Source organism: Capricornis sumatraensis, chromosome 1 (genome assembly GCF_032405125.1).
Source record: "Capricornis sumatraensis isolate serow.1 chromosome 1, serow.2, whole genome shotgun sequence".
NCBI classification, from domain to species: Eukaryota; Metazoa; Chordata; class Mammalia; order Artiodactyla; family Bovidae; genus Capricornis; species Capricornis sumatraensis.
The window spans coordinates 121,340,910-121,485,088 of record NC_091069.1 but is presented as its reverse complement, the minus strand read 5'-3'; the positions used below and the strand labels follow the sequence as shown (position 1 = coordinate 121,485,088).

The 144,179-nt window shown below is 35.9% G+C and overlaps 1 non-coding gene across 1 annotated transcript; it reads left to right on the top strand.

Annotated features, from left to right (window-relative positions):
- Positions 1-230: 230 nt before the first annotated feature.
- On the top strand, positions 231-303 carry TRNAS-GGA (transfer RNA serine (anticodon GGA)). The gene has a single exon. It is a non-coding gene; the product is annotated as a tRNA-Ser (tRNA).
- The last annotated feature ends 143,876 nt before the right edge of the window (positions 304-144,179 follow it).

Sequence of the window (144,179 nt, the reverse complement as noted above, 5' to 3'; positions counted from 1 at the left end):
TGAAAGCAAATCCTTTCTTTGTTACTCTCCCTTGGCCAGAATTGAAATTTCTCCTTACTAATGAAATTCTCAGTTATATAGGGGCCTTTTTACCTTGAAATTATGTTAGTGTAATAATTATTTTCCTTGGATTTTAGCAATTCAGTTTGTAAAGTAGAACTAGATGGTAAATGGCATTGTTTTATTTAGTATTCATTTATAATCAGATACATATAGCTGGATTGCTACCTTCCCTGATGGCTCAGAGGTTAAAGCGTCTGCCTGGAATGCGGGAGACCCAGGTTCGATCCCTGGGTCGGGAAGATCCCCTGGAGAAGGAAATGGCAACCCACTCCAGTACTCTTGCCTGGAGAATCCCATGAAGGGAGGAGCCTGGTAGGCTACAGTCCATGGGGTCACAAAGAGTCGGACACGACTGAGCAACTTCACTTCGCTTCTGTGCTTGATTGTGATAAAATTTGAGATTTCCTGGCCAGTTGTACTATTAATTGTTGTTCAAGTACCTGGATGAACAATAATTGTGGACTTTCTCTTTATATGAGCAGATATTCTGGGCATCTGATCTTGAAAACTACCTATAATTACTTTAATTAGAGCACAGAGTAAAGAATTCATTTTCTGCAGGAACTTGATAGGTGATGCAAATGAATATCGAAGGTTAGTATAAGATAGTACTGGGGTAAAGGAGCCTTTGAATGACAGAAGCAGGCAGGCAAAGAATGTGTCATTTTTTAAAGAAGCTACAGATATATTTGTTGATGTGAAAAAATAATCATAAAATATTATACAGGCCCTAAGTATATGATATCCATGTGCTTCTTTCTGAGTCTGCATTTTGTTTTGCAATCAATGCCTTAAAGCATTGTTTTTGATATTTATATATATAATCTCAAATATATATAATTATATATACATAATTATATATATATATATATATATATATATATAATCAAGGAAAGCCTATTCAAAAAGAATGATATAGAAACAAAACAAACTAGAATAAACCGGAATGACTAGTTGAAGCTGTGAAGCTGTGAAGGGATGTCAGTGCTCGGAACTGTCCATACCTCCCCCACAGACTGATGATCCCTGGATGAGAATATATCAAGTTGCTTTCTTAGAAATCAAATGGATAAAATTTTGCACTGGATGACCAGCTGTTTTCCTCAACCAAAGATGGTAAAAGCATTGCATTTTGAACTATTCTTGCAAATATAGTAACCACTAACCACTTGTGGTTATTAGGTACCTGAAATGTGGTCCAATATTATCTACCCACCATATTTTATAGACAAAGTAAAGGAAAAGGTAAAATACATGGAGAGTAATTTAAGCATCGATTCCATGTCAAAATAATCTGGGTTTAGTGAATTAATTGAAATGTATTATTTGCATTAACCATACCTTTTTGAAAAATTTTAATGCAGATACTTGATATAAAAAATTGAATGGGTCTCTCATTTTGCTTTAGTGTACAGTGCAGGTGCAAAACTCTCAGAGAATGCTGGAGAGTAACAATGCATAGATCATGCTGGCAATGAATTTTTCTTGAACTCTCAATATTTGAAAGACTGAACCAAAGAGTTTTTTTAATTTAAATTTATTTATTTTAATTGGAGGCTAATTACTTTACAATATTGTATTGGTTTTGCCATACATCAACATGAATCCACCACAGGTATACATGTGTTCCCCATCCTGAACCCCCTGCCTCCTCCCTCCTCGTACCATCCTTCTGGGTCGTCTCAGTGCACCAGCCCCAAGCATCCAGTATCATGCCTCAAACCTGGACTGGTGATTCGTTTCATATATGATATTATACATGTTTCAATGCCATTCTCCCAAATCATCCCACCCTCGTCCTCTCCCACAGAGTCCAAAAGACTGTCCTATACATCTGTGTCTCTTTTGCTGTCTCACATACAGGGTTATCATTACCATCTTCCTAAATTCCATATACATGTGCTAGTATACTGTATTGGTGTTTTTCTTTCTGGCTTACTTCACTCTGTATAATAGGCTCCAGTTTCATCCACCTCATTAGAACTGATTCAAATGTATTCTTTTTAATGGCTGAGTAATACTCCATTGTGTATATGTACCACAGCTTTCTTATCCATTCATCTGCTGATGGACATCTATGTTGCTAGCTATTTTTATTTTTGAATCCTTTCAAATATTTTATAAATTACCATTATAAATGGCATAAGATTTTTCTTTCATTTCTTCTTTCCTTCAGCAGCCTTGCTATTTTTGCTAAAGTATGCTTTTCCACATGTATATTATTTCAAACATCTTATCTTTATTGAATTTTGTACTCAAAATAACTGTGTGGTAAGACAAACTATATCTCCCTTTTACAAAGGAAATCTTTGACTCATTTTCTTCTAGGGAACAGAATAGCTTATAACAACACTTCTTCAGTGAATAATTTATAGTTTAGTTATTCATTCAATACTTAGTCAAGGATTATTTTTCCTTATTTTTACAAAACTAATACTTTTGAAAAAGCTATCTTCAGCATCATTCTTTAGTAGCTCCACATGCTACTTATTCATGTAGATGAATTCGCTGTGCTTCCCTAAGCTAGCATTTCACTTGGATATTACACCTGTGACCAGTGCCACTGCAGATCTACCTCTCACACTTGTCAGAATGGCCATCATCAAAAAAACTACTAGCAGTAAATGCTAGAGAGGATGTGGAGAAAAAGGAGCCCTCTTACACTGTTGGCGGAAATGTAAATTGATGCAGCCACTATGGAGAATGGTATGGAGCTTTCTTAAAAAACTAAAAATAAAACTAACATACGACTCAGCAATCCTACTCTTGGAAATATACCCAGAGAAAACTATAATTCCAAAATAAATATGCGCTCCAAAAGTCATTGCATTATTATTTATAGTAGCCAGGACATGGAGGTAACCTAAATGTCCATCAACAGAAGAATGGATAGGGAAGCTATATATATATATACCCACACACACAATGAAATATTACTCATCCATAAAAAACTACAAGATTGTGCCATTTGCAGAGACATGGATGGACCTAGAGACTGTCATAGAGAGTGAAGTGAGTCAGAAAGAGAAAAGCAAATATCATATGTTAACACATGTATGTAGAATCTAGAAAAATGGTATGGATGAATCTATTTCAAAGCAGAAACAGAGACACAGACATACAGAACAAATGTATGGACACCATAAGAGGAAAAGGGGGTGGGATGAATTGGGAGATTGGACTGATATATATACAACACTATGTATAAAATAGATAACTAACACAAACTTGCTATATAACACAGCAAAATCTACTCAATGCTTTGTGGTGATCTAAATGAGAAGGAAATCCAAAAGAAAGGGAGCATATGTGTATGTATAGGTGATTTGCTTTGCTCTACAAGAGAAACTAGCACAACATTGTAAAGCAATTACACCATACCATAGGTATACCATAGGTTACTCAGTCGTGTCCGACTCTTTGAGACCCCATGAACTGTAGCCTTTCAGGCTCCTCCATCCATGGGATTTTCCAGGCAAGAGTGCTGGAATGGATTGCCATTTCCTTCTCCAGGGGATCTTCCCAACCCAGGAATCGAACCCAGGTCTCCCACATTGTAGGCAGACACTTTACTGTCTGAGCCACCAGGGAAGCCCCAAAAAGCAACTATACTTAATAAAATTAAAAAAAATAATAATAATAACTTCAGCCTGTGATAATTTAGGGAAGGAAGGTTGTATTATGAAGTCCAATATTTCTATTTTTCCTCAAATAATGTCCCATAGTGCAAATAAATTGGCTACAGTTCTGAACTGAGGTCTACTTCATGGAAATAATAATTTCATGAAGTTGCAGCTGTACACAATCACCAGCTAAAGTATTTGAGGTGTGCTCACAATTGCCTGCTGGTGGTAGACCATCAGGGTGTGGCCAAATATGTTCTCAAGTGTTCAGGGCCTTATTTAAACTGTGCAGAGAAAGGGAAGTTCTAGATGGCTTACTTTGGGATCCCAATGTTGCAGAATATGGAAAGATACTTTCAAAATTAACCTTGTGTTTCTTTCTTTTGTATTTAAATTTTATGGATATGTGTCCATATCATAATTATTATGAAAGCCTGTATATAGTTTTCTAATGGTTCTGTGATAAATTACCACAGTCTTTTTGGCTTAAAGCAATGCTCATGTATTATTCTCCATTTCTTTAGGAGTCTGACATGGGCTTCACTGTCCTAAAATTAAGGTGTCAGCACCTACAACATTTTGTTCTGGAGGTTCTGGGAAGAATCTATTTCATATTATCCAGCTTTTAGAGATCAAACTACCAACATGTGTTGGATCACAGAGAAAGCAAGGGAATTCCAGAAAAAATTCTGCTTCACTGACTGTGTGAAAGCCTTTGACTGTGCAGATCAGAGCAAAAAGTGGAAAATTCTTAGAGATAGGAATACCAAACCATTTTACCTGTCCAAAGAGAAACCTGTATGTGGTCAAAGCAACAGTTAGAAGCTTACATGAAACAACTGACTGGTTCCAGAAAAAAAAATTAAAAAAAGGAACTGGCTTATTCAAAATCAGAAAGGGAGTTCATCAAGGCTGTATATCCCCATGTGGTTGATTTAACACATATGCAGAGTATATTATGCAATATGCCAGGCTGGATGAAACAAGCTGGAATCAAGGTTGCTGGGAGAAATATTAACAACCTCAGATATGCAAATGATACCACCCTAGTGGCAGAACACAAAGGGGAATTAAAAAACCTCTTCATGAAAGTGAAAGAGGAGAGTGAAAAAGCTGGCTTAAAACTCAAAAAAAAAAAAAGCTAAGACTGTGGCATCCAGCCTCATCACTTCATGGCAAATAGAAGAGGGAACATTAGAAGCAGAGACAGATTTTATTTTCTTTGGCTCCAAAATCACTGCAGATGGTGACTGCAGCCATGGAATTAAAGGACGCTTGCTCCTTGGAAGAAGCTCTGACAAACCTAGACAGCATATTGAAAAGCAAAGACATCACTTTGCCAATAAAGGTCTGTCTAGTCAAAGCTATGGTTTTTCCAGTAGTCATATATGGATATAAGAGTCTGATCATAAAGAAGGCTCAGCACTAAAGAATTGATGCTTTCAAACTGCAGTACTGAAGAAGCTTCTTGAAAGTCCCTTGGACTTTCAAACCAGTAAATTTAACCAGGGCTGATTAACCAGGGTTGATCAGGAAATCAACCCTGAATATTCACTGGAAGGACTGATGCTGAAGCTGAAGCGCCAATAATTTGGTCACCTAATGCAAAGAACTTACTCATTGGAAAAGACCCTGATGGTGGGAAAGATTGATGACAAAAGTAGAAGGTGGCAGAGAATGAGATGGTTAAGTAGCATCACCTATTCAGTGGACATGAATTTAAGCAAACTCTGGGAGATAGTGGCCTATAGGGAAACCTGGCGGGCTGCAGTCCATGGATTCACAAAGAGTCAGACATGACTTAGTGACTGAACAGCAAAGTTTTTAGAGGCCACCCATATTCCTGAGCTCATGGCCAACTTTCTTCATTTTCAAAGCCAGTGCTTTTGCCTTTGTCTGATCATCTTCCCTAGTCAAGTCTCCCTCTGATCATGTTAGAAAAGGTTCTCCATTTTTAAAGATTCATGTGACTAAACTGGACCCAAACTAACTTAAGCATCTTGAGGAACTTAATCACATTTGCAACATCCTTTGTTCCATAGAGAGCAATATAATGACAAATTCTGGTGATTAGAATGTGAACATATGTTTGGAGGAGACTGGGGATAGGCATTATTCTGCATACTCCAACTTCTATTGCTCTGAGCATTTCCAGAGGACATATATCTATTAAAAGGAATACTTATTTTCTTTTTATTTCATAAAGGTATTCCACCAAAGAACACATTGTGAAGGCATAAAAAAATCTATGCCCATTTATCAATAAAAACCATATTAAAAGTAGTTTATTTCATTATGACATCTTTAAGTTATTTAATCCTCTATCTAATTCAATGCTTAGATTTAAACATTAACATGGACATATAAGGAAACTTAAGCAAGATTTACATTGGCTTATATTTTTTACTCTTTAACCATGACATATTTTATAAATATGACATTTTTATTTTACTTTCACCTATGATTTTTTTAAAATATTTCAAAGGATAGATATTATTTATGTTTCAAAATCTTGTTTAATATTCAAAATAAAGTGATTGAGAAGACTGCTTTACATTTCCTGTTGGGCTGACCATTTTTAAATATTAAGCCATCATCAATAAAAATAAATTTACTGTTAGAATTCTCCAGAGAAATGGAATTGCTAAGAAATATATCTCTATGTATATCTATATATTTATCTATCCATCTATCTATTGTCTGTATATCTATCTAAAGAAGTATTCATTTTAAGCAATTGGCTCAAGCACTTGTGGGAATCTGGCATGTCTGAAATTTTCAGTATTAGCTAACAGAATGGTAATTCAGCTAACAGTTCTCACAATCTTAAATCCAAAATCTGTGGGGAGGACCAGCAGTCTGGAAACTCAGGTAAGGTTTATATGTTGCAGTGTTTAAGAAGAATTGCTTCCTTTTTAAGAAACTCTTCTTTCAAGATCCTCAAATTATTGGAAAAGACTCACCCACATTATGGAGGGTAGTCTGTTTCACTTTATGTCAACTGATTCTAAATGTTAATAGCGTCGTCAACTACTTTTATATATTAAAAAATCCTAGACTAGTGTATTATTAAAGAATGGGTACTATAGCTTATCCATGTTGACAGGTAAAGATAACCATTCCATTTATGGAAATTATTATGGGATAAAAGCTTCATTTAAAGGACTCACTATTTTTGTAAAGATATTTTAAAATTAAATCTACTGATTCATTATCTTTGTAAAGATATTTTCAAATTAAATCTGATTCAGTAGAGTCCTTACTACACATTTACTATATAGTATTATACATATAAATATATACACATATATATGCACATATATGTTTAGGCATGTATATTTAAAGCATTGACCATATAAAGATGACTGAGACACTGACTCTGAGCTTGAACAATTGTTGTCTAATGAAAAAGATAAATACATGTGCAAAACATTACAGCATAACATTCCTGGTGCTAAAAGAAGTATCTAACCCTGATGCTGGGAAAGATTGAAGGCAGGAGGAGAAGGGGACAACACAGGATGAGATGGTTGGATGGCATCACTGACTTGATGGACGTAAGTTTGAGCAAGCTTTGGGAGTTGGTGATGGACAGGGAAGTCAGGCATGCTGCAGTCCATAGGGTCACAAAGAATCAGACAGGACTGAGCGACTGAACTGAACTGAACTGAAAAGAAGTATGAGTTCTGCAGCATGATTGCAACATGAAAGTCGTGCACTGGGTCCACTGACACAGGACTAGGCAGTCATGCTTGAACGAAAGGAGGAAACTGGCTAGAGGACAAAATAAGAAAGGGCATTACAGGTAGCTCATAGACCAATAACATTAGATTTCATCACCTGTTTGGTGAATTGAACATTTTCTTATATCCGGAATGCAGGGCAGAATGTTAGGAAGGTAATTGGATTCCTACTGTGAACAGCCTTGTGTGTCAGACCATATCTGTCTTAGAGGAATCAAAAGGCCATTAAAGTAGTGCCTGCTATTAGGTGTGTTCATCAGATTTGCCTTTCTAGTCCTTAAAAAGGTTACTTTCCTTTAAGGAAGGATAGAAGTTACTTGTTCCCTTGCCGATGTGTCTAAACATAGAGAATATGAAGATGCTTATTCAGTCGGCCCAAATATTAAGGAATTGAGAATTGACTTTAATATTCTTATAGCTTTTTAATAACTTTCATGAATGATTCTGAATTACAATGTTGCTTTAGAACCATATAATTTAAGGGCTGTTAGGGGAGAGAATCTCTTTTTCTCGTATCTACCCTGATGCTCATTTTAATGGATCCCAGAATACAAAATATAGAGATACAATAATTTCCTTGTTAAATATTTTTCCTTAAAATGTTAAATAGTTATTAAATATGGACATTAAAAAAATAAATCATGGCTGATTTCATGCAGTTCAGATTGTATTCTACTGAACTGCAGGCACATGAATGTATGAGTGTATTCATCGCTATACTGTATAAAAATTACAGTAAACTTCATACTTTAAAACATTTAATGTCTCAGTTTCTGTAAATGAGAAATTCTGCCGCAGATAAACTGGATTTTCTGTATCAAAAATATATGCACACATATACACATGTGTGTAAATATTTATATATGTATTTTCAGTGCTTGGAAGCACTGAGATGACACTATTATTTGTAGATAAATAGGTATTTCTATGTTGAGTTACTGGCTATCACAGATTTGCATGAAACATATGAAAATTCAGAACAAGGCAATCTCATACATTGCATTTTTTGCTACAGCAATTTTAATGGCTCAATCTCAGATTCTCTGTAGGAGGTCAACTGGTTCCATCACTCCAAGTCTTTCCAGGCATGAGTTAAATTCAGTGGAATGAATCCCTTCAGAAGCACATCTGGCAGCAAACAGCTCATTGGTTCTAGCCCCTATAGCACCATGTGCCACCTCACAATGAGAAACTCTCAGCAGAAGGTGAAAAACACTCCTCAAGACTTCAGGACATATGATAGTTAAAACCAGAATCAGATGATTCTGGTATCTATGAGGGTTTTACATTAGAGGTAACACTGTGGTGCTAAAGTGAACTTTCATTGGAGGGTCAATATCTGCAAAATTATAACCAGCAAGCTAAAGGCACTAATTATAATGCTATGGGTCAGGATTTCCATTTCAAGTCCACCATACAATTGTGTAAATCCTAATTTTGAACAGAATTCCAATCTTTGTTAGAAGCATTAATGCAAATTATGTCTCTTTTATAGTTTGTATTCAATGGCCCTCTTTTGTTCCACTTGAAAGTGAAAGTGAAGTCACTCAGTTGTGTCCTACTTTTTGAGACCCCGTGGACTGTAGCCTACCAGGCTCTTCCATCCATGGCATTTTTCCAGGCAAGAATATTGGAGTGGGTTGCCATTTCCTTCTCCAGGAGATCTTCCCGACCCAGGGATTGAACCTGGGTCTCCCGCATTGTAGGCAGACGCTTTACCATCTGAACCACCAGGGAAGTCAAATAACAGTGGTATTTTGTGCATCATATTGTCAGAAAATAATTATTTTTTTTCTTTGGATTCTAATCTTATTCATTTGTTCTTTCAGGTCCTAATTATATAAAATAAATACTCCTAACTTCTCCAGGTCATTTTATCTCCATTAGCTTCTTTTACCATGTCTTTCACACTCTTCTGTGCCCCCATCTTCATATATAACTAAGATAGCCAGACAATATGCTTTAAAAATGTTTAAAGTGCCTGAGTTAAATAGAATATCTGTAAAATTTGTAACCAATTTTCTGATTTCCTACTTTAGTCTTTCAGTGTTTATACAGGAGAATTCATGCTATCCATTCATAAGCAAACACTTAAAAGTATTGTGCCTGGCTTGCAATTAGGTATTAAGCTTGAAATATTTCCCCTTAGTAGACAGGTTAGAGCATACATATCTCCTGATAACATGTATAATAGGGTAGATTTAAATAATTGATTAACTAAACATAAGAGCAAATTGCTTCATAGATCATTTCTTTTCCATTGTATAGAAAAATGCCTGAGTTTAATGCCTAAAAATTGTCTGACTTTTCACTGTATACAGCATGGTTTCATATTATTGTCAATAAGAGCTGACATGAATTCTGTTTAGAGTCTCCTAGTGTCATCGTGGCCATAATAAACAATATAACTTATTGGTTCCTTTGTTCTGTTATTTTATTAACATATATAACATTAAAGTATTACTGTGTGTCAGCCATAGTGTATACAGTGTGAGTCAGACCTGTACTGTGAATGCAAGAGATGCAATATAATAAACCAGACACTACAAATGCAAGTTCCATTATGTCTTTCTGGATAGGTTAATCTTTACACATACTATCCATATACTTTACAGTGGAAGATGCCTACTTCTGCCTTATCCTCACCTTGCATCCTTCCAGCTACATCTGCCTCATTGGTAAAGCTTCATTATAAATGACCCAGACTTTCTACTTTAGAGTCAGAGACTCCATCAGGAAGTTGATGTGTCACCAAAGCATTCTGTTTACACCACTTACAGTCTATGTAAAATGGGCTTATAAAGACACCAGGCTCTTCTATCCAAGCAATTCTCCAGGCAAGAATACTAAAGTGGGTTGCCATGCCCTTCTCCAGAGGATCTTCTTGACCCAGGGGTTGAACCCACATCTCTCCACATCTCTTGGCTAGGTAGATTGCAGATAGAGTTTTTTACAACTAGCACCACCTGGGAAGCCAAAAGATGACACTACCTAAGAACAGTTTCTTTCATAGAAATCTGAACTAAGATTAAAGCTTTGAGTGGTGAAATTTTTGAAAGTAGTAAGATATAATTAGGCTTGAAAAGATATTCTGGGCCATATTTCTCTGCATTGGAAGAGACAATTTCTTATTAATCTCTGAGGTATGTTGGATATTTTGAGGACTGTGCAGGTGATTTGGGGTTAGTTACCATGGGAATCTGTTAAGCAAAGTAATACTCTCTGATGCCATTTTTCAAGTAAACAAGGATCAGTTCAGTTCAGTTGCTCAGTCATGTCTGACTCTGCGATCCCATGGACTGTAGCATGCCAAGCTTCCCTATTCATCACCAACTTCCAGAGCATTATTAAAGTAAACAGGGATAGAAAAATGTTATAATCTATTTATTATTATTATTTTGACTGCACTATGAAGCTTATAGGATTTAAGTCCCCTGACCAGGGATTGAACCTGGTCCCTGGCAGTGATAATACAAAGCCCTGACCACTGGACTCTTAGGGAATTCCTAATAATTTTAATGACATTACTTTGGGAAGAAGATGAATTACTAAATAATCCAAGCTTGATGATCACTATTCTGTGTGTGATTCATACGAGGGGTAAACTGAGCCCCTTCCCACCAGGTCATTTCTGACTGTGAGTAGAAAGCACACCATCTACAAATAAGGGGAAAAAAAATGAGGTAAAATATTATTTACCATGTGATTAAGTCATTGATATATCCACAATAACTAACAAATTGTTGGTTATTTTAGAATGAGAGCCATAAATTTCAGTAATGTATTTTGGCGTGCGAGGTATATAGTCAAAGCCATTGCTAGGGATTGAGTTTTCCAACGATGAGCACAGAAATATCTCTATTCCACAGGGTTTTTTTTTTTTTTTTTTTTTACAGTGTGACTAATAGAATCTATTCTCTCTCCTTGAAACTGAATGACTCCTTACAATTATCTCAGCATGTTGTATAAACATACCATGTACATCCACCATGGTCACCTGTGATGCTTGTTCTTGAAAGAGAAGAGAGACCCCAAGAAAAGGCTCTGTGAATGAGTAGTTGCTGACAGTATAGATGCCATCCTAGATGACAGCTAGTGCTAAATTGCCATCTATGTGAATTTACCATTTTGAAAGTAGATCCTCCAGCTCTAGTTGAATTCCTTCTGCTAAATCTCTTAAAGACAAGCTCCCTGCTGAATCTTTTCCAAACCCTCAATAAACTACAAATACATGTACCAAAAAAAATGACTTTTGTTCTTAGTCAACAAAGCTTTGTGATGTTTTTTGAAGCAGTGCATGTAACCAGTGACTAATACTTAGTGTTACCCTTGATCTTTTTTTAATTTTTTTAAAATTCCTGTTAGAGATGGGACATGCTATTGCAGTTGTTCTGCCTTTATCCCAATATTATACTTAAGCTTTGGCATTTGTAGTTGTATTAACTCTTTATTGCACTTGATTCATAAGAAATAGCATCACAATGGGATTATGAGTGAACTAGGAAATTAATGAACACAGCTTGGAAGTCCTAGATTTTAAAACTGGAAAATATTCATGAAGAGGATTTTTTTTTCTCTCTTCCCTCTGGACTTATAACAGGTTATACATCTGATCAGACTCTCTGTGAGGTGGTTATGAGAATGATTTTAGTGATTGGGTAAGATGGTTAGATCACATTTAGCAAGCATCTTTATAAATGATGTTGTGTGTTAAGTAATTAGAAACTTGTATAATAATTAGAGGATGACATATTTTAGATTGGTGTTCATTTGATCCCTTCTTCCTTATCATGGAATTTTTTTAAAAATTCATAGTCCATTTCACTTAGTCAACTTTGGTTTATTCAATGTGCTTATAGACTCACAAGAAATAATGAAAAACAAGAAATACAGAAGTTTATTTGAGACCTGTATAGCTTTTGTAATATCATTCATACCAAAATTAGCTGGATTATTCATATTAGCTTTCTAAAATTTGAACTAAAAATATGATTTTCTGGTTACACAAAAAACATTGCAACTGGAGCAGAACATATTGACTTTTATGTGTATTAAATTTATAGGGGCTTTACCAAAAAAAGAAAGAGAAATTTTGAGCAAATTGAAAGATTGTTGTTGTTGCTGTCATTAAGTAGTGTCCAACTCTTTGTGACCCCATGGCCTGCAACACTCCAGGCTTTCCTGCCCTTCACTATCTCCTGAAATTTGCCCAAACTCATGTCCATTGAGTCAGTAATGCCAATCAACCATCTCCTCCTTTGTTGTCCCCTTCTCCTTTTGAAAGATAGTAAGAGAGTTTAAGCATGTGAATGGGTCATACAGAGCAAAGGAGAATAAGTAGAAAAAATTCATGCTGTTAAGTTTGTCACAGGACCTTGAAGCCAGAACTTGCTACAGAGCTAATCTCCATGAAGACTGGCTCTCTCTGAATCAACTATTTAAATCTCTAAGAAAACTGCCTCTTCCTTCTGCACCTTCTATCCTTCTGTACCTTCTACATTGTTGTAATATTCATCACCATCACCATTAACCAAAATCACTTGATATCAAAAAGCTAAAGAGAAATAAGAATCACCTGTGGCAAATGGGTTCTCAAAGGAGACTGTGAGCTATAAATGAGGAGAAGGTGAATCTCATTATGACAACACCCTCGAAATGAATAAAACCTTCAAAGATGAATAGATTTCCAATGATGGAAGAGGATATTACAGGAAAAAAAAGAAAAGAAATTAGCATAGAAAAAAAATTGAAACATTCAGATTTAAAGGTCCACAACTCACTTATACTAACTGAAGCAGGAGTCCTAGAAAAGACGTAGTAAAATAGAGGTTAGGAGTTAAAGCCAAAATATTAAGATGGAGGTCCATGTATATCCCAATACGAAGTTTAAATTTGATATTGAAGGAGATTTTTAAAAGTTACAAAAGACTTAGTGTAGGAATGGCATGACTGAACTTGAGTTTTACAGATATAATTTCAAGAGGAAGAAGATTAAAAGCTATAAGGTCAATGTGTACATATCTATTAATATTAACTTAGGTAATACCTGATTTTGGTAGGGAAAGCAGACACAAAAAATATCAAGAGTTCTAATCAACTGAATCTTATTATTGATGCATTATGAAACTGTACATAATAAGAGACCGTAAAGACCCAAATGAATTACTTTCCATGTAATGGACAAAAAGTTTCAGATTGGGAGTCAATAATAAATTCAGCTTTGTCATGCTGCATTTAATTTAGCCTCTTATTAAGTTTTTCAGAACAAACATCTTGGGCACATCCCTGATTTTTCTTTCTCTATTACAACAACTCTACAGAGTAGCAGAAATAATGATCTGAAATCTAACCGTTTCTTCACCTTCACTAGCATATCTTAGTAGTCAAAAATGTCAACTTGCAAATCAGTACATTTATGTATGTGTTAACCTACTACACTTCACCATCAAGTCAATATGGTTGGAACTTGTAGCTGAATGAGAGGACTGATGGATGATGTCAGGCAGATAACCAGAATTCAGATTGACAAGGCTATGCAGGCAAGTTAAGTCATTTGGAATACAATTCATTTTGCATTTGAAAAGAAGCTACTGGCATTCTTTATGTAGACAAGTGGAGCATATGATGAAATTTTTAAACAAACACTGCTGTTTGGAGAACTGAATATAGGGTGGCAAAGATAAAGATAGGAAATTATTCCTGCAATGTAAACAAAGATGACTGAATTTCTTTTTCTTTGCTGAGTCGAACTTATTTCCAGTCTCAAAGCATTAACCTGTTGTTTCTTTACCTGGATGACTTTTGCCCCCAATTTTCATAGTTCATCAATAAGATATCAGGACCTCCATCCATCTGAGTAATTCTTTCAACATCCTACCCAAGTAGGTTTTCCTCTTGCTAATTGACCAGTTTTCCTCTTGCTAATCTCCTGCTGTGATTTTTCAAAGCGCATAGCAATCTCTGAAATTATTATTTTTATATTCATAGAATACTGCATATTCTATACAGTATTCTTCTATTAGAGTACAAGACCCATGAAGAGAGGAAATGTATTTTTCTTGTTGACATTGTGTTTTCAATACCCACCGTAATACTTAGACTGATATATGTACACAATACATGTTTATGACTAGATTGGCAAGTGAAAGAAAAATAAGATATCATTTAAAATTTGTGACATTTCTATTTACTTAGAGATGTCATGTGAATTAGACTCTCCAATAATAAGGAATTGTTTTCACTTTGAAGTTAAAAGGATAGTTTTGACCTGCACTGGCAATTTGTAGGTTGACAGTAAATAAAAGTACTGTTTTTGAAGATTATAGAAAGTAAATTTATAAACTTGAAATTAATGAAAGAAGTAGCTTTTGTTTTTCTTTTTTTTTTTAAATGTTTCTACTGAGTATCAGACACTTGCTAGGTACTAATATTTTTAAACTCACAAATGCATGCCTCCAAGAGCCAAGAAACATTATATTTTCATTATTAATCCTGAATTATTTCAATAAAATGCATATATATTTTCCCTCTCTCTCCCTTTGTACATATGTATGCATATACATATATATGTATGTGTATGTGCTTTTAAGCACTAAGTCATGTCTGACTCTTTATGATGCAGCACACCAGGCTCCTCTGTCCTCAACAGTCTCCTGGAATTTGCTCAGTTTCATGTCCATTGAGTCAGTGATGCTATATAACCATCTTATCCTCTTCTACTCCCTTTTCCTTTTGCCTCAGTTTTTCTCAGTATCAGGGCCTTTTCCAATGAGTTGGCTCTATGCATCAAGTATCCAAAGTATTGGAGCTTCATCTACAGCATCAGACCTTACAATGAACATTTGGGGTTTTATATATATATAAAAGTGAAAGTGAAAGTTGCTCAGTCATGTCTGACTCTTTGGGAACCCATGGACTACACAGTCCATGGAATTATACATATATATATATATATATATATATAAGCATGAAGAGTTAAATCTCTTAAAGTCAATCTACTTATACAACAATGAAAATCACATGTAAAACAGTATTCATTAAATTCAGTACTAACAAATATTTATATCTCCCTGGGTTAACAAATACAGAAGTTACTTGTATTGAGAAATTTTGTATTCAATATATTGGCCCCTAAAAGATGAAATAATATGTCTTGTTATATTTACTTGCCTTGCACAAGCCGAGATTTTACTAACAATAAGAAGTTTCATTGTTAAAATGCCTGCAGAAACATTGGCCATGTTAAATTATAATACTAGATACTCATGTTTGCAGTGCCAAGGTCTCAATAAAACAACTCAAAGTTTATAGCACAGTGGTGCATTGTACCCAGTGTTGTTATTGTGACATATTATGCTACTTTGTGCTATATCATACTGTAATTCAGACATTAACTTATATGACTGCTATTCTTTATCCAGAAAAGATAGTATTCTCATTTCTTGCAAAAAGATGTAATATTCATATTTAAGACTACAAATATATCTATTCCACAGTAGTAATTTCAATTATTTATTGGGATTCTTCATAATTTACTAGTAAGCATATTTTAAATTAACCTGTGAAAACAAGCAAATACATAAATAAAATAAGCACAGAGTTGCAAGTCAATGAGATTCTGGAACATGTGAATATGTTATTGTAATAATGCATTGATGGAATAATAGTGTTCTAGTTATTTATCATTCTGTATTCCTCAGGATTGGGGAGAAGAGTTTCACAATAATATAAGCATGGAAAACCATTTTGCTTTCTCTTTTCCAAACTTTTAAAAAGCTTATTACTTAGAGATAAATTATTAGGCAAAAGAAATAGGATAATAAGGAGTTGTTGGCACTAAAAATATTTTTTAGATGGAACCAATATTATCATTCCTGTATGTTATGTTTCAGTGTGCACATATAGTACCACCACTATCAACCACATACACACACACATATCAAGAAAAAACACATTTTATACCTTCAACATATTACAGTATTGTAGAAAATAAACTCTTTACTTAGGAAAAAGATAGAGAGTTCAAATATAATCCTCCTATAAATAGGTACATTCCCAATAACTCCTTTTGAAAATAAATTATCTGAAGTTTATAGTAGTTGGGTGAGAAGATAAAATGTAAGGATAAAACAGGGAACTATCAGCCTGTGATTACATGATAGGAACTTTGACTCTATTTATTTTACTTTTGGTTATCAAGGATTCCCTGTGAATCAGGAGTTTTACAGCTAAATAAGTTTTAATGAGAAAGTATAGTTTTCAGGAAATTTAAATCCATTATGTCTAATTCATTAATACATTTGGCTTAAAAAAAAAAAAAATCTCCAACCTCTGTATTAGTACATCAATTTTAAGAATAGTATATTGACCTACAAAACTAAAATAAGATCAGTATCAGTCAGTCCAGTCGTTCAGTCGTGTCCGACTCTTTGTGACTCCATGGACCGCAGCACACCAGGCTTCCCAGGCCATCACCAACTCCCAGAGCTTACTCAAACCCATATCCATCTAGTTAGTGATGCCATCCAACCATCTCTTCCTCTGTCATCCCCTTCTCCTGCTGCCTTCAATCTTTTCCAGCATCAGGGTCTTTTCCAATGAGGAAAAAGGTCTTTTCTGATTTTTCAAAATAAGATAAATGTTACACATTTAATTGTTGGAAAGAGGATTTCAAAGCAGTTTAAAAAATAATCTATTGGCTATTCTCTTTACATCAAACGGCTACAAAATGTCATAAAAATCTTCAAAATTTGTGTTATGTGAAGTATTGCATTCATTTATATGAATACTTTTTTGGGTTCAAATTTAGAGAGATCAAAGAAGTGCAGAAGTGGAATATTTACAGAGGTAGAGAATAAGTAACAGAAAATGTTTCATGAATTGCATATATTACTAGAGCTCTTTTTTTTTTTTTTTTTACTATGTATTCTATTTGTGGTTATCTAACATAAAAATGCATGGAAAAGACTTGTAGTTTTCAGAGAGAAGATATTACAAGAATGACAGAAAATATGGTATGTACAGAAAGAGTAGAATTTGCACTACCTTGCCTGAAAGGCCTAGACAGATTTAATAATTATACTCAAACACATAAAAGGTTATGCTTAGTAGAATGGTTTCCAAACATCTTTACAATGGAAGCAACAGAAAATCACAGCTTTAAAAGATTTTGAAAAGGATGCAGCATTCCCTGCCTCTCTGTATAACTCAATCATTAAAGTTTTTTCCTGTTTCCAGAAATCTTCAAGAATAGTAAAGATATTAAAAATAAAACATGGAAAATAATAAAGGGCTATCAGTTCAGTTCAGTTGCTCAGCCATGTCCAACTCTTTGTTGGACTGCAGCATGGAGTGCCACATGGACTCCCCATGGACTGCAGCATGCCATGCCTCCCTATCTATTGCCAACTCTCGGAGTTTACTCAAACTCATGTCCATTGAGTTGATGATGCCATCCAGTCATTTCATCCTCTGTCATCCCCTTCGCCTCCTGCCTTCAGTCTTTCCCAGCATCAGGGTCTTTTTTAATGAGGTAGTTCTTCGCATCAGGTGGCCAAAGTATTGGAGTTTCAGATTCAGCATCATTCCTTCCAATGAATATTGAGGACTTATCTCCTTCAGAAAGAACTGGTTGGATCTCCTTACAGTCCAAGGGACTCTCAAGAGTCTTCTCCAACACCACAGTTCAAAAGCATTGATTCTTTGTTGCTCAGCTTTCTTTATTGTCCAACTCTCATATCCTTACATGACTACTGGACTATAGATGAGGGAAATTCGTTCTGGTGTTAATTTTATAATTAACTACCTCTATGATTTTGTATAAGACATTTCATTGGTCTGAATTTCAAATGCCTCATTTGAAAAAGGATACAGCTGGACTCTAGTGGTGATTTTTGATCTTTTGAGTCAAAATTCCTCTCTCTGGAAAGTGGCTTGCGTTTTTAATTTCAGGAATGCAATTGCAACCTGCAGTTTATTCATGGATATTCTCTAGAGATTCTAATAAATAATTTCAAACATAGAGTCTACAGATGTATGAAATTTTAGAATCTTTCTTCCCTTTATAGATTATCACTATTTGGAGTGTAGATTCATTTTTATTCATATCTCTTTTATCTAAGAGCAATATAAGCAAAAGAACTTACTTAGTGTCTCAGCAGTAAAGAATCTGCCTGCCAGTACAAAAGATGCAGCAGACACAGGTCCCATCCCTGAGTTGAGAGGATCCCATGGAACGAGAAATCACAACCCACTCCTGTATTCTTGCCTGGAAAATTTCATAGACAGAGTAGCCTGGTGGGCTACAGTCCATAGAGTCCAAAGATGACTGGCTGAGAGATGAACACTACTACTACTACTAGTCTTTGAAGCAAGTATCAGAAAATTAATTTTTTTTTTTCTTTTACTCAATCATATTGGAGGTCAGCTTCTCTCAGAAAATATAGTGACTTAATGTGTTAATTTAAGTTGATATATCAAGATAAATCCTTTCTTTGACTATTTTTATTATGAAAAATAACATTAATTTTATAGGCAGAGAGACTAGAATAATAAATATCATTCAGGTTGAAAATATTAACATTTTTCTAAACTTTCATCTTTTTAAAATTTTTCCCTACTTCCTCCCTTTTCTTTTCTCTTTTTCGATGATGAAGTATTTTTAAGCAAATTTCAGTCCTTGATAGCTTTTCACTCATTGTTTCACAATAAAAAGTATGACCATTTTCTTAAATGATCTCAATGTCATTACCATATCTAACAAAACTCCTTAGTATCCTTAGTATTTGATCTATACAATGCATTCTTCATAGAATTTATTTAAATTTTCCCAGATGTTGACACAAGGGTTAGACTTAAAATGAGATCTTTGGAGGTCTAATGAAGGCAGTGTGTGCCTGGCTTATTTGATAGTCAGAGTGAATCATTTTTTAACTTCTCCCTTATCTACATGACCCAACTATTTTCAAGAATAATAATAAGAGATTGTCTTTTCTCCATTGTATATTCTTACCTACTTTGTCAAAGATAAGGTGTCCACAGGTGCATGGATTATCTCTGGGCTTTCTATTTTGTTCCATTGATCTATATTTCTGTCTTTGTGCCAGTACCATACTGTTTTGATGACTGTGGCTTTGTAGTAGAGCCTGAAGTCAGGCAGGTTGATTCTTCCAGTTCCATTCTTCTTTCTCAAGATTGCTTTGGCTATTCAAGGTTTCTTGTATTTCCATACAAACTGTGAAATTATTTGATGTAGTTTTGTGAAAAATACCATTGGTAGCTTGATAGGGATTACATTGAATCTATAGATTGCTTTGGGTAGTATACTCATCTTCACTATATTGATTCTTCCAATCCATGAACACGGTATATTTTTCCATCTATTAGTGTCCTCTTTGATTTCTTTCACCAGTGTTTTATAGTTTTCTATATATAGGTTTTTAGTTTCTTTAGGTAGATATATTCCTAAGTATTTTATCTGTTGGAAAACTGGTCAACCACTTGTAAAAGAATGAAACTAGAACACTTTCTAACACCATACACAAAAATAAACTCAAAATGGATTAAAGATCTAAACCTAAGACCAGAAACTATAAGACTCCTATAGAAGAACTCAGGCAAAATACTCTCCGACATAAATCACAGCAGGATCCTCTATGACCCACCACCCAGAATATTGGAAATAAAAGCAAAAATAAACAAATGGGACCTAATTAAAATCAAAAGCTTCTGCACAACAAGGGAAACTATAAGCAAGGTGAAAAGACAGCCTTCAGAATGGGAGAAAATAATACCAAATGAAGCAACTGACAAACAACTAATCTCAAAAATATACAGGCAACTCCTGCAGCTCAATTTCAGAAAAATAAACGATCCAATAAAACAATGGGCCAAAGAACTAAATAGACATTTCTCCAAAGAAGGCATACAGATGGCTAACAAACACATGAAAAGATACTCAACATCACTCATTATCCGAGAAATGCAAATTAAAACCACAATGAGGTACCATTTCACGCCAGTCAGGATGGCTGTGATCCAAAGGTCTACAAGCAATCAATGCTGGAGAAGGTGTGGAGAAAAGGGAACCCTCTTACACTGTTGGTGGAAATGCAAACTAATACAGCCACTATGAAGAACAGTGTGGAAATTCCTTAAAAAACTGGAAATATAACTGCCTTCTGACCCAGCAATCCCACTGCTGGGCATACACACTGAAGAAACTGGAATTGAAAGAGACACGTGTACTCCAATGTTCATCCCAGCACTGTTTATAATAGCCAGGACATGGAAGCAACCTAGATGTCCATCAGCAGATGAATGAATAAGAAAGCTGTGGTACATATACACAAAGTAGTATTACTCAGCCATTAAAAAGAATACATTTGAATCAGTTCTAATGAGGTGGATGAAACTGGAGCCTATTATACAGAGTGAAGTAAGCCAGAAAAAAAAAATACAGTCTACTAACACATATATATGGAATTTAGAAAGATGGTAATGATAACCCTGTATGCAAGACAGCAAAAGAGACACAGATGTATGGAACAGTCTTTTGTGTTCTATACAAAATGGGAGAGGAAGACGGTGCGATGATTTGGGAGAATGGCATTGAAACATATATAATATCATTTATGAAACAAATAGCCAGTCCAGGTTCGATGCATGATACTGGATGCTTGGAGCTGATGCACTGGGAGGACCCAGAGGGATGGTATGGGGAGGGAAGAGGGGGGAGGGTTCAGAATGGGGAACACGTGTATACCTGTGGCAGATTCATGTTGATGATAGGCAAAATCAATACAATATTGTAAAGTAATTAACATCCAATTAAAATAAATAAATTTACAATAAAAAATAAATAAAATGAGAGAGCCACCAAAAAACAACAAAAAAAAAGAATAATAATAAGATAAAACAAGTGTCAAATATGGCCTGAAAAATGGATAGAATTTTGTCAAACTTCATATGTATGAAATTATCACAGAAAAAAATATATTTATATAAAGAAACAAGATTGACATTATTGATTCATTAACTCAGAATGAGTATCCAGTTCTTGATGTAAACAATCAAGGAAATAAAACATTTCTCTTTTGAAGTCTTTGGCAGCATAAGATGAGCACCTTTTGTCAGTTCTCTAAGAATTCTCTTTTGAAATTTGAATATACTTTTCTTTGGAAGGTTCCATTTCTTTACTTTTGTGGTTTCATAATGAATGGCCTACTCCACAATTTCCATGCACAGAGTTTCAAAGGATGATTTCAAAGCTTAGCATTTCACTGTATACTTTTCAAAGCTAATTCTGGTTGTTTGTGAATATATTTTGCTTCTGATTAACCTCATTAAAGCTTCACATAGGAGGAAATGATAGCTGATAAAAGAAAAATGCATACAGCTCTTGCAAAAAGAATTATATAATACTTTTGAGGTTGGAGCCAAAAAAGATGCACTGAAAGAAGGTAAAATAAATGTGAATCCTTATGACCCTACTGTCAAGTTGAACTTGCATAGCTACTCATTGAAGGATGTCTCTGTGGCTAGAAATTCTCCATATTAATTTTCACATAGAAATTCTTTGCATTAATGTTTGATAAAGGATAAATAATACAAATGCAAAAAGTTGAAGCTTACATATATATTGAGTTGGGAGTGTGTTAGTTGCTTAATCATGCCCAACTCTTTGCAAACCCGTGGACTGTAACCCACCAGTATCCTCTGTCCATGGAATTCTCCAGGCAAGAATACTTTAGTGGGTAGTCATTCCCTTCTCCAGGGCGTCTTCTTCACCTAGGGATCAAACCTGGGTCTCCTATAATGCAGGCAGATGCTTTACCATCTAAGCCACAAGGGAAACCTTATTTAGCATTTAGGAAAGGCTTATTTAGCATTGTTCAGTCAATCATAATGATGTAATAAAGCCAACCAACTTTCAGTTAGTGTATTTATGCTTTCAATTTGTCTGCAAAGTACAGACATCTTTGTTGCTTTTATACAAGTACACTGTTCTCCAGAAAGGGAAATATATCATATATTAATGCATGTATGTGGAATCTAGAAAAATGGCACAGATGAAGTTATTTGTAGGGCAGGAATAGAGACACAGACAGAGACAGATACGTGGACATAGGCAGGGGTAGGAATGAATTGGGAGATTGGGACTGATGTATGTGCATTGCCACATATAAAACAAATAGTGGGAACCTGCTATTACAGCTCAGGGAGTTCAGTTTGGTACTTTCTGGTGACCTAGATGGGTGAGGGGAGGTCCAAGAAGGAGGGGATATATGTATACATACAACTGACTCAGTTCATTGTACAGCAGAGATGAACAGAACAATTGTAAAGCAACTATACCCAAAAAAACAGAAGCAAAGCAGACTGTTCTCACTGCCACACTATAGACATACAATTGAATGAGGATACCCAAGCCTTCTCTTATTTTTATTTGGGAATTTGGAAACTTTGAATCCAGACAGCTAGCATCTCTCTCCTTAGCTCTAGCAAAACTCGCTATTATTGTCACTAGTCTCTTGTGTGCCAAATCCAACACTTACGCTGAACCTAGATTTATGAAACAAAGCTGTGTGCACACCTTCCTCTTATTTCCTTTTTCTGTATAATAGTGTCTTGAATTCCTTAACCTGACATAAAATCTTTCTGGTCTGTTTTCCCCACCCCAAATCCCCATTCACTCATCCTCACCATCTCTCCCTGTCAACTGTGTCCCAGGTTTGGTCACACCTTGAGCCTTTCACATGTTACTCCTTTTTTTTTTTTTTTTTTTTTAACTAAGAAACTCAGCAATTTTAGTGCAGTAGTAAGGATAAAATTTTGAAAATTTAAGGCCCAGAAAAAGTACCTGTTCATCTCTACATATTCCTGACATCTATTACACTGAATGACCTTTTCTGGGTCCATAGCTTTAGGGCCAGTCTTGTTCCTCTTGAAATCTCTGATGTGAAGAATGTGCCCACCATTCATAAGTTCACTAAAAGTTTTTGGTTAATATATACATATTTAAAATATATTGTATATATATATATATATGTGTATATATATATATATATATACATTTAAAAGTGAATAATGAGAGAGAATGGGGTTGAGAGAGATACAAAGAGATAGAGACAGGGCCTATAGCTTCAAATTTCATCATGGCTGAAACTGTTTCAATGCCCAATATCTTAGAAATCTGAAAAATACTGAGATGGATATGTTTTATTAATGTTTGATTCCTGTCCTCAAAACATGCTTAAATGTAACCCAGTTTAAAAACAAAACAAAACAAATTAGGCCTCACTAGGGTGAAAAATAATAAAATGTGGATAAGTATATATCTTAACTACATTCACTGTCAACTATTCATAAAGAACCCAGTGTGTACAATGTACTCTGACAACTGATATATGCCATATGATATATACTGTGTGATATATTTACCAACTGTTAAATTCAGTCATTTGGAACAATGTGACTGTGATATTACAGAACAGTACACAACTACCAGCATTGTCATATTGCTGTCACTCCTTTCTGGAAAATCTTCCTAGCATCCCCCTAGTCCTATAAGGAAAAGCATCAGTTGATGTGCTCATCTTACTCAAACTAGGGAATATCTCCATCACTGCAGTGAACTCACTGTACTATACTATCATTGTGTAATCAACCAAAGTGTAAGTTCCTTAAAGACAGGTATAAAAAATGGATTCATCATTTTCCCTCTCTGATGCCAGGAATCCAGTGCTGTGTATATGCAAAATATGATTGTCTAATACATTTATAAATATATGGTAAGCCCCATATATCACATGAATTTTCTTAGAGAAGATGCAGATTGTGTATATTTAAATTTCTTTAAGCATTGCTTTTGTTAGTGCTTTCGCAATTTCTGGAAATGTTGCCATAATGTAAAGATCATATTTTCTAAAATAAAGTTTAAAAAAAAGATTAGTTAAAACTTCACTCTTGGGTGTTCAGGGACTTGAGAAACAACAATGAAGCTTTGTGACTATAAGAAAGAAAGAATTTATTTTCCCTATGACTTAATGTTGCCAATTCTATCAAATTAAAGGAAATTATTTATCTGTCTTTCAAATTGTTTCCAGTGGCATTGATGTAGGAAAAATATTGAACAAAAATGGGAGTAATTATTTGCAGTTAACTGTAGTTTATTTTCTTACCTCACAATTAGAATATCTGTTATAGAGTGTGTTCAGTAGCATATAACTACTATGATTTAAAAATTCAGCTTCACCACCTGTGAAATATAATTGACAAAAACATTATATTAAAGTAGTAATTTTTTATAATTTTTAAGTATAAAAAGTAATTCACAATCACAGAATGGAGAAAGTATAGGCAAAACCATAGCAAAGTTACTCATAGCAAAAGGGTATATATTATACTAACTTTTAGATAAATAGGTAGAAAGACAGAAAGATGACAAAACTATACGAGTGCATTTCGTCTTTACATGCAATATGTAATCGCTTTACACTGAATACTTCTAACACATTTCATGCAATGAGCTTTAGGCTACAGATGTGCAGTGTTTAGGGTTTCATTTTGATACTGAACTAATAGCCAATGCTTACTTTCAAAATTTTGAGTGTAAACTAAGTAAAGTATGTCACACTTTAATTTTCAGCAAATTGATTTTCCTAATTATCTTTTAAAATAAAAATATGATTACTGGTTATCCTGTTATCTGTTAATAATTTATGGATCACAACATCGCCTGAGATCTTGAAAACTATTGATCTTTTCCTCATCAGTTAGCAGAGATGCACATAGATAAAATTTTCCACATGTATTGTCAAGATATTCATTGGTTGTTTAGTCACTAAGTTATGGCCAACTGTTGTGACCCCATGGACTGTAGCCTGCCAGACTCCTCTGTCCATGGGATTCTTCAAGCAAGAATAGGGGGAATTGGTTGCCCTTTCCTTCTATAGGGTATCTTCCCGATCCAGTAATTTTACCGGGTTCTCCTGCACCAGGGTCTCCTGCATGTAAGATATCCATGCACACATTGAAATACATTAATGAAACCCTGAAAGTTTTTGGACTTGAAGGTAGGGAAAACTCCTGATTTCATACTCCAAATATCGTCCGTTTAACTCTAGGAAAAAGTATTAACTGCATGATTTATACATGTAATATCTTTCCTTTATTACTATTCAACTATTTTTGAGAGCTAGGTAACAGTAGTAAAATGGTATTTACTAAGTCTTAACTGATTCTCTGTGAGCCCCAAGACATATATTGTTACATAATATTTCCCATGTTCCAATAACTGTAAATTATCATCATATTGGTGTGGCTCGGTGGTAAAGAATCTGTCTGCAGTACAGGAGAAACTTACAGGAGAGGCAGGTTCGATCCCTGGGTCAGGAAGCTCCCCTAGAGAAGGAAATGGCAACCTACTCCAGTATTCTTGCTTGGATAATCCCATGGACAGAGGAGAATGGTGGGCTATCGTCCATGTAGTGGCAAAGAGTCAGGCATGACTTTGTGACTAACATAACAACAATATATATTATGTATGTGTGTGTATATGTGTGTGTGAATGCTTTTGTACTCAGAGTACTGGAGAGGGTTGCCATTTCCTTCTCCAGAGGGTCCTCAAGACCCAGGGTCCAAACCATGTCTCTTGCATTAGCAGATTGATTCTTTGAGCCACTGGGGAAGTCTATACATATATATACACATGCATGCATGTATAGACATGATAATAACATGTACAATACATATGCCATGCTATGTTCAGTGATAATAGTTATATTCCCACTGAAAGTTATTATGACCTCCAATCTTGGTAGCAGATATTAACAGGAAACAACGAAATTTTCCTGATGAGATAGTTTGGTCTTAGAAGTGTTTTAGAAAACAACTAAAGTGCAAAGTTTCACTAGGCCCCTCAAATAAAAATGATGTAAACCCACAGATGACAGTTTAATGGGTTTAGGCAGCAGGATGGGGCTATATAATATCAAGATAGATGATGTTGAATCCCATGGATAGATTCAGTTACTGACTCTACAGATCAATAATGGCAATCATGATGATGATTTACAGTTGGGGAAACATATTTTGGTGGTATCTAGGGCTTGTCTGGCAAATGCATATTCAAAAGACAGATTGAATGCCCTGAAATGTTAACCTTGTCATTGATGATTTTAGAATTTTCTTGAAATGCACTAAAAAAGACTATTTTTACTTTTCAAAATTATTAGGCTGAATAAAAATATGTAGTTATATCAGTTAACCTGAAGACTTAGTATGTTTCAAAATATGACACAAAGGTTTTAGATTTTCCTTCTCCTTTCAATCAGAAAGTCTAATATTAATCTTTACTCTTTTAAATGTGAGTTCAATATAGATTAGGAAATAAAAGTTTTACCTCAATTTAGCACATTCCAAAGCAAAAAATAACACTGAAGGATTCCCATTGGAGTCAAACTGAAAAATGATACATTGTGTTGTATTCAGAGAGGGTGCCAGGACTGTAAGAATTTGGACATTATTGCATCAGTTAGGAAAACAATCACTGACATCTTTACTATAAGAAAAATTTCATTTTTTTCTTATGGGGATTGGTAAAAATGCAATCGAAAGTCAGTGTCAAGGTAATTGAATGTTCTTTATTCATTCAAAATAATAAATAATAACATTCAGAGTTTTATTCCCTCAAGTTGTTAGTTTCATAACTATTATTCATTTTTGGTGTGTCTGAGAGAGTTACATATAATTATAATATAGCATATACAATAGCATGTATAATAGCTCAAGTCATATGCATAGGAGTAGTCCTATCATTAGGCACTACAATTAACCTTTCTTATAGCTATTGCTCTTGTCATGCAGTGGTACAAAGAGATGAGACTGAACATGTCTATGTAGGAGGACTGGTATTTTTTTTTTTTTTCTGGAAAGCACTAGCAAGTGTCAACCTCTGAGTCAAAGTCCTGGAAACTATCTATCAGCAAGCCTTTTCTTTATCTGTGCCTTTGCTTCCATATCTGTAAAATGCCAGTCGATATAAGTAAGAGAAACAAATGCAAACTTCCAAAGTCATCTCACTGACAGATAGCAAACTCCAAAAATAATACTAACATGTTTACATCATGTGTTGCATTTAATTTGAAATTATTTTAATAATTTTATTTTTCCTAATATAGTCAATAATGTACTGTAATTTATTATTTTATTGTTTTCATAGAAATACATTTTTTACTTTTTAGGCAAGAATCTTTAATATGTTTTACATTACCAATAACTGCAAGCTTCATTTTATGTTAAGGATACAGGTTTAGAACAAGTATAGTTCCTCTTATTCTCTCAGTTAAGTCATTCTTTGTTTTATTAAACAGACATCTCATGGGCCCTATGCAACACTTTTTTCTTTCAACTCTTCTTCACTTCAATACTTTCTGCGTATTGCTTGGACTTCCCTGGTGGCTCAGTGGTAAAGAATCTGCCTGCCAATGCAGGAGACAAGCGTTTGATCTCTGGGTCAGAGAGATCCCTGGGAGCAGGATATGGCAACTCCAGTATTCTTGCTTGGAAAATCCCATGGACAAAGGAGCCTTTTGGGCTACACACCAAGGAGTGACAAACAGTGGGACACCTCTGAGCGTGTGCACACACATGCACGCACATACATACACACAGAGGTTTAACCCTATAGTCTTTCATGATATCCACCCTTTGCCTACATCTCCAGAGAACTTTAAGTTTCTGATTTCACATACTCATTTCCAAAACCTCATTAAGTTTATCTCCTTGACTGCTACATGCCTATATTGCATGCAGTTGATTGTAGTTGTAAAGAATGTTTTCAATCCCCTCAATCTACCCATTCTAAGCCTGTCTCGTTTTCTTCTCTATTTTCAAGAATTTATTCATTTTTAATGTTACATTTAATTTATTACATTTAATTATACAATGTGTGGATATTACTTATTTCTTAGCTATGTCCTTTCCTAGAATGTACATCCTTACCATGGTGGGATCTCTGATGTTTTATTCACAGATATAAGCCAAGTGTCTAGTGCATCAAACATTCAATATCCATTGAAAGAATGAATGCCACATATCCTTCAAAATTTAGGTTCTCAACTTCAGATTCTCCATACAGAAAACTGTTTACTTTAAACCCACTGACATTAAAAAATTCACATCTAGCTTGTGTGTGTGTGTGTGTGTGTGTGTGTGTGTGTGTGTGTATGCTTATATGTGTTTTGCAGATAGAATGTTAATTCACTTTTCTTTCTCATTTCTAATCTCCATCCTGAATGGATATATTGCTATCAAAAACTTTCACAGAATATTTACAGTGGACTCTAGACAGGTTGTATCCCTTTTGATACCTCCTTGCTTCTGAGTCACACCTTTTCTAAGAAATGCATGGTTTCTGCAGGAGACAAAAACAGAACTTCTCCAAGTATATGTGGGCAAAAATTAAATTTACTGAGTTAGAGTTTCTTATTTTTAAGCATTTTTCTCTAAAACATTTTTAATACAAATTCAGCTTTGAATGTCAATCAATTTAATACTGTAATTTCTTCAATCCCATTAAATCGATAAATCCCACTGCATTCTTTCCTTATTTAAAAGGTGGATTATTTTCTAGACTTGCAAAACTTTTGGTTAACAGTTTAGTGAGGGGACATTTGGCTCATAATTCTCACTTTGGAGATGAGGAAACTGAGGTCCTGAAAGATTACAAAACTGGTCCAAAATCAGTAATATGAATCCTTCATACTTTTAAATAGTTCCTGAGACTATTCTTTTCAGGAGCTAATATAAAACATTTCATGCATGCAGGAAATTATACTTTCATGTCTCTTTTGGGAAAGGAAAAATTACAATTGAAAATATTTCTCATTCAGATAGCCTTAATTCTATTTGACATTTTAACTGTACTATCTTTATCCTATATAATGAATGGATTAAGTAATTACATTTCTCTATAGATTCTATTAGCATAGGCAGACATTTGAATTTGGGAAACCAATTTGGCTGGTAAATTAGATGAAGAAGTTAGTTGGAATAGCCTGAGGAAAATGAAAAATAGGATTTCTTTTACACTAAGTCACAGGTTACAAAATTAGAAGTCTACATTGTTCTTTGCTAAAAAAACCCCATCTCGTTCACATGATAATACACCCCACTACATTTTATACAAATTCACTGCACAATATCATATTTTTTCCTTCTTGTTACCTGATATAATCATTCTCTCCCTTTAATATAGCTAAAAAGTAGTTGAGATTTCATAGTTCTTTCTCATGTTCTTTATTATAATACATCATCACTTCAGAATGGAAGCTAGATGAATTCCATCTGTAAGATTTTTTTTTCACCTGAATATGCACATCATATGGTAATAAAGTAGCCCGCTGTGCCTTTTGACTCTGCAGACACAGCTGTGATTATTAGAGTCTTTATATGCTTATAGAGTTTGAGTGAACTCTGGGAATTGGTGATGGACAGGGAGGCCTGGCGTGGTGCGATTCATGGGGTCACAAAGAGTCAGACATGACTGAGCAACTGAACTGAATATGCTTATAGAAGATGCTGATTATTTGATACAACATATATTTGTAATATGTAAATCAAAGCAAACAGAGGTTGGCTTTTTGAGATATTTTACAGTACCTAAATAATTTTAAATGATGCTTAACTTCCAAAAATAGATAATCATCTTGTTTTTAATAAACCAGGTGTCACAGGCTTACATGAGACTCTCTTCTGTCCTTCAAAATATCTTTACAGTTTCATTATCATGATTTCTTGTTACTTAAAATGAAGGAACACAGTCAGTGAAGCTCAGATGTGTGTGTGACACACACACAATGTCAGAGCTAGAAGCATCCTTATTTTTTTTTAATTTAAATTTATTTATTTTAATTGGAGGCTAATTACTTTACAATATTGTATTGGTTTTGTCATACATCAACATGAATCCACCACGGGTGTATACGTGTTCCCCATCCTGAACCCCCCTCCTCCTCCTTCCTGGTACCATCCCTCTGGGTCATCCCAGTGCACCAGCCCCAAGCATCCTGTATCCTGCATCAAACCTAGATTGGCGATCCGTTTCTTACATGATATTATACATGTTTCAATGCCATTCTCCCAAATAATCCCACCCTCTTCCTCTCCCTCAGAGTCCGAAAGACTGTTCTATACATCTCTGTCTCTTTGGCTGTCTTGCATACAGGGTTATCGTTACCATCTCTCTAAATTCCATATATATGCATTAGTATACTGTATTGGTGTTTTTCTTTCTGGCTTACTTCACTCTGTATAATCGGCTCCAGTTTCATCCACCTCATTAGAACTGATTTGAATGTATTCTTTTTAATGGCTGAGTAATATTCCATTGTGTATATGTACCACTGCTTTCTTATCCATGCATCTGCTGATGGACATCTAGGTTGCTTCCATGTCCTGGCTGTTATAAACAGTGCTGTGATGAACACTGGGGTATTAAAAAGAAAAAATACCTACTTTGGAATATAAAGAATATAACTAGGACACTACCTCAGGGTCTAATAATAGCTCTCACTGAGTGAGCATCAGCTATGAGTTTCATCAATACCTCACTTTGTCCACAAGCCATCTGGATTAAGAATTGAGAATTAGAGAAGTTTAATACTGTGACATGACTGAAGTCCCATTCCCTAATACCTTGTTTTGACTGGCTTTAGATGAGAAACTATGTTGTTGCTGTTCACTCACCCAGTCGTGTCTGACTCTTTGAGACACTATGGACTGCAGCACACTAGGCCCCGCTGTCCCTCACTATCTCCCGCGGTTTGCTCAAGTGCATGTTCATTGCATCGGTGATGCCATCCAGCCATCTCATCCTCTGACACCCTCTTCTCCTTCTGTCCTCAATCTTTCCCAGCATCAGGGACTTATACAATGAGTCAGCTGCTTGCATACAGTTAAAATGTGAAAAACTATAATAAGGGCTAAATAGTTAATATCACAACTCAATAAGCATTTTCATAATTACTCTAATATCCACTTTATTCAAAGACTTTTGTCTGAGTTTCAGATGTGTTTAAGACAATTGGAGAAGTAAAAATCAATGCTTAATGTCAATTATCCAGGGAGTTATTACATGTATGTACCTATTGTTAATTGAAAGAAATGAATAAATATTTATATTAGTAGTGTAGTCTGATTAGTATTATTTTTCAGTGATGTCTTAACTAACAATTTTTTACTAGTCAGTCATAAAATATTGCAAATACATTAACCAAAAAAGGAAAAACCTTTAATGTGTAAGGTGCTTTAAAAAGTCCATTCTTCTCTGAAATTATGGAAAAATACACTGAAAAATACTGAACATTTGGTAATCTCAACAGATTAATTAGCCTAATTACTTCAATAATTAGTTGTTTGGCTGTTTTAGGAGTTACTTCAAAGATGAATTTGTTTAGCATAGCTTTATAAATTAAATCTGTTTCTAAAATATAAAGTCTAGGGAAGTAAGCCAAGTTCATGATCTTTAAGTTAACTAAGTACACTAATAATAATGATTCTTATATGAACTAAATTATTCAGATATAATCAATAGTGTCTGAAATTCCAAATTCCTCAGAGAAACAGCAATTTGATATTTTGTCCAAATATCTGGAAGGCTTCACTGCATCTCTCTACTCTGTAGTTACTGCATTCTTAATAATTAGACAGCATTTTTGGTAGGGCAAGTTGTTCTACCTTGAAAGAGAGACTAGAATTGAATTATTTAAATAGCATGTAAATAAATCAAGTGCAAATGTCATTGTCATTGAGCTAATTGCATCATCTAAGCATTTTTAAAATACTTGCTCTTAGGTACATTTACGTTTTTAATACATTCATTTTTAAAGAGCATAAAAATCAGGTTCATTTTCCTTCATCCCTGTGATTCCTACCAAGGATTTCTGGGGTGTTAATCAGGAAGTTTGAATTCTTAAATCATATCCAGGTAATTAAAGATGAATCAGGAACTGTACTCTGAGAAACACTGATAATGTCTGACTTCCAATACACATAACTATAAATATATGTTTCTGGGATACCTTGTATCAAATGTCATTTAGGTAGATTAGATAAATTGCTAAGTATAGCCTATGTCGATATTTGACATTGCTGTATTGAATTGATTAAAGAGTTAGTCTGTTAAGGAAAGTGTCTTGACTTGATTTTCATTTTGATAAGTACATATACATTAAAAATAAGTATATTTGGTGGTTTGGGTCTAATCACTTTGTAGTCACAAAGACTGGAATGATACAAGGAGAGAATCTGCCTTGTCCCTGGACTAAGTGAAGATAGGCAAGTTTGGTGCCAAGTGGATGTTAAGAAGTACTACTACAAAAGAAATCTAGTAGAGGTGATGCAATTCCAACTGAGCTATTTCAAGTCCTACAAGATGATGCTGTTAAAGTGATGCAATCAATTTGTCAGCCAATTTGAAAAAGCTCACAGTGGCCACAAGACAGAGAAATGTCAGTTTCCTCTCCAACTTCAAAGAAGGGTAACACCAAAGAATATTCAGACTACCGTACAACTGTGCTCATTGCACAGGTTATCAGGTTATGCTCAAAATGCTTCAAGCTAGGCTTCACCATTATGTTAACCAAGAACTTCCAAATGTACAAACTGAAAAGGCAGAGGAACCAGAGATCAAATTGCCAGCATTCATTTCTTAATAAAGCAAGGGGACTCCAGAAAAAAACACCTACTTCTGCTTTATTGACTACACAAAAGGCTTTTACCATGTGGATTGCAACAAACTATGGAAAATTCTTTAAGAGATGGGAAAACAAGACCACCTTACTTGTCTCCTGAGAAACCTGAATGCAAGTCAAGAAGCAACGGTTAGAACCGTATATGGAACAGACTGATTCAAAATTGGGGAAGAAGTATGACAAGGCCGTATATTGTTTCCGTGCTAATTTAATTTATATGTAGAGAACATCATGTGGAATGCTGGGCTCAGTGAATCCTAAGTTGGAATCAAGATTGCTGTGATTGCTGGGAGAAATATCAACAACCTCAGATACGTGGATGATATGTCACTCTAATGGCAGAAAACGAAGAGGAACTAAAGAGTCTCTAGATGAAGGTGAAAGAGGAGAGTGAAAAAGCTGGCTTAAAACTCAACATTCAAAGAACAAAGATCATGGCATCTGGTCCCATCTCTTCATGGCAAAAGGAAGGGGGAAAAGTGGAAACTGACTTTTGGGCTCCAAAATCACTGCAGACAGTGACTGCAGAGATAAAATTAAAAGATACTTGCTTCTTGAAAGGAAAAATGACAACACTAAACAGTGTATTAAAAGGTAGAGACATCACTTTGTCAAGGAAGGTCTGTATAGTCAAAGTTATGGCTTTTCCAGTAGTCTTGTACAGATGTGAGAGTTGGACCATAAAGAAAGCTGAGTGCCGAAGAATTGATGCTTTTGAATTGTGGTGTTGCAGAAGACTCATGAGAGTCCTTTGGACTGCAAAGAGGTCAAACCAGTCAATACTAAAGGATACCAATCCTGAGTATTCATTGGAATGTCTGATTGTGAACCTGCAGCTTGAATATTTTGGCTACTTGATATAAAGAGCCAACTCATTGGAAAAGACCTCGATGATGGGAAAGATTGAAGGCAAAAGGAGAAGGGGACGGCAGAGAATGAAATAGCATAATTAAGTCAATGGACATGAATTTGAGCAAACTCCAGGAGATAGAGAAGGACAGGGGAGCCTGGTGTGCTGCAGTCCCTTTGTGTCACATAGAGTCAGACATGACTTAGCTACTGAACACACACAGAGGGAAAATAAGAGTTTTACAAAGAAGCTTGTCCCTAAGCAGAGGTTTATTCATGAAACTGAATCTGGAATTGAGTAAATGAAACTAGGAGACTTACAGGAAACTGAACCACAGGACAGGCTTATGCCCCAAATGATGGTATAACGCTAGAGGTTTTGTTTACCTAATTATAATGCAAGTGAAGAGGGTTGAAATTGTTACTGACTTCCCATGAAGTTGCTGCTAAGTCAGTGGGTTCTTAGATAACTCCATGGATTTTCTGCATATCTCAGCAACATGACAACATATGAAACAGAATAATTTTCTGTGTAAACTAAAGTAAAACTGAGAAGAGTGTAAAATCAAAGACCACTCTGCTGAATGTTCTGCACTTCTGGAGTACTTCACAACTAGGAGAGACAGGGAAGAGGGAGAAAGAGAGAGATTTGAAAAAAAAAAAGAAAAAGAAACATTTGTTTAAATTGGAGTATAGTTGATTTACAACGTTGCATTAGTTTCAGGTGTAAAACAAAGTGATTTAGTTGTACATATACATGATCTATTCTTTTTAAGATTATTTTCCCATATTGGTTATTGCAGACTACGGAGTAGAGTTCCCTATGCTTCTACAGTAGGTCCTTGTTGATTATCTTTCTTCTTTATTGTAGTGTCTATATGTTAATCTCAACCTCTGAATTTATCCATCCCCCACCTTTCCCCTTTGATAACTATAAGCCTATTTTCTAACTCTGTGAGTCTGTTTAATGTTAGAAATTGAAATATGCTTCTGGGACAGGCATTGATTTATATCCAAAGATCAGATAGAAAAAGGAACTTCTCAGATGATACTTGAACAATGGAAGATAAGGAATGGGCAATAAGTACACCTTTTAAATATTTTGTACTGCCAAATTTCACTTATTCTCCTTTAGTCTTATTCAAAGTACAGGGGCTTAAGAGGCCATATATTAAAAGAAATATAGTGTTCACTATTTTGTAGATTTGGGATTCAAGAAAAATGAAATCATCTTTAGAAAAATAATGATAATATTTATCAAACACCTTAGATTAAGCCTGGTAAAGATTCAAAATTATTTCTGGGAAAATTAATAAAGAAAGAATGAGCAAATGTATTAAAGTTGGTATTGACAATGTGTTGTGATTACATTTTCACTTTTTGTTTTTTTCTTTCTTCATTATTTCAAAAAATATTTATTGAATTCTTAACAATTTGTCAAAATATGCTATAGGCTCTGGGAATATGAGTAAAGAAGCCAGGTCAGATCACACTTTCTGAGAACTTACAATATTGTAGAGGAAGTGGAGATGGAAAACAAACAAATACAAAATAAGATGGTCATAAAAGATCTGAAGACAATTTAAAATGAAATTATATCTTAAACAGTGTCAGAGAAAGTATTCTAGGAGAAGGTAAAAGAATATCTCTTTAATATAATTGTTAGCTTTTACTTCTTAAGAAATCAGCTCCAAAATTAGTGGATTAAAAGAATAAACTCATTTTCTCTATAATATGCCTTTCTGGGTATTTTTTTTTTTTTTTTTTTTTGGTTCAGGCTTTCTCATGTATTTGCAATCAGCTGGAAAGTTGAATGAGAGATGGATTATCTTGAATAGTCTTTTTTACAAGTTTGGAGATTAGCAGGCTATTGGCCAAAGTAACAGGGAAAACCAGTCACTTGCCTCTCATCATCCAGTAAGCTAGTCTGATTTTATTTACATGTGACAGAATAGGCAAAATGATTCCAGTTGTCCCAAAAGAGAGAGTTGTCGAATTCAAGTGGAAAACTGCTTGTATCACATTTGTCAGGATCTCATTGGCAAGTCTCATGGCCCAACCTAGGATTAAAGTGAGCAGTACCAAAGAAAATGTAAGACAAGAGGGGAAGTTTTGCACTGCTTTGTTTGGGGCATGGACCAAGATAGCAGGATAGCAAGTTCCTGATCTTCCTTCTTCCTGGAGATCTGCTAAATATACAACTTCATACTGATCAACCTTCCCTAAGAGAAATCCAGAAATGAACTGAGTGATTCCTACCCATTAGATGACTGAGAACATCTACAAGGAATTAGGTAGGAAAGACTGAAATAGAGTCTGGCCATAAACCCCACCCCTGGCACAGAGTCTTACAAATGGGAGGTAAGCCCAAACTCCCAGTTTCTTTTTGTGGAATAAAGGGTTTGGGCAGCACATATAGGATCCAAACTTTTAAGGTTCTCACCTGAAATTTAGGCACCCAAGCCACCTGGCTCTGAATGGCAATGTGTTTTGTATTTATGTGTCCCACGGGACCACACTAAATAAAAGAAGTTTTAAATGGGCATACAAGCATTTCCTGCAGCTCCCCTCTCCAGGTTTAGCATAGAGGGAAAGTGCAAGCAAAAAATGCTCATCTCCTAGTTTTTCCCTGGAAGGGGTATTCTGAAACTTTAAAAGTTCCTGCTTGAGGGACCAGCTTCTAGTCAACCTGTATCTCAGAGTTGGCTAGGATCCTCTTTGCAGTCTGAACTTTTTGGTGGGCACTTACCTTGTCTTTTATTTCAATCTAACAATAAAACTAAGTAACAGAACTTCTCCCTGAAAAGAGCATGTTCCTATATCTAGCATCCTAGCTTATAATGGTACTTCCAGTGGAATGAATTTCCATATTACTTACCTCTGAGAGCCAATGAAGATTAGCATTCAAGAGTCTTCTTAATGGTTAACAAAGAGATAGTTTTTAAATGGGTGTGCATGCACTTTTTGTAACTAGCTATATGAACATGTCCTACAGACATACATGGAATACTCCATCCAAACAGCAGCTGAATACATGTTCTCAAGTACTCACAGAATGTTCTCCAAAACACAGCAAATGTTAGGTCACAAAATTATTAGTAGAAAATTAAGGAAGATTGAAATGATATTAAGTATATTTTCCAATGAAACTAAAAATCAATAATAGGAAAAACTGATAATTTGCACAACATGTACCTGAACATGGGTCAAAGAGGAATCAAAAGGGATAATAAAAAAAATCTTTACAGAAATAAAAATGGAAACAGAATAGATCAAGCATATGGGATGTAGCCAAATCATTGTAAGAGGGAAATTTACAGAGATAAACATTCTCAGAAAGGTCTCAAATGAACAATTAAACTTACATTTCAAGGAACTATGAGAAGATCAAACTAAGTACATAGTATACAGAAGGAAGGAAATGACAGAGATCAGAGAAAATATAAATGAAATAAGAATGAGGAAAACAGTGGAAATATCAATGAAAGTAATAGCTAGTTTTTTAAAAAGTAAACACAATTAATGAGGCTTTAACTAGAAGAACAAAGAACAAAAGAGGGAAGAGCCAAATAAATAATATCAGAAATGAAAAATAAGACATTTAATACTTGATAACACAGAGACACCAAGAATCATGAGAAATTGAGCACAAACAATTGTACACCAATAAATTGGATAACCTTGAAGAAACTATAAAATATTGATCAAAGAAGTTGAAAGAAACCCAAAAATGGATATTCTGTATTTATGGATTAAAACATTAAGATTTTTAAAGTGCCCATGTTACCCAAAGTGATCTACAGATTAAGTGCAATCCCTATCAAAATTCCAAAGGCCTTTTTCAAGAATAGGAAAAAATATTCTAAAATGTGTATGGAACCACAAAAGACCTCAAATAGCTAGAGAAATCTTGAATAAGAAAGAAGTGCTGGAAGCATCACACTTCCTGAATTGAAATTATGTAAAAAAGCTAGTGAACAAGGATGTGGTATTGAGGTACAGACAGGCACATAGATCAATGGGTCAGAATTGCTCCTGAAATACACAAAGGGGAAATAATAATCTCTTCAATAAATGGTGGTCATAAAACTGGATATCCACATACAAAAGAAGAAATCAGAACCTTATGTTATATTATACACAAAATTAACTCAATGTGAATTAAAAACCTGGGCATAAGATATGAAACTCTACACCTCTTATAAGAATACATGGGGGATAGTCTCCTGACAGTAGTTTAGAAATGATATTTTTAGATTTGGCATCAAAAGCAAAAGAAACAATTGCAATAATAAATAAGTGGTTTACAGCAAATAAAAAATCTTCTGCACAACAAAAGCAGTCATCCTGGACGAAAAAAAAAAAAAAAAGTGAACCTATGGAATTGGAGAAAATATGTGCAAACAATATGTCCAATAAGGGTTAAGCATACCAAATATATAAGGAATTCACATAATAGCAAAATGACACAGCAATAACAGCAATAAAATCAATTTAAAAATGGGAAACAACATGAATAAATATTTTTTTCTTCAACGACAGACGTAAATAAGGCCAATGGATATATGACTATTACTGACTATCAGGAAAACGCAAATCATAGACACAATGAGAAGTCACTTCCCACTTATTAGTATGACTTTTACCCTTCTTCTGCACACTGTTGCTGGGAATATAAACTGGTACAGCGTTTATTGGAAACAGTATGGAGATTCCTCAAAAAATTGAAAAATACCACACCATATAATTCAACAACTCCAGTTCTGGGTATATGTTTGAAAAAATGAAATAATTATCTTGAACAAATGGCAGCACTCCCACACTCCATGCAACATTACTCATAATAGCTGAGTTAGGAAAACACCCTTAGTGTCTATCAATAAATTAAAGGGTAAAGAATAAAAGATGATGAGGCATATATATAATATTTTTTGGAATGTACTGTCATGTGTGACTCTTCAACACTTTGAACTGTAGTCCACCAGATTCCTCTGCCCATGGGATTTTTCAGGCAAGAATATTGGAATGGGTTGCTCTTTCTTCCTCCAGGGACTCTTCCAAATAGAGGGATTGAAACTGCATCTCCTGTATCTCCTGGATTGGAGGGAATTCTTTACTCACTGAGCCATTAGGGAAGATTTCAATGTTTTTTGCTCTACATATACATATTAATGGGGCTTCCCAGGAGGCACTAGGGGTGAAGAACCAATCTGCCAATGTAAGAAACATAAGAGATGGGTTCAAAACCTGGATCAGGAAGCTCCCCTGGAGGAAGGCACGGTACACCACTCCAGTATTCTTGCGTGGAGAATTCCATGGACAGTGGAGCCTGGTGGGCTGCAGTCCATATGGTCGCAGAGTTGGACACGACTGAAGCAACTTAGTACACAGATACATATGTACAAATAATTCTAAGCACATGTTGGCATGCAAATACAAATTTTAACTTCTTACTCAGTTAAACGCCAGCTGAAGCCCTCTATAATCCTGTCATCTGTCTTCAGTTCTGAATCCAAGTAAAATCAAGATTTCTGTCTGGTAGAAGACATTCTCACAGCAAAGGAGGTGAAAAAGAAAAGTTAACAGAGGAAAGAAAAGTGCAATAGTATGTAACAGCTCTTAATATTTCTACCCTGAATCCAAGACATGGCATGTCACCTGCTCACCTTTCATTGGTCAAAGCAAGTCACAATAATCCCAGGTGTTTGTAGAGGGACATAACCCTCCACAGGAAAAGTCAATGAGTAACCAAGGACAGCATTTCCTCTGCCACAGGTAAAACTAGCAAAATGGATACAAAGTTATGGGAATAAATGAAATAACTTAAAGAGAATGGAGTCCAAAAATAGAAGGAAAATCCTAAAAGACCAAAGAGTTCTTCAATATTTGAAGATAGATGGAGAAGACAATGGCACCCCACTCCAGTACTCTTGCCTGGAAAATCCCATGGACGGAGGAGCCTGGTGGGCTGCAGTCCATGGGGTCGCTAAGAGTCGGACACGACTGAGCGACTTCCCTTTCACTTTTCACTTTCGTGCATTGGAGAAGGAAATGGCAACCCACTCCAGTGTTCTTGCCTGAAGAATCCCAGGGATGGGGGAACCTGGTGGGCTGCCATCTATGGGCTCACACAGAGTTTGACACAACTGAAGTGACTCAGCAGCAGCAGCAGTAACAGCAGCAGCAGCAGCAGAGAAGTACAGGAAGGGCTAGAAAATGTGACTGAGAAGGAGAAGCCAGTGTTATAGGAAAACAACTAAGGTAGTGTTTGTCATGGACATAAGAGAAAATATTTCAAGAAAGAAAGACTGGTCAAGTATAGAAATATAGCTGAGAGATTAAATAAGATAATAAATGACATGGATCCATTACATTTGTTAGTTTTTGGCAAGAGGGTATTTGAAATGTCAACAGCATGCTATTGTATAGAATTATTTTTTCCAACAGCAAAATTCAGTACTCTGCAGGATGAGGAAATGTAGGAGAAGGGGAGTGACTTCAGAGATAGGAGTTGTCAGGGAGTAGATGGGAAAAAAAAAACAATCCTGAGATGAATGACAATATTGGTAGTAATTCCCTGATAGCTCAGTTGGTAAAGAATTCACCTGCAATGCAGGAGACCCTGGTTCAATTCCTGGGTTGGGAAGATACCCTGGAGAAGGGATAGGCTGTCCACTCCAGTATTCTTGGGGTTCCCTTGTGGCTCAGCTGGTAAAGAATCTGCCTGCAGTGCGGGAGATCTGGGTTCAATCCCTGTTTAGGGAAGATCCCTTGGAGAAGGGAAAGGCTACCCAGACCAGTATTCTGGCCTGGAGAATGCCATTGGCTGTATCACCCATGAGGTTGCAAAGAGTTGGACATGACTGAGTGACTTTCACTTTCACTTTAAGCTATTTAACACTATGATTTAGGCTGTGGGTAAAGTGAAATACAATTTTTAAGGCTGAAACATTCCACGTGATAATCAGATTTAAAGATTGAAATAGACTTTGGTCATTGACATAAAATTAAATTTTGGTCATAGGCATATTGCACAGGAAGCCCACGTGGAATTGGGTATCCCAGAACAAGCACAATTAAACTGATAAAGTCTTTCAGGTAAGCGTCCGAGTTCTCAGTAAATGAAGTAGAATCAAAAAGTTGATGTGCTGTGTGTATGTTTTTGAGTAATCAGGCTACATTTTCACCTCTTGGAATTAACATATTGGATATAATAGGGTGTCTTGGCAGCTATAACTGGTTTATATGTTTCACTTAGTGAGAAATATTTAAGGTATAATTCAGAATGCTGGAAATGCTTATAATGATAATCCTTTTATTTGTTAAAGTTAGATGGCAAGAACTTTTCTATTCCATTATGTGATGTGTAGCAAAATTTTACACAGTGTTTTAATGACAATTTGTATCATAAAAGAAACAATGGGAATATGTTAATTGGTATGAGAATTATTTTTCTAAATAACCACACACAGTTGCATTTTGGAGTGAGGCTCCAAAACTAAAATTCAAGCTTACTATATTCAGTTATGTCCTAGGTGACCTTGTTTAATGCATGGTTATAATTACAGTGAATAATCAATGGAAAAACAGGAAACTTCAAAGGCTAATGAACAGAATACTCTATGGTATTTAAGATAAAAAAATGTCTAACTTTTTATTTTTTTTCTTTACACTTTTTACAAAGCTAATTTCCCATCTTTCGCCTTGCATGAAGCCTTCCTGGGACACATACTATTCTCTTAACCATATAGATTACTTCAATTAAAAACTCTGTTGCTCACAAAGATAGAATTGCATTTTTCATCCATCACTTACCACTATTGATTTTCAAAATAACTTTGTTCTGATACATGCTATTTGCATGCTTCATCAAAATAGGAATCCAGGTAAAAAATGATACCTCAAAGTTTTTTCTGTTATAGTAATTAATGGTCTCTGATCATATCTGCTAGTTTACTGTGCTAATATAATATTAATAATAAAGAATTTTAAGAATTAACAACTTTCATATGTACTGAAAGTCTCCCTAGACAAACTATGACATTTGGACCATTTCTAAAAAAAAAAAAAAAAAATTATTAGAGAATAAACACAAGCTGGAATCAGTATGGCTGAGAGAAATATCAGTAACCTCAGATATGCAGATGACACCACCCTTATGGCAGAAAGCCAAGAAAAACTAAAGAACCTCTTGATGAAAATGAAAGAGGAGAGTGAGAAAGTTGGATTAAAGCTCAACATTTAGAAAACTAAGATCATGGCATCCGTTCCAGTCAATTCTTGGCAAATATATGTAGAAACAGTGGAGAGAGGGGCTGACTTCATTTTTCTGGGCTCCAAAATCACTGCAGATGGTGCTTGCAGCTATGAAATTAAAAGACACTTACTCCTTGGAAGGAAAGTTATGACCAACCTAGATAGCATGTTCAAAAGTAGAGACATTACTTTGTCAAGAAATGTCCATCTAGTCAAGGCTATGGTTTTTCCAGTGGTCATGTATGGATGTGAGAGTTGGACTATAAAGAAAGCTGAGCACCAAAGAATTGATGCTTTTGAACTGTAGTGTTGGAGAAGACTCTTGAGAGTCCCTTGGACTGCAAGGAGATCCAACCAGTCCATTTGAAGGAGATCAGCCCTGGGTGTTCATTGGAAGAACTGATGTTGAAGCTGAAACTCCAATACTCTGATCACCTATTGTGAAGAACTGACTCATTTGAAAAGACTCAGATCCTGGGAAAGATTGAGGGCAGGAGGAGAAGGGGACGACAGAGGATGAGATGGTTGGATGGCATCCCCAACTTAATGGACATAGGTTTGGGTGAACTCCGGGAGTTGGTGATGGATAGGAAGGCCTGGTGTGCTGTGGTTCATGGGGTTGCAAAAAGTCAGACATGACTGAGCAACTGAACTGAACTGAACTGAAGACAATATGAGGAAAAGAAAATTACAGATTTAAGAATTCATTCAAAATTCCCCCCAAATAATTATTCTTTGCTATTAAATCAATAGATCTAAAGGACACAAACTTGCATCATAATGTTTACTGAATAGAAGAAATTCAATTTCTTGGCTACTTCAAATATTTTTCAAATCTGTGCAAAACAAAAACAATAATTTTCCAGCGTGCCTTTCAGAAACCAGTACATCCACAGAACATTTGCAAACATTCCTGCTTCTGTAAATATACAAAAGGAAGCTTAAAATGAACAAAGAAAAAGATCATCTATTTATCAGATTACCAGCATCATGTGAAAATCCAGAATTTGATTCACCAGGCTTGTAGCTATGACTTCAAAACTATTGGGCTGACAGACATTCTGTTGTTTTCCCAGGACCATGAAGCTTCTGGCCTCATTTGCCCCACTTTCATATCCATTATGAGTTATGCATGTATTCCACCTTCTCTCTCCAACTCCCTCAGTCTAGCTGTTTAGTCACTGTGTTTTAATTGAGTGCCTGCATGCATGCAGTGCTAAGTGACCTCAGTCGTGTCCAACTTTTTGTGATCCTATGGATTGTAGCCACCAGGCTCCTCTGTCCATAAGATTCTCCAGGCAAGAATGCTGGGTGGATTGCCATGCCCTCCTCCAGGAATTGAGTGCCTTCTTTTTGCCATCATTCTAAGTACCATGATGTGTTTCTGTGTGTGTGTGTGTGTGTGTGTGCATGCATGCCTGCTCAGCTGTATTCAACTCTTTGTGACCCCATGGACTGCAGCCCACCAGCTCCTCTATCCATGGGATTTTCAAGGCAAGAATACTGGCGCATTTTGCCATTTTCTTCTCCAGGGGAAATTCCTGACCTAAGGATAGAACCCATGTCTCCCTGTGTTGACAAGTAGATTCTTTACCACTGAGCCACCTGAGAAGCAAAGTATCATGCTGCCTGCATGGTAAGTCGCTTCAGCAGTGTCCAATTTTTGTAAGTCTGTGGGCCATAGCTTGCCAGGCTCCTCTGTCCATAGGATTTCCCAGGCAAGAATACTGAATTGGGTTACCATTTCCTTCTCAAGAAGTACCATGCTAGATAATACTAATTCTGGCTAGATATAATTTGTTTGAAAATTCATTTTCCTCAACTGCCTGGACATATAAGCTTCTTTTCTACTTATACTCAAAAGTCATGGAAGAGGTCTCTAGTCATCTGGTAGTGATAATCACAAAACACAGAACTTGAGAACTGAGTCTGAAAATAGAAATAGCTGGTATAGATTCATTTACGTGGCCTTGTGATGTGTCAGCGTGGCTAAGCTGAAATGCTTTTCCGTGCTCTCCTCTCCTGTACATTCTGGTCAGGCTGGCTTACAGGAGAGACTCCTGTGAGAGGTTTGGAGAATGGCCATGAAGCAGTAGCCATTTTGAAGCTCTCACCCATTGTTGCCGGTACCCTGACTCCTCTCTTTCATGTAAGGCTATGCCCATGCCCGCAACTGCTTCACCTTCTGCTTGCTCCTTTTTTCCTTTCACTAACTCCTAAGTCTGGAATGTGTTAGCTCTGTCATGGAGCCTAGGTTCTGTAGAATACCATCACCACTGAAGACAGAGACAATGACAAATGACCCCTAGTTTTTAGCCTCTCCTCATGGGCTCCCCAGGTTGCTCGGTGATAAAGAATCTGTCTGTCAATGCAGGGGATGCAAGACATGCCAAATTGCATCCCTGGGTCTGGAAGATCCCCTGGAAGGAAAGGGCAACCCACTTAGGTAGTGTTGCCTGGGAAACAAGCTACATTACAGCCAGCAGGGTCACAAAGATCCAGCCACGACTGAGCAATGTAACACACACAAACACACACACAAAAGCTATAGCTTGTGCTTTGAGTTCCAGTCTTGCTTTTACCCTAATGGCTGTCTGTCTCTGTGTTCCTCTTGAGCATCAGACACATGAAAACAGGTTGATAAATACTGCTTAACCAGTTCTGGATAAGGTCAAACCGCTGAAATTACTGCAAAGGTCAAATATCTGAAGTAAATCTCCCTCTTTTTCTCTCTCTCACTCTCTTTCACATACACACACAAACACATAAGTGTAAGCATTCAAACATTATTGCTAGAAATATAAGCTTTTATAATTCTTAGAAAAATAATTTTTATTATATGTTAAAACAATATGTAGTTTTAGGAATTTCACTTTTTAGAATGAGACAATTCTTAAAATATATGAAACTATATAGGCACCAGATTATTTATTGTCACATTATTTCTAAATGCCAGATACTGGAGGAAAATATAGCCACAAACATAGTATACTGGCTAAATAAACCCTAGCATTTACACACTGGAGTCCATGCAATAATTAGAAAAATGGAGGAAGACCTATATTAACTGATGTGAAGTCATTTCAATTATTAAAGTTAGGTCAGAAAAAAAGGAAACAGTGTATATAGTATGCTATCATTTGCATTACAAAAAAGGGAAATGAGATACATATATATACTTACTTTAAAAAATCAAAACCTAAGCATGATGGTTCTAAAACATCTAAAACATCTCAGATCTCCCTTCTTTTGATATTTGATTATGCATCAAGATTTTATATAGTCAATAAAATAAATGAGATTGGAGAAAAATCTTTAAAATGGAAAAGAAATTAAACTGACTATGCTTTAAATGAATATCACAACCAGAGTGAAGTGTGGCATAAAGAAATAACCCAAGTAAAGTGTAAACACATTATCATAGTATTTTGTCTATAATACCTTCGGTATGAAGACAAACATTTTTCAAAAAGTTTCAAAATCTATTTAGCTAGATTTATGCATTGTCATTTATTATTAAATTTGAAACCACTTTCTATGATAGTAGAATAGATTTTCTGGTGTGGAACTGAAAGGGAAAGTATCAGCTTGTTAGAGCTAATCAGAGGACAATGTTTCTTAGATTTCCAGACAGCAAGAATCACTCATCTTATCCTCAATTTTGAATATTTTGCTAATAAACTTTATTAAATAATTCTGAAAATGTTCTAACAATTGGGATTCATTTTTATTTTCTAGCATTTCCATTTCTCAAAGTAAAAACTGATTTAAATGGTATATAAGTGAATTAAATGTGCTCAGAGTATGTGGTCATTGGAAAAAAGAAATTTTGACTTTGTGATCATTTTGTCTATTACAGTGATGTTTCTTCATAATTCACTGCAATCATCCTAGTAGACTGACAACAAGGATGCTGGTGAAGTCTTACCTTTGAGGGTTAATATGAAATCACCATTCTTATATCCCTCTTCCTCATTAGATCAATAATGCAAAAGGTCTAATGTAATGCCAAAGGACTTGCATTTATCAAACTGGAAATATCTCCTGGATGTTTGTCAGGTGCCCTCCACCACCCCACCTCGTTTTTTAAAAGAATACTGCAATTTTTTTTTTTAATTGAATCGGTGAGTAATTATAGATTTGTCAGTCAAGTTAGCCAATAGCTTGGGGGATATGTATGGATAATTCATTAATATATTAAAATATAATGAATATAAGATTATGTAACTCAAGTTCCTTCCTGTCCGAGATTTAAAAGTTGAACACATAAGATTGTTTAAAACACATATATGATGGATTTGAAGCCTCTATTGCATCCTTATTTACTAGACATAATATTGGTATTTAACATTCACTGAATAGTTTGAAATCAACTTTGCAGTCATATTTTATTGATTTGCTATCTAATTTTTATTTTTAGGTGGTGCTCCAGTCTGAACAGTTGTCTGAAAGCTATTTTGAAACATTTAAAATACTTATATTGAACTTCACATCATTCTGAAGTTTCATCATCTGCTTTTAGTAATGGGTTTAATTTCTCACAAATGCCTTGCTTAGTGCTATAACAATCAAAAATTACCCTACTGTTTCTGAAGAGCAACTTTCTTTGATTAAGAATCTGCCACCTTAATGACTATAACACTTTCAACTAATTCAACAAGATATTACAGATTTACTGAGTTACTAAGTCAGGAGGTGCTTACTGAAATAATAAGATGAACAGAAGTTCATTTAATTATGACTGATATGTTGTTTAAGCAAGGACAAACAGACCTGGAGTCATTTAAAGTCATGAAAACCATCTGATTTCTATAATTTGAAATGTTCATTTTTAGGTAAATTGTAAGTATACACATTAAAATATGCTCAACATCATTAGTTTTTAATTAAAGCAAGATTAAAATCACAGTAAGATCCTATGAAATGTCTATGTGAATGGTTAATATTTTTAAAAAAGGTTGATTGTATTGAGCGTTGAAGAGGACGAGAGGAATTCAAACTCTTTCAATCACTGCTTGTTTGAATAGAAAATGATTCGACCATCTTGGAAAAAGTTTGCCAGGTTATTCTTTTTTAAAGTAAAGTGAGTGAAAGTGAAGTCGCTCAGTCGTGTCCAACTCTTTGCAACCTGTGAACTGTGGCCCACCAAGTTCCTCCATCCATGGGATTCTCCAGGCAAGAATACTGGAGTGGGTTGCCATTTCCTTTCTTCCCGACCCAGGGATCAGACCCAGGGATCAAACCCAGGTCTCCCACATTGCAGGCAGACACTTTAACTTCTGCACCACCAGGGAAGCCCTTAAATCAAAGGAGGAAAGGAAGCCAGGTTGAAAGAAGAAGGGGGAGGAAGAGGGAGGAGGGGTGCGAAAAGGGTGACCTTACCGATGTCTCCTGCCATCTACAGATATCCAGGCATTATGGGACTTTTCCCTGGGCTCCAAAGAAAGAAGGACTGGAACTCAGCCCTACCAGAAATCAGACCAGAACCAGAATTCGAGTTCTCTGCCAAGAGGAGGTGATCAGTCTCCAATCCTCAGCTCAGGCTGAGGGCCCTTCCACCAGATTCCTGCGTCCAGGACCGGGGGAATAGAAAAACAGGGAAGGATAGGAAGTGTTAAGGAGAGGAAAGAGAGAGGGTAGGGGAGAGAGGTCAATAAAGTTCCTTACCGGTTGGGGCACTCTGGCCTTTTGTTCCCGTCAGGAGGAGACCAGGGACAAAAGGGTCCCATTTGCACCTGCTGGGTCTGGCCCAGCCATTCTGATCCTAGGCATTTACATAAGAAAAAAAAAAAAAGGAAATATATATATATATCCCCACAAAAATTATACATTTATTCATAGCAGAAATATTTGTAATAGACACAAATGATCTAAATGTCAACTTCCTGGTAATAAATTGTGCTATATCTAAAAATGAGATATTGGCAACAAAAATGAGTGAAACGTTGATATGAGCAATATCATGGATATTGATAAATATCCAAAATAATTCTGTTGCATGAAAGAAACTGGACCGCTCCTGTCCCACAAAAGAATATTTGATATATGATTTCACTTATATAAAACTACAGTAAATGTAAACTAATCTCTAGTGATAATTGATTAGTGGTTATTTGAGAATATCACTTATATGTGGAATCTAAAAAGAAATGATATGCATGAACTTATTTACAAACAGAAACAGACTCACAGACTTAGAAAGTGAATTCATAGTTGCTAGAGGATTAGGTGAAGGGAAGAGATAGGGAACTTGGGATGGACATTTGCACACTGTTGAATTTAAAATGGAGCCCAACAAGGACCTACTGTATAGCACAGGGTCATGTAACAATAGCTCAATGTCATGTAACAATCTAATTGGGAAAGGAATTTGAAAAAGAATAGATACATGTATATACATAACTGAATCACTTTGCTGTACATCCAAAACTAATACAACAGTGTAAATCAACTATAGTGCAATATAAAATCCAAAGTTGATAAATAAATAGGGATATCCAGAGCAGAAAAAGAAGGAAGAATGCATTACAAAGTTACAAGAGAAAATTGTGAGGGATGATGGTATATTCACTATCTTGATTATGCCACAGTCTCACAGAGTATGTATCTGTCAAGCTTATTAAATTTTACACTATAATTGGTGCAGTTTATTGTACATTAATGATATCTCAAAGTATCATTAAAAGCTCTTCAAAACAAGACAATTATATTTTCTCCCTTACCTCCTGCTGAGTCTGCTGCCAGTGAGAACCTAGTTTTTGAAGTAAGTTAGGGGTCTTTCCTGGAAAATCCCATGGATGGAGGAGCTTGGTGGGCTGCAGTCCATGGGGTTGCTAAGAGTTGGACACGACTGAGCAACTTCACTTTCACTTTTCACTTTCATGCGTTGGAGAAGGAAATGGCAACCCACTCCAGTGTTCTTGCTTGGAGAATCCCAGGGACAGGGGAGCCTGGTGGGCTGCTGTCTATGAGGTCGCACAGAGTCAGACACAACTGAGCGACTTAGCAGCAGCAGCAGGGGTCTTTCTGCTCTCTTCAATTTGATACTTTCCTTTCAGTAAAAGTTTCTTGGCTTTCCCAGCACTGGTCTGAGAGTAAAGAGGAATGGAAAGAAAAGGCAAAAGCTTTCACAGAACAAGGGTCAGTTTAAAGTGTCTTTGGGCTTTTGTGGTCTGTGATCACATGCCCTGTGTTAGACTTCTTCAACTTCAACTCTCTTGATGTAGACCATACCCAGCTTTCATCTGCAGAGTCCCAGAGATCTTTCTGCTTTGGCATCTGAAGATAGACTCCGTCTCTTTCTTCTGAGGACATCTGACTCTCTGACTGAATTCCTCAGAAACCAGAAACCTTTCAAACAGGTCACTGGAAATCACACACTCCTTTGACTGGCTTGAGAGAAGAGTGCAGTTTATTCCCAGACATAGTCCTGCTCTCACCTGGTCCTCACCCTCATATTTGCCAGGTACGGGTCAGACATCATCTCCCTGGCTCACCAATGGCAGGAGACACCTAAGAAGCTTTCAAGTGATTCTGCATTTTAATGACTTGAGATAGTGGCCTGCATTCTCCAATTTGTTGGAGATTGAAATTTTAGTGCAGATCAGCTACACCCTCCTCTCAAAATTCTGCAGACAAATCTGATCCTTTTATACATTAGAGATATAGGTGAATCCTTTAACTATTTCTCAATTACCTACCATAAAATATCTGTTCAGAGTTGTACCTTACAAGCTATTTTGGAATATAACATCAAAAGTCAGGAAACTTTCCTTTAACAGCTCGTTACACGTATACTGTGTCAGGAGGTATTACTGAATATGTACCTTGTGTAAGACTGTACCAGCTTCTGTAAAAAATAAAGAGTTAGTAATAAATATATTCTCAAATGACTTTTTATAGACTCTAATATGGAACAGAAGTATATGAATATATAGAGGTAATTCAAAAAGAGAGATACAAGTACAATGAGAAATTAAAGGTACAAAATAACTCTTTATTCTGATTTGTAAGATTTGGGACAGTGGAGAGTGTTGGGAAAATGGATACGAGTAAACAATGATTAAAGCTAGACACTGTGATACTTTATAAGCAAAATAGCCTTTCATCACTGGTTATTTCCATTTAATATAATAATTCAATTTTAAAACCTCAGACCATAATTTTGGTGTTATCCAAATGTCTATTAGTAAGTTTCCAAATATAGTTGAAATGAGTAAATTGAAATATTTATGTACACATTAAATTCTAAAAATAAAATAAATCACAGCATTTCATTTATAGTTTATTAGTGAACAGATTATCTCCTATGTTTCCTGGCTACTTTCATATTGATCAGAGACTTAATGGCCAGACAGGAATGATACTTATACTTCGTAATTGGCTTTAATAATGAATTTTTTTTTTTTTTTGTATTCTGTGAACAACATAGCAGTATCTTATTTTGATTAAAAATATAATATGAAAAGTGGACTTTCTAGACATGATTAAAAACAAAAAGGAAAAGCCAACGAAATCTTATAATGAATATTATATAATAAAAGTCTCTCTTGTTTAGTTATGATAATCTGAGGATGTTTATGAAATGGAAATTTGTAAATCAAGCTTGAGATACCAGATACTTTTAGGGTAAGAACTTTTTGGTAGCAATTGTAAGCTAAGAAAGGGTAGTGACTGGTAACATGTGGCAAAGTAAATGATCTCCCAGAGCCCTCACCTTGAGCACATTAGAACACATATCATTCATGGGGAAAAAATAGACTATTAAAAATGTATGCTTGTGTGCTTGCAATTACTCATATGTATCTGTATACACACATTTTTTTTCATGCCCCAACCAAAGTCAGTGGCAGTTTTTTTGAGTTATCACTACCTCTTTTTGTAGCATTCAAAGCGTCTTCCCTTGAAACACAGGAAATATTATGCAAATTTGGTTTTGCCTTCAATGCCATTATCAAACATCTTCTAAGATCTTTTTTTAAATCTCATGCAGTTCTTTTATTACAGGCAGTAAAAGTAAATTCATAGATTTAGTGGCAGTAAAGAGGTGACCATGGTGAATATTTAGACCTATGTAAGTACCGTAAGCAAGTTATAGCCTATATAGCACATTTACTTGAGAACAGTTGTATCAAAACTATCAATATCATTGATATGCTAATCTAAGTAATGAAATGTTTAACCATATTTTCACTAAATAATATGATAAATGGAAATTTGACAAACATTTGACATAATATACAAAATATGATGTAGCATTTTGTTTTACATTATTTATAAAGTATTCAGAATTAGTTGGAACTTAAATAATTTTAACATTTTTGATCTTTCCAAAGAATTGTATATTTTTATTTTTGTTGATGCCTTAAAAAAAACACTTTCATATATTTCTCTAGTTGTTCTTCATAATTAAGTAGAGACTGGATTTTCCATATGTCTAATAGAATTCTAAGAAGCTCCCAGTGGCTCAGTGGTAAAGAATGTACCTGCCAATGCAGGAGATGCAGGTTTGATCCCTGAGTTGGGAAGATACTCTGGAGGAGGAAATAGCAACACATTCCAGTATTCTAGCATGAGAAACCCCATGGAGAGGGGAACCTGGTTTATGGGGTTTAAAAGAGTTGTACACAGCTGAGTGACTGAAGAAGGACAGAAAAAAATAAGAGGATAAAAGAGATCATTATTGGAGGGTCTTCTGACTCCACACCTTTTGCTTTTTCTACAACATTTTAGACCTGCTATGATGATAAACAGCATATTAGAAAGTAGAGCTATAAATAACTTTGCCAACAAAGATCCATACAGTCAAATTATGGTTTTTCCAGTTATCATGTATATACGTGATAGTTGGACCATAAAGAAGGCTGAACACTGAAGAACTGATGATTTCAAACTGGTGCTGGAGAAGACTCTTGAAAGTCCCTTGGGCAGCAAGGAGATCAAATCAGTCAATCCTAAAGGAAATCAGTCATGAATATTCATTGGAAGGACTGATGCTGAGGCTGAAGCTCCAATACTTTTGTCACCTGAGGTGAGCAGCCTACTCATTGGAAAAGACCCTGATTCTGGGAAAGATTAAGTGCAGGAGAAGGGGGCAACAGAGGATAAGATGGTTGGATGGAATAATTGATTCAATGGATGTGAGTTTGAGGAAACTCTGGGAGTTAGTAAAGGACAGGGAAGCCTGGTGTGCTGCAGGCCATGGGATTGCAAAGAGTTGAACACAAGTGAGTGACTGAACAACAATGAAATGATGATATTCAGATATAAGAAATATGGTGTTTTTTAATTAGTGGCGGGCCACATAATGAAACTTAAAAGCAAAAACTTAAACAAACCCAAAACATAAATTTGTCTAAACAACCTCCATAGTACAAATCAAAAAGAAATATAAAATGTACATTTTACATTACATTTACATTATGTACATTTTTTTACATTATTAGTAGGGAATTAAAATATATGGTAATAAAATAACCTCATGAAACTGCAAATGAAATAAAATAGGCCTGGACTGTCCATATTGACCATAAACTTGAAAGAGTGTATTAAGTAATCAAACATCCTGCTTGAAGTAGTAGTTTGTTTTTTTTTTTCTTTTTAAGATCTTTAATTTCTAGAGGAAAATATAAAAGTGATAACTAAGAAATTGGGAAAAATAAGATGTTCTTGTTATGAGACTTCTAAAATTTTTATTCCTGCATTTTTCTCATTTAGAATAAAGTTCTCCAGTATAGTTCATTCAAAAAGTATAAATATTGCCAACTTTCCCAAGAAATTGAAAGTTAAATCGCTTAATAAAAATCTAATAAATAAACATGAGCAATATAGATACAGTTCAGGCTAAATTGTCCAGCTCTGAGAACCTAGCATAGACAGAAGAATGTGTACTAGGACCTAGAGGGTAGAAGCTCACTTAGCATGAAAGATAAGCAGTAGCAAGGATAAAAGGAAAAAATGGAGAAAAAGATGCAGTTGTACATGAATAAATGCACAGAAATGGGAAACTATGTCACACAGTGAGGAAATTGATATGACTGGGAAAACTTAGAGTGGTATGTGCAGGTTTCCATAGCAAAATGCCATGGGTTAGATGGCTTAAAAAATAGAAATTAGTTTTCTCACAGTTCTAGAGGCAAGACGTTCAAGATTAAGGTCCTAGAACATCTGGTTCCTGGTGTGACCTCTCTTGCTGGTTTATAGACAACAACCTTCTCCCTGTGTCCAGACATGACCTTTTACTCTCTTACTCTCTTTATGGGCCATCAGTCTTATCAGATTAGGGGCATATCCTTATGATTTTGTTTAACCTTAATTATCTCCTTAAATGCTCACTCTCCAAATACAATCAAATTGATAAGATTGCTCCACTAGAGCTGGAATTTGTGGGAATGGTTTAAATTGGAAAAGTATACATCAAGGCTGTATATTGTCACCCTGCTTATTTAACTGACATGCCGAGTGCATCATGCGAAATGTGGGTCTGGATGAAGCACAATCTGAAATCAAGATTGCCAGGAGAAATATCAATAACCTCACATGTGCATATGACACCACCCTTATGGCAGAAAGCGAAGAACTAAAAAGCCTCTTGATGAAAGTGAATGAGGAGAGTGAAAAAGTTGGCTTAAAACTCAGCATTCAGAAAACTAAGATCATGGCATCTGGTCACATCACTTCATGGCAAATAGATGGCAAAACAGTGGAAACAGTGACAGACTTTATTTGGGGGGCTCCAAAACCACTGCAGATGGTGACTGCAGCCATGAAGTTAAAAAACACATACTCCTTGGAAGAAAAGTTATGAACAACCTAACCAGCTTATTAAAAAGCAGAATGATTACTTTGCCAACAAAGGTCCATATAGTCAAAGCTATGGTATTTCCAGTAGTCATGTATGGATGTGAGAGTTGGACTATAAAGAAAGCTGAGCACCAAAGAATTGATGCTTTTGAATTGTGGTGTTGGAGAAGACTCTTGAGGGTCCCTTGGACTGCAAGGAGATCCAACCAGTCCATTCTGAAGGAGATCAGCCCTGGGTGTTCATTGGAAGGATTGATGTTGAAGCTGAAACTCCAATACTCTGATCACCTATTTTGAAGAACTGACTCATTTGAAAAGACCCTGATGCTGGGAAAGATTTAGGGCAGGAGGAGAAGGAGATGACAGAGGATGAGATGGTTGGATGGTATCACCAACTCAATGGACATAGGTTTGGGTGAACTCCGGGAATTGGTGATGGACAGGGTGGCCTGGTACGCTGCAGTCCATGGGGTTCCAAAGAGTCAGACATGACTGAGTGACTGAACTGAACTGAACTTTATACTCTGATGTTGCATGCAGGTTTAAAATGGTTATTCAGAGTTTGTGAAGGAGCAATAAATTCCCATGAATCCACCCCCCATGACAATGAGGCAAATGATTTTTTTGTACAAATAAAAATAAAAATGATCTGTTGGGTATAATTTTTCATAGTACCCTTATGGATTCTAGAAAGTATATTAGTATTATATCCTATCAGCCTTTTCATTAGGTTCCAAAGTGTCTGTTTCTGCTAAGGACAAGGGAGTCTTAAAAATTATGATTAAAAGTAAACAAGCCTTGGACTGCAAGGAAATCCAACCAGTCCATCCTAAAGGAGATCAGTCCTGGGTGTTCATTGGAATGACTGATATTGAGGCTGAAACTCCAATAACTTGGCCACCTGATGCGAAGAGCTGACTCATTGAAAAAGACCCTGATGCTGGGAAAGATTGAGGGCAGAAGGAGAAGGGGACGACAGAGGATGAGATGGCTGGATGGCATCATTGACTCAATGGACATGGGTTTGAGTGAACTCCGGGAGTTGGTGATGGACAGGGAGGCCTGGCATGCTGAGGTTAATGGGGTCACAAAGAGTCAGCCATGACTGAGTGACTGAACTGAACTGAAATGAAACAAACTTTTAAAAACATTTTTTTTTTTTTAAACAGTCTCCTTTAGAGAAATGCATAGTCTTCCAGGGCTTCTTTTGCTCCTCAGTATGGCTTGATGTGTGGAAGACTTTATGTGTCCCAACATGATAAGGCCTTGAGCCTAAGCTCAAAGACCTCATAGATCCTCTCCTGTCTTCTAGGTCCTTACTTCTGCACTGATATTCTGTAGCATTGGTTGTCCTTCTGCCATTTATGGTAATAACTGTGAGAGACATTTCATGAGTGTCTTGGCCACAGTCAGATCCTGCTGGGCCTTCCTTGTGGACCCATCTCCACCACCGCTCTTCCCCTTGGTATTGTGTAACCCTGGGGCCTCCCACATGTCTCCTACTCAGTACTTGTCCTCCGCTCTTTAAGTGTAGTCTCTGCCATGGGATCATCATCATCTCTCAATACAACAGACTTACTGGTTCTCCACTCTGGAAAAGTACAAAGGAATATAATAAACCTGTGGTACAGGAGGAAGAGAGTGTTATAAAAAAATTTGTCAGGAATATCAACCTAGCCAGCTCACCTTCATGTCAGGGGTATATTATAATGAGAAACATTTAGAACGCAGACAGAAGAGTTAATGCAACAGTTAACAGAGAATGGTTTCCCATGGGAGGTAGTGAAGAAATGCTTGTTTGAAATTTTTAATCTCATGCTTTAATGTAGTTGGATTGGAGAGGAGAGTTACAGACTTAGATGGCACTGTTAAAGCCTCAAAATTTTGATGTGTGAATGAATTAGAAGAGTGCTTCAGGGAAAATGTTATAAAATTTACGGGAGAAAAGGATTACAGAAGATGGCGTCTGTGACCACAGTGAAATCTATAATGAAATACCATGATATAAATAATCAAATAAGATGCTAAGCAATGTTAAAAAAAAAAATCACAGAAGAGGTAGATGTAATCTTTGCTGTTCTACATCAATGAGGTTTCTATAATTGTATTTAGTTTAGATACTGAACTTTAAAAAGCGAAAAAAAAATGTGGAAGAACAAAGAGACAGTTCAGAGAAGAGAAGCAAAGATAATTAACCTTTAGCAAATAGACATCAAGTGAATTAGATTTGTTTAGCCTAGACAAAAGGACAGACTTGATCTGATAATAGAATTGAGTCATATGTAGAGTTATTAGGAGAGAGATGCAGTTTTCTATGTTCCCCAATGACTAAACAATAGAAAATGAACTTTAATACACTTTTAATTTTATTTTCCTATATACAAATGGGGAAGACACTCTGAAATCTACTATAAATAAGCTATTATATAGCTTACTATATAGCATACTAATTTGTGTAGATTTCCACAGAACTATCTTTTGAATATATGAGTATCTGTCTGTGCTGATTGGTTACTTATGAGGTTAGGGAAGGAAACTAGATATGCCCATGGATCTGTGAGTGAAACAAACTTTCAACACTTTATGTTACGTTCATAGGTTTGTTCTGAAAATTAACATAAAACAATGATCAGCCCTGGGATTTCTTTGGAAGGAATGATGCTAAAGCTGAAATTCCAGTACTTTGGCCACCTCATGCGAAGAGTTGACTCATTGGAAAAGACTCTGATGCTGGGAGGGATTGGGGGCAGGAGGAGAAGGAGACGACAGAGGATGAGATGGCTGGATGGCATCACGGACTCGATGGATGTGAGTCTGAGTGAACTCCGGGAGGTGGTGATGGACAGGGAGGCCTGGTGTGCTGCAATACATAGGGTCGCAAAGAGGTGGACACGACTGAGTGACTGAACTGAACTGAACTGAATGTAACTTTCTCTCACTACTTTCTTTAAGTCATTAGTCCCTCTACAAAGTGTGATTTAAATTTGGGGGAAGAGAAAATAAATAAATGATTGTTTTAATTTTTTATCTTACTACAAATAAAAATTCAACATTCACTCCTTAGAAATACATCATTTTACTTTCCTGGTAGTCCAGTGGATGAGAGTCTGTCTTACAATTCAGGAGACATGGGTTCAATCCATGGTCCAGCAAGATTCCACATGAGTTGGGGCAACTGAGTCCCTGTGCCACAACTATTGAGACTGTGCTCTAGAGCCCACAAGCTGCAACTACTAAAACCTGTGTGCCTAGAGCCCATGTTCAGCAACAGGAGAAGCCACTGCAATGAGAAATCTGAGCACCACAACTAGAGAGTAGTCCCTGCCCCCTACAACTAGAGAAAGCCCTCACAGAACAATGAAGACCCTGAAGACTCTGAAGACCCAGCACAGCCATATGTGTGTGTGTGTGTGTGTGTGTGTGTGTGTGCGCACATGTGTATATGCATATATATAGAGAGAGCCAAGAGAGTTTTAAAATGATATCTAGTAATTTTATAGCTCACTCTATGATTTTTGCCTTTTATAAATTACATAAGAAAATCTGAATTAATTCAAATCAAGGTAGACATTTTTAGAACATTCTGGAAAGTCCCAGATTTGATTAAATTTGTCTCTTTACAAATACACCTAATCTTCTTGTAAATGTTCATAAACTTCCAAAATTGTGCACAGATTTGATATACAGTCAAAGATCATTGGTAAGAGAATTAAGTTTCAGATCCTAGAAAGAGGAGTGTCAACAAATATGAGGACATATGTTAAATATGAAGACACTAGTTAAATATGAGGACACAAAAGACTCTTGAGAGAGACTCTTGGACAACAAGGAGATCAAACCAGTCAATCCTAAAGGAAATCAACCCTGAATATTCACTGGGAAGACTGGTGCTGAAGCTGAAGCTACATTACTTTGGCCAACTGATGTGAAGAACCAACTCTTTGAAAAGACCCAGATTTTGGGAAAGACTGAGGCCAAGATGAGAAGGGGGTGACAGAGGATAAGATGGTTGGATGGCATCACTGACTCAACGGACATGAGTCTGAGCAAACTCAGGGAGATAGTGAAGGACAGAGAAGCCTGGCATGTTGTAGTTCATGGGGTCCTAAAGAGTTAGACACAACTTAGCAACTGAATGACAAGTTAAATCCACCATAGTAATAGAAATGTATATATATATATATATATATATAGCATTAAGAAAACAAAAACAAACAACAACAAAAAAAAACAACACTCCTTCTTGAAGACTTCTTTAACATTTAACGATGTAAAGGTCCAGTGCATTGAACAGGTCACATGTGTCCAGGAGTAGCAAAGAGTTTAGAGTAGCAGGATCATAGGATTTTCTGGGAGTAGACTGAGCTTTGAGTGTGATGAATCTTAAACAATTAGTCCAAGGGAAATAGGGTAGTACCTTTTGAAAGAAGTTAAGGAACAAGATCATAAATTTATCTTACAGAAATTTAACTTACAGAAGCTTATTTAGGCATGTTGATTTACTTTGTATTGATGACTTTTCTTATTTTAAGTAGAAAATGTCAGTGGCATATTTGTTTTTAAGGATTAAAACAGTTCATGTCAGTGGTGATTGATGTGAACCCAAGAATATGGAGAATATTTTAATAGAGAAGTTGAAAAATCTTATCATCTCACCTAAAAGAGCTAGAGTATACTGTAGGTGGGGAAGAAAGTTAGAGAATAGAGAAGATGATTTGGGGGTAAAATTGACCCTTTTAGTTGGCATATTAAATGTGGGAAATATTATGTCTTAATACCCAAAGCACAGCATCTTCTTTTTGCTAAGCTTTCTCTGAGGGTCGAATGCTTACAACCATGTGAACTATAATTGCTCCTGTTTATTAGATAATACAAACAATCTTACAGAAATACAATTTGTGTCCCTAAGGCATTAAAAAATTTCACCTTACTTATAAGTTACTTCAATTTTTAAACTTCCCTTGAACATGATAAATATTAATACTTGAACTGCTTTGCATTTTAGTTTGTCATCAGTTAGCTCATTTTATTATCTTCACACTAAATTGAAGATGATTATATTAAGAGCACTTCATTTTTTTCATTATCTTACATTTATTTGACTACCCTACTTGACTAACTCATATTTAATTGAAATACCAATTGAGCCAGGGAGTTGGAAATAGAGCTACTGTGTATTTCTCTCAGTTTGAAGTATTTTTCTTCGAGATTGGCATTTCTTTTCTTTTTTCTACTTTTTAGTTTCTATTTTAAAAGGAGAAAAAATAGAGTGGATTTAAAATTTCTCAGATGCTCAGAAGATTCTTATTCCCCTAAGGTATTCTTTCCCAACCTTCTCCAAACATAAAAATAAAGATTATAATTTGCAAATAAAGCAAAAAAGCATTGTTCCTCAAGTAAAGAAATAAAATTGTGATTTAAATTTATGTATGGTAACATGGTGTAAGAATTTTCCAAGACTTTTTAAAAGTGCAATAGTCCCACCTTTATTCTTTTCATTTAAAATATATCAAAACAATAAGTATATTGATTATAACTGAGAATTTAAGGAGTTTTTAGGCGTATGTATCTATAGTTGCCTATAGGGCTTCCCTGATGACTAGACAGTAAAGAATCTGCTTATCATGCAGGAGACCTGAGTTTGATTCCTGGGTCAGGAAGATCTCCTAGAGAAGAAGATGGCAACACTCCAATATTCTTGCCTGGAGAGTTCCAAGGACAGAGGAGCCTTGTGGGCTGCAGTCTATGGGGCTATAGTAACAGAAATAAAGACACAAATAAACAAATGGGACCTAATTAAACTCAAGAGCTTTTGCATAACAAGGAAAGCAGTAAAGCAAACAAACAAAAAAGACAACCCACAGAGTGGGAGAAAATGTGACCAATAAGGGATTAGTCTCCAAAATTTACTAACAGCTCAAGTCGCTCAATATCAAAAAAGCATCAACCAAATACAAAAATGAGCAGAAAACCTAAATAGACATTTCCCAAATGACAAACAGATGACCAAGAGATACATGAAAAGATGTCCAATATCACTAATTATGAGAAATGAGGTCAAAACTACAATGAGATATCACCTCGCACCAGTCAGAAAGGTCATGATCAAAAAGTCAACAAATAGTTAATGCTGAAGAGGGTGCAGAGAAAAGGGAATCCTACACTGTTGGTGGGAATGTAAATTGATAAGCCACCATGCAGAACAGTATGGAGGTTTCTTTAAAAGCTAAAAATAGAACAAGCATATAATCCAGCAATTCAGAGAAAAATATGATTCAAAAGGAAACATGCACCCCAATGTTCATCGTAACACTGTTTACAATAGCCAAGCGATGGAAGCAACCTATGAATAAAGAAGTTGTGTTGCATATATATAATCGAATATTACTCAGCCATTTCATAATGAAATAATGCCTTTTGCATTATCATACAAAGTAATGTAAGTAGACAGAGAAAGACAAATATCATATATTGTTTGCATGTGGAATCTAAAAATGATAGTGATACAAATAAACTTGTGTACAAAATAGAAACAGACTGACAAATTTTGGAAAAGCAGCTTATGGTTACCAGTGTGATTATGGAGCAGGGAAGGGATAGACTGGGATTTTGAGACTGACACGTGCATGCATGGGGGCAGCGTGCTAAATTGCTTTATTTGTGTCTGACTCTTTGTGACCCCATGGACTGTAGCCCTCTGTCCAGGGGATTCTCCAGGCAGGAATACTGCAGTGGGTTGCCATGTGCTCCTCCAAGTGATTTTTCCATCCCAGGGATCAAACCTACCTTTCTTACATCTCCTGCACTGACAAGTAGGTTCCCACTAGCACCACCTGAGAAGCCCTAAATGTATATGGAAGCACTCCTCTGTTCCTAGAATTCTCCACATTGCTATATTTAAAGAAATAACTAACAAGAACTAACTATAAACACGGGACTCTGCTCAGTATTCGGTAATGAACTAAATAGGAACATAATTTGAAAAATAATAGATACATGTATATGTATAACTGAATCACTTTGCTCTATATATGAAAATAACACAACACTGCTAATCAACTTTACTCCAATATAAAATAAAAATATTTTAAAATATGTGACTAAATGATTTGCTATTCTTGATGATATTCTTTTTAATATTTCATTGCTTTTTAAGAAATAAGCATGAACAAATTATTTCTCAAAAACCAATTTAAAATTAATTTTTAATATTTAACTTCAAATGGAATACAAAACTTAGCTGATTGTCTTCATTTTATATATACTAATTTTTGTATTTGAAAATCTTCAGTATGAATCATTAGCATGAGCAGAAATTTTAGAGTATGCACTATTCCTTCATTATAAGTTTAATGTATATCACACATTCAGAAAATAAAATTGTTAATTACTTAAATATGCAGTTTCATCCCTGCAAAAATGTTTGTAATTTTTATTAATCAGGAACAATTATAACATACATTGATTTAAGCATTTTTATTGAAAATGTTTAACAATGTATAGTATCAATCATATATTATTTTCATTTATTTTATTTTTAAATTTTTAATGTAAATTTATTCATTTTAATTTGAGGTTAATTACTTTACAATATTGTATTGGTTTTGCTATATATCAACATGAATCTGCCACGGGTGTACACGTGTTTCCAATCCTGAACCCCCTCCCCACTCCCTCCCCATACCATCTCTCTGGGTCATCCCTGTGCACCAGCCCCAAGCATCCTGTATCCTGCATCAAAGCTAGACTGGTGATTCGTTTCTTATATGATATTATACATGTTTCAATGCGATTCTCCCAAATCATCCCACCCTCTCCCTCTCCCACAGAGTTCAAAAGACTGTTCCATACATCTGTGTCTCTTTTGCTGTTTTAAGGATACCAGTTATTACACAGATAATAAGCTTTTTGAGTTGCAAGTCCATATAAGTTAATTTGTGCATGTACAACTGTTATTTTCTTTTGAATTTACCTAACTAGTAATACACTTTATTTATTTTTATTTGTTTTCATTTTTTTCTTCACATTGCCTTTGAAGCCCTATGCTTATGTTCATTTATCAATAATATGATGAACTAACCTAATTTAACTATATGTTGTAGAAAAACTAGTTAAAACATTATCAAAATTTTCATATTTGAATACAGGCTTTTTACATTAATGCAACATTTTTTTCCCAGCGTGATGCCAAACTGTTTAATGGATTTTAATATTTATCAAGTTTACCAACTGCTCAAATAAACAAATTCCATTAGTGGTTTTAAATTTGTATGAATAAAATGTGTAGACAATGGGCCATTCATATCTTAAGACATGGGCCAACATATCTTAATGTTATCAAAACATTTTAATCATGTACCACTATTATTAAAATATTTGAGTTTACTTTCAATATGAATCAGTTCAGTTCAGTTCAGTTGCTCAGTCACGTCTGACACTTTGCGACCCCATGAATCACAGCACGCCAGGCCTCCCTGTCCATCACCAACTCACAGAGTTCACTCAGACTCATGTCCATCGAGTCAGTGATGCCATCCAGCCATCTCATCCTCTGTCATCCCCTTCTCCTCCTGCCCCGAATCCCTCCCAGCATCAGAGTCTTTTCCAATGAGTCAACTCTTCGCATGAGGTGGCCAAAGTACTGGAGTTTCAGCTTTAGCATCATTCCTTCCAAAGAAATCCCAGGGCTGATCTCCTTCAGAATGGACTGGTTGGATCTCCTTGCAGTCCAAGGGACTCTCAAGAGTCTTCTCCAACATTACAGTTCAAAAGCATCAATTCTTTGGCCCTCAGCCTTCTTCACAGTCCAACTCTCACATCCATGCATGACTACTGGAAAAACCATAGCCTTGACTAGATGGACCTTAGTCAGCAAAGTAATGTCTCTGCTTTTGAATATGCTCTCTAGGTTGGTCATAACTTTTCTTCCAAGGAGTAAGCGTCTTTTAATTTCATGGCTGCAGTCACCATCTGCAGTGATTTTGGAGCCCCAAAAATCAAAGTCTGACACTGTTTCCACTGTTTCCCCATCTATTTCCCATGAAGTGATGGGACCGGATGCCATGATCTTCGTTTTCTGAATGTTGAGATTTAAGCCAGCTTTTTCACTCTCCTCTTTCACTTTCATCAGGAGGCTTTTTAGTTCCTCTTCACTTTCTGCCAGAAGGGTGTTGTCATCTGCATATCTGAGGTTATTGATATTTCTCCTGGCAATCTTGATTCCAGCTTCTGTTTCTTCCAGTCTAGCGTTTCTCATGATGTACTCTGCATATAAGTTACATAAGCAGGGTGACAATATACAGGCTTGATGCACTCCTTTCCCTATTTGGAACCAGTCTGTTGTTCCATGTCCAGTTCTAACTGTTGCTTCCTGACCTGCATACAGGTTTCTCAAGAGGCAGGTCAGGTGGTCTGGTATTCCCATCTCTTTCAGAATTTTCCACAGTTTATTGTGATCCACACAGTCAAAGGCTTTGGCATAGTCAATAAAGCAGAAATAGATGTTTTTACATGTATATATTTATACTGCCATACTGATATATATGTATGTGTGTTATAAATTATCTGCAAAGTATAAGTAAAAAACAGAAACTTTTAGAAGATGAAACAGTGGTAGATATGTAATAATTTCTTATGTTTTGATAATTTATATCATTTGTTGTTGAAAAATTCTCAATAAAATAATTACTGATATTTATTGCTAAATAAAAATTAACACTTTTCTTAACACTTAGTTCTTAGTAGTTTAGCTCACCATCAGGGCTAAATACTATTATTAAACATTATCTTCAGGAATAACAGATACTTAAATGAGAATTAAATGCACCTTTCCGATTGTTTTCTATCTTATTTTTTGTTTATCTTCCCTTTAAATCTTATAATACTGGTATTATTTTTATTCTGTTTCTGTTGATAAAGTGAGTGCTTATATAAGTACCTTGCTAAGTAAGAAAAGTGTACGCTCTGCTGCTTTTAGTTTGCTTGTTCTATTAGCAATAACTTCAATCCATGATTCTTGGCAGGAATATTTTTCAACTGCTTGTCCACTTCATGACTTGCTTTTGTTAAAACTGGATAACACGGTTCAGGAATTTACTGACCCTGAAACAGGTATGTCACAACATATGACATCCTGTTAGAGAATAAAACAAAGTTTGTCGCTGTAAATCCATTCTCCTGGCTGAACTCCAGTCCTTCCCTGAAGGAATGTCCTATATCATGTGCTACAATCCTCTATCTGTTTTGAGGATACAGTGGGAAGATCAGTATTCATCTACATATTAAATATTGTGTAGCACTGATTTATTTCTTTATGTTTAAATATCATTTATTATAACATTTTTCTTCTTGCATCTCAATGAATCATCTGCCTCATCTCCTGTGCTAATACATACACCTTACTTTGGAGACAACTAACTTGCAATGCAGGAGTCCAGGCTTCAATTCCTATACTGGGAAGATTCCCTGGAGAAGGGAATGTCTACCCATTCCAGTATTTTGCCTGGAAAATTTCACAGACAGAGAAGCCTAGTAGGGTATAGTCCACGGGGTTGCAAAGAGTTGGACATGACTGAGTGACTAACACTTTCACTTTCTTTTCACTTTCCACTTAGGGTATGCAGAGAACAAATATACCACACCCAAGGAGGTGTATATACCACACCAAGGACGCTTTTGAAGTGGAGTCCATAGACTTCCAAATTGTCTTAGTAAAAAATCTAGTAAATCAACTTTTGGAAATTAAGAAGTTGTCTAATTCCAGAGCTGTCATGGATATGAACTATCTATTCTGTTCTACATTTGTCTCTGGAGAACACATAGCAAACAAGTTTCAGAGGACTTCACATCAAAGTGTTCAGTGAGAGAGAAGTTGGTCAGTCATGCCTGACTCTTTGCAACCCCATGGACTGTAGCCCACCAGGCTCCTCAGTCCATGGGATTTTCCAGGCATGAATACTGGAGTAGGTTGCCATTTGGTTGCCAGTGGGTTGCCATTTCTTTCTCCAGGGAAGTGTTCAGTAATGAATGACAATATTTTATCACTCAGATAAGCCGTTAATATCAATTTCCATTTAAGAGAAGAATATGGACAGCATGGATGTTGCTTTAACTTACGCTTAACTGCAAAGGTATGTGGAAAAATTAGAAAATTTTCAGTACATGCATGGGCTATTAATTCAGCCAATAAATTATTATTGAAAAACTACTTATAACTGGTACTCTTCTAGGAATAAAAAAAAAAAAAAAAAAAGAAAAAGAGTATTCTTTTTTCCTCATAGAAAAAGAGAAAGCACACCCTAGAATAAAACCCACCTTGACCTAACAGAAAAGGAAAGTGAAGTCGTTCAGTCGTATCCAACTCTTGGGGACCCCATGGACTGTAGAGCCTACCAGGCTCCTCTGCCCATGGGATTCTCCAGGCAAGAATACTGGAGTGGGTTGCCATTTCCTTCTCCAGGAGATATTTCTGACCCAGGGATCGAACCTGGATCTCCCGCATTGTAGACAGATTCTTTACCATCTGAGCCACCAGGGAAGTTGACATAACAGAGAACAAGGTCAAATAATGAGGAGAGTGATTGGTGTGATTTTCCACAAGGTGATCAGAGATAGGTTGTCAAGTCAGGTGGCACCTGAGCAGATCTAATGGAGGAGAGGGAGAAAGACAAGTGAGGAAGGAGATTCCAATCAGAAAGAAGAGCAAACGCAAATACAACAGGGCGGGAGTGAAACTGTCAAGGAGCTCTGAAGGCTGGAGAGAGTGTGAAGTCTGATAGGAAAGAAAGGATGCTGTCAGACAGATTTATCAATGCCTAGAGGGTAAGGACGGTGTTTGCTTTTTCTTTCTTTCTTTTTCTTTTTTGATTTGAGAGAGAGACATATGAGAAGAAATTGAAAGAATTTAATAAGAGCCATATGATAGTTTGTGGATGTTAAAAAACAAAGCATTTTGAATTTTAACTATAAGGGAGTAAAAGTAAAAGTTTAAAAATATAACTATTTTTATGTAGCAAAAGTTTTCTTATTTTATATATACATTTTATTTCTTTTTTCAGTTTTTTTTAATAAAGTAATATTTTATATTAAGTAAAAGTCTAAAATATAAACTATAAAGAGTAAATGTCTGGAGATTAGTTAGTTAGCAAGTAATGCATGCTCAGGCATGTCCCACTCTTTGCGACCCCATGGAGTCTAGCCTATCAGGCTTCTCTGTCCATGGGACTTTCCAGGCAAGAATAGTGGAGTGGGTTCTCATTTCCTACTCCAAGTTAGTTAGCAGGAGGCTGCAAAACTAAAGTTAACAGACAATTGTTGTTTGGTTAGGTTAGTAGCTAAGTTATGTCTGACTCTTGTGACCCCACAGACTGTAGCCCACCAGGCTCCTTTGTCCATAGGATTGATTCTCCAGGTGAGAATACTAGAGTGAGTTGCCATTTCTTTTTCCTGGGGATCTTTCCAACCTAGAATCAAGCCCAGGTCTCCTGCATTGCAGGCAGATTCATTACAGCTGTGATACATTGGTAGTTTAGAGAAAGTCTGTAACACTGAAGGCCCTGAGAACTGATTGAATCAGAGTCAGGCTATATTTGGAAAACATATCAGACACGAGCATGTACTTTGGAGTCAGACCACTTTGGTTTAAATCCCAGGACTGCCAGTTTTGTGGTATATAGCCAAGTACTACTTTAACTATGATATCTGTATAGAAATGAATGAATGTATTACCAACCTTAGAAGTTGTAAACATTTACATGTATGCATATTTGTGTATCAGAGTTTAATTGTGCGACGTGAGTTTGAGTGAAATCTCGGAGTTGCTGATGGACAGGGAAGCCTGGCATGCTGGAATTCATGGGGTTACAAAGAGTCAGACAAGACTGAACTGAACTGAATCGAGTCATTATTACCTTCTGTTATTAATATAAAATGAAAGAGAAAAAAAAATGAGTTCATGATGTAGCCAAGGTTTCGGTATGAACAAAAGGAAAATTGGAATTGTTATTTACTGAAATGGGAACAACTAAAGGAGAATTAAATTCAAGGGAAACTGAAAATAAAAATTCAGAATTAGATATGCTATGGTTGTGATCACTCAGAGAAATAAAAGTGAATGTTTCAAGTAGGTATATTGAAGATGAGAGATCTAGACAAAGGAAAAATTGAAATCTTTTGACATTTATATGAAGTTTCAGTTCAGATCACTTGGTCAGTCATGTCTGACTCTTTGCAACCCCATGGACTGGAGCACACCAGACCTCCCTGTCCATCCCCAACACCAAGAACCTACTCAAACTCATGTCTGTCATGTGGGTGATGCCATCCAACTTTCTAATCCTCTGTCATCCCCCTCTCTTCCTGCCTTCAATCTTTCCCAGCATTAGGGTCTTTTGAAATGAGTGGGTTTTCACATCAGGTGGTCAGAGTATTGGAGTTTCAGCTTCAGCATCAGTCCTTCCAGGGAATATTCAGGAGGATGGACAGGTTGGATCTCCTTGCAGTCCAAGGGACTCTCAAGAATCTTCTCCAACACCACAGTTCAAAAGCTTCGGTGTTCAGCTTTCTCTATAGTCCAACTCTCACATCCATACATGACTACTGGAAAAACCATAGCTTTGACTAGATGGACTTTTATTAGTAAAATAATGGCTCTGCTTTTTAACATGGTGTCTAGTTTGGTCATAGCTTTTCTTCCAAGGAGCAAACGTCTTTTAATTTCATGGCTATAGTCACCATCTGCAATACTTTTGCTACTGCTAATTCACTTCAGTCCTGTCTGACTCTGTGTGACCCCATAGACGGCAGCCCACCAGGTTCCCCCGTCCTGGGGATTCTCCAGGCAAGAACATTGGAGTGGGTTGCCATTTCCTTCTCCAATGCATGAAAGTGAAAAGTGAAAGTGAAGTAGCTCAGTCGTGTCCGACTGTTCGCGACCCCAGGGACTGCAGCCTACCAGGCTCCCGCATCCATGGGATTTTCCAGGCAAAAGTACTGGAGTGGGGTGCCATTGCCTTATCCAATGCTTTTGGAGCCCCCCAAAATAAAGTCTGTCACTGTTTCCCATCTATTTACCATGAAGTGATTGGAACAGATGCCATGATCTTAATTTTCTGAATGTTGAGTTTTAAGCCAACTTTTTCACTTTCCTCTTTCACTTTCATCAAGAGGCTCTTAAGTTCTTCTTTGCTTTCTGCCATAAAGTTGGTGTCATCTGCATACCTGAGGTTATTGATATTTCTCCCAGCAATCTTGATTACAGCTTGTGCTTCATCCAGCCCAGAGTTTCTCAAGATGTACTCTGCATATATGTTAAATAAGCAGGGTGACATTACACAGCCTTGATGTACTCCTTTCCCGATCTGGAACCAGTCTGTTGTTCCATGTCCAGTTCTAACTGTTGCCTCTTGACTTGCATACAGGTTTCTCAAGAGGCAGGTCATGTGGTCTGGTATTCTCATCTCTAAGAATTTTCCAGTTTGTTTTGATCCACACAGTCAAAGGCTTTGGCATAGTTAATAAAGTAGAAGTATATATTTTTTCTGGAATTCTCTTGCTTTTTTGATGTTCCAGCAGATGTTGGCCATTTGATCTCTGGTTCCTCTGTCTTTTCTAAATTCAGCTTGAACATCTGGAAGTTCATGATTCTCATACTGTTGATGATGTTTAAAGTTATGAAACAGGATGCAGTCACTAAGAGAGTGATATAATTGGGGAAAAGAAGACTGATTCGTGCATTAGTATGTGTGGATAAGTGTTGAAATGGTTGAAACAAAAATGACTGAAATGAGGTGGGAAAAGGATTAGGAGAGCATAGGTCTTGGATAGTAATAAAGAATCTGTGTCTACAAAGGAAATGATCAGCTATGCCAATTGCTTTTGATAGATCAAGTAAGATGAGGGCAAATAATTGTCCAGTTAATATAACAACTAAATTTCATTGGGTACTTTAGCTGTAATTCTAAAATTACCTGACATGGCTGAGATTAAAAGAGAATAGGCGATAAAGTGTATACAAAAATATAAAACACTCATTTGAAAGTTCTATAAAAGGGTTTGGACAATGTGGTTATTGATAGAGAATGTGTTGACAACATTTCCAAATATTTTCTGCCTTCAGGTTTTTTTGCTTGTTTGTTTCTTAACTAGTAATACATTTACACTATAAAAATTATCATGAAACTATGCAACAAAATAGTTTGAGAAGGGACAATCTCCTTGTCAAAGGGTAAGATTTGGCCTTTGGATCTGGTTAGTCAAGAATTTGAAACCAGGACAAAAATCAGAACTCAAATATGAGTGCAGGTAAATGGGTTGATAAATCATAAAAATATGTTGTATTTTATCTTTGATTCATCATACTTTCCCAGTTTAAAAAAATATGTTTGAAAAGAAAGAGGAAAGTGTGATATAATAATAGATATTATAAAGAGTAGGGATTGCTGTAGGGTGGCCCAGTGCTTAAGAATCTGCTTTGCAATGCAGTGGATGTGAGTTTGATCCCTGGTTGGAAAACTAAGATCCCACAGGCCATGGGGAAATGAAACTGACATGCCAAAACTAAAGAATTCATGTGCCATACAGAAGAACCTGAATGTCACGACTAAGATCTGATGTAGTCAAATAAATATTTTTAAATGTTAGAGAGTAAATAGACACAGAACACTGAGTAGGATATCTGAGAAGAAAGGAAGTCGAGGTTACTGGCCATGAGTTAAAAGTGATATCAATTAGTTATTGGGGTGGGCACCCCTCCAGTCACTTTGAGTTGCTCATATGTAGGCATAGAGCAGATAGATAGTGATACTTAATTAAAGTTGAGATTTATTTCCAGATTAGTAAAATGTAGAAAAATAGGGAGAGGTAATGAGGGAAATAAAAAATGTGATGAGGGTGAAAAACAGTCAGTGGGTTGAAGGACTGAATGAGGTTCAGGTGGAAAAAAGTTATTGTGAAAACAACAGGAATAAAGAGTGGAATTGGAAAGATAAGAGATGGAGGCTGAAGAATAGAATGATTGAAGCTGATATTAAAGAAGGGGTCTGGTTGCTGGAAATAACAGGATAAAGGCATTTACCACAAAATTGGTGGCTGAAGGGCAAAAATCATTGGAAGTGACACAATTAAACAACTCCTGAGCTTCAGGAAACTGAATGGATCTTTAACATTGAAACCCTTAACACTTTTATCCAAAATTCCTTTGGGGAGACAATGTGACAGGTGCTATATCTTCATACAGAAACCATCTGGGAAATAAAGTCACGATCACTGGATTGGGTTATTTTGCCTAGCATTTTAACAAGTGAACTAGGATTTTTATAATTTTGGTATTAGAAAAAGTCAAGATGATAGAAGCTGTGGTATACATTAGACTAAGATAAAACATCGCGTCAGAGAGACATTAGAGGAGAATATAAATGGGAAATTCCTGTAAATGGTAATTATTAACAATAATAACTTAATTCTTTTTTCTTTCTGTATAGCACTTGACAGTTTCTATGACATTTTACCCTGATTTCTTTTGACCTTTTCAATAATTCTATGAAAAATATGAAGACTGTATTGCTCATATTGGGGGGAAAATGCCATGTTGATATGTTAAAAGTCTAGATCAAAAGCTTATGACTTCTAAATAAGTGGAAAGTGCAAAAGTTTTCTGAGGAAGTACATTGCTCTTTGCTCTGAGGCATTATGCCTATTTCATTTCTTAGTATTTGTTTATATTTTATAGCAATTTGACCTTAAGTTATGTAGAGATTGCTTCAGTCATGTCTGACTCTGTGTGACCCTATGGACTATAGCCCACCAGGATTCTCTATCCCTGGGATTCTTCAAGGCAACAATACTGAAATAGGTTGCCATGCCCTCCTCCAGGGGATCTTCCCGACCCAAGGATCAAACCCGTTGTGTCTCCTGTGTCTTCTGCCTTGCAGGGTGATTCTTTAACCACTGAACCACTTGGGAAGCCATGATGTAGAGATAGGTGTGCTCAAATAAAGCATACTGTGGTTGTGATTTGCATTTCTCTGATAATGAGTGATGTTGAGCATCTTTTCATGTGTTTGTTAGCCATCCGTATGTCTTCTTTGGAGAAATGTCTATTTAGTTGTTTGGCCCATTTTTTGATTGGGTCGTTTATTTTTCAGGAATTGAGCTGCATAAGTTGCTTGTATATTTTTGAGATTAGTTGTTTGTCAGTTGCTTCATTTGCTATTATTTTCTCCCATTCAGAAGGCTGTCTTTTCACCTTGCTTATATTTTCCTTTGTTGTGCAGAAGCTTTTAATTTTAATTAGATCCCATTTGTTTATTTTTGCTTTTATCTCCAGAATTCTGGGAGGTGGATCATAGAGGGTCCTGCTGTGATTTATGTCTGAGAGTGTTTTGCCTATGTTCTCCTCTAGGAGTTTTATAGTTTCTGGTCTTACATTTAGATCTTTAATCCATTTTGAGTTTATTTTTGTGTGCGGTGTTAGAAAGTGATCTAGTTTCATTCTTTTACAAGTGGTTGACCAGTTTTTCCAGCACCACTTGTTAAAGAGATTGTCTTTACTCCATTGTATATTCTTGCCTCCTTTGTCAAAGATAAGGTGTCCATATGTGTGTGGATTTATCTCTGGGCTTTCTATTTTGTTCCATTGATCTATATGTCTGTCTTTGTGCCAGTACCATACTGTTTTGATGACTGTGGCTTTGTAGTAGAGCCTGAAGTCAGGCAAGTTGATTCCTCTGGTACAGCCACTATGGAGAACAGTGTGGAGATTCCTTAAAAAATTGCAAATAGAACTACCTTATGACCCAGCAATCCCACTGCTGGGTATACACACCGAGGAAACCAGAATTGAAAGAGACACATGTACCCCAATGTTCATCACTGCACTGTTTATAATAGCCAGGACATGGAAACAACCTAGATGTCCATCAGCAGATGAATGGGTAAGAAAGCTGTGGTACATATACACAATGGAGTATTACTCAGCCATTAAAAAGAATTCATTTGAATCAGTTCTGATGAGATGGATGAAACTGGAGCCGATTATACAGAGTGAAGTAAGCCAGAAAGTAAAACATCAATACAGTATACTAACACATATATATGGAATTTAGAAAGATGGCAATGACGACCCTGTATGCAAGACAGGAAAAAAGACACAGCTGTGTATAACGGACTTTTGGACTCAGAGGGAGAGGGAGAGGGTGGGATGATTTGGGAGAATGGCATTCTATCATGTATACTATCATGTAAGAATTGAATCGCCAGTCTATGTCTGACGCAGGATACAGCATGCTTGGGGCTGGTGCATGGGGATGACCCACAGAGATGTTATGGGGAGGGAGGTGGGAGGGGGGTTCATGTTTGGGAACACATGTAAGAATTAAAGATTTTAAAATTAAAAATAAAAAAAATAAAAAATAAAAAAAATAAGCACAGAAGGAAAAAAAAAAAAAAAGCATACTGTGTTGTAAGAAACATGTATCCCATTCCAACACAATTAAACAGTTCTGCTTGAAGATTCCATGATGAAACAGAATACATTTTGGAAGAGAGACAGACAGATAGATATGTGCCCATTTGCTCAGCTGTGTCTGACTCTTTGTGACCCTATGGACTGTAGCCTGCCAGGCTATATAATATATATGAAAAATACATTTCGAATCTAGAGTAAAGGAGATAAAATTATTAGTCAATGAAGATAACTTATTTTGAAATTGTATACATAATTTTAAAAGTTCAGATGCTTTTTAATGTTATAGAAGCTTTATTACCACCCTATGTGGTAGAGCATATGATAAAGACCTATGATACAGAGTTAGACACGACTGACCAACTGAACTGAACTGATAATATAGAGAATTATGCTACAGACTAGTATTTGAATATCGAAAACATTGTATCTTTTTGCAGGAAAATAGTTTTCAACTTCATCTTCTTCCAATAAGCTTCAATTTTCCTGCTTTAAGCCATATGCTTCCAAATAACTTGGGTACTTTCTGTGATGCTATTGACTTATTGAATGTATCAAGGCTTCAAATTCCTTATCTGTAAAATAGATATAACAGTGCATATCCCCCGAGTCATGATGAAGAATAAAGTAAGGGATGGATATAATGCTCTGACCACTCACTATGTCTTTGTTTTTGTAAGGACTTCATAATAGCTTCCTGCATAGCTCAGTGGGGAAGCATCTGCCCACAATGTGGGAGGCCTGGGTTCAATCACTGCATTGGGAAGCTCCCCTGGAGAAGGAAATGGCAACCCATTCCAGTATTCTTGCCTGGAGAATCCCATGGACAGAGGAGCCTGGCAGACTACAGTCCATGAGATTGCAAAAGTAAAACATGACTTAGTGCTATCTTTTTTTTTTTTTTTTTCTTTCATATATAGGAGTTGCTATTATAGTAATATTTTGAAATAAACAAACTCACTGCTTACACAATTGAAACTCACAAATGTCCAGAAAAAGAAAAAGTGGCTTTAATCAGAATGCTGACAGTCTGGGGAGATGCTGGACTCAGCATCCCCCAAAACTGCTCTTGAAGATTCTAACTGGCCATCAAAGTTTTAAAGCAAAACAAAGGCATAATCTCAGTTAATCATTGAGATGAAGATCAGAGCTATTTCCATTCCCCACTACATGCAGGCTTGTGTCAGGCTTGTTGACTCCTCAAGATCTTCTAGATGTTATCTTGTTCACACATTTGGTCCTACAGTTTGTTTGGGAGATTATTGAAGGGGAAGCTATAAACAGATCTGGTTATCTGTTAATAACTTTATTTCTACTTCTTCTATCTTTGGAAAGAACAGACAGGTTAGGCAAGATTTGTATGATAAAAAAGATTTGAAAGGTGTGCTTGGGCCAGAAATGAGTACAACATGGGGATGCCTGGTTTAAAAGTTATGATATAGTTTTGGAATTCCTTCTGAGGAGAGTTTTCCACAAGAAGCTGTTTACAATCTCCATTTGTTAGAACACCTCTTTAGTTCTATGGGATTAGGGGTGAAGATAAAGCTTCTATAACTTCTCCATACTGACATAGAATTCTGTATTCTCAGAGTGGAAGATGTCAGCATGGATCTATAGAATCTTTTTGCTGACAATTTTAGTTGCCAATTAACATATAAGGGTAAAACAAGCTACAATTATTGTGCTGCTCACTAATATTATGAACAATAATGATAATTCCATTCTCTTGAGGTCAGTCTGGGAGCTGTACAGCAATAATTCAATACTGCTCAAGTTGGAGCAGTTCATGTCATGGTTGCAGTCTAGTCATTATGCGGTTAGCTTTTTCCCTCTGGTGGAAGTTATATTATCTGTAAAACAACTCGGGAATGTGCATCACACACCAAGTCTGTGACTCTTTTGTTCTATTAATTAAGTGTTTGATTTCATACTTGTGTGTGTGTGGGGGGGGTGCCTTCAGGGTTCTGCTCAGTTCTACTTAATTCATTTTTTATAATTTATTCTTGCCTTCAAATTGCAAAATGAATATTTTGATATATTAACTGATTTTTAAATTTCTGAAGCCCAAGCCCAAGCATAACCTATTTCTCAGCAGTTTACAATTACTTCCCTGCCTTTTGATCAAGTAATTTGAAATCATACTCTAGAATAAGGTTTTTTTTATAATATACTTGTTCTCGTTTCACATATATAGATTTATTTTCCCTCTTTATGTTGAAAATACATATTTCTACTGAAATTAATTTCAAGTTTGATCTGGATTTTCCTTTCCCTCAGGTGCAATTGAGTAAAGACAAAAGTAAGTCCCAAAATAAAATATCTTGTTGGTGTGCATAGCCCAAATAATAAAGAAAATTTAAAAATACAGAGAAAATAAAAAGGACCAAATAAGATGGTGAAAATAAACTCTAATATATCAAAAGTTATAATTAATATAAACTTGAATAAGCTATCTAACAAATGGAATCTAAACATTATCCATTTTTCATGTAGTTACTATTTTAATTTAGGATTTTCTTGCTGGAGAGAAGTGTTTGTATTATGAATGAGAAGTAAAAGCATGGCTGTTTGGATAACTACAGAATTAAGGTAGCAAAAACAAACAAAAAAAGCCACTACCCTTTTGCTATTTCAAATTTTAAGAGGAAAAAATTGATTTGTAAAATTTTGAGTATATCATTAGCCATAAAAGTCTTTCCTGATAGCTCAGTCGGTAAAGAATCTGCCTGCAATGCAGGAGACCCTGGTTTGATTCCTAGGTTGACATAATCCCCTGGAGATGGGAAAGGCTACCCACTCCAGTATTCTTGCATGGAGAATTTTATGGACTGTATAATCCATGGGGTCACAAAAGGGTTGGACACGACTTTCACTTTTACTTTAGCCATAATAAAGATAACATTTCTTACAATCCTAAGAAGGTAAGTGTACTCATAAGAGAAAATTCTCTCCAATGAGATGGAGGTTCAGAATAAATAAATAAATAGTGCAAGATAAAGGTTATTTAATTAAAGCAATGAGATTTGACCCCCTCATGAAAGAGTTACAGAGAGATGCTATAAATGAAGATGATGATTCCTTATCTTCTATAATTTCCTTAGGCTTCCCTGTTCCTATAAGCAAAGGATAACATATTTCCATTCACTATATGAAAACAATGATCATTTAAAAATTATTTTTGATTCATTGAACAGTGTACCTATCAGAGGGCTTCACTGGTATCTCAGAAGGTAAAGAATCTGCCTGTAATGCAGGATACCTGGGTTTGATCCCTGTGTCAGGAAGATCCCCTGGAGAAGGGAATGTCTTCCAGTATTCTTTCCTGGGGGAGTCCATGGACAGAGGCTACAGATCCATGTGGTCACAAAGAGTTGAACATGACCAATCAAACGACTGACATTTGGTACCTCTCAGGGTTTCTGTAAGAACCAGTCAAATCAGGAGATTTGTCTCTTGAGAAACCTGTATACAGGTCAGGAAGCAACAGTTAGAACTGGACATTGAATAACAGACTGGTTCCAAATAGGAAAAGGAGTACGTCAAGGCTGTATATTGTCACCCTGCTTATTAAACTTATATGCAGAGTACATCATGAGAAACGCTAGACTGGAAGAAACACAAGCTGGAATCAAAATTGCTGGGAGAAATATCAATAACCTCAGATATGCAGATGACACCACCCTTATGGCAGAAAGTGAAGAGGAACTAAAAAGCCTCTTGATGAAAGTAACAGAGGAGAGTGGAAAAAGTTGGCTTAAAGCTCAACATTCAAAAAACTAAGATCATGGCATCCGGTCCCTTCACTCCATGGGAAATAGATGGGGAAACAGTGGAAATGGTGTCAGACTTTATTTTTTGGGCTCCAAAATCACTGCAGATGGTGACTGCAGCCATGAAATTAAAAGACGCTTACACCTTGGAAGAAAAGTTATGACCAACCTAGATAGCATATTGAAAAGCAGAGACATTACTTTGCCTACTAAGGTCTATCTAGTCAAGGCTATGGTTTTTCCTGTGGTCATGTATGGATGTGAGAGTTGGACTGTGAAGAAGGCAGAGCACCAAAGAATTGATGCTTTTGAACTGTAATGTTGGAGAAGACTCTTGAGAGTCCCTTGGACTGCAAGGAGATCCAACCAGTCCATTCTGAAGGAGATCAGCCCTAGGATTTCTTTGGAAGGAATGATGCTAAAGCTGAAACTCCAGGACTTTGGCCACCTCATGCGAAGAGTTGACTCATTGGAAAAGACTCTGATGCTGGGAGGGATTGGGGGAAGGAGAAGAAGGGCATGACAGAGGATGAGATGGCTGGATGGCATCACTGACTCGATGGATGTGAGTCTGAGTGAACTCCGTGAGTTGGTGATGGCCAGGGAGGCCTGGCGTGCTGCGATACATGAAGTCGCAAAGAGTTGGACACAACTGAGCGACTGAACTGAACTGAACTGAACTGTGTTTATTTGCTCAGATGCAGATGAAACCTAAGCAACTGTACAGTGACCTGGACTTAGTAGCAGTTGAACAATCACAAGTCCTGACAATAACCCAATAGAAGAGAATCTCACAATAGAGGCTCCCTTGAGAGAGGCAGTGACATTCAATTAAGATATATAGCCAGTTAGAAGCAACCTCAGAGGGAGGAGAGTAGGGGTCTGGAGCTCTCTACCTCCTGTCAGAGGACTGTATTCACTGAGCCCAGCTGGAACCCTAGGGCACAAAGGAGCCCATTGATGTCTTAAAACAGGTCAGACACATGGGGCAGGTGACAAGGCAGAGAAAACTGGCACGTGAATCAAAAGTAACAAAGGGAAGATATACTACACAGCAAGTAAAACATCCACATGGTAAGGACTTCCAATGGAAGACGTCTGTGTTCTGTTCCCATGTCTGCTGTTCTAGTTCACTGCTCTGGTGGTAGCCACTACCTGCTGTGTTTTGTATTCTGACATGTAAATACTAAGGCAATAAACTACCTATAGCATTTTAAGATATAAAAGTTGACTTTTCTAATGAAAATGAGTCTAGATCAAAAGCACAGAATTGCATATATGTTACAAAAATACATGTATTCACTGGTTGGGCTGAAAAGATTTCTAAAGTATTTGAATTGATAAATATAAATATGAACAAATTACATAGCAAAGCTTGATTATGACTTGTATTCATTATGCAATTTTGATGGGATGAACCTTGTCTATTTTTTAACTTAATTTTTCATTTCTACATTATCTTCTTATTCTATCGTATGCTTCTCTCCCATCATACCATATTATGCCAAACTTGAAACACTTTTTCCTCTTATGGTTTGTAAGTTAAATGCTGCATTTGCATTGTCTTACTGGTTACCTGTAATGTACATATTTAAGTAAACACTTTATAATTGATGCATCTAGCCTTTGACTATGAAAGGGGAAAAAACAAAACAGCAAATTTTAAAGAGGAAAATGTTCATTTTTTCATACTGCTCTTACTCTTTATGTCTATAAATTAAAATCTGATGCTTTAAGGATAAACATCAGTCATGATTATTGCTTTTGCACATAATAGTTAAATTATTAATATGCTTTGGGCTTCTTTTGTGGGTGTTCACCTTTTTTGACTTCTCACTCTTCCTCTCATATAGGTTCACATTTGACACAATCAGTCCTTTAGTATACTCTAAGGTGTATATGAGCATTCTTCATAGTTATACATTTGAAAAATAACTTTATATTGCCCTCAGTTATGGATGATAGTACCCCTAGATGGAGAGTGCTTGGCTGGCAGTTATGTATTTGTCATAAATTTAAAGAATATTCTCCACTCACTTCTGGCATATATTGATATTGTAAAGCTTACTGTCAATCTAATTATTATTTCTTTCATGGAACTTGTTTCTTTTATTGTCAATAATTTTTATTTTTTTAAATAAAATTTTTTATTGTTTTTAATTTCAAGTTTTTATTGTCAGAAAATTTTATTGTTGATGGTCTTCAATCTTATTGAAAGGGCCGTGGTATGTTTTTATTTGTATATATCATTCATGCTTTTCAACATAAACTCTCAAGCTGAGATTTTATCGCATTTAAAATCAGAGGATGTTCTATCTTGCTTTTATATTTGCCTGCTTTTTTAATAGTTTAACCTCTGAAAACCCTATTTGATGTGTGTTGTTATTTCCACATCTTACATATCTTTATATATTTATGTTTTGGTCAGGTTCCCTAATTGTGTTGCTACCTGGGTAGATTAATCAGAATTGTTTTTTCTTTGTTTTTTGATTGAACTATAGTATATTTACAATGTTGTGCTGGCTCAAGAACTGTTCTTTGATACATTAATTAGTTTTTAAATTATATGTGGCCAATAGTTTAGTCTACTCATTCATTTTTTTTTAATGTAATGACCCTATTTTCTCAAGATTTCTAATAACATAATTCAACAAACATATTTTTATGTACTTTTTACCTTTTAATGATCATTTTTATAGATGCTCTTTCAATTTTTATCTGTAACAGTATCTAAAATATTTGTGTTAAAGTGATTTTTAGTTTCCTCTATTATTTTCATTTTATCTAGTATAAAATTTTCTTCCAATTGATTCAGTTTCCTTTCTCAGCATCAATTTGAATTTCCAAATTATAGTTTGCAAGTTCATATTGAGTGGGAATTGCATTTATATTTGTTTTTCTCTTTTTTTGTGTGTATACTCACCACTTTTAAAATGTGATTTTGTGTATCACAATTACCTTTCTCCCAATCAGAATCAGAACAATCTTATATAATTGCTCCAGGGTTCCCACCCCATGGTGATAGCCATACAAAATTTATCAGACATGGTTGGCTGCATGTCTGTATCTGCTTCATTCCTTCTCTCTCTTTTCAGTTCAGTTCAGTTCAGTTCAGTCGCTCAATCGTGTCCCACTCTTTGTGACCCCATGGACTTCAGCACACCAGGCCTCCCTGTTCATCACTAACTCTCAGAGTTTACTCAAACTCATGTCCATTGAGTCGGTGATGCCACCCAGCTATCTCATCCTCTGTCGTCCTTGTCACCTCCCGCCTTCAATCTTTCCCAGCATCAGGGTCTCCCTCCTTTAGTGCTGACTTTATCTATCATAACCCCAGCAAGAAGTTTTGTCTCAGCTTCTTTTCCATTTCCATTCAGAGTTTGATGCCAATCTAATATCTTTATTTCAAAGAGTTACCCAGTCCTACATTGTGGGGAAGACTTTTAATTCCTATTATCCCTTAAGAGACTTTGTTTCCTTCTTCTGCTGCTTGTTTCCTGGCTCAGAAACTAAGTAGGCCTGCACATTGTAATCTGCTCACTGCTTTATGTTTATCTTCTAAACATTAAAGATGTTTAAAAGATATCTTTTTTGAACTTAGATTGGTCTTTTAAATATTCTTTATTATAAATTTTCTAATATCACTGAGTAATTAAAATGAGAAAGAAGGGCTGCAGAAATCAAATTGTAATCCTTCATTTATTGCTTATTGGTTACTTATTTCTAGGTGGAATATTATTAAACATCTTCATCTATACATATATGTGAAATTAAATATAATATTCTACTCATTGAGAGAAAATGTTTTGTAAGTGAAGATGCAAAATATTCCGTTTTCTTTTATACATAGATGAAGCAATTACCCTTGGGAACTTTGCTACTTAATCTTGTAGTTGAGATGATATATGAGGCATAGCTTCTGTAATGAACAAGGTGTTAATTATGGAGATTTACAGATTAAATGGGAGAGAATGTATTGCTTTTGGCAATGTAACAGCTATAATAGATATTTAGGGTGATGCACTACATATTTTACTTGTGCCAAGTATTTTTCCACAAAGCTGAAGAAATCACAGATAGATAAAACCTATTGGGTCATCTGGATCATCACCTTGACGTGCAGGTTATTCTTTGCAGCATATTTTTCCAGGATGTTTTTCCAGATTTAAATGGCATAATACATAATTCTTCCTAAGTAACTCCATAGCTGAAATAAAACATTTCAAAATATTTATAATGTTTTGTCAAGTAATGGTAAGAAGTATGCAGATTTTACTTTCCATTCTCAAAGTTGGACAGATTAGCACTATAGCTGTGGCTCTCAGCATACAGTCCATTATTTATAACTTCTACATCTGAAGGTTTGCAGTTCTATTGCTTCCATATTTCTATCATCCTTCCTAAAACATCTCCATTAAGCAGTTAAACAACTTCAACACCCACATTTCCTCATCAAATTATACCACAATAATCCATAGGAGGATGGTTATAAGAAAGTGTTTGCTGCGATTCTGAGTTTTGTTTTGTTTTTCATGAAACTATGCAGAACATCTCCAAGTTTGACAATGCCGTCCCTTCAAATATGTACCTGCAATTGTCACTCTTTACGAGTCTCTTCTTATGAAACACGTTCATTACCCCACAACTTCATAAATGTCATGGCTTTAGGTTACCTGTTAACATTTAGAGCTTCATTACTTGTCTGATTCCTAACAATAATCATTGTGATTTCTCTTTTTTCCCTGAGTGGTCTGGCTAGAGATTTATTGACTGTAATTGTTTTCTCATATAACTAGTTTTGTTTTATAGATATATCTCCATTGTTTATGTGTTCTCTATTTTATTGATTTATCTTATACCCATTTAAATCACATCCTACTAATTCCAGACACATGTTTTTATCTTCATCCTATCAAAAATGTTTTCCAGTACCAGTTTTAGTTTCTTTGACTTGGGTTATTTAGAGGTATTCTCCCATATATTCTGGGTATTTTTCATAAATCTTTACATTGTTTGCTTTAAACTTAATTCCACTGTGGTCAGAAAAAATACTTCATATATTTACAACTCTATTCAACTTATTGAGATGACTTATGGTCAAACTTGTTGAATGTTTAATGTGTACTTAAAAACTGTGTAGGATGCTTGGGGTGGGAGGTGGGAGGGGGGTTCATGTTTGGGAACTCATGTACACCCGTGGCAGATTCATGTCAATGTATGGCAAAACCAATACAGTATTGTAAAGTAAAATAAAGTAAAAATAAAAATAAAAAAAATAAAACAAAAATAATAATTTGAATAATCATATTCAAGTTTAATGAGTGAGGAAGATATTGGAATAAAAGTGTTTTATTTTCAGAAATATATTGTCTATAAAATATATGAATGAACAAAACAAACAATATGGAAAAGCACATGTAAATAAAAGACTTGATGAGGACATGAAGTATGTACATTGAGGCTGTCTACCAAATGCACAGGTAGAATTGAGGATAATCAAAGAGGAACACGTTCCTTGACTTAGACTGTCTCCTTTTAATTTTAAATGTTGTCCCGTTCTCTCCATTTTCCTTGCCATGTCTCCTTTCCCAATGCCTGTTCATGTTGGAGAATCCCAAGTTCTGCACCGTGGCCCTCCCCTCTTCTCTAGCTGTGTGTTTTCCACCGCTAAGTGAGGGATTCTTAACCTGGAGTCCACAGGCCTGGTCTCTGTGATCTTGAAAGGGAAACATTTCTTTATTTTCATGAACCTCTAGATGAACTTTGCATTTCCTGAAATCGTGAACATAGACAACCAAACCACGATAATATCAGCTAGATCTGTGAGTTTATATGTGAGTAAAAAATTGCAGATATTTCCATCTCATTATAACTGTTACAGATATCTTGAAATATTTATGCATATGATTTCTTTGAAGTGACTGTGATTATTTTGCTCACTGTTAGATCTCATTATTTAATGTATCAATAACAATATTAGTTTACTACTATGTAAAAAAAAAAAAAAAAAAAAAACGTAAAACTGTGTAGGTGCCAGTTGTTGATTGGAATGTTCAATAATTGTCAGTTAGGTCAGGTTGGTTGGTAATGTTATTCAGGTCCTTTATATCCTCATTGATTTTGTCCATTTGTTCTCAGTTGGAAGGATATTAAAATTTCTAAATATATTTGTGCATACTTCTAATTCTTCTTGAACTGCATTGGCTTTCAAGTACTTTGAGGGTCAGTCTTAGGTGCATAAATAATAAGGATTATTATTTCTTTCTGGTGATTGAGACTTCTGTTATTTTGAGATGGCCTTCTTCACATCTGGTAATATTCTTCAATGTGAATTTAGTGTTGTTTGATACTAATCTAGTAATTCTACCTTCCTTTTGAAGAGTGTTTGTGTGGTTTATCATTTTAATCCCATTACCTGGATGTAATGTTATAGCTGTATTTTTTCTCATCAGCAGCATATATTAGAGTTTGTTTTTAATCCAATGTGAAAATGAATGCCTTTTAATTGAAATATTTGATAATTAGTTAAATGTAATATGCTATTGCTACACTAGGATTTATATCTTATATCACACCACTTACGTTCTTATGTTTACTTATTTTCTTTATATACTTTTCTCTTCTTCCTCTGCCTTTCTCTTGATTAATTTTATATATACATTTTATCACCTCAATGGTTTAGTTTTATCTCTTTTTTTGTTATTTTAGCTATTGCTTTAACTTATTACAGTCTAGCTTCAAGAGATATTATAACAAATAACATAGCTTATAAGAACCATAAAACAGAATACTTTATCTTTGCCTTCCTAGACTTTATAAAAATGTTACCATGCACTTTTGCATGTGCACATTCCTATATTACATGTGTGTTTATGTATTCATATGTATGTGTGTATGTGTGTATGTTACATATCCCACAATACATTATTATTATAAGCAATCAATTATCTTTTGAAAGTGAAAGTGAATGTCGCTCAGTTGTGTCCAGCTCTTTGCGATGTCATAGACTGTATAGTCCATAGAATTCTCCAGACCAGAATACTGGAGTAGGTGGCCTTTCCCTTCTCCAAGGCATCTTCCTAACTCAGGGATCGAATGCAGGCCTCTTGCACTGCAGGAGGATTCTTTACCAGCTGAGCCACAAGGGAAGACCAATTTTAAAGAGATTTAAATAAAAAGAAATGAATTCCATATATCAATCCACATACTTACCTTTTCCAGGGTTCTATAGTCTTCAGATGTAAGTCTGTATTTCCATCTGGTATCAACTTTGTTCTTCCTGACACATTTTTTTAAAGATTTCTTGTAATTTGTGTACTGATCAGTTCATTTCAGTTCAGTTGCTCAGTCGTGTCCGACTCTTTGCGACCCCATGAATCGCAGCACACCAGTCCTCCCTGTCCATCAGAGTTCACTCAACTCCCAGAGTTCACTCAAACTCATGTCCATCGAGTCAGTGATGCCATCCAGCCATCTCATCCTTTGTTGTCCCCTTCTCCTCCTGTCCCCAATCCCTCCCAGCATCAGAGTCTTTTCCAATGAGTCAACTCTGCGCATGAGGTGGCCAAAATATTGGAGTTTCAGCTTTAGCATTAGTCCTTCCAAAGAACACCCAAGACTTGTCTCCTTTAGAATGGACTGGTTGGATCTCCTTGCAGTTCAAGGGACTCCCAAGAGTCTTCTCCTACACCACAGTTCAAAAGCATCAATTCTTCGGTGCTCAGTTTTCTTCACAGACCAACTCTCACATCCATACATGATTGCTGGAAAAACCATAGCCTTGACTAGATGGACCTTTGTTGGCAAAGTAATGTCTCTGCTTTTGAATATGCTATCTAGGTTGGTCATAACTTTCCTTCCAAGGAGTAAGTGTCTTTTAATTTCATGGCTGCAATCATCATCTACAGTGATTTTGGAGCCCCCAAAAGTAAAGTCTGCCACTGTTTCCACTGTTTCCCCATGTAAAAGCTTTTCTATACTAGAAAACAAAACAAAACAAAACTTTATTTTTCTTAGATTTCTTAAAGTTTATTTTAGAATAAATTTATCACCCAATTTATTCTAAAATATCTTCTGAAAACATATAAAAACAAAATGACTTATGGGTTTAAATGTGCAGACTGCTAGCCTTAGAATCAAGAAACAAGCCAAGAAAGGAGAAAATGAAGACTCTTCAGGGCAATAGGAATGCAAAGGGGAACCTGTGATGTGAGAATTGACTGACTCCTTGAAATCAAGGTCTAAGATGTGTTCATTTTTCTGAACAGAGATTGGGAAAATGTAGCAATGGATTTTCTGGCTACTGTTATGCTTTGGATAAAACTGACATTTAATGAGGTTGGAAAGAAGCAGGTACAGCCATATATCTCACAAGGTTGAATATGTTATACATCTGGACTTTCAACTTTATGTATCTTAGACATTCCCATTTAATATGATAGATTTCTTAATTTCTATTTTAATTTCCCATGTCTTTAGATATCTACTCAGGATTTTGTCCAATTTTAGCTGTGTCTTCCAGGTCATTAATTTTCAATTCAGTTTCATTTAATGAGCACTTTAACCAACCAAAATTTTAATATAGAATGTATAAATATGTCAATGTATAAATACATACACATGGATATATATGTAGATATATTTTCTATTTTCACAGAAATTCTAGTTTTAAGCTGATTTAACTTATTTACAATGAATTTTGTATTATTCTTCAATTGCTCTTTCTGCTCAGTTCAATAAAATAGACACTGCTGCTGCTGCTAAGTCACATAGTGTCCGACTCTGTGCTACCCCATAGACGGCAGCCCACCAGGCTCACCCTTCCCTGGGATTCTCCAGGCAAGAACACTGGAGTGGGTTGCCATTTCCTTCTCCAATGCATGAAAGTGAAAAGTGAAAGTGAAGTCGCTCAGTCGTGTCCAACTCTTAGCAACATCATGGACTGCAGCCCACCAGGCTCCTCTGTCCATGGGATTTTCCAGGCAAGAGTACTGGAGTGGGGTGTCATTGCCTTCTCTGAAAATAGGCACAGCTTTGTAATAATATTAAATCTAGTTTACTTTGTTGTACAAGCTAAATTTTGAATAAGGATATAATCTATTTTTCTTATAGATAATTTAAGATGTGTAATGCATTGTGAATTTTGGTCCATAAATTTCATATTTTATTGATTCACATTATAATTTTTGAATATCGCTTTAACTTGAAATTGCTTTTCATATGACATAGGGAATAAATATATCTCTCAAACATATATGCGTGAGAATAATTTTTATTTCTTGAGACATAAAATTAGACACTACTCAGCCTCAACATCTGAATTGAGGAAAATAAGATTGTATAACACAAAATGACTGCAATGTACTTTTAAAGATAGAAAATGGTTCCCAGACCTGCATATAATTAGATATGACCTAGTTGGATACACTAACATTGAGTAACAGAAAGTAAAACTAAATAAATAATATGCTTGATTATGTAGCCTTTGAAGACAGAGACAAAGGAAACATAAGAGAATATGAATATTCATTTTGATAAGTTGCATAACTTTTCACGAAATAGTCCTATCGTCAGCCCTTTGGAAGGGATGCACTTTTCCACTAATAGGTGTTGAATTTGGCCATGCAAATTGCTTTGACCAATGGTATGTAAATGAGATAACACAGTCCACACCTAAGTAAATTATTTGAATAGTTTGCATGGTTTGCCATTGTCTCTTGAGCCTCTCCCCTCTATCATAAGAAGAAAACAGTCCATTTGTCACTGCCCCAATACCCTAAGTGTCGGATTGAGAAAACAAGAGGATCAGAATCAAACTCAACTCACATCTGGATCAGAAGCACCACAGCCAACCTACAGTTATGTGCATGAAAGATGAATGATGGCAATTGTAAGCAACTGAACACTGGATCATGATGCTACATTTACATAGCAAAATCAGATTGATACTTATTCAAACATTGCCCAGAAGACTTGAAGCAAGACACTTTAGTTATTCCAGTTTCATTAGTTAAAGTCTGCTTAATGCAGAGAAGGATATATCCCACTCTCCTAATTCATTTTCCTTCACTATTAATTTTTTTATTCTTTTATTTTTGGACAGCAGCAAGCTACCAAATGTGATCTGATTGCCAAATAGCATGTATAAAAAGAATGAACTGGTTAATGATATAAACATACATACTTACACTTAACAAAGCTTTTCTTAAAAGCTTACTTAAAAGTCATTTTAAGTAAATAAAATGACTGTTGCTTTCTTATATAGTCTCACATACTTGAAAAGTTTAGTTTTCCCTGAGATGTGCATCTCCTCGTAGTGTGCTGAAATTACCCTTTAAATCACTATGTGCCAGGTAAAATGTATTTCAAATTACTATAACATATAAATTCTGTTAACATTATCAGTGGTAAGTCATGTTAGTACCATGAATACTTGAAATTATGTAATGAAAACGGCAGTTTTCATTTATGGTCTTCCTCTCTCAAACTCATAACTCCAGTCTAACTTTATGAAAAATATCAGACAAAGCAAAATTGATGGACAGTCTACAGAATACGACATAAGTCTCCTCAAAACTGCCAAGGTCATCAAAAACAAGGAAGAGAAATAGGAGGACTCTAAAAACATATGACAACTAAATATAATGTGGTATCCTGTGTGGGTTTCTGGACCAGAAAAAAGACATGAGGTAAAAAACGACAATAAAATATGAACTTTAGTTAATAAAATGTATTCATATTGGTTTGTCAGTTATGACTAATGTACCTTATTAAAGTGTCAACAGTGAAATAGATAGAGTGAAGGATATAGGGGAACTCCATACTCTCTTTGAAACTTTTCTGTGAATACACTATTTTAAAATGAAACATTATTAAACATTGAAGAAGCATTATTTGTATAAGAAGTACTATGTTTTTATTGATAAAAAATAGAACATTTTTCACTTGGTACCAATTAATATTTAAAAAAGAAAAATAGGGAAAGAGCCTAGGAATAACAATAGGAATGCGATATTTCTCTAAGCTCGAGTTCCTTTCTAAGATTAGATAGATCATTTTGAAAGCAGATAAGTCCGTCTCAGTTTCTCTATTTATAAGAACTTGTATACATACTTTTAGAACACAAAAGGATATATATCAATTATTCAAAAGGGAAGCATCTGAGAATTGCTCCCAATTAGCAATCATGTTTTACTTGAAAGTGTATTATACAATTCACACACATGCAATTTTTCATTATAGTTAATTTATGTTTTTACAGATACATTAACCTAAGGTTTAATCCCAGCTAGGAGATTCAGAAAAGTGAATAAGACAGAGTACTATAATTTAACAATCTTTGCAAACATAATAGCCTGTTTATAATATGTCAGAGAGAAAAATCAATTATGAAAAAAATTGTTATAATGTACTTGGAAAATACTGAAGCCCTATAATACACTATTAAAAAGAATTTTCTAGTAAGCTATAATATTCAGGATAATTTAAATAAATTTAGAACTAAAGTAGGACTTGTTATTTATTACTATAAAATATAATACCAATATTTTAAGATTCTACAGAACTAATTGGCAGAAAGAAATAATATGGTAAATTAGGTACTTACAGGTTATTGATTGCTATATGTAAACAGTCAACTTGCAATTTTATGGCATATATTTCTCACAGAAAATGTATGAAAAGCAGATAATTATATTCTAGATTATTTTCTCAGATACATAGTGGATTTAATTTGAAGTCAGACTTCACTGGTGGCACAGTGGAGAAGAATTCACTTGCCAATGCAGGAGACACGGGTTCAGTCAGAGGTACAGAAAGATTACACATGCCTCAGAGCAACAAACCTAAACCCCTGTTTCATAACTACTGAGCCTGCATGCCTAGAGCTTATGTACAGCAACAAGAGAAGCCTCCTCAATGAGAAGCCTGCACACCGCAATGAAGCATAACTTCTGCTCCCCGCAACAGAGAAAGCCTATGCACAGCAACAAAGACCCAGCACAGCCACAAAAATTAATTAAAAAAAAAGATGATCAAGTATATTTAAATAATAATAATAATTTGAAGTTGCAATACAGAATAAAAATCCAATAAATAACATCTTTCTTAATCATGGCACATAGAAATAAATAAAATTGCAAACTATTTGAAACCTAAAAGTTGCAGAATTATAATAAAAAAATTATAAAATTGACTTTTTAGTTTGCTGAAGTTGTCAGTAACTGGAAATTCATGATGATTGTGGATCTATTAAATATTAATAAGTTATACCCAACTAAATCTTGTCTCTCCTCTTAGCATTCAATCAAGGATCACATCTGCCTTTCTTTGCTATATTATTTATAAAAGGATTAGCACAATTCTGTAAAGAAAAATGTACATTTTCCACAATTATGTTATGCTACAGCAAATCTAACATCATATTTTGGTTTTGTATTTTCTCTTTCTCTATGTCTCTTTTATAACATTATAAGTGTTTAGAAAACAAACAAATTTTGAATAGATATATCAGCTATTATTTTAACACAGTAACTAATTCTGCACTGGACCACTCGACTATGCAGTTTTACACAAAGATTTTATAGCTAATCTTATATTACATTGCTGAGGTTGATACAAATATTATGTTCTATAAATTACTACCAAATTACTGAAGGCTGATTTAAAATAAGGAGGCAAACTACATGCTTTGTAAAGTTTTGTCTTTCATTTTCTTATATAACAAATGCACTGCGTGTGCGTGCATACCAAGTCACTTCATTCATGTCTGACTTTGCCACTCTATGTCTTCCAGGCTCTTCTGTCTATGGGATTCTCTAGGCAAGAATCCTGGAGTGGGTTCTCATGGCACCTCCAGGGGATTTTCCCAAAAATAAATAATAATTTATTAATATCCTATTTGTATTTAAGGCTATGAATGCTGAATGCACCAAAGAAATCATTATAATTTAATATTATTTTCTTTGAGCTTTTAAATGGACTTGAAGTGATAATATGAGAAAAAAGTATACAATTTTTAATTTCATAATCTTTCAGGTGATTAAAACAAACTCTTGAAGGCATTTCAACATCAGGGACTGTAGAGGTTATTTGGCAATTATATTGCATCCTTCACAGCTGGCATCTCCTATAACCAATCCCACTTGCCTGGTAAATATATTAAATCAATCAGCTGCTCAAAATAATTTGGAAGTTTATATTCTCCTCCCTTAATCAACCGTTAGAGAAAAAACAATTGAAATATCTTAAGTCCATGTAAACTCTTACTAGATTGCTGTCACTATGTACTCTATGAGGTTAATGTGAGTCACTCTGATTTCTGACTCTTTGAGATACCATGGACTGTAGCCTGCCAGGCTCCCCTGTCCATGGAATTTTTCAGGCAAGAATATGGAGTGGGTAGCCATTCCCTTCTTCAGGGGATCATTCCATCTCTGGGATCAAACCTGGGTCTCTTACATTGAAGGCAGATTCTTTACAGTCTGAGCCACCAGGGAAGCCTATCCTCCTTTATGTTAATTCCAAGAAAACTGTATCCAGCAAAGCCTGGTAATGGTTTGTTTACACTTCCGTCCCCTTATTTCTTCCTACCTTCTCAAAGCTATTCCTTCTCCCAAATTTACTGACTGGAATTGTGTAGCTTCTTTCCGAGTAGTCTTTCTGAAATATTATGCCAGTTGTCTCCTTGAATATTTGCAATAACTTTACAAATTCTGCATTAGAGTTAGGTAAGATTTAACATGCTGTTTCCAGCACTGAGTTTTGTTACATGCTCTGCATATTGCAGAGAAGGTTCTGAAGACAATATAGCATTGTTTTTGTGTGTAACATGAACATTCAGATAACAGCACAATCATATTTCTTCAGGAGATGAGTCTATCTGTCGTAAGCGACCCGTCCTCTGATTTCAAAGAATAACAACTCAAAATGGAGATCATTTGATTATTAATCCATGTGAATTATTTGATAATATGGATAAGCTATTTGGCTGAATGAATAAGCTTTAAATTTGTGCCACTTTGTGCTCTCCAAAAGTTAAAAAAAAAAAAAAAATGTATAACAGCAATTTTCAAAACTATAAAACCAACCTCATCTCTTACAATTCTAAAGTTTTTCCACAGCTAAAGTAAGGAAAATTTACCATGAGTTCTACGAGACTCCAACAGGAAAGCAGGCAGAATGTAAGGTAAACTGTGCAATGTGCAATGAAAACTGGAGAACTTAAAGTGAAGTTGCTCAGTTGTGTTCGACTCTTTGCGGCCCCATAGACTGTAGCCTATCAGGCTCTTCCATCCATGGGATTTTCCAGGCAAGAGTGCTGGAGTGGATTGCTATTTCCTTCTCCAGGGGACCTTCCCAACCCAGGAATGTCTCTTTTATACATTTTTTAACTTTTGGATAGCACAAAGAGGCACAAATTTAAAGCTTATTCATTCAGCCAAATAACTTATCCATATTAGCAATGAAAACTGGAGAACTTAAACCTTATTTAAAGAGAGTATAGATACTCCAGGAAAGAGTGTCTGGTTGTGAGGTGGAAATTAAACTTAAGTGCTATCATGACTCCCATTATTTTTTAAAGAAGTTTGACACCAGAATATTGAGTAAGTGTCCCTAGAAATTCAACTTTTAGAGGTTAATTCTCAACTTTTAAAAATAAGCCAAACAACATTTGAAAAAAAACTCTGACCCACAGGTCCTGTTGTTTTTAGTGACAGAGTTCTATGCATTCATCCTTCAAATATCTTTTTAGAATAATTTTTACTCAAATGAATAAAATATTCAATGACATCACAAGAATTCACAGGTGAAATTAACTATTGTGGTTATTGTAGGAATAATTAAAAATTTTCCTATAGAATTAATATGCAGTCTTTGGAAAGTTTAACTTAGTCCTTCACATTTTCTCCTCACAAATGGGTGTGTTTTCATTTTACAAATACTGTGAATTAAGTAATAAAGAATATTTCATTCTTGTGATAGTAGCCAAGAAACCACATCCATTCAATTCAAATTAATATATGCATATCATGTCATGAATTTTTGGTTGACTCGAATTTATTGCATCACAAAATTCTAATAGAAATTGAGATATACTCCAAGCAAACCCCTTACATGATATTCTACTTTATGATATTCCTACCTACAGTACTTACATCCATTAATATATGTGCAATGTGTGAAATGCTATGTTGGCCAAAAAGGTCATTCCTTTTTTCCCACAACATCTTATGAAAATAACCCAAATGAACTTTTTGGGCATCTGTTCTTGTTTATAAGAAAGTGTCTGGCACATGGTAAATGCTCAATGAATACTTTTTGAATAAATTAATGAATCCATTAAGTGGTGAACTGGATGCCTACTATAGTGTTAAAAACTATACTAAGTACTTTACATGAAGCAGTTATTTGATAAAAAGACATTCAAATTTTCTATGTATGTCTTAATTCTCATCTTATAAATGATGAAATTGAGACTAAAATATGTTGTAAAATTTGTTGGTGATCACACATTTAGGATAAACCCTGTGCAATTTCCATTATCTCATTATTTAAAAAATATTTAAAATGACATGAATTATATGATTATGGAAGTGATTTATAGGTTATTAAATCTTCCCTTAAACATAAAACAAAAAATATGTTTCAAAACAATATTTCTTAAAAAGCAATTATATTAAATGCAATAATGAAGACATAATCAGTAGTGTGGATGTTAAGATTCATGATAGTAATAAGATATTATGCAAATAGAAAATAAATAATTACTCTATATAGTTAATAACAACCTTTGTATTTTTAATATAAATTTTAACATATAAAAATAAAGAATAGCAAGATATATTATGCTATGATCATATTCCCAGTGCCTATTATGTTTACATAATTACTTTTTAGAAACAAAAGAGTTAATATAATTATTTTATTTTAGTTTCCATGGTGCCAGCATAATCATTAGCTCTAAATTCTAATTAAGATTATGAAGAAGATCTTGATACAGATATTAATGCTTTGTGATAGATTCCAACATGCTAGAGAAATTACATGGAGTGAGAAAAGCTGTTAAAAATAGTAGGTCAATTTTAAGTCCCCCATCTTTAAAATTTATTGCATTTCGTAGAGAGACCCTGAAGCTATAGAGAACTGAAAGTTTTTTGGTTATAGAAAATCTGATGGTGTCGCAGACATTATTCCTACTTTTCTCTTTTTAGTGGTGGTATAGATCTTCAGAAATCTTCAGCATGAGTGTGGGGGACGGTTTCAATAAACAGTTATTTTAAATTTATTTTATAATACTAAATATAAAGCTGAATATATATAGAATACCTACTAGGGATTGTAACTATTGCAGCAAATAGAACTTATATCACAATACTTAATTATGATATCATTATCATAAAATTCAGGGCTTCCCAGGTGGTAATAGTAGTAAAGAGTTCACATGCAGTTCAGAAGACGCAGGAGAGGCCAGTTGGATGGATCCCTGTGTCAGGAAGGTTCCCACTCCAGTATTCTTGCCTGGAGAATTACATAGACAGAGAAGCCTGGTGAGTTACAGTCCATGAGGTCTCAAATAATTGGACACAACTGAGCATACACACACACACACACACACACACACATCTTAAAATTCACTTTTAAGTTACATTTTTATTACAAGTATTTGAAAATTCAACAATAAATTTTGGGTATATTTTGTAATGTAAGGAAATATGATTTTTTCAACTTTATATTGTATCTGTCACTAGATATTTATTTTTTTTATTTTTAAAGCCTAAATTTGAAAATATTCCCATTTGTATACACAAAAGGAAAATTATTAAATTTAAAAATAAAACTGCATTTATGAAATATTTTAATGCTTATAGTATATGATATCCAATTATTCTAGAAACAATAACTAACAAAACAGGGTTTGCCACTGATAATTTTGAAAAGTAATCAAAAACTATATAAGATACAAATTCAAATGTCAAACTGTCAAGATTTATGTTTAAATATGTTGTCTATGGCTGTTTGGAATTTTTGAGTAAATTAACCCTTCTGTGATTTAATCACCTCATCTTTAAAATGCAAAAGGATCTTTTAAGGATGAAAGAAGACAAAGGAGTTAAACTCCATACAAAGCACTTAGAATTATGTCTGCTATAAAGTAATCATTTGATAACGGACCCAGAGTGGTGCGATGGGAGGGTGATGGGAGGGAAATTCCAAAAGAAATGGGATATATGGCTGATTCACTTCCTTGTATAGTAGACACTAACACAACACTGTAAAGCAATTATATTCCAACAGAAATACAAAACAACTCATTTGTAAGTAATCTTTAAGACCTTCAAAAAATTCCATTAGTTTTTTAAGGTCCAGTACTTTGAAATGAGATCTGGAGTAAATAATTCACTTTCTACTAATTCAGTTCAGTTCACTAGCTCAGTGGTGTCCAACTTTTTGTGACCCCATGAATTACAGCACACCAGGCCTTCCTGTCCATCACCAACTCCCAGAGTTCACTCAGACTCACGTCCATTGAGTCCCTGATGCCATCCAGCCATCTCACCCTCTGTCGTCCCCTTCTCCTCCTGCCCCCAATCCCTCCCAGCATCAGGGTCTTTTCCAATGAGTCAACTCTTCACATGAGGTGGCCAAAGTACTGGAGTTTTTCAGCTTTAGCATCATTCCTTCCAAAGAACACCCAGGGCTAATCTTTTTCAGAATGGACTGGTTGGATCTCCTTGCAGTCCAAGGGACTCTCAAGAGTCTTCTCCAACACCACAGTTCATAAGCATCAATTCTTTGGCACTCAGCCTTCTTCACAGAACAACTCTCACATCCATACATGACTACTGGAAAAACCATAGCCTTGACTAGACGGACTTTAGTCAGCAAAGTAATGTCTCTGCTTTTGAATATGCTATCTAGGTTGATCATAACTTTTCTTCCAAGGAGTAAGCGTCTTTTAATTTCATGGCTGCAGTCACCATCTGCAGTGATTTTGGAGCCCACCAAAATAAAGTCTGACACTGTTTCCACTGTTTCCCCATCTATTTCCCATGAAGTGATGGGACCAGATGCCATGATCTTCTTTTTCTGAATGTTGAGCTTTAAGCCAGCTTTTTCACTTTCCTCTTTCACTTTCATCAAGAGGCTTTTTAGTTCCTCTTCACTTTCTGCCATAAGGGTGGTGTCATCAGCATATCTGAGGTTATTGATATTTCTCCCGACAATCTTGATTCCAGCTTGTGTTTCTTCCAGTCCAGCGTTTCTCATGATGTTCCCTGCATAGAAGTTAAATAAGCAGGGTGACAATATACAGCCTTGACGTACTCCTTTTCCTATTTGGAACCAGTCTGTTGTTCCATGTCCAGTTCTAACTGCTGCTTCCTGACCTGCATACAGATTTCTCAAGAGGCAGGTCAGGTGGTCTGGTATTCTCATCTCTTTCATAGTTTTCCACAGTTTATTGTGATCCACACAGTCAAAGGCTTTGCCATAGTCAATAAAGCAGAAATAGATGTTTTTCTAGAACTCTCTTGCTTTTTCCATGATCCAGCGGATGTCTGCAATTTGATCTCTGGTTCCTCTGCTTTGCTAAAAATCAGCTTGAACATTAGGATGTTCACGGCTCACGTATTGCTGAAGCCTGGCTTGGAGAATTTTGAGCATTACTTTACTAGCATGTGAGAAGAGTGCAATTGTATGGTAGTTTGAGCATTCTTTGACATTGCCTTTCTTTGGGATTAGAATGAAAACTGACCTTTTCCAGTCCTGTGGCCACTGCTCAGTTTTCCAAATTTGCAGGCATATTGAGTGCAGCCCTTTCACAGCATCATCTTTCAGGATTTGAAATAGCTCACCTGGAATTCCATCACCTCCACTAGCTTTGTTCATAGTGATGCTTTCTAAGGCCCACTTGACTTCACATTCCAAGATGTCTGGCTCTCAATGAGTGATCACACCATCATGATTATCCAGGTCATGAAGATTTTTTTTTTTTTTTTCTTTTCGGGTGTTAGTTCTAAAAGGTCTTGTAGGTTTAGAAGCAGTGTTAGACTTTATTTTTTTTGGGTTCCAATATCACTTCCACTGTATAATCATAAGGGATTTGATTTAGGTCATACCTGAACGTTCTAGCCATTTGCCCTACTTTCTTCAACTTCAGTCTGAATTTGGAAATAAGGAGTTCATGATCTGAGCCACAGTCAGCTCCTGGTCTTGTTTTTGTTAACTGTATAGAGCTTCTCCATCTTTGGCTGCAAAGAATATAATCAATCTGATTTTGGTGTTGACCATCTGGTGATGTCCATGTGTAGAGTCTTCTCTTCTGTTGTTACAAGAGGGTGTTTGCTATGACCAGTGGATTTTCTTGGCAAAACTCTATTAGTCCTTGCCCTGCTTCATTCCACATTCCAAGGCCAAATTTGCCTGCTACTCCAGGTGTTTCTTGACTTCCTACTTTTGCATTCCATTCCCCTATAATGGAAAGAACATCTTTTTTGGGTGTTAGTTCTAAAAGGTCTTGTAGGTCTTCATAGATCAATTCAACTTCAGCTTGTTCCGCGTTACTGGTTGGGGCATAGACTTGGATTACCGTGATATTGAATGGTTTGTCTTGGAAATAAACAGAGATCATTCTGTCGTTTTTGAGATTACATCCAAGTATACATATACATTTTATCCTAATAGAATTAGCATTTCATTCCATGGAAGTATCTGTTCTTTTACTCCGTCTTATCATTAAGTTTGAGAAAGAGTTGTCAATTTTTGTTTATCTCTAGACCAATACTTCTGGAGCCTCTGCCTTGGGCCAGGAAACTTTCAAAGTAGTTCTTTGCATATGTTAGTTCACTTAATCCTCAAAAAACCTCTCCTAAGTATTATTGTGTACAGTTTACCAGGAAGGAAGCAGTTCACAAAGCAGTTGATAGCTCACCAAACATATACAATTAGTTGGAGGTATAATTTAGAATTCTAAACTGGGTTTTATGACTTGAAAATCTTCCCAAGTGGTGCTAATGGTAAAGAATCTGCCTGCCAATGCAACAAACTTAAGAGATCAGTGGACCATAAGGAAGCACTACTGTTATCAAAGCTAGGGGAGGTGATAGAATTCCAGTTGAGATAAAAGATCATACTGGTAAAGTGCTACACTCAATAGGCCAGTAAATTTGGAAAACTCAGCAGAGGCCATAGGACTGGAAAAGGTAGGTTTTCATTCCAGTCCTAAAGAAGGGCAATGTCAAAAGAATGCTCAAACTATGCCACAATTGAACTTATTTCACATGCTAGCAAGGTAATGCTCAAAATCTTTCAAGTTAGTCTTCGGCAGTATATGAACTGAGAACTTCCAGATATACAAGGTAGATTTAGAAAAGACAAAGGAAGCAGAAATCAAATTGCCAGCATCTGTTGAACCATAGAAAAAGCAAGTGAGCTCCAGAATAACATCCACTTCTCCTTCACTGCCTATGCTATCGCCTTTGTCTGTGTAGATTACAACAATTGTGGAATTCTTCAAGAGATGGGAATAACAGACCACCTGACCTGCCTTTATGCAGGACAAGAAGCAACAGTTAGAACTGGACCTGGTAGAATGGACTGGTTCAAAACTGGGAAAGGAGTATGTCAAGGCTGTATATTGTTATCCTGTGTATTTAACTTATTTGAAGAGTACCTCATGTGAAATGCCAGGTGGGATACAGCAAAAACTGGAATTAAGATTGCCAGAAGAAATATCTCAAATATCTCAAAAATACCTCAAATATGCCAGTGACAACACCCTAATGGCAGAAAGTGAAGATGAACTAAAAAGCGTCTTGATGAAGATGAAAGAAGAGAGTGAAAAAGCTGGCTTAAAATTAAACATTCAAAAATTGAGATCATGGCATCTGATCCCTTCATTTCATGGCAAATATATGGGGAGAATGTGGAACCCATGACAGACATTATTTTCGTGAACTCCAAAAATCACAAAATTAAAAGATATTTAGACCCTGATGCTGGAAAATATTGAGGGCAGGAGGAGAAGGGGACTACAGAGGATGAGGTGGCTAGATGGCATCACTGACTCAATGGACATGAGTTTGGGTGAACTCTGGGAGTTGGTAACGGACAGGGAGGGCTGGCATGTTTCAGTACATGGAGTTGCAAAGAGTCAGACACGGCTGAGCGACTGAACTGAACTCCTTGGAAGAAAATCAATGAAAAACCTAGACAACTTATTAAAAGCAGAGACATCACATTTCTGACAAGTCCATATAGTCAAACTTACGGCTTTTCCAGTAGTAATGTACAGATATGAGAGTTGGACCATAAAAAAAGGCTGAGCACCAAAGGAACGATGCTTTTGAATTGTGGGGCTGGAGAAGACTCTTGAGAGTCCCTTGGACTGTAAGGAGATCAAATCAGTCAATCCTAAAGAGAATCAACTTTGAATATTCATTGGAAGGACTGATGATGAAGCTGAAACTCCAATGCTCTGACTGCCTGATGTGAAGAGCTGACTCATTAGAAAATACCCTGATGCTGGGAAAGATTGAAGGCAGGAGGAGAAGGGGATTACAGGGGATGAGATAGCTGGATGACATCACTGATTCAATGAACATTAGTTTTAGCAAACTAGAAAATAGTGAAAGATGGGGGAGCCTAGCATGCTGCAATCCATGGGATTGCAAACAGTTGGAAAGGATTGAGCTTGTGAACAACAATGATGGCTTGAAAGCACATGCTTTCTCATCTCCTTAAAATTTAGTCTGATTGAGCTTCCAAGGTTCAAGACAAAAGACGTCTCTGTTACTCAAAAGGTGATAGAGATTAAGAGAGACAGCAAAGTTCAATAATTTAGCATACTTTTATGCACTGAGTATCACCGACTCAATGCACATGAGTTTGGATAAACTCTGGGAGTTGGTGATGGATAGGGAGGCCTAGCGTGCTGAGGTCCACGGGATCACAAAGAGTCTGACATGACTGAGTGACTGAACTGAACTGAACTGATCTGTGCCTCTCCTCCAGAAGTTCATAGGTTAAAGCCCTAACCAAAAATATGATGGTATTTGCAGTGGACTTTTGGGAGGGTGTTAGGTTTGATGAAGTCATAGGATGCAGCCCCGTGACAGGATTTGTGTACTTACTGGAACAGGAAGGGACTTCCCTGGTGGTTCAGATGGTAAAGAATCTGCCTACAATGTGGGAGACCCAGGTTTGATATCTGGGTTGGGAAGATACCCTGGAGAAAGGTATGACAGCTCACTCCGATATTTTTGCCTGTAGAATTCCATGGACAGAGGATCATGGTGGGCTACAATCCAAGGGGTAGTGACTGAGCAATTAACACTTTCACTTTCAGGAATAGGAAGATACTACAGCTTTGTTCTCTGTGAAGACACTGTAAGAAGTTGGCCAATTGAAAGTCATGAATAAGGTTCTCACCAGGAACCAAATCTGCTTGCACTAAGATCTTGGACTTTACTGTGAAAAATAAATATCTGATGCTTAAGCCACCCAGTATATGGTATTTTGTTTTAAGAAACAGAGTTAAGATAGAAACTGATTAAAGATTTTGATTTATTAGATTCCATCCCTATCCTTCAAATTCCTTTCCCTTTTATTACATTTTCAATGATTCTCTTGCCCTAGTTCTCACAACAAAGTAACCTCTCCTTTGTCCTTGTTTATATTTCATAAAGATTGCTAGCACATAATAGGTATTTAGTAAATAGTGGTATCTTGTTTATTTTTTGACTCTTGTTCTGGCAACTTGCAATTGCTTCCATCATTTTGTCCTCACAACGTTCTATGTCCAACTCAGGTGATTTTCCTGTCCTCACTGCTATGATTTTAATTCTTTAGGAATTGTGATTTTTAACACAGTCATTTTTTTAATAGTGTGAACTCCAATGTCAGTTCAGTTCAGTCGCTCAGTCGTGTCCGACTCTTTGCGACCCCATGAATCGCAGCATGCCAGGCCTTCCTGTCCATCACCAACTCCCGGAGTTCACTCAGACTCACATCCATCGAGTCCGTGATGCCATCCAGCCATCTCATCCTCGGTCGTCCCCTTCTCCTCCTGCCCCCAATCCCTCCCAGCATCAGAGTCTTTTCCAATGAGTCAGCTCTTCACATGAGGTGGCCAAAGTACTGGAGCTTCAGCTTTAGCATCATTCCTTCCAAAGAAATCCCAGGGTTGATCTTCTTCAGAATGGCCTAGCTGGATCTCCTTGCAGTCCAAGGGACTCTCAAGAGTCTTTTCCAACACCACAGCTCAAAAGCATCAATTCTTCTGTACTCAGTAAGTGTGGGAGTTGAATGTTCTCCTCAAGGCAGGCTGACACCACTATCATTCATATTTTCCTGTAGTCTCCCTAGGAAACTTTCAGTTGTTCCTGGAGTCAGTTGACCTCTAAGTGTACTATTGCTGAGTATTATTTTTCTAAGTTAAAAAAAAAAAAAATCTACTCTTCATTAATGAATTTTATAGTGACTGGAATAAATGCAAACGGAAAGTTGAATGCTATTTTTTGTAATAGTTTGCATGATTCCTAATCTTCCTATTTTTTCGCATATATGTTCATAATGGGCTTCCTAGATGGCACTAGTGGTGAAAAATACACCTGCCAATGCAGGAGATGTAAGAGATATGTGTTCGATCTCTGGGTGAGGAAGCTCTCCTAGAGTAGGAAATGGTAATCCATTCCAGTATTCTTACCTGGAAAATTCAATGGACAGAAGAGCCTGGTCAACTACAGTTCATAGGATATCAAAGAGTCAGACATGACTAAGTGACTAAGCACACACATATTCATAGCATAATCTTAATTGTTGACTGCCATTGAGACCCCAAAGCACAGATATAATAAAAAGTTTTAAAAAATAATAACGCTTGTTGAGAAAGTTGAATTGTGACTCATTGCTGCATTGAACTAGCTCTTCAGATTGTAGGGCCAAAGAGATTAATGGCAAGTTCTGGAAAGGTTTAAGCAGCTGTCTTGCTGTTTCAGATAACAAAAAGTACACAAAACATGTACAATCTTTGTTTTTAAGATCTTATAATCACAAAAAATCACAGTTAATCATTGTTTAGCATATCTTACAGAATATTGATAATAAAGTTAGGTAACAAAAATATTGTATCCTAGCCACTAAACTATTCTTTAGCTTGTGTAATAATAGAATTTTGGATTTAAACGCTGATTATATCAATGTAACATTAAATGTTTTAGGACCATATCTGCTGATTATAGAGTGCTAAATCATAATCAGTTTTGTTTTAAAATATATAATTTGCATTTAACACTTAGTAATCTATCTAATCGATCAATTTTTTAATAAATACATCCTGGAATTTACATGGGAAAGTAAGTTGGCAGTTTTACTTGAAACATCTAGCAAATTAAGAAGAAAATGGCTTAATAGGTTTGTGTATATCTGTGTGAGTGTGTGAAAAATTCAGATCAGTGAATTATTCTTAAGAATTTCAAAAGTATGATAAAGTAACAGTATGTAATCATTTTATAATCCCTTACTTTGGATTTTTTCCTTAACATGAACAAACCAACTTAAACAGTGCTAGGTTATAACTTTTTCTTATTCATCAAGTTATTAGTAAATATGTCATTTCATAATTAAACAGACCAGTGTTGTATATGGCTTCATTTATTTCAAACAATATAAATAAAACATTTTTTAAAGGACAAAAATCCCTTTGAGATGTAAAACAGGACAAATTAACTTCTTTGGGTGAATTCATCCCTTACCACAATTCAATCAATTGAATTCATTTATCTTAAAAAAGAAACACACTAGTAAACAGTAAACCTCTTATTTTACCTTGAAAAAGTTACAAAAACCACGATGCTGGGCTACAAATAAATGTCTGATTTAGTGAAAAAGCAAAACAGAAATCATCTTTACCAAAAATTTATTGCCATTTTCATTGTAATGTTTGGGAGGTTTTTCAAAAGTTTTATTTTTAAATGGGAGAAATGCTTATCCCTGCTGGGGTTAAGCCTTGCAATGGAGTATTATGCAGAGAAAATCTTTTGACCTTTTAGTTTCAGAAATAGGTTCCATATTACTGAGAAATGCATCTGTAAAGAACCAAAAGTAAATTGAGCTAAAATAAATTCTTCTCATTGTCTAAGTCGAACAAGTTAGAGGAATACTCAATTTCCGTTGGAAACAGTTACAACTGGTGATTGTCATGATGTAATGTGTCATTTGCAATTACAGTCAGTTTTTCCATTAGGTTTTCAGATTTAATTTCAGAAAATGGATTCGTATTTAAAGCTCAGAGCACCTGGCCTATGACTAAGCCCTGATTCAGAATAAACAACTGGACTGTTTGATGAGAGGAACCTGCTTCCGGATTTAAATGGCATTTTGTAACTATGGGTGCTGTTAAATGGCTTAGCTGGTCTGACACGTTGACAATGCTTCCATGTAAATAGAAATCCTCTTTTTAGCTACAAATATCTTCCTCTATTGTGTGTGAGTTTTCCAAGTTTTTCCAAAATGTCATTAAAATAGAAATTTACTGAGTAATTCAGAATAGTTTTAGGAACTTTGTATCTAGGATCCATAGTTCTAAACTGATTCAATTATACCTTTTTAGGGACATCAGGTGCAAAGAAGTGAATGAAAAAGTCAAAGGGGAAATATCTTTAGGAGGCCTTAAAAGCAACAGTGGAATATATATATACATATTGAAATGGTTGTTATTAAAGAGATACATGATTTATCAATAACTTACATTTACATTTTTAACATATGTCATTTCAGATCTCTAAAAAAATGTATACCTGTGTTCACATTGCTTTTTGATTAAAGGGATAACACAATAATGTTTCTAAAATATTTTCTTAGCTGTAATCCAATTCATTACATACATGAACAACACAAGGTTGATACAGACCTTTTCATTACTATACCATTATGGCTGTGTAGACTTAAACACACACACACACAGTTTCCCAAATGTCCTTCTTCAGAGCTCTTGTTATTCATTGCCCTTACTATTCAGTGTGCTTAGAGAGTTCATAGGATCATCATCATTCTTGGGAAGCTTGTAATTTTGGGTCCTATCAGAGAGTTATTGAATTAGAATCTGACTTTTTAATATAATACCAAAATAAGTAATATTGACATTAGAGTTGGAATAGCACTGCTATAGACTACCTTCATGTTGTAGCAGAGGCAATCGTCTTATGGTCTGAAGATAAATATTGATCTCTGATATTGAACAAAGTTCCTATGAACCATGCCAGTAACCTGATTCACAATCCAGAAATATCTATATATATTGTGGGCATATAAATGAGTCACATTTCTATACTGTGGAGAATATATCAGAAGTTGTGAAAGTCCCTCAGTCTGGGCTTCCCTGGTGGCTCAGATAGTAAAGAATCTATCTGTCTATAATGCAGGAGACCTGGGTTTGATCCCTGGGTCAGGAAGATACCCTGGAGAAGGGAGTGGCAACCCACTCTAGCATGCCTAGAGATTTCCATGGACAGAGTCTGGCAGGCTATATATTTTTGCATGTATCAGGAGGCATATAATTAATTAGTATATGTTTATTAATAATTAATTAATAATTATGTATTTTGAACTCTACAATCCAGAAGAGATTATAAAATGTTGTCTAATTACTTGAATAGTGGGGATATCAAGTTAAATGCTCCCCAAAAGACAAAAAATTAAATTCTACTGGGTCCAAAAAGTTAAAAAAATTCCAACCAACTGAAAAATAAAAACCATTATGGAGAAAGCTTCATTTAAACTTGAAGAAGACTAAAATGTTAACACATACAGCTAGGAACTTGTTTCCTAGAGACAAGGTTATATTATATTAGTTCAGCTGTACAAGAGTGGGATATTTTGGTGAATAAGCAGTCAGTCAGGCTTCCTGGTAGCTCAGCAGTAAAGAATCTACCCACCAAGCAGGAGATGTGGATTTGATCTCTAGGTCAGGAAGATATTCTGAAGAGGGAAATAGCAACCTACTCCAATATTCTTGCCTGCGAAATTTCATGGACAGAGGAGCCTAACTGGCTACAGTCCATGGAATCATGAAAGAGTTGGACACATCGTAGAGACTAAAAACTACAACAAAATAATCAGTCACTGTGACTTGAAATATATAAAATGATAAAAGGTTAAACATTGACACAAACAAAGTGAATTGGGCTGATGTTAAGAGACTAGAAATCTATCTTGAGATGTTTTTACTTTATATCATATTGTGGTGCTTGAATGACTTTCTTTAAGGGGCCACTGTGAGTGTAAAATGTGTGATGTTTAAGTTTATGTAGCACCTTGTGCCCAGGTTAAAGATCTTTTGGGGGTGTTCATAATGGTGTTTCTGGAGGATAAGATTAGCATTTGAATTGGTGGACTATGTAATGTAGATTGCCTTCCCCAGCGAGGGTGGGCGTTGTCCAGGCTGTTGAGATCCTGAATAGAACAAAACAGGGAAGAGAAAGGAACTTGCCCCTTTTGTATCTTGCCTGCCTGTTTGGGCTGCAGCATTGATCTCTCTCCTGCCCTTGGACTAGAATTTACACCATCTGTTCCCTTGGTTCCCAAGTCTTCAGATTCTAAGGGACTCACACTAGTGGCTTTCTTGGAGGTATAGTTTGCAGATGTGTGTGTATATATATATGAAGAGAAAAAGGTGAGAAAATAGTTTGTCCTTGAAAAATCCAGAATATAAATGAAGACGATGACAGTAAGGATAGATAAAAGGCTTATTTGAAGAAATTTTGGAGAGGTGATATATAGGACTGGGAGCTAGTTCTATAAGGGAAGTGAAGGGGAATACATAATGAAAGTTCACTATAGAGTTTTAATCCTTGAAGTAAAATGGTCAAGCTATGAATAGAAATTATGGGGAGGGAGGTGGGAGGGGGGTTCATGTTTGGGAACGTATGTACACCCGTGGTGGATTCATGTCAATGTATGGCAAAACCAATACAGTATTGTAAAGTAAAATAAAGTAAAAATAAAAACTAAAAAGAAAATAAATCAACCTATTTGCAGGATGGGAATAGAGGTACAGATGTAGAGAACAGACTTATGGACTCATCAGCGGAAGGAGACAGTGGGAATAATTGCGACAGTAGTAATGACATATATACATTGCCATGTGTAAAATAAATAATTAGCTGATAGTTGGATATAACAAACAGAGCTCAGCCTGGTGCTCTGTAATGACATGGGAAGGTAAAAGGTTGGAGGGAGGCTCAAAAGGGAGGGGATATATGCATACTTATAGCTGATTCACACTGTATAGAGGAAATCAACACTATACTGTAAAGCAATTATCCTCCAATTAAAAATAAAAATCTTAAAAATAGTAAAGAAAAAAAAAAAGAAATGAGAAGAAACATCAGACTCAGTTTTTGACACGTTGAAATGAATTAGTCAACACTGGGTCTTGTGTGTCTGTGCACATAAGATAGCAGATGAGGGGAGAGAGATTTGATGTGCATATTTGAGAGTTATTGGTAACAAAAAAAAAATAGTTGAAACTGTGGAACCATGTGAAATTCTGGTGGGCCTGAAGGGGAGAGGTTGTAATATGTTTTATACTCCTTTGCCCTTTTCTGGACTATACTGTTATCAGCATCCCAGATAAAAATATGCTTGATTGTGACTTTTATTTCATTTACCTATATAATTCTTTAATTTTTGAACTGTTAAACAAGTTGCTAAAAGCAGGCTTCTCTTGCTCTGATAAAAGGGGCAAAACAGCTAGGTTCTCCCAATAGCCATTCCCTCCTATTTCCCAAGTGTGGGACTTAACTGTGGCTTTAAGCTTCTCCCTCATCTTCCTAAAAAATTCTCCAACTTCCTTTGCAGCTCTTGTTGTCAGGTAATGAACTTTTTATCAATAAAATAAAGGCAGAAGTTACTGGGAACCCATTGAACCTTATTTGTGTTTTACCTTGTTGTGCCCCAAGATGTCAGCTTAATGGCTAGAGCTCTGGCAGCCCTCTTGCAAGTGTTAAAAGGGAATCATAACAAAAGCAAGGAAACAAATGATGTCAGAATAGACATGTGTGCTTTGAAAACATGTTGGGGCCACAGATTCAGTCCTAGATTTTCAAGTTCTTACAAAAGAAAAAGAAAGATAATTTGTTTAAACCATTATTTTGGAGTTCATTGCTTCTCTTACCCAAGTGCAAGTTTTTAATTCATAAAACTAATTCAATATGTTTTAATAGAATCTTAGTTAAACTGAATTTACACATTTAATATCATCTTGGGCAATATGTACCTTTTAAGGGAAAGAAGTCTTAGTGTACAACCTAAATCTCATTGTCAATGTGGCTTAAAAACGTGTGTTAAACTAGGAATAGATTTTAATGAAAGGTGTGGCTTTTAGATGACAGGCTTATTTATCACTTTAAAATTATTTCACCTTTCTGTTCCAGTTGTCTTTTGTTGAGAGGAGCAAGCATGAATTCATGTTAGCAAGCACAGCATCAATCATAGGTACCAGCTAAGAAAGCATTATATCTGAAAGTTCTTTGATTCCATATTCCTATCATGCTGGCCTAGTACAGTGTGAAATGCACACTGATCTATTAAGGGATGATAAAAAGCAATGTGATTAACTAGTGTTTTATATCCTTTGAGATCAAAAGCATAAAGAAAATACTGACATATGGGAAATCTAGTGAGACTAAGAAATATTATATTAGAAGTAGAAAGCCTTATTACTTTATCTTATGTAATTCATCACTGTTGCCTTCATCAGTTATCTTCCCCTCTCCCAGCACAATAAACGATGATGTCTTAAAAAAAAAAAAAAAAGTCCAAGTTGGGCTTGTATTGCACGCTCTCAAGATAAATGCAATTTTTCCTCCTAACAAATATCTAAAATTACTCAAGTTACTCTTTGAAAATGAAGAAATTACAGAAATATTTCAACTGGACATAGGAATTCTACTCACACTGCAATCATATTTGTCTTATCTATCCAAAAACCCAAGCAAAACAAAGTGGACAGCTGGTTTATTAATACTTCACAGGATCTAGGTGAATAAAAGATGGAATTTTTAGAAAATATTTGAAGACATATTTAAAAACCAGTAGTGGAAACCTGTGGTTGCTTGACCAATAAATATTTACTTCTTTTCTGACTGAGTCAAATTTTTGTTTTCAGCCCTCACCGAGTCAATAATCACCCATCTCCAGCTCCAGGTTTCTACTTGATCAGGTTGAACCAGCCTTTCAGACCTCATTCTTATTTTTAGTCATGGATTTGGGCATTGGCTTGTGAAGCAATTCTAGGCAATTAGATTTAAAAAGGCCTGTTTCCCAGGATCCTCTAGAATAGGTTTTCTGTAATCTTAAAAGGAAAACATCTTCCCTTCACATTCACTGGCCTTGTTCATTTCTGGGTGTGTTGGCTGGAACGGCTGTAGGTTTCCTTTGGCCTTGGAAAGAGTTAGCCTGTGAACAAGCCAACATGCCAAGGGTGGCAGCACAGATTTTTAAAGGTCCATTGGTCCTTAATGAAACTTCTTAGCAGCTAAATTTGTAATCCTGGAGTCTTTTATCTCCAGTCTCTTGTTTTACAGCAGGAAAATGTATTTCTTATGTTTTAAACCAGACAAGCAGGATTTTCTGTTTCTTGTAGCCAAGAGTATGCTGCTAAAAGCATGTGAGCAAATAAATACCAATTGATACCTATCCTGGGCAAACCTAGCATGCCTAGTAGGATTATAAATTTACTGTTTATGATTGTCAATTTTTAATGTATACAAATGTATTTTTCACTTTCTGTGAACATAGTTCAGTTCGGTTCAGTCACTCAGTCGTTTCCGACTCTTTGTGACCCCATGAACCACAGCATGCCAGGGTTCCCTGTCCATCACCAACTCTTGGAGTTTACCCAAACTCATGTCCATTGAGTCAGTGATACCATCTAATTAGCTCATCTTCTGTCGCCCCCTTCTCCTCTTGCCTTCAATCTTCCAACATCAGGGTCTTTTCAAATGAGTCAACTCTATGCATCAGATGACTAAAATATTGGAGTTTCAGCTTCAGCATCAGACCTTCCAATGAATATGCAGGGCTGATTTCCTTTAAGATGGACTAGTTGAATCTCCTTGCTGTCCAAGGGACTCAAGAGTTTTCTCCATAACCACAGTTCAAAAACATCAGTTCTTCGGTGCTCAGCTTTCTTTATAGTCCAAGTCTCACATCCATACTTGACTACTGGAAAAACCATAGCCTTCACTACATAGATCTTTGCTGACAAATAATGTCTCTGCTTTTCAATATGCTGTCTAGGTTGACCATGACTTTCCTTCCAAGGAGTAAGAGTCTTTTAATTTCATGGCTGCAATCACATGGCTGCAGATGGTGATCTGCAGTGATTTTGGAGCCCCCCCCCCAACCCCCCAAATAAAGTCAGCCATTTTTCCACTGTTTCCCTATCTATATGCCATGAAGTGATGGGACCAAATGCCATGATATTAGTTTTCTTAATGTTGAGCTTTAAGCCAACTTTTTCACCCTTCTCTTTTACTTTCATCAAGAGGATCTTTAGTTCTTCTTCACTTTCTGCTATAAGGGTGGTGTCATCTGCATATCTGAGGTTATTGATATTTCTCCTGGCAACCTTGATTCCAGTTTTTGCTTCCTTCAGCCCACTGTTAGTCATGATGTACTCTGCACAAAGTTAAATAAGCAGGGTGACAATATATAGCCTTGACATAATCCTTTTCCTATTTGGAACCAGTCTGTTGTTCCATGTCCAGTTCTAACTGTTGCTTCCTGATCTGCATACAGGTTTCTCAAGAGGCAGGTCAAGTGGTCTGATATTCACATCTCTTTCAGAATTTTCCACAGTTTTTAAAGGAGATAAAAAAAAATGTTCTGGAGTATAAATATGCATTGGATGATGGCTAACAAACATATGAAAAGATGCTCAACATCACTCATTGTCAGAGAAATGCAAATCAAAACCACAATGAGGTACCATTTCACACCAGTCAGAATGGCTGCAATCCAAAGGTCTATAAGCAATCAATGCTGGAAAGGATGTGGAGAAAAGGGAACCCTCTTACACTGTTGGTGGGAATGCAAACTAGTACAGCCACTATGGAGAACAGTGTGGAGATTCCTTAAAAAGCTGGAAATAGAACTGCCTTATGACCTAGCAATCCCACTGCTGGGCATACACACTGAGGAAACCAGAATTGAAAGAGACACATGTACCCCAATGTTCATTGCAGCACTGTTTATAATGGCCAGGACATGGAAGCAAACTAGATGCCCATCAGCAGATGAATGGATAAAAAAGCTGTGGTACATATACACAATGGAGTATTTACTCAGCCATTAAAAATAATACATTTGAATCAGTTCTAATGAGGTGGATGAAACTGGAGCCTATTATACAGAGTGAAGTAAGCCAGAAAGAAAAACACCAATACAGTATGCTGCTGCTGCTGCTAAGTCGCTTCAGTCGTGTCCGACTCTGTGCGATCCCATAGATGGCAGCCCACCAGGCTCTGCCATCCCTGGGATTCTCCAGGCAAGAACACTAGAGTGGGTTTCCATTTCCTTCTCCAACCAATACAGTATACTAACGCATATATATGGAATTTAGAAAGATGGTAACAATAACCCTGTATGCGAGATAGCAAAAGAGACACAGATGTATAGAATAGTCTTTTGAACTCTGTGGGAGAGGGAAAGGGTGGGATGATTTGGGAGAATGACATTGAAACATGTCTAATATCATCTAAGAAATGAATCGCCTGTCCAGGTTTGATGCAGGATACAGGATCCTTGGGGCTGGTGCACTGGGATGACCCAGAAGGATGGTATGGGGAGGGAGAGGGGGTTCAGGATGGGGAACACGTGTACACCCATGGTGGATTCATGTTGATGTATGGCAAAACCAATACAATATTGTAAAGTAATTAGCCTCCAATTAAAATAAATAAATTTAAATTAAAAAAAAAGTTAATGATCAAGATTTTTAAATTGAAAGAATTTGAATTGTTCTTAGTTGTTTGAGACACAATAGTAGATGCATTGTAAAATATTGAGTCTTAAGAAACTGGGCATCTTTGCATTTTCTTCATTTAAAAAAAAAAAGTTCATAGCTGAATATTGTCATGAAGATTATTTCCAAAACGTTAAAATCTTATTTTAAAACTAAGTAAGTCTTCAAAAATTAGTTCCCTCCAGTCCCAAAGATTTGTCTCATACATTAAAACTCTATCATAACCACTATCAGCAGTACCAGTTTCTAAGAATTGGTTAAATTTAATTTTAACTGACTTAATCAAGTTAGCATACTCTCTTTAAAAATTCCAAACAGAATATGTACTATCTCTGTAATAGATAAATGACACTCAACATTTTAAGATAGTATTTAGATTGTTAGAAATGAGATCAATGATACATTTCCCAAAGGATGTACAAGTCTATTATATAATCATGAAAGAATCAATTTAAGGATGGTTAATTTATGGAGGAAGTAGTGATCTTTGTGTTGTTGCCTCTTCTCCCTCCCAAAATTAATTGCAGAAAGAAATCCACAATGTTGTGTATTTTTTGTTTGTTTGTTTTGTTTCTTTTTTTTTTTTTTTTAATGAAAATGCTTGTCAGATTCAGCAATGGCCATAGACATGTGCTTTCTCCTTGGGAGTCAGGACTCGCACCTGAGCTTCATCATCTACCTGCTGTAAGGTGGACCGACAAGAGTTGGGTACAGAAAGTAACTCACTGCTCTTAGTGTAAACAGGAGAATTTATGCATATTCCTCAGATATACAACTGTAGAGAGAATCTGAACAACTGCCGTCATAGTGTTTCTACATTTTATTATTAATATATAGATATGAGAGCAATTTTCTGCAGGTAAAATAATACACTTTCAAGGCTTCTTCCCTGGCATAGATAAAATTGTTCTTATGGGATATGATTGAAGCAGCCACCTTTTTGTTCAATCACCAGCACACGATATAAGTTTATCTTAAAACATTTTATCAGGATTATTTGTGTACAATATGTACTTAACAACCCATAGCAATAAGTAATAATTGCAAAAGGGCATTTTATCATAAACATAAATATAAATGTGTTCAGCCTATTTCAGGGTACATTAGTAATTTATTTAAGGCAAGCTTCATAAAGTTAGGAAACTAGCTCTTGTTCTGTTGTTCTGCAAGATGAGTTTTCCAATTATTAGCACTTAAAATGGGATAGTATTGTAGGATTTTTAATGAAAATATGAAACTAAGAGAATTAATATATTTCTAATTAGAGACATTTATTTTCTCATATACTAAGTGGAAATTATTCTTAATCTTTATAGTAAACGAGTACACGTTTATGGGTAAACTTATAGAGATTAGTTACATTATGCCATATAATGCTACACAAAAGCATAAAAAACATTCTTGATAAATGGATTGTTTTGTGAATGATCACAATTGACCTTATACTCTAGTTCTAATGTATGGGTTAATGATACTCAGAGATTTCTTTTATTGCTTCAACTCAGAGGCTAGTTTTATAAGGAAAAAAAAAAAAAGCATTAAGGTAACTCCTGTTATTAAAAGACTAGAGATCTCTTCAAGAAAATTAAAGATACCAAAGGAATATTTCATGCAAAGATGGGCTCGATAAAGGACAGAAATTATATAGACCTAACAGAAGCAGAAGGTATTAAGAAGAGGTGGCACGAATACAGAGAAGAACTATACAAAACAGATCTTTACAACCCAGATAATCACGATGGTGTGATCACTCACCTAGAGCCAGACATCCTGGAAGGTGAAGTCAAATGGGCCTTAGAAAGCATTACTACGAACAAAGCCAGTGGAGGTGACAGAATTCCAGTGGAGTTATTTCAAATCTTGGAAGATGATGCTCTGAAAGGGCTGCACTCAATATGCCAGCAAATTTGGAAAACTCAGCCATGGCCACAGGACTGGAAAAGGTCAGTTTTCATTCCAATCCCAAAGAAAGGCAATGCCAAAGAATGCTCAAACTGCTGCACAATTGCACTCATCTCACACGCTAGTACAGTAATGCTTAAAATTCTCCAAGCCAGGCTTCAGCAATATGTGAACTCTGAACTTCCAGATGTTCAAGCTAGTTTTAGAAAAGGCAGAGGAAGCAGAGATCAAATTGCCAACATCCACTGGATCATGGAAAAAACAAGAGAGTTCCAGAAAAACATCTACTTCTGCTTTATTTACTATGCCAAAGCCTTTGACTGTGTGGATCACAATAAACTGTGGAAAATTCAAGAGATGGGAACACCAGACCACCTGATCTGCCTCTTCAGAAACCTATATGCAGGTCAGGAAGCAACAGTTAGAACTGGACATGGAACAACAGACTGGTTCCAAATAGGAAAAGGAGTACGTCAAGGCTGTATATTGTCACCCTGCTTACTTAACTTATATGCAGAGTACATCAAGAGGAAAGCTGGGCTGGAGGAAGCAGAGGCTGGAATCAAGATTGCTGGGAGAAATATCAGTAACCTCAGATATGCAGATGACACCACCCTTCTGGCAGAAAGTGAAAAGGAACTAAAGTGCCTCTTGATGAAAGTGAAAGAGGAGAGTGAAAAAGTTGTCTTAAAGCTCAACATTCAGAAAACTGAGATCATGGCAGCTGGTCCCATCACTTCCTGGCAAACAGATGGGGAAACAGTGGAAACAGTGTCAGACTTTAATTTTCTGAGCTCCAAAATCACTGCAGATAGTGATTGCAGCCATGAAATTAAAAGACGCTTACTCCTTTGAAGGAAAGTTATGACCAACCTAGATAGCATATTCAAAAGCAGAGACTACTTTGCCAACAAAGGTCTGTCTAGTCAAGGCTACGGTTTTTCCAGTGATCATGTATGAATGTGAGAGTTGGACTGTGAAGAAAGCTGAGTGCAGAAGAATTGATGCTGTTGAACTGTGGTGTTGGAGAAGACTCTTGAGAGTCCCTTGTACTGCAAGCAGATCCAAGCAGTACATTCTAAAGGTGATCAGCCCTGGGTGTTCATTGGAAGAACTGATGCTAAAGCTGAAACTTCAGTACTTTGGCCACCTCATGCAGAGTGTTGACTCATTGGAAGAAACTCTGATGCTGGGAGGGATTAGGGGCAGGAGGAGAAGGGGACGACAGAGGATGAGATGGCTGGATGGCATCACTGTCTTGATGGACATGAGTTTGAGTGGACTCTGGGAGCCGGTGATGGACAGGGAGGCCTGGCGTGCTGCGATTCATGGGGTCGCAAAGAGTTGGACATGATTGAGGGACTGAACTGGAACTGGAACTGTTATTTAAAACAAGTTTTATTGCTATTGATGAGTAAATTGAGATTAAATCATAATTTTTACACATTAAAAGTCCAACATAAGATGCATATAACATTCAGTCTCAGTACACAGATCATCTTATAAATCAACATGGACTATTTTTACCAGCACCACTAACCATTGTTGAAGTTGTGAATTTAACATTGATTTACGTTTTTTTTCTTTGTTTCAAATGTGACAACTACAAGCACTTGTGTTTCCAGTTTATGAGGCAGTTGAATATAGTTGCTAGAAATTTAGAGCCAATGCATCAAGTTCTTGATACACCACAAACACATCGTTTCATGCCTGTACTCTATACGACAACTGTCCAGTTCTCTCAATCTCCATTTTCTCCCCCAAAACCTGGACTTCTCCCTCTAGGTATCAGGGATATTGTCTCTTTCTCCATTAAACCTCTTTCATACTATAGGTGTTTAATGCTGATATGTCTGTTCTTTTTTTTTTTTTTTTTTTCCCTCAACTATAGTACATATTGATTGTACTGCTCCTTTTGAGACAGAATCTATATTCTCACTGTTATTAATGACTCTGGGAGAAATAGAACGAAGCACCTGCTCTGAGTCAGATTTCAGATCATTTCCCATAGCTAGCTACTGCTTTAGCCTAGGCTGAAAGTGAAAGTCACTCAGTCTTGTCAGACTCTTTGCAACCCCATGGATTATACAGTCCACGGAATTTTCCAGGCTGGAATACTGGAGTGGATAACCTTTCCTTTCAATAGTGGATCTTCACAACCCACGGATCGAACCTAGGTCTCCCACATTGCAGGCTGATTCTTTACAAGGTGAGCCACAGGGGAAGCCTAGGGATACTGGAGTGGGTAGCCTATCCTTTTTCCAGGAAATCTTCCCAACCCAGGAATTGAACTGGGCTATCTTGCATTGAGGCGGATTCTTAACCAACTGAGCTATGAGGGAAGTCCTTTCACTTTCACTTTCTTTGGTGGAAATGAAACAGTGGGCATGGTCAGCTTCTGACCTCCATCTTAAGTCTACTAGCCTTAGCAACTCCCACACCAGAAATAAAAGTAACCACACACACACACACACACACACACACACATTTACCAGTGTTCCTACCTTCCCAAGTGTTGGGTTCATGGATGGTGCATTCAAAGAAATTACCCATTTTTATATGGGAGGTCATGTAGGAGCTGATGTTGGCTTGGCAGGTAATTATAGCCGGTTCTTTCTTTCTTAGACCTTTTTATAGCTTCCTCAGACGTCTCATTTCCCAAGATTTCCACTAATAACCTCTGGATAAGAAAGATTTCATTTTCTCCAAGCCTGAATATTTAGAGTTCCCCTTCTACCAATAGTCCTTCTGATACAACACACTGATAGAGCCCCTCCCCTCAAACCATCTTCCTCTCTCTTTAAGCTTCTTGTTCCTTATTTATTTTTGCTATCACAATGGGATAAGAGAGACAACGCTAGTTTTTCACACTTCTTGGCAAGTCCTATATAGGCTCATTCCTTAGACAATAAATTTTACTGAGTGCCTGATAACTCTAGGCACTGGGAATATATTTCAGGAGGAAAAAAAAAAAAAAAAAACTAAACTAAACAAAATGTCCCCTCTTTGAACTAGAAAGGACAAAAATAAAAACTAAATATATAGTGTGCAATGTGGTGATAAGTTCTGAGGAGGGAAAGTAAGCAGGAAAGAAGATATGAAGTATATTTGCATGAGTGGGTAGAGCTGAAATTTCAGATAGGGTTGTTCAGGGTAGGCCTCCATCCTGAGAGCATTACTTTTGACTTCTTGTGACCCAACAAGGAGAGAGGATGGGTCTGAGTAATATGGGAGAAGATTTGCCAGACAGGATAATCATCAAGTTCAAAATGAGGTAAGAACATCCTTGGATGTTCAAAGAACTTTGCAGGAGCCAGCATCAATGGAGTAGAATGTGATGGGTTAGGAAGGTGGAGAGAAGTAATGTGGTGAGGGGAGAGAGGTACCTATGCCACTAGTATAGGCTCCAAGAAAGACTCTTGGGTTTTTATCCTGAGTGAGACAAGAGGCCTCTGGAATATTTTGAGCAAAAGATGGAAAGGATTTTGTTTATTCTTTAATATGGTCGCCTAATTTCTGTGTTGGGACTACTGTGAAAAGGACAAGGGCCAGAAGAAGGAGAACAGTCATTAGACTCTTGTTATTGAACAATAATGCAACAACATGTGCCAGGATGGTGATGATGGAGTTGATGAGCAGTTGTCAACTTTGGGGTATGTTTTAAAGGTAAAATTCACCTGATTCACTGAAGACTTGATACATGTGAGAAAGAAAAGGGTTAAGGATAAACCAAGATCTGTGGCTTCAGCAATTAGAATATTGTGGTAAGCAGTAGCTGAGATCTTAGACTGTAGGGCTTCCTGGGTAGGAGTCATAAGGAACCTGTAATGTTTAAAATTCAGTTTGTGTACTTATCTATAGGTATTAAGGAAGGTGTTAAATATATGAGTCTGGAAGTCAGGGAATAATTCAACATCTCAAATGCTCTCTACCAAATATTATTAATACTTTTGTGTACCACAACCAAAACATAGGACAATGGTTATAAATGTACTAATACAACCTTGTTTCATGTGCATTTTCTCTTTTGATCCTAAACTAAAGGAAATTCTTAGACTGATAGTATTTTTCCAATTTACCAGTTTAGGATAACGAGACTCTAAGATTTTAGAGTTATTTATTCCTTTCAGGATACAGATTAAACTGAATGCCCCATGTCTTTTATTCATAGCATAAACGGTTAACATCAAAGTAGTAGTTAGGGCAATCATGCCATTTCATGGGTCAAAAAAACTTTGGAAGAGCAAAATTCATGTTTCAAATTCTCTATTTATTAAGATATTTTTCTTTATCTGAATAACATGTGCCTCTATGTTTCTAAAAAAAAGTAGAGATATTTTATTTTATATGCAGCAAAACACCAATTCAACAGTGGTTTCCAATTATTAAAGATGTTTTAATTTTTTAATTTATTTTCTTATGAATTATATTTTTAAAATTTTTCTTTTACAGACAAGCATCTAAGAACATCTTCACTGCTCTATGTACTATATTAATAAGCTTTTGATTCAACAATAAACTATCTTGGAACCTCAGTAGATTTCATTACATTCTTACTTATATAAAATGAGATAAATCCTTAATCTGCAGCTATGTGTAAGACTGGGTCAAAGTTATTGTGTCTTCTCTTTCTAGGACCCCAGATGAAGGAGCAGTTTCTACACTGAGCAAACTATTCTGATTGATGGCAGAAGCCTGAAGGGGAAGTGGGGGGAACAGATTTGAACAACACTGGGGCATTTACAGCTCTAATTAGAATGTGACTTATGTCATGTACGTCCACATTCCATTGAGCAAATCAAGTTATTTGACCAAATCCAAAGTCAATGAGGCAGAGAAAATATTCCCGAATGAAGCATGACAGGAATGGAGAGGAAATAAATGTGAACCAATAACACATTTCAATTTCAAATATTTTTTTTCTGTAAGCTAGTTTTTTCTTCCTTTCTACAAATAAAATCATCCCCAGAAGTCAAAATCAATACTGATCTCCCTCATTGCAAATGCACTTCAAGCTCATAATTACCTCTTAATCTAAAACTCAAATGAACATATTAAGACAAATTATATTTCAACATACATGTTCCATTTAGACTGAGTGAATTAGTAGAAATTTAATTTGTTTTTATTTTTCTGCAGTGATTGCTATTATTATTTTGATGCTAATAACTTGTATTCACATCCCATCAGACAATATCTTCCCTAGTTATGAAGATCTTTGGCACTTTGTCTGCCCAGAAATATTGTCATGTATTCATCATTGTCAAGAGATTTTTCACAAACAGAAAGAACTGCAGAATTCAACAAAGGAAATAAACTATTGAATTCTATAAAATGAAATAGCTCAAACAAGTCAGATATGACCTTTCCACTGAAGGAATCTCTTGATATTTTTATACAAAGGTGTACAATAGTTTCTTATCATTCTAAGAGAAAATTCTAAAAGCTTTCTATCTCTAAGATAAAGTAACAGCCAAGATCATACCAGGGGATGAAATCATGTTTTCAAAAAGGAGCACAATTACATATTTTTAGATCCTACTGGAAAGAGGAAAAGTCATTAAAACAAGATACAGCCTGAATTATTTGGGTATGGGGAGTGGTGTTTTCTGGGATGCTTTGTTTTGCTCTATAATTTATGTATAGTTAAATACTGGTTGGGAGTAGGGTGGAGGTAAAAGCTCCATAAAAGCTTCTTCTGGTGATTAATTAATATATACCAATTATATAATACTTCATCTCAGAGTTTCTTTAAAAAGTGTGCTATATACCCAAAATACTCAAGCAAAGTACATTTAACCAGTGGCCATTTTTTTTTTTCCCAACTTCAGTAAAAACTGTTTTACGTGGGATCCAAGTTATATACTGGAGAAAGAAAAGGCAACCTACTCCAGTATTCTTGCCTGGAGAATGCTATGGACAGAGCAGCCTGGAGGGCTACAGTCCATGGGGTCACACAGAGTCGGACATGACTGAGCGTGCAGCACACACACACAGGACATATATAATGTGTGTGTGTATGTGTGTATACACAAATACATTAATATATATATGCATATATTTATGAATACACACACACACATTGTAGAAGGAAAAGGCAGCCCACTCCAGTATTCTTGCCTGGAAAATCCCATGGGCACTGGAGCCTGGTGGGCTACAGTCCATGTGGTTCCAAAGAGTTGAACACGACTGAAGTGACTTAACACATACATATATATATATATATACATATATATATTATACCTGAACTGGCATGCATGAAACAAATGTTTTGTGAAGCTATAATGTTACATACAGTTTATGTCATAAGACTTTGATATTTCTGTTCATTAAAAATAAATCTTGGCCATGACTTAATAAATTGATTTCATGAGCTGTCAGCTTGAAAAACACTGTTCTAAACCTAATTTAACACTATTTTATTTCACTGTTTGGTAATTTTAAAAAATAACTACAAAAACCTGTTTTAGAGAGTATACTAATGTAGTAAATAATATTTGATATGTCAGAAAGAAATGGAGAACAATTTCTGAAGTTGATACAACCAGAGATTATACTCAAATCACATGGGAGAAGCGGTTTTCTAATCTACGACTTTTGTTGCTGGGCAGAAACAGCTCAGTTTTTTGTCATAGATGCTAGACAGAAGCTCTCCTTCCACTGCCTCCCCTAGGGGGAGGGGCTGCCATTTCCTGGTGTCTCTAGTTCCCTGGTGGCTCAATCCGTACAGAATCTACCTGCAATGCAGGAGACCAGAGTTTGATCCCTGGGTCAGGAAAATCCCCTTGAGAAGAAAATGGCAAACCACTTCAATATTCTTGCCTGGGAAACCCCATGGACAGAGGAGCCTGGCAGGCTATAGTCCATGGGGTTGTAAGAGTCAGACATGGCTTGGCGAATAAACCCACCTACTTACCTAGTTTAATGAATGCAAGGCTGGAGCTATATTTCTGATTGTTAGGGCTCATGTGACAGACATAGTTAAACACATCCTGATAGAAAACCTTGCTAGATTAACATGTACCTTGCAGAGGGATAGACTCTCAATACATTCAGTTTCACCAGCCTAAGAAGCACATCTAAATATTCTGAACATGTCTAAATGGTATTTGTACTGTACAATACAGCAGACTTGCCCCATGCTTAATGATCTTCACAATATGAGATTTCCCTATTGAGAAAGATGCAACAACATAGCTTCAAAAATATAATACAACATAATATAGTGATTTGGGTGGTAGACTTAATCCTGTATACATTGTTACATATTTTCTACAGATATTTTACATAGTTGATTCCATCTAGTGCTTTATTATGGAGAAGGCAATGGCACCCCACTCCAGTACTCTTGCCTGGAAAATCCCATGAATGGAGGAGCCTGGTGGGCTGCAGTCCATGGGGTCGCTAAGAGTCAGACACGACTGAGCGACTTCACTTTCACTTTTCACTTTCATGCATTGGAGAAGGAAATGGCAACCCACTCCATTATTCTTGCCTGGAGAATCCCATGGACGGGGGAGCCTGGCAGGCTACCGTCTATTTGGTCACACAGAATCGGAGACGACTGAAGCAACTTAGCAGCAGCAGCAGCAGTGCTTTATTAAGGCAATGAGAGAAAGTTTAATTTAATGTGTGATAAATACATTTCCCTGGTGATATGCATTTTGTAATCTATATTATGTAATACATCTGACAAATCAGTGATAATTCAGTTTACCTTAGAAATGCATGACAAATGAAAACAATTATAGACTTGAAAATTGTGTTTACTTACTCCTTTTTCATTTTATAAATAACAACATATAGAAGTTTCTGTTAAGATACTTATTTAGTGTCAATAGCTTAGTGAAAATTATTTTAGAAATAACATGATAGGGCTTATAAATAATCATAGAATAGCAAAATAAATTGTGTATGGATTATTATAGAGCCTCATGTATCAATTTGGAACATGCAAATTAATATTTAAAATATCAAAAACAACCTAGATGTCCATCAGCAGATGAATGGATAAGAAAGCTGTGGTACATATACACAATGGAGTATTACTCAGCCGTCAAAAAGAATACATTTGAATCAGTTCTGATGAGATGGATGAAACTGGAGCTGATTATACAGAGTGAAGTAAGCCAGAAAGAAAAACACCAATACAGTATACTAACACATATATATGGAATTTAGAAAGATGGCAATGATGTCCCTGTATGCAAGACAGCAAAAAAGACACAGATGTGTATAGTGGACTTTTGGACTCAGAGGGAGAGGGAGAGGGTGGGATGATTTGGGAGAATGGCATTGAAACATGTATACTATCGTGTAAGAATTGAATCACCAGTCTATGTCCGATGCAGGATACAGCATGCTTGGGGCTGGTGCATGGGGATGACCCAGAGGGATGTTGTGGGGAGGGAGGTGGAAGGGGGGGTCCATGTTTGGGATCGCATGTACACCCGTGGTGGATTCATGTCAATGTGTGGCAAAACCAATACAGTATTGTAAAATAAAGTAAAAATAAAAATTTAAAAGAAAATATTCAAGGGAAAAAAAAAAAAAAACTTTAAAAGATGTTTAATTTATATCAAATAAAAACATATTAATCCATATTATACTGATGTTTAGATTCCCCCATATACTACATGGGCCTAGTCAAAGAAAGAGGCTTTTTTAACTCTAAGTTTTAAAAACAAAGAGGATTCAGTCTTTATTTTTAAATTGAAATAAATAAATAAATAACCCCTGATTTTCACTGATGTGAATTGGGAAGGATAACAGCTCTTTTACCACTAATATTCCAGGACATAGAAAACATGCTGTTCTTCAAATGTTTTCTGACTTAATAAATTACCATTGGAAATTAATTTTAATTCAAAATTCTACCAAATACCCTAAAAAGGATGCAGTTAAGGGGCAGGTGCCAGTTCATTTCACCTCTGGTCTATTATATGTGGAAATTGGTATGGTTTTTAAAGTAGAAGATTATCAAATAATCTCTGGTGAATGAAACGGAAGTATTATTTTTGAGAGTGAAAAGCAAATACTAATAAATGGGGATCCAGTCATTATTTCTTTGAGGTGCCTCAAGAGCAGAGATGCAAGAATTTTTTTTTTTTTTCCTGGCTTTCCAGAACTTATTTTGCATCCACATGTAGGATTTTATGAGTCTGTAAGTTGTAAACATATTCACTCAATATTTATTTATTTATCTATTATGTTCAGTTATTAACTCTATTTCCAGCCCCTTTTTCCTCCCTAGAGAAGTTGTGGGGGAAGATCCCATGCTTCTAATCATGACTTGGGCTTTATTTTGATCACCCCCCATCTAGAAGCTTTCCAAGAGCCCTCCCAGAGTCACCTCATTAAAACAAGACATGCCCCTATTGCTCTAACACTTAGGAATTTACAAGGTTTTAAGAGCCATATGTAGGGGACTGGGAATAAAGATCAAATGTAAATGTTTCTTATTATAAATTACTATAGCACAATATATATTTATTGTCTGATTTTTGCTTCTTTCTTATAAAATGTACCATACAACATGTGCTATCTAGCATGCCTTCTTTTTTTGAAAATATTAACTAGTATATTTTCAGCCATTTTTCTATATCTGCCACCCCAGCAACCAACAATCTATTCCTGTATCTATGAGCTTGGATTTTTTTAAAAAAACTTAGCATATAAAAGAGGTCATGAGGAATTAGTCTTATTCTATCTCACTAATTTATCTTAGCATACTGCCATCAAGGTTCATCCTTTTACATAGGGCAAGATTTAATTATTCTTTTATGGCTGAAAAATATTTAATGATAAACATATTATATATATGAGAGAGAGAGAGAAAGCCAAGTAAGACAGTAGGTGTTGCAAGAGGGCATCAGAGGGCAGATACACTGAAACCATAATCACAAAATCTATTCAATCTGATCACATGGACCACAGCCTTGTTAACTCAATGAAACTAAGCCGTGCCATCTGGGACCACCCAAGATGGGAGGGTCATGGTGGAGAGGTCTGACAGAATGTGGTCCACTGGAGAAGGGAATGGCAAAGCACTTCAGTATTCTTTCCTTGAGAACCCCATGAATAGTATGAAAAGGCAAAATGATAGGATACCGAAAGAGGAACTCCCCAGGTCGATAGATATCCAATATGCTACTGGAGATCAGTGGAGAAATAACTCCAGAAAGAATGAAGGGATGGAGCCAAAGCAAAAACAGTGCCCAGTTGTGGATGTGACTGATGATAGAAGCAAGGTCTGATGCTGTAAAGAGCAATATTGCATATTAACCTGGAATGTTAGGTCCATGAATCAACGCAAATTGGAAGTGGACAAACAGGAGATGGCAAGAGTGAACGTCGACATTCTAGGAATCAGAGAGCTAAATGGATTGGAATAGGTGAATTTAACTGACATGACCATCTATTAATGTGGGCAGGAATCCCTTAGAAGAAATGGAGTACCTATCATGGTCAACAAAAGAGTCTGAAATGCAGTACTTGGATGCAATCTCAGAAATGACAGAATGATCTCTGTTCATTTCCAAGGCAAATCATTCAATATCACAGTAATCCAAGCCTATACCCTAACCAGCAATGCTGAAGAAGCTGAATTTGAATGAATCTACGAAGACCTACAAGACCTTTTAGAACTAACACCCAAAAAAGATGTCCTTTTCATTATAGCGGACTAATGCAAAATTAGGAAGTCAAGAAACACCTTGGGCAAGGCAAATTTGGCCTTGGATATGGAATGAAGCAGGGCAAAGGCTAATAGAGTTTTGCCAAGAGAACGCACTGGTCATAGCAAACACCCCCTTCCAACAACACAAGAGAAGACTCTGCAAATGGACATAACCAGATGGTCAACAACAAAATCAGATTGATTATATTCTTTGCAGCCAAAGATAGAGAAGCTCTATACAGTCAGCAAAAACAAGACTGGGAGATGACTGGGCCTCAGATCATGAACTCCTTAATGCAAATTCAGACTGAATTTGAAGAAAGTAGGGAAAACCACTAGACCATTCAGGTTATGACCTAAATCAAATCCCTTATGATTATACAGTGGAAGTGAGAAATAGATTTAAGGGACTAGATCTGACAGATAGAGTGCCTGATGAACTATGGATGGAGGTTTGTGACATTGTACAGGAGACAGGAATCAAGACCATTCCCATGGAAAAGAAATGCAAAAAAGCCAAATGGCTGTCTGGAGAGACCTTACAAATAGCTGTAAAAAAGAAAAGAAGCAAAAAGCAAAGGAGAAAAAGAAAGATATTCACGTCTGAATGCATATATCCAAAGAATAACAAGGAGATATAACAAAGCCTTCCTCAGTGGTCAATGCAAAGAAATAGAGTAAAAAAAACAGAATAGGAAAGACTAGAGATCTCTTCAAGAAAATTAGATAAAGCAAGGGAATATTTCATGCAAAGATGGGCTTAATAAAGGACAGAAATGGGATGGACCTAACAGAAGCAGAAGATATTAAGAAGAGGTGGCAGAATACACAGGAAAACTGTACAAAACAGATCTTCACGACCCAGATAATCACGATGGTGCGATCACTCACCTAGAGCCAGACATCTTGGAATGTGAAGTCAAGTGGGCCTTAGAAATCATCACTACGGACAAAGCTAGTGAAGGTGATGGAATTCTACTTGAGCTATTTCACATCCTGAAAGATGATGCTGTGAAAGGGCTGCACTCAATATGCCAGCATATTTGGAAAACTCAGCAGTGGCCACAGGACTGGAAAAGATCAATTTTCATTCCAATCCCAAAGAAAAGCAATGCTGAAGAATGCTCAAACTACAGCACAATTGCATTCATCTCACATGCTAGTAAAGTAATGCTCAAAATTCTCCAAGCCAGGCTTCAGCAATATGTGAACCGTGAACTTCCAGATGTTCAAGCTAGTTTTAGAAAAGGCAGAGGAACCAGAGATCAAATTTCCAACATCCGCTGGATCATGGAAAAAGCAAGAGAGTTCTAGAAAAACTTTTATTTCTGCTTTATTGACTATGCCAAAGCCTTTGACTGTGTGGATGACAATAAACTGTGGAAGATTCTTCAAGAGATGGGAATACCAGACCACCTGACCTGCCTCTTGAGAAACCTGTATGGAGGTCAGGAAGCAGCAGTTAGAACTGGACATGGAACAACAGACTGTTTTCAAATAGGAAAAGGAGTACCTCAAGGCTGTATGTTTTCACTCTGCTTATTTAACTTCCATGCAGAGTACATCATGAGAGATGCTAGGCTGGAAGAAACACAAGCTGGAATCAAGATTGCTGGGAGAAATATCAATAACCTCAGATATGCAGATGACACCACCCTTCTGGCAGAAAGTGAAGAGGAACAAAAACGCCTCTTGATGAAAGTGAAAGAGGAGAGTGAAAAAGTGGCTTAAAGCTCAACATTCAGAAAACTGAGATCATGGCATTTGGTCCCATCACTTCATGGGAAAAAGATGGGGAAACAGTGGAAACAATGTTAGACTTTAATTTTTTGGACTCCAAAATCACTGCAGATGCTGATTGCAGCCATGAAATTAAAATACACTTACTCCTTGGAAGGAAAGTTATGACCAACCTAGGTAGCATATTGAAAAGCAGACAGATTACTTTGCTCACAAAGGTCCATCTAGTCAAAGCTATAGTTTTTCCAGTAGTCGTGTATGGATGTTAGAGTTGGACTGTGAAGAAAGCTGAGCCCCGAAGAACTGATGCTTTTGAAATGTGGTTTTAGAGAAGACTATTGAGAGTCCTTTGGACTGCAAGGAGTTCCAACCAGTACATTCTAAAGAGATCAGTCGTAGGTGTTCTTGGAAGGACTGATGCTAAAGCTGAAACTCCAATACTTTGGCCACCTCATTCGAACAGTTGACTGATTGAAAAAGACTCTGATGCTGGGAGGGATTGAGGGCAGGAAGAAAAGGGGACAACAGAGGATGAGATGGCTGGATGGCATCACCGATTCGCTGGGCATGAGTTTGAGTGAACTCTGGGAGTTGGTGATGGACAGAGAGGCCTGGCGTGCTTCAATTCATGGGGTCACAAAGGGTTGGACATGACTGTGCGACTGTACTGAGCTGACTGATATACCACATAGATATGCTGCATATATATAAATATACTTATTTTACTTTTTACCTAAGAATAATTGCTCATTTTTTCTGTTAATTTTGAGAAATAACAAAAATAATGGTATCTTGCTTTTCCTCTTTCAGCCATAATTTATGGGCTTCATACTAAGAATTTTTCCATCAAAAATTTGAAAGAGTAATAATTCAGGTCCTAATTTTAATTTTGCACAGATATTAGAAACATCCATAAATGCTTTGAGCAAAATATATTGGGATCTATTTCCTTTCCTCCTGAAATTAATTGCCTTATAATCATAGACTCAGTATTCCTTAAACTTAACCCAGCCATGGGTGTCCTAGTCCTAGCTTGCACTGGATCACCAGAGCTAATTATTCAATTTTTGGAATTTTACAAACCTTTTGATATTCATTGATGGCTCAGCCATAATATGATTACTGGCAAAATGAAAATTGGGAAATGCTACAAATGAGAGATTTTATTTTTTTTCAAACACCATAGTTCTACCAGCACATTACTGAAAACAGGTTTATGAGCATGGGACATTTTGACATATTTACCTGGTAGAGAAAACTCCAAGTGTTTGTTAATGGTTTGCAATCATTCATGCTTACATACCTGGGTATAGATATAGTTACTGTATCTGTTGGCCCTAAAGACTATTCTTGTGTTAGGAATATACCTTGAGGTTTTCGAAATGAATAGTCTTGAAATTACGTAAAAATATTACTAAATTTCTGCATGTATGATGGTGTGGCAATTACTGGAACTGGAGACTGAAAGATGGCTTGAGATAGGAGGAGATGATTATGAGGAGGTAGTGGTCACAAACAAGTGTGGAAGTATTTTAAAAGACTGAACACTGTCTTCTATCCTAATATTAATACCATATTGAAAATGAAGAATGCCCATTCTTTTCTCATTTTGTCCCTACAGCAAGTACTCTACTATTCTACTTAGCAGATCTTTCCTCTTTTCAGAGAAAAATGACACAGTTCAAGGTTTAGTAGGGTGCATAAATAAATACAAATATATGTGTGTGGATTTCATAAATATAACTCAGTAAAATTTTGTGTGGGTTATATTACTGAAGGCATTGAATTTGGGACTTCTGATTCCTCACACAATATTTGATTTAAACAATATTTAAGTTTAAAGAATTTTATATTATTCAATATACTCTCTACTTTTAATATGCAAAATAAAATATCACAAAGACAACTGTAGTTTACATAGACATCCCAATTATATTAAGGATACTCTAAATGAGCTTCTTGATGAAGGTGAAAGAGGAGAGTAAAAATGGTGGCTTAAAACTCAACATTCAAAAAACTAAGATTGAATCATCCAGTCCCATCATTTCATGGGGATAGGAAAAACTGGAAACATTGACAGACTTTATTTCCTTGGGCTCCAAAATCACTGCAGATGGTGACTGTAGTCATGAAGTTAAAAGATACTTGCTCCTTGGAAGAAAGGAATAAAAAACCTAGACAGCATATTAAAAAAGGAGAGCAATACTTTGCAACAAAAATACCTTGCAACAAAGGTCCATCTAGTCAAAGCTATAGTTTCTTCAGTAGTCATGTACAGATGTGAGAACTGGAACATAAAGAAGGCTGAGCACAAAATAATTGATGCTTTCAAACTGTGGTGCTGTAAAGACTTTTTTTTTTCATTTTTATTTATTTATTTTTATTTTACTTTACAATACTGTATTGGTTTTGCCATACATTGACATGAATCTGCTGCGGGTGTACATGAGTTACCAATCCTGAACCCCCCTCCCACCTCTCTCCCCATATCATCTCTCTGGGTCATCCCAGTGCACCAGCCCCAAGCATCCTGTATCCTGTATTGAACCTAGACTGGCGATTCGTTTCTTACATGATAGTATACATGTAGAAGACTCTTGAAATTCCCTTGGAGTGCAAGGAGGTCAAACCAGTCACTCTTAAAGGAAATCAACCCTGAATGCTCATTGGAAGGACTGAAGCTGAAGCTCCAATACTTTGGCTACCTCATTCGAAAAGCTGACTCACTGGAAAAACCCCTGATACCAGGAAAGACAGAGGGTGGGAGGAGAAGGGGAGACAGAGGATGAGATGGTTGGGTGGCATCACTGACTCAATGGACATGAGTTTGAGCAAGCTCCAGGAGTTGGTGATGGACAGCAAAGCCTGGCGTGTTGCAGTCCATGGAGTTGCAAAGAGTCAGACACGACTGAGTGACTGAACTGACTGACACTGGAGAGCAAACATTTTGCTTCATCAGCACAGAACACTTTCTTAAAGGAGCAGAATATTAGAAACAGCTGAAACAGGATGTAATTTATTTACTAAGTTGTATATGTCTTATCATATAGGTTATATATAAAATAAACAGTTGAACTCCATGAATTGAAGAAAGATAATACTCCTGGAACTTCAGATATCCTCTAACTGAGAAGGCATTTGGGAAAATTAACTTCTGTCTATGGAAATACTTGATTTCTTTATACAAATTAATCAGTTTATTCCCCACTTAATAGCCAATTCACAGCAAATATATCCCTATAAATACATACTTATATCTTCCATGTAACATTAACTAACTTCTTAAGAACTTTAATGCCCTGCCAGCTGTCTACTCTGTCACATTCATAAATGGTTCATTTTGGGATGTTATAGCCATCACAACATAGAAGTATTACTTTCAGCTTTCAAAATATTTGTTGGTTGTTTATTTGTGTACAAAGATTCTAAAAAATTCCTTCTCCAAACAACAACAACAATAAAAAAAGGTTGCATTGAAGGGATCTAGTGATTCACAAAAAGTTTAAGATAGAAAACTAAAAAATGCTTTTAGGAAAGGTCCTCTGGTGTATAGAATTTGCTCTGTATTATGGGGGCAACAGAATCAGGATAATATCAATAAGAAGCACGGAACACAACGAAAATAAATCGACTGCAGCTGTTGTAACAATAACGGTGACAGGAGGAGGGCACCAAGACTCCCAGTGATGAAGACGATAGATTCCATCTTTAAAAACAGGAAAGCTTAGCTGTATTTTACTCATGCTCTAACCTCAACAAACTACGTCTATTGAATCTCTATTATTAATTGATTGATATGACTCCTTTACAACATTGCTTCCTAACCTCTTGCATCATTCTCTTTTTCAGCTAGATTTTTAGATAATATGTATACACACGAATGCACAACCCAAACTAAAGTGAAAGTGTCAGTTGCTCAGTCATTCCAACTCTATATGATGCTATAGACTGTAGTCCACCAGTCTCCTCTGTCCATGGCATTCTTCGAGCAAGATTACTGGAGTGGGTAGTCATTCTTTTTTCCAGGGTATCTTCCTGACCCAAGGATTGAATCCATGTCTTCTGCATTGCATTCTTTGCCATCTGAGCCACCAAGAAAGCCCCCACACAAACTGAGGCTTACTGATGAAAACCTTAAGCTAATATTGACTTTGACATTATGGTTACATAAGATTTTGCTTATTTAAAATGCTAAGGAAACAAAATTCTTGTGGGTAAAGTCAAAAATATAGAGAAATAGACACAGGTTACCTGGAAAATAACCTGAGTTTCAGTGCTGTCTCTTAAATATTATTTTAGACATTTTACGAGTATATTAAAAAAAAATTTATTTGAATTTGAAAGGCATAGTGTGAATTTGCTTTGCTACAGCAAGCTTTGTGGACTTAATTATATTTTACTTAAGCTATTATTGTTACTTTGTACTACATGAATCTCCACCATTGTAGCAGACAGAAATAAGTGGTTGAGGCATGGATTGAGAGAATGGGAATAGAAAGACTCTGATTTAACTTTTGCCACAGACAAGTCACATGTAAACACAGTATTTGAATATTATTCATAGAAAAAGTAAATTGTTGAATCTGTAGTTACCTGTATTTTTACAAAAGACTAATTGTCATCATATAGCTGAGAAAACTGAATGTCTGTTATATGTAGGAAGAAATACAGAATCTTTGGATTTATCCTCATATTTGGGGGGCACATATATTTATGGAAAATAATTTTATATGTTTTGGTTTAATCTCTGGCTACATTTCTGGATATTCAGGTCTTATGTTGGCATTTATCTTTCAGCCACAAAGTGATAAAAATGCATTGGAGTCCGAATGCTCCCAGTTCCTGGCCTTGAGAAAAGGTAATGTCTGTTCCCTTCCAGGTTTCAGTCTTCCCTGTGATGTTTTGTGATATCCTCTCTTTGTCTTGACTACTGATTTAAGTGGGCCAAAGTGAGGTAATCTTGGGTCTTTGTACAATGTTCTAAACATGTTCTTGTTCTGAGGGACTTTTATCCAAATTTGACTCCACTTCCTCCTATTTATGGTAGCTCAGTCATAAAATATCTGCTTGCAATACAGCAGACCAGGGTTCAGTCCCTGGGATGGGAAGATGCCCTGGAGAAGCAAATGCCAACTCACTCCAATATTCTTGCCTGGTTACAGTGCATGAGGTTTCAAGGGTCTGACATGACTTAGCGACTAAATCCCCTCCTATTTATAACTTTTAGGGAAGCTTCCAACCCCATCTTGAGTAATGGATTTGTAGAGTCAATGCTGCTATAAAGTACTCCAGTCTAATTCTCCACTGTGATATGGCTGCTGCTGGTATTCATTTTTATTCTGACTTTTTTCAGGGGCAGCTGTAAATGCCACCATTTCCATAGGAACTTGTTCTGGTTCCACATCCTTTGCTGTTACCACATCTCTGGGTTACTTAATATCAACAGTACTACTTCTGTTCTCATATCTGACACCACAGTTGTGAATTTTGGTCCCCTTATTTTGATATAAATTGTGGTGGAACTCTGGTTTGATTATTTCCTCTGCATTGGCTTTCTCTGGATACCATCTCTATTCTCTGATAGTATACAGCTCTTTATAGTGAATTCTATGCCATATGTGGGTTATAGCTTCTTAGGTTAGTGTGTGATGTGAGTGTGTGTAAGAGAGAAAGAGAGAGAGAGCTCAGTCACTTCAGTTGTGTTTGACTCTTTGACACCCCATGTACTGTAGCTTGTCAGGCTCTTTAGTCCATGGAATTTTCCAGGTAAGAATATTAAAGTGGATTTCCATTTCCTCTGCCAGGGGATCTTCTCAACCCAGGAATCAAACCCCTGTTTCTGTATCTCTTGCATTGGTAGGTGGATTCCTTTCTTCTTCTTTTTTTTTTTTTTTTTTTGAGATTTTCATCAAGGAGGTTTATTGCAGTATTATTTCCAATGGGCAGGTAGATTCTTTACCAATGCGCCAATTCACCAAATAGTCCTAAGTTCTTAGAACGCTACCCAACATGGTGTTAAATGTAGGGAAAACAGGGAAAAGTAAATAAGAGAATACCCCAGCCCTCAAGGAACTATTCATTTGTCTGAGCAAAGGGAAGGGGATTGCAAATCAATGCTAGTGCTCCTTAATAGTGCTGATGATTTCATCACTGTTTTTACTCCAGCCTGCTCCAACACTCTCCTTTGCTGCTGGGTAACCTACAGAGAACCATTGTGAACCCTGCAGAGACTTTTGGAATGTTTTGTAAGTTACTAAAAATAGGTCCTGTATTTTGATCTCTCCAGCAGATCATTAGTTTTTCATCTAGGACTGCTTCCCTATTGTAAATGCTTCAAAGTATTGACAGCATGTTCTTCTCTGCTGAAAAGTGGACATTATTAGGCTGTAAATGCTAAAACAGACCTTGCTCTCTCTGCATCTATCAAGTTTCTTTTTGACATGCTCTCTTCACATAAAAGAAATCAATCCATTCATCAGGTTTGTTTTTTTTTTTTTTTGCAAACATTAAAAGCCACAAGAAGAGGTGTGTTTTTAAATAATCAAAATGGAAAATAAAAACTGCTGATTCTCTTTCTAGATATTGATTAAAGAATTATGCTTCTTACCTTGTGTTTACATGGGAGACACACTCTTTTTAAACATTTTGCTCATTTGTAGAATAAAAATAGGAATCCTAAGCTACAGCAAAGGACAGATTTTACATTTTAATTAGTATCCAAAGCATAGAGCATCCTTAACTTTTTGAGAATAGTAATAGCATCAGATGAATTCTTCATTATCTCTAACTTACTCTCAAATAACAAGCATGTATTCAAGTCAGGATATTTTCTCAATTCTTAGCTCTGAGTTTATCTATTATACTTTCCATACAAATATTGTTGCTCATGCATTTTTATGAAAGCAACTTAACAATATATTATAACTGAGTCTATATGAACTCAGTGAATTGGGGAATTGTCACACCAGGTATAATGCAGATTGCATAATACTTCCAACTAAGAAACCTGCCTATTTCGGGTCAATAGTCTTTTGGCTTGAATTGCAAAGAATTTTCCAATACACTGTTTGGCGAGTATGGGCATGATCTTAATCAGTCTTCTCACACCTAGTTTCAAAATGCCAATGCTTCTAAGTACTTAATAATTAAATATGGATGATAAAACATTCCCTGACATTAACATGGTATGCTGGACTGTAAAATTCACAATAAAGACACTAAAAATTAAGGTGACAGTCAATAGCCAGATGGCTTCTGTGATGTTCTGAAATATACATGAAAGATTTTATTAATTTTACTACCATCTGGGATATAGTTGAAAATTAGCATCTATGGGCAGTTAAATCCAGATATAATCTAGATTTCACAATGTGTTCTTCTCCAACTTCTGCTATTTTTCTCTTTGGTAATAGTGCATGGCATCATTTAAATTCTTTTCCATGTGCATGCAGAAATAAGATACTTGCCTTCTGACAGGACAATATTATTAAAAGTACTCTAAATTGAAATGAGAAAACACTTTTGTATATATCCTTGGTGGTAATTGATTTTTATAGAAATTTTAGCTCATTTTTTAATGAAACCTATTGTTATATACTTTCAACAATTAACATTGTTTGGATTTCATCTTCACTAGCACCTGAAATGTTTTATATATAATTTTCAAATTAAAAAAGCAAGGAACGATTTTCCAAAATAGGTGTTCATCCAGAGAAGTAGACTAGACTAATCTTTAAAATGATGTTTTGCCCTTGGATAAACAGATCAGCTTTGCTTAAGTATAATACAGGTTCTCCCCTGTGAATTTAAGATAGTGTAGCTTCAACTGGCATTCGCTCTACCAGACTGGGGATTGGCACACTATGACCCCTGGGCCAAATCCAGCTCACATTTATTTCAATTTCCCTTGCATTAAGTTGCTTTGTTTCATTACATTTTAAACAGTTACAAAAATAAATATGCAAATAAATAAACATAATTATTAAGCAGACTATGTGGCAGAAACTATGTAAGAGTAAAGATATTTACTATTTTTGCATATATTATGAACATTCTTTGCAACCTAAGATATTTATCTTTGGCACCAAGATATTTATATTTGGCACTAAGATATTTATCTTTTGGCACTAAGCAGAAAGTGCCAAACTCAACAACTAGGTTGCAAGTTAATATAGAGACTTGGGTCTGTTATTTTCAACACTGACACTTGATTGCAATAATATTACAAATATAAGAACTATATCAATACACCTAAATCATCCTTCATTAAATATGGCAGAGTTCTTAGTTGAGAGTGAAAGTGAAAGGCACTCACTCGTGTTCGACTCCTTGTAACCCCTTAGACTATGCAGTCCATGGAATTTTCCAGGCCAGAATATCAGAGTGGGTAGCATTTTCTTTCTCCAGGGGATCTTCCCAACCCAGGGATTGAACCCAGGTCTCCCACATTGCAGAAGGATTCTTTACCAGCTGAGCCACAAGGGAAGCCCAGTTCTTAGTTGACTAGTGCTAAAAGAGCAAAATCTAACTGGCTAATATATCAAAGCACTGGTAATACTTAGTGTAGATGGTTGGGAATATAAATTAATGGTGAATATTAAGCTATTTTACTTAACTTACTTTTTTTCTAACCCTAAAGGAAGTAGACATATTTCTTTCTGAATTTAACAATAAAATTTTGTAATGTCTTTGAATTTTATTTTTAAAGTAAATTTATTTATTTTAATTGGAGGTTACTTTATAATATCGTATTGGTTTTGCCATACATTAACATGTATCCACCACAGGTATACACGTGTTCCCCATCCTGATCCCCCTTCCCTCCTCCCTCCCCGTACCATCCCTCTGGGTCATCCCAGTGCTATTATCTCATTTGATATTCAGAAAGATCCTGGATTTCCCTGTCTTTTTTATAAGATTTACATAAAGCCATATGCTACATGGTAATAATCTGTTTTAATAAGTTTCCTGTCCCCAAAACCCATGCCTCTTCCTCTACATAGGGTCACCTCTCATCAGGAGAAAAAAAGATTTAAAAAAATAACAAAACACAAGGAAAATTCTAAAACCATTTTATCATAGGAAAGAAAAGAATGTTCTTATGCATGTAAAAATGAGTTAAAAGCTTACCAGCCCCAAATAAACAAGTAGATTGCAAGTTTAAATAGTTTAGTCCATTATCATTTTCTTTGAGTTAAATTATCAGTAAGTATAAATAGAAGTTAAAAAAATTGTCATGATATTTTATTAGCACTAGCTTATAAAATAGCTGTCTCTTTTTAAAATACACTAGTTTAGAATGGTTATTGTGAAACTGTGTCTTGTATGTGTCTACTCCCAGGTGGAAGAGATAATAAGCATTAGATGTTGTCATATCCCATGATAAAATCAAGATGGTTATGAAAGTATACACTAAAAAAATGGCATAGCTCTTCTAATATCTTATAAAGCCAAAATAATACAGACTAAAAATACTGGTGGTATGAAATTCACATTTTTCCTTCAATCTTCATTTTATTTTTTGCTAATCACCTTAAATTTAGTAGAGCAGAAATGTATCAATTATTTCAAATTATAAATGCAATATGTTTTAGTAAATGGTAAGAGGTTAGATTTCCTCACTGATATTCATTAACTTAATATAAAGTAAAAGTTACAGTATTTCTGAGTCATATAGACATCCTTTTTACCACAACCATTAGTGTTGGCTTTTAAAACCATAGCTTTATTACTCTATTAAAATCTTTTATTCTGCCTTATATAATGTGGAGCACTCTAGCGTTCCCTGTGGCATAGAATCTTCCACACTTAGGTTTTTATAACCTCACTGAATAAAACACTCTCCAAGTTGCCAATTATAAATATAAAACTGTAGGTATCAATGGCAAATACACTTGATGAAGTAAACTGTCTTTTTAATATGCTATTACAGATATCATATTAATATTAATTGATGCAATATTAATATTAATTGACACAATTATGCATGAATTCCAAGCACATTTCCTGAAATTAATGTAAATTTTGTCTCATGGATCAGCTCACAAGGAGATCAGATCACTAAAAATAGATTTTATCTGTGATCTGAGGGTATTCATCATGAATTTCATACTAAGGGAATTTATGATCTTATATTTCAATTTTGGATTAAGGAAAAAGGACATTAAGAGAAAATTAAGAGAAAATATCATATTTCACAAACTTAATCACATAGTATTTGCCATGTAATAAAATACTTCATATATACAACCTAATTTTTTTTTCAAATTTTAAATTTGAAAGCCAAAGCAGAAAGTTCTAGTCAATTCCCAAGCAAGTTCAAGTGCATCTATTCCTTTCTGTGACTTATTTGATCCATAAAGACCTTCCTAGTTGAGCACAGCAGAAGCATTGCTTTGACTTTCCCATCTCAGTGGAGATTAAGTGATAGGATTCTATCATTGTAGTAATAGTAGAGAATCAACGCTGGTGGAGTTTTTGGGCAATTATTCAGTCTTTCTAAGAATAACAGTTCTGCTATTGCACATGACTTTGGCTTAATTTTCTTACTTTTAAATGGAAAGAGCAAATTATGACCTAAATAATTAAGTAATATCCCTAAAGGACTTATCTCCTTATAAAGCAGAATAAATGTGTTTAATTATAGTTCAGTCATGTCTAAAATATCATAACCTGCTTCTATTTTCTTTTTTTATTTAACTGCATCTTGCACAAAATTATGACAAAGAAACAAATACAGTGAGGATTCCAAATATTCCTCATACACCAAATGATACATTATTTTGAAGAGATTGACAATTTAGAAATTCAGAAAAATAATTATATGTTTAAAGTAACAATAAGTTTTATTATACTACAAGCATATTTTCTAAAGATTTCACTCAAGTTGTAAGGGGAGTCTCCATTTCCTTAGCCTTCAATGTTTTATCTCTTGAAGAGAATGGACATCCTTCTACCACTCACAGATGAATCCACCTCACCAGCAGCAGCTCGTCCAAGAATGCTGGTCGTGGCCATGTCATGACCCTTAGAATGTGAGCCTGAGTATTAGGAGTGTGTTCGAAGCTCAGTCCTGTCATTTGCCCACAGTAGAATCTCAGGCACAAGTAGTTCATTATCTGAGCTTAAGTTTTCTCATTTGTAAAATAGGCTCGAAAATATCACACTCATAATATTGTTTTGAGAATCAATGAAATGACTCATGAAATATTTAGGGCAGCACTTGTTACAGAATATGCACCTTAATAAAAAATGTTGTCTATTAATATTATTATTTACCATCTTGTTTCTATGTATGACTACTACTACTACTAAGTCGCTTCAGTGATTTCCGACTCTGTGCGACCCCATAGACGGCAGCCCACCAGGCTCCTCTGTCCCTGGGATTCTCCAGGCAAGAACACTGGAGTGGGTTGCCATTTCCTTCTCCAGTGCATGAAAGTGAAAAGTGAAAGTGAAGTCTCTCAGTTGTGTCCAACCCTCAGCGACCCCATGGACTGCAGCCTTCCAGGCTCCTCCGTCCATGGGATTTTGCAGGCAAAAGTACTGGAGTATTGTTTCTATATACATCTGGATATATAAAAATTCAATCCAAATAGTGCTTATTTCTATGTCGAACTTTCCACCCACGAGCCTGAACCTCACTTCTGAGACTTTGTCCTTGCTATCACTTCTTTCCATTTCCCTTTCAATACTCGCAATGATATTAAAGCATAACATGTTTAAGAGTCAAGTCAAATTCAGTATTTAAGCAACTCCACTTTGGATAAATATACATACCTCCTGTCACAGTATATTCTACAATGCTATCATTTAGATCTTAAACATTAATACTATCACTGGCTGTTTTTCACTTCTTTTATGTAATAAATCTAGTGTGCAGAATATTATTGGGCAAATAATAGATAAATATATATTAGATAAATTACTTTTTTATTTTTAATTTTAGAGCTACTAGACAACTAAAACTTCCCCTTTCTTGGTCCTGTACTGTCAAGCAATACTGTACAGAGAAAATAATGTACATATAGTACCCTGGTGGATAACTTTTTATAGATATAAGATATTTACTCAGTCATGTCCAACTGTTTGTGACCCCATGGACTGTACACTGCCAGGATCCTTTGTCCATGGAATTCTCCAGGCAAGAACACTGGAGTGGGTAGCCATTCCCTTCTCCAAGGGATCTTCCCAACCAAGGAATCAAAGCTGGGTCTTCTTCATTGCAAGCTGATTATTTACTGTTTGAGCCACCAAGGAAACTCTGGTGGATATGCCTTTATAAATCAAACATGCCAGTTAATTGACACAATATTTAAATTAAACTAAGTTGAGACTCTTCTATAGTCACAGTAGCATAAGTTCAGTTTAGTTCAGTTCAATCGCTCAGTCATATCTGACTCTTTGTGACCCCATGGTCTGCAACATGCCAGACCTCCCTGTCCATCACCAACTCCTGGAGTTTACCCAAACTCATGTCCATCGAGTCGGCGATGCCATCCAGCCATCTCATCCTCTGTCATTCCCTTCTCATCCTGCCCCTAATCCCTCTCAGCATCAGGGTCTTTTCCAATGAGTCAACTCTTTGCGTGAGGTAGCCAAAGTACTGGAGTTTCAGCTTCAGTATCATTCCTTCCAAAGAACACCCAGGACTGATCTCCTTTAGAATGAATTGGTTGGATCTCCTAGCAATCTAAGGGACTCTCAAGAGTCTTCTCCAACACCACAGTTCAAAAGCATCAATTCTTCGGTGTTCAGCTTTCTTCACAGTCCAACTCTCACATCCAAACATGACTACTGGAAAAACCATAACTTTGACTAGATGGACCTTTGTTGGTAAAGTAACATCTCTGCTTTTTAATATGGTACCTAGGTTGGTCATAACTTTCCTTCCAAGGAGTAAGCGTAAGTACTGAAACTTTATTGTTGTCTTAGCACAGTGTGCATATGTGTGCTAAGTTGCTTCAGTCATGTCTGACTCTTTGCAATTCTATGACTGTAGCCTGCCAGGCTCCTCTGTCTACGGGATTCTCTAAGAATACTGGAGTGGGTTGCCATGCCTTCCTTCTGGGATCTTCCATGCATCTGTTACATGCGTCTGTTACTTCTCCTGCATTGGCAGGCAGGTTCTTTACCACTAGTGTCACCTGGGAAATCCCTTAGCACAATGTTCCATGTGCAATAGGAATTCAGTTCGATTCAATTTCTTATCTTGTAACTTAGTTAAATCTTCTTTCTAGGTGATGTGTAATCCTCCCAAATGTTCTTTGTCACAACTAAATTCTATCAAACATGACAATTTTAAATAGCATCAACTGGCCTAAGGACCTCTTTGGGGTTGAATAAAATAAAATGCTAAATATATGTTTATTCCAGGAGTTGGTAACATTAAAAAATATTTTCAAACAGTAAAACATGTGATGAAAGTCCCTATCAACTTTGGAAAATATATTTTAATAAGAGTAGTAAAAATTATACTATCTTAAAAATTATAATTCTGAGATGTTATCATAAGGACATTTTAAGAAAGAAAAAAATACATGAACAAAGATGCTAATCACCATCATATCAAAAATAGTGAAATGCTGGAAAAAAATAGCTTTATTTAAATGACTATTTGTAAACTGATAGAATATTATATGACATTTAAAATTATAACTGAGTAATATATCATATGAAATATGCTTAAGTACAACTTCAGGCAGAATAAAGCAAAGCACAAAATTATATGTTCTCTCTGATTAAAAGTACTCAGGTTTTGTTTTCAGGATATAAAGAGTAAAATAATGTTTTTTTTCAAATTTCAAACATTGCCAAATTTTCAGATGTCGATTTTCCCATTAGAAAGATGATTGGTCTGTTGAATCTGGTAAAATGTATGGTTTGTAAAGCGGAATCTGACTCATTCTTCTATGTCCCATTGAGAGGTGTTAGATCCCTGGGTTGAGAAAGTTCCCTGTAGAAGTGGATAGCTACCCATTCCAGTATTCTTTCCTGGAGAATTCCATGGACAGAGGAGTCTGATAGGTTATAGCCCATTAGGTTTCAGTGACTCAGCTTCTCTTGCTAATAGAACAAACAATGAAAGCTTTTTAAAAGCAATCAGTTGAAAATCAACTTGTCCAAAGGGTCCATATCTTTATATTTACTGGTAACAGATTTACATTTTTTAGAGCTTTGTTTATTCCCTTCCCCCAAGGAGTTTAAAGTAATACACTGAGATGAAAAAATTATATGTATATATACATATTTTTTTTCACAATGTGATTGCAATGCTGTTCATATTAAGAGGATGTAACTTGCACATTAATAAACAAACCTAGATATGACAAAACTATCTTGGAAACAATGAGTCCGCATAATCAAAGATGCTGGTTATCCATGGAGTACTTTTGGAAGAAGCTAGTCTCTTCTCTGAAAAGTATAAATTAAAATTATGACAGGCAAGCAAAAGGTCTTCACGAGTAAGAACACTTGGGTTTTGTAAATTTAATCATTCCACATTTTAAATAATAAGTAAGAGTTGACTCATTGGAAAAGACTCTGATGCTGGGAGGGATTAGGGGCAGAAGGAGAAGGGGACAACAGAGAATGAGATGGCTGGATGGCACCACGGACTCGATGGACGTGAGTCTGAGTGTACTCCAGGAGTTGGTGATGGACAGGGAGGCCTGGCGTCACAAAGGGTCGGACATGACTGAGCGACTGAAATGAACTAAACTGAACTGATAGAGTTCATATAACTCCTAGGTGGCACCAGTGATAAAAGAATTCATCAGCTAATGCAAGAAATGCAGGAGATGTGGTTTGATCCCTGGGACCAGAAGATCCCCAGAGGAGGAAATGGTACCTTTACTCTAGTATTCTTGCCTGGAAAACTTCATGGGCAGAGGGGCCTGGTGTGTTATAGTCCAAAGGGTCACAAAGAGTTGGACATGAGTGAGCGGGCATTGCACACACACACAAACACACATAATAATAATGGATAATGGCTAACCTTTCTTAACCTCCTCTCCTTTTATTTTTGTTATTCACCAGCATGTAAGTACCTTTCAGGTGTTATCATATTTCAACTTCACAAGATCTTATTAAAATCAGTAATATTTTATATTATTTTTAATTAGGTGGAATCTGAGATTTAGAGAGAAAAAATAACTTGCATAATGTCATACAGTTTCAGAAAGCTGGGAGAATATTGTATGTTGAAGCATTTGTTACTATTTACAATATATCATCTTCATCAACATAGGCTGCCAGGCTAAATTCAACAGTACAGTAAAAATGTATTTAGATCTAAGAATAAGAACTCATTGTAGTAAAGGATATTTGTTTCAAAATTCTTAAGAAAAATATCAGAATCCAAATATGAGATCACTGGTATCTCATTTGTTTTATTTTAAACAAAGTGTTATCTAAGAACATAATTATCTTTTAGACTGGTAAGTCTTGGGCCATGTATAAAACCTTTGCAGAAATGAATGAATAAATTTAGAATATAGAAATCTTTTTCAGCATGTTGATTTCATCTTTTCCTGCAGAATATCTAAACTTGTAAAACTGAGAGAAGTCAAACAAATGCCAATTTCTCAGGCTAGCATAACTAAAAAGTATAGTAACTGTGATTTGAAACCATGGATGTTTATGTCTGTTCTCTGCTTAGTGATCTAAAAGGAAGGATCTGTAAAGATATATAGAAGAAGCCATAGCAATTGTCAGTTGATTCAACTTTAGAAGAGTTGCTGCATTCGTCATCAGAAACTGCAAATTTGGGGAGCAAGTGACAAAATAATTCATTTTTAAGGTTAGATGACACTTGGCACTGGAGAAGACAATTTTCACTAAAGTATTGGAGGAACCTGGTAGGCTGCCATCTATGGGGTCGCACAGAGTCGGAAACGACTGAGGCGACTTAGCAGCAACATTAATAGCTTACTATGATCAAGGCTTTAATTAGACCAAGAGATACAGTTTCTTGTTTCTAGTTTTTATGCAGCAAAAACCAGAATTGAACGTAACAGAGCTATGGATAAGGATATAAGGAACCTCATACATCTATGTATGAATTATAATGGAATCCATAAGAAAGATAACATCTTCAAGATATAAAGGGAAAAAATGAACTCAAGGAGTTCCAATTCTGTGCACTGCCATGGTTTCTCTTCAAGGAAAGTATCTTGTGAAGTTCTAAGATTTGTTCAGATAAGCTCTAATATATTGTTTTTACTATTGTAGTGTAAAAATCTTGTTAAGTCCTTAACACAAACAAAATCTAAATACTTTTTAAATATATCATTTTGAACAGAATACTCTATCCAGAAGATTTAGAAATCTGTATACCATTATTAAATTAGATGATTGAGAATGTCATTCTATGAAAATAAACTCATCATATTCTCTTAATTGTGTGATTTACATGTCATTTATATTGTAATACATATGTTTAAAATTTGCTTTAAAAGAAGCTATCTACTCATGAACCAAATGCAAAATCTTTTCCTTGTTTTGACATAACATCTGTAAATAGAGTATAGGTTCTTAAAACATTTTAAGCTCTAATTCCATGTGAGTAAACATGAAACATCAGGGATTCAACCTGGTGGGGTAGGAATAAAGGAAAGATTTAATTAAATGTTAACACTTCTGAAGTCAAAAGCATACCAAAGTAGTTTGCTATATACTGTGCTTTTATATCCCCAAGATTATATTCATCAACCTTCTAAGAAAAAAATGAAGAAAGCAGAGGGAATCTGAAGCTTTTCCATTCTTTGTTCTTTGGGAAGCAGGAAGGGAAAATTTGAAAACAATAATGTCATAAAAGAGTTGAAAATCACAGTCATGAAGCAGATAGAGAGTATAATATAGCAGGATTCATGTGTTAAGTAAGTTATTCAATCATGAGTCACATAGAAGTTTTCTTTTCACTGGGAAACTGAGTTTCATTTTAATCAAGTATTAAGGAATTTCTGACTTTTCATGTTACAAATGGAGAAGAACAAAGCAAAAGTGAAGAGACCTGTATTTTCAAAGAAATAGTTAACATTGCCCTTAATGGACAGTCAAGCCATGTGGCAGGTCTTAGTAGTAGCCAAAATATTTATGCCCCTCTCTTTCTTGATGAAATCCACCAAACTGGAATTATCTGGGCATAAAAACCAACTTCAGGTGTAGGAAAATGGTGAGGACAAGACTACAGAAATCAAATTAAACAAGGTAAGGAATCAAAATAAAGAAGGAATGAGTAAATCAAAATGTAGGAAAATGGGAAGTGTTGAACAAAGGGTAATTAATCAAGATAAAATGGACGAGAACAAATAAACTGTCTCTCTTAACAAATAGGTACATACAGACATTTTTGAAGAGAAAGTGATCATTATAAACCTTTTTACATTTCTTGAAGGAAAAAAATGAACTAAGGCATTTGGAATTGAATGTATATTAGAGAAGAAGCAGGGATTCTGCAGTTTTGTCATTTACTTGATCAATATCCATAACCAGAAAATTGAACATCACTTTAACCCTCAATTCACCTCGGTGCTTATAATCACCTATTGATTGTCAGCTAACCAAGTAATTAGGAAGCCCCACTTTCGTATCTATTAGGTAATCATAATCCTAGTGGCGACCTTCATTTATTTAAAATGAATAAAAGAGGTGCCTAATAAACTGCAAATAGGCAGAGTATCATCAGTTTAAACATTCTGATTATCTCTTTCAGTTCAGTTCAGTTGCTCTGTCGTGTCCACCTCTTCGCGACTCCATGAATCACAGCATGACAGGCCTCTCTGTCCATCACCAACTCCCAGAGCTTACACAAATTCGTATCCATAGAGTCGGTGATGCCATCTAGGCATCTCATTCTCCGTCATCCCCTACTCCTCCTGGCTTCAGTCCCTCCTACCATCAGGGTCTTTTCCAATGAGTCAACTTGTCGCATGAGGTGGCCAAACTATTGGAGTTTCTGCTTTAGCATCAGTCCCTCCAAAGAACACCCAGGGCTGATCTCCTTTAGAATGGACTGGTTGGATCTCCTTGCAGTCCAAGGGACTCTCAAGAGTCCTTTCCAACACCACAGTTCAAAAGCATCAATACTTCGGTGCTCAGGTTTCTTCACAGTCCAACTCTCACATCCATACATGACCACAGGAATAACCGTAGCCTTGACTAGATGGACTTTCATTGGCAAAGTAATGCCTCTGGTTTTTCATATGCTATGTAGGTTGGTATTAACTTTCCTTCCAGGGAGTAAGTGTCTTTTAATTTCATGGCTGCAATCAGCATCTGCAGTGATTTTGGAGCCCCCCAAAAATAAAGTCTGACACTGTTTCCACTGTTTCCCCATCTATTTCCCATGAAGTGATGGGACCAGATGCCATGATCTTAGTTTCCTGAATGTTGAGCTTTAAGCCAACTTTTTCACTCTCCTCTTTCACTTTCATCAAGAGGCTTTTTAGTTCCTTTTCACTTTCTGCCATAAGAGTGGTGTCATCTGCATATCTGAGGTTATTGATATTTCTCCCAGCAATCTTGATTCCAGCTTGTGCTTCTTCCAGCCCAGTGTTTCTCCTGATGTATCCTGCATATAAGTTAAATAAGCAGGGTGATAATATACAGCCTTCACGTACTCCTTTTCCTATTTGGAACCAGTCTATTGTTCCATGTCCAGTTCTAACTGCTGCTTCCTGACCTGCATACAGGTTTCTCAAGAGGCAGGTCAGGTGGTCCGGTATTTCCATCTCTTGAAGAATCTTCCACAGTTTATTATGATCCACACAGTCAAAGACTTTGGCATAGTCAATAAAGCAGAAATAGAAGTTTTTCTGGAACTCTCTTGCTTTTTCCATGATCCAGCGGATGTTGGAAATTTGATCTCTGATTCCTCTGCTTTTTCTAAAACCAGCTTGAACATCTGGAAGTTCACAGTTCACATATTGCTGAAGCCTGGCTTGGAGAATTTTGAGCACTACTTTACTAGTGTGTGGGATGACTGCAATTGTGCAGTAGTTTGAGCATTTTTTGTCATTGTCTTTCTCTGGGATTGGAATGAAAACTGACTTTTTCCAGTCCTGTGGCCACTGCTGAGTTTTCCAAATTTGCTGGCATATTGAGTGCAGCCCTTTCACAGCATCATCTTCCAGGATTTGAAGTAGTGCAACTGGAATTCCGTCACCTCCACTAGCTTTGTTCGTGTGATGCTTTCTAAGGCCCACTTGACTTCACATTCCAGGATGTCTGGCTCTAGGTGAGTGATCACACCATCGTGATTATCTGGGTCATGGAGATCTGTTTTGTACAGTTCTTCTGTGTATTCTTGCCACCTCTTCTTAATATCTTCTACTTCTCTTAAGTCCATACCATTTCTGTCCTTTTTTGAGCCCATCTTTGCATGAGATGTTACCTTGGTATCTATAATTTTCTTGAAGAAATCTCTAGTCTTTCCCATTTTGTTGTTTTCCTCTATTTCTTTGCATTATCTCTTTATTTAAATAGAGTTATGCCAGCTATGGTTCTTCTAGTAGTGATGTACGAATGTGAGAGCTGGATTATAAAAAAGGCTGAATGGCGAAGAACTGATGCTTTGAAATAGTGGTGCTGGAGAAGGCTCTTGAGTCCCTTGGACTGCAAGGAGATTGAACTAGTAAATCTAGTTTACTAAACTAGAATACTAAAGGAAACCAACCCTAAATACTCACTGGAAGGACTGATGCTGAAGCTCCAGTACTTTGGCCACCTATACAAAGAGCCATCTCATTAGAAGAAACCCGGATGCTGTGAAAGATTGAGTGCAGGAGGAGAAGGGGGATGCAAAAGATGAGATAGTTTGAGGGAATCACTGACTCATGAAGTTGAGTTTGAGCAAACTCTGAGAGATAATGAAGTATCTGGTGTGATGCAGGCTGTGGAGTTGTAGAGAAGGAAATGACTTAAGTGACTAAACAATAACAACATACTGTAAAAACTAAGTATCAACATAATGCAATCACCAAAATGTATAAGATAGCAGTATTTACTGTGTCACAATCTACTCATATTGGGACATTTCTGTAGAAGTTAAAAAAATAAAATTACTGCTAACTCTGAATTATTTGTAAACACACTGAAAATACTGCAAACAAATGTATGTTTACATATAAAGTTTAAACTATGTAAGTTGAATATATTTTAAAATAATAAAATTTGTCAGTGTACTTTAAAAACTAAAATACATAAAATTCTTACTATAATATAGATAACTTACCAGCTTCTTAATGATACATTTCAATAATACAATATAAAGCTTACTACATGGCTGTGAAAATAAGAGAAGTGAAAAACAAAGGAGAAAAGGAAAAATATAAGCATCTGAATGCAGAGTTCCAAAGAATAGCTGGAAGAGATAAGAAAGCCTTCCTCAGAGACAAATGCAAAGAAATAGAGGAAAACAACAGAATGGGAAAGACTAGAGATCTCTTCAGGAAAATTAGAGATACCAAGGGAACATTTCATGTAAAAATGAGCTCAATAAAGGACAGAAATAGC